This window comes from Microcaecilia unicolor, chromosome 4 (genome assembly GCF_901765095.1).
Source record: "Microcaecilia unicolor chromosome 4, aMicUni1.1, whole genome shotgun sequence".
Taxonomy (NCBI): domain Eukaryota; kingdom Metazoa; phylum Chordata; class Amphibia; order Gymnophiona; family Siphonopidae; genus Microcaecilia; species Microcaecilia unicolor.
In genome coordinates this window covers 121087077-121231255 of record NC_044034.1, presented here as the reverse complement: position 1 = coordinate 121231255, position 144179 = coordinate 121087077, and the positions used below count along the sequence as shown (strand labels likewise).

The 144179-nt window shown below is 43.3% G+C and overlaps 2 protein-coding genes across 3 annotated transcripts; one reads left to right on the top strand and one right to left on the bottom strand.

Annotated features, from left to right (window-relative positions):
- Positions 1 to 51879: 51879 nt before the first annotated feature.
- Positions 51880 to 98726, bottom strand: ACOD1 (aconitate decarboxylase 1). Of its 2 annotated transcripts, none has more exons than XM_030200593.1 (5): positions 98675 to 98726; positions 60414 to 60575; positions 57383 to 57472; positions 55784 to 55989; positions 51880 to 53009 (listed from the first exon to the last, which is right to left on the bottom strand). In XM_030200593.1, exons 2-5 carry the CDS (start codon positions 60489 to 60491, stop codon positions 52061 to 52063), a joined length of 1323 nt encoding a protein of 440 aa, XP_030056453.1. In that variant the 5' UTR covers positions 60492 to 60575; positions 98675 to 98726; the 3' UTR covers positions 51880 to 52060. The 2 variants fall into 2 exon arrangements, with proteins under 2 accessions (XP_030056453.1, XP_030056452.1); XM_030200592.1 differs by lacking the exon at positions 98675 to 98726 and adding an exon at positions 65058 to 65135.
- An 81-nt stretch (positions 98727 to 98807) lies between these two features.
- CLN5 (CLN5 intracellular trafficking protein) lies at positions 98808 to 110353 on the top strand. The gene is made up of 4 exons (XM_030200594.1): positions 98808 to 98980; positions 104787 to 104961; positions 106867 to 107092; positions 109675 to 110353. Exons 1-4 carry the CDS (start codon positions 98871 to 98873, stop codon positions 110166 to 110168), a joined length of 1005 nt encoding a protein of 334 aa, XP_030056454.1. The 5' UTR covers positions 98808 to 98870; the 3' UTR covers positions 110169 to 110353.
- Positions 110354 to 144179: the final 33826 nt, after the last annotated feature.

Here is a 144179-nt window from a genome sequence, read left to right as displayed (position 1 = left end):
CAAGGAAGCTGGTCCCTCCAGGAACGCGATCTACAGATCAATCTTCTGGAGTTGCGAGCGATCTGGAACGCTCTGAAGGCTTTCAGAGATCAGCTGTCCCACCAAATTATCCAAATTCAGACAGACAACCAGGTTGCCATGTACTATGTCAACAAGCAGGGGGGCACCGGATCTCGCCCCCTGTGTCAGGAAGCCGTCAGCATGTGGCTCTGGGCTCGCCGTCAAGGCATGGTGCTCCAAGCCACATATCTGGCAGGCGTAAACAACAGTCTGGCCGACAGGTTGAGCAGGATTATGCAACCTCACGAGTGGTCGCTCAACTCCCGCGTGGTGCGTCAGATCTTCCAAGCGTGGGGCACCCCCTTGGTGGATCTCTTCGCATCTCGAGCAAACCACAAAGTCCCTCAGTTCTGTTCCAGGCTTCAGGCCCCCGGCAGACTGGCATCGGATGCCTTCCTCCTGAATTGGGGGGAGGGCCTGCTGTATGCTTATCCTCCCATTCCTCTGGTGGGGAAGACTTTGTTGAAACTCAAGCAAGACCGAGGCACCATGATTCTGATTGCTCCTTTTTGGCCGCGTCAGATCTGGTTCCCTCTTCTTCTGGAGTTATCCTCCGAAGAACTGTGGAGATTGGAGTGTTTTCCGACCCTCATCACGCAGGACGAAGGGGCTCTTCTGCATCCCAGCCTCCGGTCCCTGGCTCTCACGGCCTGGATGTTGAGAGCGTAGACTTTGCCTCTTTGGGTCTGTCAGAGGGTGTCTCCCGCATCTTGCTTGCTTCCAGGAAAGATTCCACTAAGAGGAGTTACTTCTTTCTGTGGAGGAGGTTTGCCGTCTGGTGTGACAGCAAGGCCCTAGCTCCTCGCTCTTGTCCTACACAGACCCTGCTTGAATACCTTCTGCACTTGTCTGAGTCTGGTCTCAAGACCAACTCTGTAAGAGTTCATCTTAGCGCAATCAGTGCATACCATTACCTTGTGGAAGGTAAGCCGATCTCAGGACAGCCTTTAGTTGTTCGCTTCATGAGAGGTTTGCTTTTGTCAAAGCCCCCTGTCAAGCCTCCTACAGTGTCATGGGATCTCAATGTCGTTCTCACCCAGCTGATGAAACCTCCTTTTGAGCCACTGAATTCCTGCCATCTGAAGTACTTGACCTGGAAGGTCATTTTCTTGGTGGCAGTTACTTCAGCTCGTAGAGTCAGTGAGCTTCAGGCCCTGGTAGCCCAGGCCCCTTACACCAAATTTCATCATAACAGAGTAGTCCTCCGCACTCACCCTAAGTTCTTGCCAAAGGTCGTGTCGGAGTTCCATCTGAACCAGTCAATTGTCTTGCCAACATTCTTTCCCCGTCCTCATTCCTGCCCTGCTGAACGTCAGCTGCACACATTGGACTGCTAGAGAGCATTGGCCTTCTACCTGGAGCGGACACAGCCCCACAGACAGTCCACCCAATTGTTTGTTTCTTTTGATCCCAATAGGAGGGGAGTGGCTGTAGGGAAACGCACCATATCCAATTGGCTAGCAGATTGCATTTCCTTCACTTACGCCCAGGCGGGGCTGGCTCTTGAGGGTCATGTCACGGCTCATAATGTTAGAGCCATGGCTGCGTCGGTAGCCCACTTGAAGTCAGCCTCCATTGAAGAAATTTGCAAAGCTGCAACGTGGTCATCTGTCCACACATTCACATCTCATTACTGCCTGCAGCAGGATACCCGACTCGACAGTCGGTTCGGGCAGTCAGTTCTTCAGAACCTGTTTGGGCTTTAGGATCCAACTCCACCCCCCGAGGGCCCTGTTTGTTCTGTTCCAGGCTGCACTCTCAGTTAGTTGGTAAATTTTTTAGGTCATTAAAGTTATGTCCTCGCCGTTGCGAGGCCCAATTGACCTTGGTTGTTGTTTTGAGTGAGCCTGGGGGCTAGGGATACCCCATCAGTGAGAACAAGCAGCCTGCTTGTCCTCGGAGAAAGCGAATGCTACATACCTGTAGAAGGTATTCTCCGAGGACAGCAGGCTGATTGTTCTCACAAACCCGCCCGCCTCCCCTTTGGAGTTGTGTCTTCCCTTGTATTGTTTTGCTACATACTGGACTGGCCGGCTCGAGCCGGTTTCGGGCGGGAAGACGGCCGCGCATGCGCGGTGCGCGCGGGCGCGCGAGGACTAGCAAAGGACTTTGCTAGTGAAGATTCCGATTGGAGGGGCTGCCGTGGACGTCACCCATCAGTGAGAACAATCAGCCTGCTGTCCTCGGAGAATACCTTCTACAGGTATGTAGCATTCGCTTTGTAGCTGTGTTAATGTTTATAATAGAACATGTAAACAAGGTAATCTTTTTATTGGACTAATTTTAATACATTTTGGCTAACTTTCGGAGAACAAAACCCCCTTCCTCATGTCCGGATAGGATATTGTAACAGCACAGTATTGACCTGAGGAAGGATGTTTTGGCCTCTGAAAGCTAAATGTATTAGTCCAATAAAATGGTATTATTTTATTTTCTATATTTGTTTTATTTCTATTTGTTAATTTGTAAAGTGGTGATTGGTACTTGTTAGTTTTTTCAAATTTACATCTGCTTATATTTTGCACAGTACTAGAGGACATTTTCTGTTTCTGTGGTGTTGCATTGTATGCAGAGTCTGGCATCTTGGGGGTTCAGTTTAATTTTTGTCTAAATAGAAAGGTTATTATTGCTTATTCTATAGTGGATTAGGGTGTATCTGTGTTTGTGAAAAAGACATGGCTTTCGGTTGGCATTGACTGTGTAAGATGGACGATCTGTGTTATTCTGCCTGGTTTCGTTTTACAGTAGGTGAATTGATGTTCTAGTGCTCACTGTAGTGTTTAAGATGCTTTCCTTTTCCTTGTGTGACTTGTAGAAATTACTGCTTATGGTATGCTAGAATAGCTCTATAGGTCCTGAGTGTTTTGTATTCTCGGCATGCCTAGTACTAGATTTTGGAGGGGGGGGTGTTAAAAAATGACCGGCCCCGGGTGTCAACTACCCTAGGTACGCCACTGCTCCCATGCCCTGTATTTTTCGCAGGAGCTGTGTGTAGAACTGCCGTTCATACCTGTTGGGGGCGTAGATATTACATAATGTCACCAGCTGTCTATCCAATTCCAGGGACACCAGTACATATCTTCCCCTACCATCCCTTACTGTTTTCTTTACCTTCACATGTATTCGCTTTCGAGTCAGAATGATCACTCCACCTTTCCCTTCCACTGCTGGGGATTCCATAATCTCTCCAACCCACCACCTCTTCAATTTTTCATGTTCTACTTGTGTTAAATGCATCTCCTGCAAAAAGGCAACTGACGCTCTCTGATCGTTTAGGACTTTCAATATTTTCTGTCTTTTAATGGGGGAATGGATACCCCCCCACATTCCAAGTCACAAACTTCAAAGATGCCAGACCTGTGTCTGGGTAATGCTGTCACCTTCAGTTCCAACCCTATCATCCGGAGAGTGTCCCAGCCACCATTCCCGAACCACACACTGCTTCTATATGTCTCTTTCCTCCTAGAACCATGGCGCTTCTTATACACTTCGCATTCATACCAACCATGCAACCACATTCGCACCCCCACCCTCCCTCCCGGGTATTACCCTCCCTGGGTCTTCCCTCCCATATTTCCCTCTCCCATCCCTTCCCCCTCCCCCCAATTCCCATACATTACCCCTCTCCTGCCGTGTGGCATGGAACTCCCTTATTCAAGGATTGGGACATTTACCCCAGGCACTTTGGGCTCACGCCCCTTCTCAAACCTTCTCGTTAGTCATCTTGTGTCTCTAGGAGTCAGTTTTAACTTGTCCAGCACATTTGTTTCCCCATTAGCCAATGTTTGCTCCCCCCCCCCCCCTTAACGATCCATTAAGGTGCAGTAGTTCTCAAACTATCAGATGGCCGTCCTCTGTGATCGACTCCACTACGTGCACTTCAACTTCATCCATTGTTCTGCCCACGATCACCGGTTGATTCCTTTGTAATTTTATCTACATATTCTTTCACTTCCTGGGCTTTGTCAAAAAACAACACTTGCCCATTATGCGTTATCTTCAATCTTGCTGGGTACAAAAGGCTAAATTTATACTTCAAGGTAAACAGTTTGGAGCAGAGCGGTGCAAATTCTTTTCTTGCCGCTGACACTTTAAAGGAGTAGTCTTGGAAGCACAAAACTTTACCTCCTTGGTAGTCCAGATGTTTCCCCGCTCTTAAACTTTGCAGCACTTCCATTTTGTGGGCGTAATTCAGGATTTTTAGGATCACCACGCGTGGTCTGTCAGCATTGTCCCTTCTTGGGCCTAACCGATGGGCCCTTTCTATTGTCAGCTGGCCATGTAGGTCTGGATGTGCTAATGCTCTTGGCAGCCATTTTTCTAAGAACAGGCAGAAGTTTTTCTCAGGCAGATTCTCCGGGAGACCCACTAACCAGAGGTTGTTCCAACGTGAGCGATTTTCTAAGTCCTCGAGTTTTTTTTCTAGCTCTAACAATTGGGTCTCCAGTTTGGGCTGCGCCTCCACTATTTTCCTGATCTCGTCCTCTGCCTGTCCCAGCCTCTGATGCGCTTTGCGCAGATCCGTTACCAGCGCTGCCTGCCGCTCTTCCATCCCATCTAATTTATCCAGTATAAGTTGCAGTTTCTGTCCTATTGCTTGCTCCACTGCCGACCGAACCTCCTCCGTCAACTCCGCGGCCCACAATGAGCTGGGCGTGGGTGAGCTGGGCGCCACTTTGTCGGCCATTTTGTTTTCGGCCATCTGCGATCTCTCTTTGGGGTCTTTGCGTGCTGGTTTTGTCGCCATCCGTCTCCTCCAGATCACTTCTCAGATCGAGGTAGGCTTGTAGCACTTATATTTTTACCTTTGCGTCGCTATTTCTTTTGAGGGGCGCTGATAGCGAGTGCAGGTTTTCGGGTGTCCCGGAGCAGCTGCGCTTCGTGGCTCGCTACTCCATTCCCCAACCGGAAGTCTCTGTTTCTTAGTTTTTTGTCTCATATCTGTGCAATTCAATAGATGAATCTCTGTGATCACCCAGAGATTGTTCCTGACCTCACAGAAAATCCTTCAATTTACTGGATCAATGAAAACATTTATCTTTCTTTAGTTGCAGTCAGACATTTCTGATGAAATTTTGAAAAAAAAAGGCATGTCAATAACCATAGCCCTAGGTCGAAGTACAAAAAATTATTTCCTTGTCTTCTGTCTTTTAACAGAGATGTCCAGAAAAACAGAGATCTTATGTCCATGAAACAATTCTGAACTGATGCCAATAACCAGTTTTAAAATGCTATCCAAAATGGATACTAATGCAAAGGAGGCCTCCAAAGTTGCACTCATTGTGGTCTCTCTCATGGAGGTCTCCTAGTGGGTAGTCAAATTTAAAAGAGAACAAAAAATCAAAACTCCTTTTTCCCTCCCCAAGAAGCCCCATATTGCTTGGAATATAATAAGCCCTAGAGGTACTCAGAGAGAGAGAGTGAGAGAGGGTCCAAAATTTGAGTACTATTTTAATGACCAGTGTTCATGAGAAAAATAGTGCATGAAAATGATACAATTCCCCCCCAAAATTTGTGCATTAGTACTTTGGCTTCCTAGTTTTATAAGTCTTAATTTACTTTATATTTTCTGTACCTTAATTATAATAATATTCTGTACTTCTCATTCCGGAAATGGCAATCGCCACAACGGCATAATGTAAGCCACATTGAGCCTGCAAAGAGGTGGGAAAATACGGAATACAAATGCAGAAAATAAATAAATAAACTATTATGCATGGTTGTGTGCACACTAGCTCTATGTAAATGCTATTGTAAATGTCCTTGAAACATTCTTTGCTAGAGAAAAAGAGAAAACTGTTACAAAGTGAAGAATACCTCCCAAATCAAATTGCTTTTCTCCTCCTCAATTTTTCCAGAGATTCAGCCTGTTTTAATACTAAAAAGTGATATCTTAACCCTGTTCCTGAGCTCAAAACAGCCCCAACTCTGCCCAAGCAAACAGCACACAACATTTCAAAGAAATCCATCCATGCAAGATGAGTCATGGGAATACTCAGATTTTAAAACTGAAAAATGATTCAAAAAATACAGCAAAGGAATCTGTAAATAACATTTACATTTTTTTTAATCATCACATGTTATTTCCTAATACTACTCATACTTGGCAGCCCACCACTCTCTCTCTCTCTCTCTCTGTCTCTCTCTCTCTCTGCGTATAGACATCCTGAAAGAGCATCTATAAACTACAATAGGAGCCTGTTCATAATATTAGAATACAGACACTTAGGGTCCTGTTTACTAAGGTGTGCTAGCGTTTTTAGTGCAAGCTAACTATGTGTGTCTCTAGCATTAGCGTGCATTAATTTTTAGTGCTCTAAAAATGCTAGTTCGCCTATAGTGCAGCTTAGTAAATAGGGCTCTTAAATTGTTGATGATTTAAGGGCAAAGTGTTAAATTGTCAGAGTTTCATATAACCATAGTGTTAGTTCTGTGGGGGCCCTTTTGACTAAGCTGTGGTAAAAGGGGCCCTGCGCTAGTGGCAGCATGAAGTTTTTGACACATGCAAAGTCCCCTTTTACTGCAGTGGATGAAAAGGTGGAAAAAAGAAATGGCCGTGCGGTAAGTTCACACTTGCTGCGCTGCCATTTCGGAGGGAGCACTTACCAGCACCCATTCAAGTGACTGCATTGGTCCAGTGGTAGTTCCGGGTTGCAACGCGAAAAGCCTGTTGCTACGCGGCATTCCTTTAGTAAAAGGGCCCCTATGTTTGTAGAAAAGCCCTTACAAATTTGTTGTCAGTAAAGAAATGAAATGTGTGTTTCTTACAGACCTGAAGTAACACAGGATGTTGTATTATTTCTATGGATAAGTACCTAATATAAATAAGGGAGGATAAATAATGCACTTCTGGGAACACACAGAATAGCAGGTCATCCAATGAAACCCACACAGGAAAAAGCTTTTACAACTGTATTTCTATATACTTTTGACAGACTCACTGTGCATGTGCTGCACTTTTGTGTCATGCAGGACCTTCTCAGTTTTTGTTTTTCCATTGAGGCAGATGAATGTTTTCCTGTAGCAGCCTGAGTACATTTTTCTCTCAACTGATTTTAAATAGTTTTTGTTACATTATTTTGTTCACAGATGAGGACTTTCTTTATCATAGTTTCATAGTCAGGATTTTTGGTTGACCTTAAAATTGTCTTTATTTTTATGTATTTGTTTTATTTATTTATTTATTTTGCATTCACTTGCTGCCCCCTTTTTTGGCGATTCAACTGGCCTATTTTTTCAAAATCAGGTCATTTGATTTCACTGAAGCTACTTTGTTGGTGGCATGGACCAGAAGAAAGCCCTCACTGACTTTAAGAAATGCAGGCTGTGTGATAAGACCTGTGTGGAGCCCAATCACATAATGGCATTGTAAATAGCGGCAGATAAAAAGACCCTCCACTATGAAGTGGCGAGTATAACATTGGCTGAGCAGCCAGAAGCCACAATAAGTAGGGGTTGCGGGGGGGGGGGGTGGGGGAGAATGGTTGCAGCGATAGGAAACTTTTAGAGGTCAGCCAGGAGGATACAAGAGATGGTGGGCAGGAAAGAAGGGTTGTGGAAGTGAAGAGAGGGAGGATATTTGAGCCGGGTGAATCCGTGAGGAGCGTTGTGGTGAACCTAGTTTTTGTTGCGGTGGTGTCGTGGGTATTGACGTGTTGCAGCACAGATTTGATACTTCCAGCACTGTTCGGTCGTATAGCGTTACACAGTAGAATTAATAATGGTCCGGCATTGAATTTCCAAGCGTAATGCCAGCGGCGGTCAGCAAATTGCTGAATGCTGCTAGCTGACTTTCAACCCTTTTATCTTACCTTAAAATTTTTAAAAAGAAGACATATGCCTCTATGTATAAAAAGAGAAATTAGTGTTAGAAAACAGTTAATCTCTCTGGTACACAGAAAAATAGATTTACTGAAAACCATTGCTGTGTTACCATGTTCTACCGTTTATTAGGCCATGTTATTTACTAATAAAGCACATTAATGGCATTAGGGTGCATTAATGCAATAGTGCACTACAGGGGCAGCCTAAGGCAAGATGCTGCCTGAGGCAGGGCTGAGATGCCATCCCCTCCCTCCCCCCCCCCCCCCCCCCCCCCCCCCCCAGGCCAAGTTCTGGCATCTCCCCCTTCCTTCCTCCACCCTGTTCCTCTATTTTACCTTCTTTTATGTTTTTTTAAACTGGCAGTGGCAGCAATTCCCATACGCTGTCCTGCCGCCGGCACACGCCTCTTCTCTTTACTGCAGCCACAGAGACGCCAAGGGTGGCCCATCCCAGTGCTGGAGATTTACCACCACAATGCTGGAGATTAAAGGCTAAATGAGTGAGATTTTTCTCGCAAGCACCTGCCATATCTAAAACTAGTCCTAGCAGGTGCACATTCCAAAAACTGACATTTCAAAAAGGCGGTAAATAAATCCTAATAAATAAATACATTTTCCAATCAATAAATAGAAAATAAAATTATTTTTTCTACCTTTGTTGTCTGGTTATTTTATTTTTCTTATCGTGTTGGTCCCAGTCTCTGGTTTCTGCTTTCCTCTTTCTTCCCTTAACTGTCTTGCCAGAGTCTCCTTGTCCATTTGTCACTTTCTTTCTCTTCATGTCCGCCATCCATCTTATCTCTGCATCCCTGTCTATCTGACCCAGCATCACCCTTGTCTTCCCATCTCTGTGTCCCTGTTCTTGCCCTGTCCAACATCACTCTTTTGTGTCCCTATGCCCCATGCCAGCATCTCTTCTTCTCTCTTCCCTCCCCCTGCCCCCCACCCAAGGGTCCAGCAAGTGTTCCTCTCTCTTCCTTCACTCCAGTTTTGTCTCACCTTTGCAGGGCCAGCATCTCTCCACCTTCTTTTTCCCTGCAGGTCCTGGTACCTCTTTCCTTTCTTGTCCTTCCAATCCTCCCTCCCCCAAGTCAGCACCTCTTTCTCTCTCCCTGCCTCTCTCTTCCTCATTCCCTTCATTGAATCTTTTTCTTCCATACATAACTTCCCTGTCCAGCACCTCTCTTCATCCAGCACCTCTCTTCCTCCTTCCTGATGCAGCACCTCTGTCCCTTCTTGCCCCCACCCCTGATACAGCACCTTTGTCCTTCCCTACCTTCCTGATGCAGCACTTCTCTCCCTCCTTGCCCCCCTCCCGCCATGCAGTACCTATCTCCCTTATGTAATTGCCCACTTCCTCAATGCAGCATCTCTATCCTCCTTTGCCCCCCATACAGCACCTCTCTCCATCCCCACTTCTCTTGATGCAGCACATCTGTCCCTCCCCCTTTCCCCCCATGCAATACCTGACTGTCTCCCTTGTTGCCCCCATGATGCAGTATCTGTCTCCCTCATTGCCCCCCCCCAAAGCAGCTCATCTCTGCTCTCTCCCTCTTTGTCCTCCCCCACACCTCCTTGCCTCTTCTGCTACTCATCAGCAAGAGCAGGCTGCTTCAGCCAATCCCAGGGGCCTTCCTCCAGCCTGTCCTGCCCATGAGGGCTGAAGGAAGGCCCCCAAGATTGGCTGAAGCAACCTGCTGTTGCTGATTTGTGCCAGCACTGCTTTAAAATATTAATCATGGTGGTGGCAGAACTTAGAAGAAGAGGCAAGGAGGTGCGGGGGAGGACAAAGAGGGAGAGAGAGAGTGCAGAGAACTGCTGCATGGGGGCTGACGGTGGGGAAAGAAGATGCCCAAGCGAGTCATAGGGGAGGAAGCCAACACAACCGAATCACCTGAGCCCAAATTTTGGGAGCCAGTTGTTGAAGTAGCTATCTAAACAACTAGCTAAGGGGTCCTTTTACAAAGGCGTGCTGAAAAATGACTTACGGTAGTATAGGTGTGGGTTTTGGGCAATCATCGCTCCAATTTTTAGCGCGCCTGTAAAAGCCTTTTTTAAAATTTTTGCCGAAAATGGACATGCGGCAAAATTTAAATTGTTGTGCGTCCATTTTGGGTCTGAGACCTTACCACCAGCCATTGACCTAGTGGTAAAGACTCATGCGGTAACCAGGCGGTAATGACCTACATGTACCAAATGCCACTTGGTGTGCGTCCATTACGCGTGCCCGGAAACAAAAAATATTTTTAGACGCACGTATAGGATGCGCGCAATTTGCCCATAAACACACCCCTTTTAAGCTATGCAGGTGTATTTTTAACTGCATGCTTTGCAATTTAGGTGCAGTTCTTTATAGAATACACAACGATTTCCACACTTAAATTGGAATTATTGCCAATTAGTGCTCGTAAGTGCTTGTTAAATGCTGTTAAAAACGCTGATTATCTTGTTCCACCAGTTAAGTTGACGCATAGCTCCACGCGGAATCTAGGCACCATATATAGAATTGGGGGGTAAAGGGGCATTCAGGGAAGACAAGGCCATAGCAGAGAGACTGATTGAATTCTTTGCTTCGGTTTTTTCGGAAGAAGAGGTAAGAGATCTGCCTGTACCAGAAATGGTTTTCAAGGGTGACGATGCAAATGAGCTGAAAGAAATCTCGGTGAACCTGGAAGGCATACTGAGCCAAATCAACAAGTTAAAGAGTGATAAATCACCTGGACCAGATGGTATACACCCCAGGATACTGAAAGGACTCAAACATAAAGTTGCTGATCTGCTGTTAGTGATCTGTAACTAGTCATTAAAATTGTCCATAGTACCTGAACAATGGAGGATGGCCAGCGTAATGTCAATTTTTAAAAAGGGTTCCAGGGATAATCCAGGAAATTACAGATCGATAAGCCTGACTTCAGTGCCAAGCTAAATAGTGGAAACTATTATAAAGAATAAAATTACAGGACAGGTAGACAAACATGTTTTAATGGGACATAGAATGGGTTCAGCCAAGGGAAGTCTTCCCTCACCAATTTGCTTCATTTCTTTGAAGGCATGAATAAACGTGGATAACGGTAAACCAGTTGATGTAGTTTATCTAGATTTTCAGAAAGATTTTGACAAAGTTCCTCATGAGAGACTCCCGAGAAAATTAAAAAGTCATAGGATAGGAGGTCACTGTGAGGGGCATAATCGATCGTCGCCGGCCAAATAGATCACCGGCGATCTATGTTGGCGGCGGTGCTACAGCTGGCCGGAACCGTATTATCGAAAAAGATGGCCGGCCATCTTTTTTTCGATAATACAGTTTAGCCCGGCCAAATGCCTTGGAGTTCACCGGGTTTGAGATGACCGGGTTTGTTTTTCAGCGATAATGGGAAAAAATGCTGGCCATCTCCAACCCGGCAAAATCCAAGGCATTTGGTCGTGGGAGGAGCCAGCATTTGTAGCGCAGTGGTCCCCCTGACATGCCAGGACACCAGCTGGGCACCCTAGGGGTCAGTGCGTGGACTTCAGAAAAACCTCCCACATGCATAGCTCCCTTACTTTGGGTGCTGAACCCCACTACCCACAAATGTACAACACTACCAAAGCTCTTAGGGGTGAAGGGGGCAAATACATGTGGGTACAGTGGGTTTTGGAGGGCTTCCATTACCAGCACAAGTGTTACAGGTAGGGGGGATGGGCCTGGGTCCGCCTGCCTTAAGTGCACTGCGGTACCCACTAAACGTGCTCCAGGGACCTGCATACACGCAGGCCTCTAGGACTTGTTGCTGCTGTATAAACTTGGCACACCAGGTGACACCTAAAAACTAATCTCTTTGAAAAAGTCCTTTATTTGAATAAGCACGTTTACTCACAGTTAACTGCAGATCAGAGGTTGTGCCCCACTGGCAAAGAGTCTCCCTGGTACTGAGATTAGCAGTAGGTCAGAGCTGGCAGAATGCTGTACAATGCCCTCTTTCAGCCACATTCAAGGTAATAACGTTCTCTAATGTGGGTAACACATGAAAGGGATCTAAAACTGGCTTACAAAAATAGCCACTACCTCATGGACTACCGGAAACAAAACAGGGCACACTCTGACCCAGTTAGCACGGGGGGAAAGCACCATGGGAGTAGAGCCCAGTACCCTATACCCACCACAATGCATTGCTAATGTGACTCTGCAGGGCACCTAACAGAAAAGGTGTCACACTCACCCGAGAGCCACATCGCAACCAGGGAAAGGCTGTCGGAGGATACAACACATTCTGCTGTCATGGGGTACGGCATTTGAGGCTGGCATACAGGCTGGCAAAAAAGGTTTTTAGTTTTATTTTTTTAGTATGGGAGGGGGTTGGTGACCACTGGGGAGTATGGGGAGATCATCCCCCATTCCCTCCAGTGGACATCTGGTCATTTGGTGCACCTTTTTTAGGCTTGGTCGTGAAAATAAAAGGACCAAGTAAATCCGGCAAAATACTGCTTATTGCTGTTTTTTTTCCATTATCGCCGAAAGCCGGCCATCTGGTAGCTACGCCCATGCTCGCCCATGTCCCGCCTTCGTTTTGCATCGACATGCCCCTTTGAACTTTGGCCGGCGATGTGACGGGAAAGCAGCGATGTTGCCAAAAAAATGGCTTTTGATTATACCGATTTGGCCGCTTTTCCGAGATCGCCGGCTATCTCCCGATTTATGTCGGAAAATGGCAGGTGATCACTTTCGAAAATGAGCTGGTGTATCTCAAAAAGGATATAGCAGAATTAGAAAAGATTCAAAGAAGAGCAAACAAAATGATAAAAAGGATGGAACTCCTCCCATATGAGGAAAGACTAAAGAGATTTGAGCTCTTCAACTTGGAAAAGAGATGGCTGAGGCCAGGTGTATATCAGATGCTGTAATTTCTAGGTGCAATGCTGCCACCTATTGTTTATGAACATCTCAGCATAAACCACATTGAAAAATCGAACACCTTAGAGTTGCCAATCCATAATTTTACAAATGGTTTCAGTGGTAAGCACATCTTGTTTTTTAAGCCATGTTTCAGTAATAAAAAAAAAAAAAAGCTGTTTTGTTCCCTAATAAAATTATCAAAAAGAACGGGGGGGGGGGGGGGTCAATATTGTCAGCATAGTAATTTTGTTAAATGCTGTCTGTGGCATTTAACTTAATCAGTGCCACTATCTGTAAAAAGTATTCAGCAGGCCTAAATTAAATGAATATTGCTGCTAATTGGATCAATTTATAGCCCACTCTTGTCCTACCCGGCCCCAAATTTTGTTCCTTATTAAATGGATAATATCGGGCCATTCAGTCAGATACTATTTGTGTATCTTTTGAAAATATATGGATAGTAAAATGATACATCCCATGGCCACTTGCTAATATATAACTTGTTTTGAATATCAGCTTAAAGACTTTTTAAAATTTCTTCTGCTGGGGGGGTTTTCTTTTGTCTTCCCTGTATCTCCCCTCAGGGCCATTGCAAGGGTTTTAGACATCCCAGGTACAATCCTAGTGTTTTGCCACTCCCACCACCTTCACCACAGCAGTACCCTCTCTCTTCTCTCAATTCCCACCCCCAGTAGCATCCATTTCCCCTCTGTCCCTTCTCCCCTCGCCCTCATGTTGCAGCTTCACACTCTCTCCTCCCATCCCAGCTTCAGCAGAGTTCATTTATCAGAGACCCCTCTTCCCCTTTCTCAGCCTCCTACTAGTGACAATGCAGAAGTAGTTGCTTTTGATAACTACACAATTTTTCATTGCATACCTCAGTCTTGTATGGCACTGTAATCAGGGTATTAGAGAAAACAACATAATTTGTTTTTCATTTATTTCTGAGCTGTACCTTTACTGCAGCAATTTGCATATGCAGATTGTTAGATGTGGAGGGGTATTTTCGATATGATGTCTAAATCCGATTTTGGATGTTTTGCTGAAAATATCCATAAATCATGTGGTGAACCTAGCAATTTTCAAACCAGAAAAAGTCTATCTTTTTGTTTCAAAAATGGCCATTTCCTATACATTTTGTAGACATTTTTGTGCTCAGTGCTTTTTTCTTTTGTGACCATTTTTGTGAAAAAAATGTCCAAGAGAAAAACGCACAAAAACAAGCCATTGGGGTGTGTGGGGGGTAGCATTCTTAGTAGACTGGTCACACAGACATCCCAGCAGAGCAGTGGGGCATTCTAGGGAGCGCTGCAGTGGACTTTACATAAAAGGTCCCAGGTACACATTTCATTGTGACCCCCTTATATTGTATGGGGAGCCCTCCAAAACCCACCAAAAACCTACTATATACCATTACAATAGCCCCAATGGCTGCAGGTGTGACCTATATGTGGGATGTTGGTGAGTTTTGGGGGAATCACAAATTCCACCACAAGTGTAACAGTTAGAGTAATATATGGGCCTGGGTCCCCTTCTCTACAGTGCACTACACTGATTGATATGCTACTCAGGAACCTGCTTGCTGCTCTAATAAGACTGGCTATAACAGCTGACACTGTCATACAGGTTGGTATGTACTGTTTCTTTCACATTTTGTGGGGGTGGGAGGTGGTCAGTGACCATTGGGGGAGTAAGAGGGGGTCATACCTTAATCCCGCCAGTGGTCATTTAGGGCACTTTTTGTGACTTAATCATGACTGAAACAGGTCTAGACCAAAATCTTTTAGCCCTGGACAATTTTGCTGTGTTCCATTGTGACAGAAAAATATCCAAGTTTTGGGAACACCAAATCCCACCACCACCCCTTTGTGATTTGGATGGAACACAGATGAGCTGCATAGAAAAACATCTTAAAAATGTGTTTTGAAAATAGCAATTTGGATGTTTTAGACAAAAAATGTCTATCTGCTGCTTTTGGGATGTTTTTCTGTTTTGAAAATGAGCCCCTCTATATTCTACATTGATGACAGCCCCCTACCCCCCCCCCCCCCCCCCAATACACACAGCCACCCTCCCCAACAGGTTAGCTTGACGATTAGCTTGACGGAGTTTAAAAAGGGGTTAGATAGATTCCTAAAGGACAAGTCCATAGACCGCTATTAAATGGACTTGGAAAAATTCCGCATTTTTAGGTATAACTTGTCTGGAATGTTTTTACGTTTGGGGAGCGTGCCAGGTGCCCTTGACCTGGATTGGCCACTGTCGGTGACAGGATGCTGGGCTAGATGGACCTTTGGTCTTTCCCAGTATGGCACTACTTATGTACTTATGTACTGAAAAGGGATATGTCCAGGGGTAAACATGGCTAGTCAATCATGCACAGGGACTTCATTTTGGAATTCCTATGTACGTTTAAGCTGCAGGATTTTCTTTTCTGTAATTATTTTATATTTATAAATGTTTACATATATATGGATACGTAAAAGGGCCAATAGCAGGAAATATTATCCAAAAGAGCAGGGACTGTCTCTCTATGTCAGGTGTTCAGCGCTGTGTGCGTCTGGTAGCACTATACAAATGTTAATAATAATAATAAAATGATCCAAAAAAAATAGTATAAGAAAAATACATACAGGGCCTCCTGTACTTCACAAAAGTGCAGTTCACATAAAAAATAGCATAACATTCTTGGAAAAATACAAAAATGTTAAATTTCTCATAGCTTGCATTGTTTTTTACACAGAGTGGACTTTGTAAAAGTCACTTATAATAATAAACATTGAGCAGTTTGCTTCATTCTAAAGTTTTTTTTAATTTAAATTTGATATTAAATTCATGCAAACCACTCCATTAATATTGCATATGAGTAAGTTTGGGGGGGGTCTCATTTTTGCAATAAGTAAATAAATACACTTCTGAAGGGCCCTACAAACCCCTCAAAGTCTCAATGCAGGACATAAATGTAACATCCCTCAGTGCCCCCTGCCCCCTTTAGAAGCCTATTCTTAATACCATAAAAAGATAAGGGCCCCTCCCCCCACACACACACACACACGACCAACTCACCAAGGGGTTGGGGGATTGGGGATGTTTGGAACAGGAACAATCCTAACTTGCTTTTGCCCTGGGTCTGCTACTGTTCAAATGGCCAACAATGAACAGCAAAACAGAAGAAACAATCTTCACAAACAGCACAAACGACAAACAGGCACAGTGAAGATGACAATGATGCCACACAAAGTCAATAATGGTGCTATTAAAGCTGTTAAATCAAGTTGTGCCTTACTTGACTGTGTGGCATCATTGTCATTTTTGCTGTGCCTGTTTGTCGACTGTCCAAATGGCATAAATAGCTAGTGGTAATACTGCAGTACTGTTATAAGATGCACATTGTTAAACAGCTAAAACGTATGTTTCAGCCTTCGGTTTTGCAATCAGTTACTGTATGTCATCACTGGACCAAAGTACGTTTGACTACTGTAATATGTTATATGTTGGTCTTCCTTAAAAGGTAGTTTGAAGAATACAGATTACTCAGAATTCTTGAAACTCAGATATTAACAGATAGCAAAAGGGTGGAAAGTGCTTTACTATCTCTCATCAAATTGCATTGGTTTTATCTATTTATTTATTGGGATTTCTTAGCCACATTTATGAAGAGATTCACCCAAGGCAGTGTATATAAAACTTACAATTTTGTTAACAGCATAAAAATAGTAAAAATGACAAAATATAAACATAAATACAATAACTCTGGGATTTACTAAGCCGCTAGTGTGGCTGACTGTGTGCTAGTGTTGACACAGTCCATTCACTTTGAATAGGCTGTGTCGGCAATGCCATTGGAAAGCTGATCCCTAAATGAGGTAAACAGCAAATTAAAATCTAATAATAGGATTACCATGAAACAGTATCAAAAATATACACATGTAACAACACTGAAATTCAAATAACAGAGATTTAAGAGCCCTTTTACTAAGACATGGTAAGCCTAACATGGGCCTACTGCGTGGTGCAAGGGCTTTACCATGGGACATACTGAGGCATCCCATATTTGGCCAACAACGCGTGTCACTCCCATGGTAAAAAAATATTTTTTATCCTTTGCCATGAGAGGCATGTACGGGGTGAAGAGTAAGCATGCCTGCGCTAATTGGGTAGCATGGGCACATTACTGTACACTACCCGATTAGCGTAGGAGTAGCATGGGAACCCTTACCGCCTCCTAAATAGGTGATGGTAAGAACTTCCAGCAGTAATGGCCACGCGCTAACGGGGAGAGTAGCAAGTGGCCTTCAAAAAAATATATTGAGTGCTGCCATTTTTCAGCCATTCTAGAAAGTGGCCAGAGCATGCAGCAAGCCCACGTGCTAATCACAGCGCTGGCCACTTTCTAGCACACCTTGGTAAAAGGACCCCATAATGCAATGTCAGCATGATTCTACTGAATCATCTAATAAGTACACATTAGAACATTCAAATAACATAGATATAATGCTAATGATTTTCTACAATTCAGTTTACCTCGTAGCCGAGGGGCCAAGTGCAGATATATGAATGGGGATAAGATGGGTGATACAGCATCGGATGGGATAAATAGACGGCTGGCTAAACTCAAGGCAAGTTACCAATACAAGGAAGAGTAAAGTTTCAAATTTTAATTTAGGCATTTAAGGTAGTCCTACAAGTCTAAACTGATATATTCTATCCAGACCATTAAGCTTTAGCCAGGGCTATCAGTTAATTATACCAATCAGGCAAGAGATTTATATGTCGTGATGGAGATACAGAGCTTTTCTGTAATAGAACCATAACCACAGAACCACCTGCTATTCGAATTAAGATAGGAAAATAATATCCTGATAGTAAGAAATTAATGCATCCCTTTACTAAGCTATGGTGAAATGTGCCTTAGTGTGCCTTTACATGGGTTTTTCCTGCACACTAAGGCCAATTTTTATAGCAGTCAACACTTATGTTGTAGGCAGTAAGGGCTCACGTGGTAATCCTGCACTAACTACTTAACGCACATTAATGCAGATGCGTTAACTGGCTAGCACAGGATTGCCTTTTCTATGCCCTCAGACATGCTCCCTCCAACAAGTATTTTAAAATATTTTTTAGCACACATGTATGTGTATGGAACTTACCACAGGATGCCTGAGCACATCCTGCAGTAAAGTTTTTAAAACTGCAATAAGCACAAACTAGCGCTTACTGCAGCTTAGTAAAAGGAGCCCCAAGGTCCCATCTTTTTCCCAACACTTGTTTAGGGCTTTTGTTGAGGGGGTACTTGGGGGTACTGAGTATCGGCACCTTTTCCATTGTCTGCTAAAATTGACCCATGGTCCCCAAGCTTTAATGAAAGAGCTCAAGCTCTGCACACCAATTCAGCCTTGTCATAGATTCTGTGACTGGTTGCAGGGGGCCTGGCTATTTTGAGGTGGGTCCCTTAGTGATCACCTCACCCCCTGAAGGGTGGCCTGGCATTTGAGTACCAGCACCTTTTTCGCTAGAAAATATGCACTGCTAATTAATCAGTATTTTGCTGGCAGTCTGTTTGGGCTGGTGGCTTGGATCAGGTTTAATAGGTGGCTTTAAGATGGTATGACTGTCAAGAAATTAGAGCGTTTGGTTAATTTTTAATTATTTGGGTTTGTATTTATTTTAATTTTGTATTACACTTTTACTTATTTTTGATATATTTATGATTGTAATTTTGTATCATATTTTGAATTGTTTTGCTATTTTATTTTATTGTATGGATAGTTAGCTCCACTACAACCTGCCTTGAACTCTTTTGTTTAAGCAAGATAAACGCACTAAAATAAAATTAAGGGCACTGTTTACTAAGCCATGCTAGAGACATGTTAATATTTTTAACTCACACTGAGCATTAGCACACGCTAACCGTGTAGATGCCCATAATATTCCTATGGGTGTATACGCTGTTAGCACATGCTAATTTTTAGCATGCGCTAAAACGCGAATGCACCTTAATAAACAGGACATTTAGTTTGGAAAAAAAATGAGAAGCAGATCATGCTTGTCTTGTTTTATCTTTTATATTTGTCTATGTTTTAACTGTATTACATATGTCATTCACTTAGACACCTCACTTGTATCTCACCACACACAAAACATATACAAAACATATACATACATAAGTAGTCTGTGGAGGGGATTGGGGGCAGAGATTTGCCTCCTAAAAGGGGATCACATCTGACAAAGTTTGAGAAGCACTGATCTACATCAATTTCTTTTCTGCTAGAAACTCATTTAAGTAGAATTGAAAATAAGACATTGAAAAGAGATTAGGTAGGTGAATTGGGATTTTCTGCATACAATAATCAACAGTCGTGCAGCAATATTAATAAAGAAAAAATCTTCTTTGAGATGCATAAGCAAATGCAAAATCCTGAGGGAAGATTTATAATAATGATAGAAGACTGCTACATGGACAAATAGCAATGCTAAGTAATTTTATGCTTGCATTTTTCTCTCTACTAATATCAAAATTGGTAAGGGATTTCAGTACAGCAGTGAACCCTTTAGCAGATTGTTAACCTCCTTAGACATCACAGAAAGGGCATAGAGAAAAAAGGAATGTATTTCTTAATAGAATCATTAAACCTCATGGTCACCTGGAGAACACTCAGTCAGTCACTGGAAAACAATTCCACTCTGTTTTCAAGTGCCCACAGAGGTTATGAAAGAGTAGATCATATTGATATCAACACAGTTTTCTCCAAATGAACTCTAGCTAAAACTGAAACAACTACAGTATCAGATCATTTCCTAGTCAGCAAAACATTGAAATTATTGGAATCGAGCAGAGCCTTTATGTGGAAGTTAATTCCAGCTCGCTACCAAAATTAATCAGTTCCATAGACAAGTAGGCAGGACTATGAGATAAACAGCAATATATAGTACCATAGTAACATAGTAGATGATGGCAGAAAAAGACCTGCATGGTCCATCCAGTCTGCCCAACAAGATAAACTCATATGTGCTACTTTTTATGCATACCTTACCTTGATTTGTATCTGTCATTTACAGGGCACAGACCGTATAAGTCTGCCCAGCACTATCCCTGCCTCCTAACCACCAGCCCCACCTCCCACCACCGGCTCTGCCACCTAATCTCAGCTAAGCTTCTGAGGATCCATTCCCTGGGAACAGGATTCCTTTATGTTTATCCCACGCATGTTTGAATTCCGTTACCGTTTTCCTCTCCACCATATCTATAACATACTATAAAAATCTAAAACATACTATAAAGCTATGAAAACAGTGCTTATGGAACATATCATCAAGGATGGACAGCCAAACAATTTTTGTTTTGTATTATGTCCAGACTGTTGTCATCATATACTATCTATATAAATAAATCCCACCTTGAACGTTCTGAAGCTCCCTCCAACTGTGGCAGTGAAGTCCTGAACTGCTGTAGTCCTCCTGGCTATTCGGACTACTCACCACCGCCCTCAGCCACGCCCCATCTGCGACCTACGCCACGCCCCAACTGGACATAAAAAGCACCATGAACGTTCTGAACCACACTTTGAGGCTTCAAAAGTTCGTATGTTCGAAGCTCTGTAACCACTTTTAACCACAGTCCATCTGTGCGCCGCCATGATCTGAATCTGCCCCGCCCTGACCTATCAGAGTACATCTCTGCCCTGCCCTGACCTATCAGAGAAGGGAGGAGCGTCACAGCTGCACCGCTCTGACCTATCAAAGGGAACTGAAACAGGAAAAGGGAGGAGCATCACACCAATGAGGGACCTATCAGGGAAGTCAAATAGAAGAAGGGAGGAGCGTCAGAGGCGAAGGGCTCACTCGGGAGGAGCGTCACTCGCTTTGCTGTGCACATGTGCTGGAGGAGTTCTGCACCCGTTTCTCCTCCCTCTGTTTTCTCCGGTGGCCTTGGCAGCTGAATGTAGAACTAACGAGGGCAGGAGCTTTTGCTTCGCATCTGGCAAAGTAAGTCAGCTTCTGCTGTGCACCCTCCCCTCCTGTCCTTTCAAGCAGCGAATACGAGAGAATACGAGCTGGGACTGAACAGGCAGCACAAAACTCCTTTTTGTTTTGTTTTGTTTAACAAGGGCAGGAGCTTTTGCTTCGCATCTGGCAAAGTAAGTCAGCTTCTGCTGTGCACCCTCCCCTCCTGTCCTTTCAAGCAGCGAATACGAGAGAATACGAGCTGGGACTGAACAGGCAGCACAAAACTCCTTTTTGTTTTCTTTTGTTTACACTTGCACAGCTGATAGCTGGTCGCTGCCTGCCGTGCCCCTCTTCCTTTTTACAAACATTATGCCACTTTTCCTCTTTTTCCCTCTTTTCTTTCTCTACAAACATGACAAGGGGGTTGGAACAGGAGGTCCTGCACAGCTCTCTCCATTGTTGCCACAGGCTAAGCAACAGTTCAGGCACAAGGAGGGGAGGATGAGGGCCAGAACAGGTACACAGACCACAGATGGAGGCGGAGGAGGGGGTCCTGACAGCACAGGTGAAGGGGGGAGGGGCGACCCACAGTCCTGAGAGAAGGGCTGTAGGGAGACCTGAAAGGAGGGGGGGGGAGACTGACCAGACAAGGAGATGAGGGGTCCTGCGACAACACAGTGGCAGACGCAGACGGAGGGGGGTCCTTCCAGCCAACATAGGGAGGGGGGGGGATGTATCTCCGTCACACTCTCTCTCTCTCTCACACACTGACTGTCTCTCTCACTCTCTAACACTGTCTACAACACACGCTATGTCTCACACTCGATCACATTCACTCTCTATGTGTCACACAGTCACTGTCAAACACTCTATCACTCTCATACACTCTCGCTCTCGCTCACATACCCACTCAAACACACTGTCAATCTCACACACACACTCTCTAACAGACACACTTGCAGCCACACACATTCAATCTGTCTCTCTCACAAAGTCACTCTCACACACACACTCTCTCAAACATACACACTCCGAGGAAAACCTTGCTAGCTCCCGTTTCATTTGTGTCGGAAACGGGCCTTATTTACTAGTATTTCAATAAAGACTGAATGATGTGATACACAGTCTCTCCATCATCTGTTGTTTCTCCTCAATCTTTTGTCCATGCTATATCATTACAGGGACCGTATCCTTCTGTTTATTTACATTTGGCCATTTTGTTATTTTGTCAGTTGCTGATAATAGTGCACACTCCTTAGAAATAGTGCACAATCCCCCAGATTCTATATAGCGTGCCTAGAGATCCATGCCAAAATCCAAGTGGATTCTATAACAATGTGCATAACTTAACAAGCTAATGAGTGCTGATAACAGCACTTAACAAGCAATAATGAACACTAATTGGCAATAATTAGAACTTACGCACACAACTCATTAAGCATATTCTGTAATGAAGTGCAGTAAACTTCTAACACATGCAGGCAAAAAGGGGCGTGGTTATGGGTGGGGAAATGGGAATTTCGTTGGCGTTCCAATATGTACGTGCATAGTTAGAAAATATGGTCCAGTGTGTGTAAATCTATGTGCTAGGACTTACACCAAATTTGTGTTGGTGTAAATGGATGTGTGTAGTTTTAGGCACTGAGATATCAACTAAGTATATTCATAGTAACATAGTAGATGACGGCAGAGAAAGACCTGTAAGGTCCATCCAGTCTGCCCAACAAGATAAACTCATATGTGCTACTTTATGTTTATACCTGACCTTGATTTGTATCTGCCATTTTCAGGGCACAGATCGTAGAAGTCTGCCCAGCACTAGCCCTGCCTCCTACCACTAGCCCCGCCTCCCACCACCGGCTCTGCCACCCAATCTCCGGTCTGCCATCCAATCTCTGCTAAGCTTCTGAGGATCCATTCCTTCTGAACAGGATTTTTTAATTCTGTTACCGTTTTCATCTCCACCACCTCCCGCGGGAGGGCATTCCAAGTATCCACCACTCTCTCCATGAAAAAATACTTCCTGACATTTTTCTTGACTCTGCCCCCCCCTTCAATCTCATTTCATGTCCTCTAGTTCTACCGCCTTCCCATCTACAGAAAAGGTTTGTTTGCGGATTAATACCTTTCAAATATTTGAGCGTCTATATCATATCACCCCTGTTTCTCCTTTCCTCCAAGGTATACGTTCAGGTCAGCAAGTCTCTCCTCATACGTCTTGTAACGCAAATCCCATACCATTTTTGTAGCTTTCCTTTGCACCGCTTCAATTTTTTTTACATCCTTAGCAAGATACGGCCTCCAAAACTGAACACAATACTCCAGGTGGGCCTCACCAATTACTTATACAGGGGCATCAACACCTCCTTTCTTCTGCTGGTCACACCTCTCTCTATACAGCCTAGCAACCTTCTAGCTACGGTCACCGCCTTCTCACACTGTTTCGTCGCCTTCAGATCCTCAGATACTATCACCCCAAGGTCCCTCTGCCCGTCTGTACATATCAGACTCTCACCGCCTAACACATACGTCTCCCGTGGATTTATATTCCCTAAGTGCATCACTTTGCATTTCTTCGCATTGAATTTTAATTGCCAAACCTTAGACCATTTTTCTAGCTTCTGAAGATCCTTTTTCATGTTTTCCACTCCCTTCTGGGTGTCCACTCTGTTACAAATCTTAGTATCATCCACAAAAAGGCAAACTTCTAACCCTTCGGCAATGTCACTCGCAAATATATTGAACAGAATCGGCCCCAGCACCGATCCCTGAGGCACTCCACTACTCACCTTTCCCTCATCCGAGCAAATTCCATTAACCACCATCCTCTGCCATCTGTCCATCAACCAGTTCCTAATCCAGTTCACCACGTTGGGTCCTATCTTCAGCCTGTATACACAGTGCCTAAATCTAGGTGCCACTTATAGAATACACTTACAGGCTCATTTTCAAAGCACTTAGCCTCCCAAAGTTCCATAGAAACCTATGGAACTTAGCCTCCCAAAGTGCTTTGAAAATATGCCTATTAGTTGACACTGATTTCTGTGCCGCGTTTTTAGGCTCCATATATAGAATCTCCCCCAATATGGGCTAGATTCAATATATGGTGCCTAAAAAATTGGTGCTGAAAAATGCTATTCTGTAAGCCACATTTAAAGTTAGGCACGGTTTATAGAATAGCTCTTATGCCCCGGAGTTATACCTAACTTTAGGTGCGACCATTTCCACCAACTGAAACATGGTGCAAATGCACGCACCTACATTAGGAGGCCCTTTTACTAAGCCATGGTAGGCCTACCACTGGCTCACTGCATGCCTAATTATTATGCATTTTAAAACTGGTCTTGCAACAAATAGCCCACCTTAATTGTCGCTAATGCACATTAGATCTTAACATGGCTTTTAATACCCAAAAAATGAGATCTAATGCATGACACATAGAAACATAGAAAAGGAAGGCAGATAACGACCATATGATCTTGCAAAATACTATCCCTTCCTCTTCTTTAGAGATCCTATGTACTTATCCCAAGCTTGCTTGAATTCAGATACAGTCTTTGTCTCCACCACCTACACCAGGAGGACATTCCATGAATTCACCACCTTTTCCGTGAAGAAGTATTTCATCAGGATACTCCTGAGTCTATCCTCTTTCACCTTCATCCTAAGCCCCCCTTCTTTTACTTTCATCCTATGCCCCCCTCATTCCAGAGCTTCCTTTCAATTGAAAGAGACTCCCCACCTGTGCATTTATGCCATGGAGGTATTTAAAATGACTTTATCATATCTCCCCTCTCCCGCCTTTCTTCCAAAGTATACGTATTGAGATCTTTAAGTCTGTCCCCATATGCTTTATGATGAAGACCACTGACCATTTTGGTAGCCATCCTCTGGACCGACTCCATCCTGTTTATATCTTTTTGAAGGTGAAGTCTTCAGAATTGAGATCTCACCAGAGACTTATACAGAGACATTCCTGCTTATTTTCGAAGGAGATCGCCGGCCATCTTCTGACACAAATCAGAAGATGGCCAGCCATCTCCTAAACCCGGCCAAATCGGTATAATCGAAAGCCAATTTTGGCCAGCTCAAACTGCTTTCCGTCACAGAGCCGGCCAAAGTTCAAGGGGGCGTGTCGGCAGGGTAGCAAAGGTGGGACGGGGCGGAACGGGGGCATGGTTAAGACATGGCCAGCTTCAGCCGATAATGGAAAAAAGAAGGCCGGCTCAGATGAGCATTTGGCCGGCTTCACTTGGTCCATTTATTTTTAGGACCAAGCCTCAAAAAAGTGCCCCAATTGACCAGATGACCAACAGAGGGAATCAGGGATCACCTCCCCTTACTCCCCCAGTGGTCACCAACCCCCTCCCGCCCCCCCCCCAAAAAAAAAACATTTTATTGCCAGCCTCTATGCCAGCCTGAAATGTCATGCCCAGCTCCCTGACAGCAGTATGCAGGTCCCTGGAGCAGTTTTTAGTGGGTGCAGTGCACTTCAGGCAGGCGGACCCAGACCTATCCCCCCCTACCTTTTACACTTGTGGTGGTAAATGGGAGCCCTCCAACCCCCCCCCCCCAAAACCCACTGTACCCACATGTAGGTGCCCCCCTTCACTCTTAGGGCTATGGTAGTGGTGTAGAGTTGTGGAGAGTGGGTTTTGGGGGGGGTATGGGGGGCTCAGCACCCAAGGTAAGGGAGCTATGCACCTGGGACCAATTTTTGAAGTCCACTGCAGTGCCCCCTAGGGTGCCCAGTTGGTATCCTGGCAGGTGAGGGGGACCAGTGTACTACAAATGCTGGCTCCTCCCATGACCAAATACCTTGGATTTGGCCAGGTTTGAGATCGCCGGCATTAGTTTCCATTATCGCCAAAAACTAATGCCGGCCATCTCTAAAGCCAGCCCAAATGCTGAGATTTGGCCGGCCCCGACCGTATTATTGAAACGAAAGATAGCCGGCTATCTTATTTCGATAATACGGTCGGGACGCCGCTTTACGGGTCCGGCCATATAGATGGCTGGCCCCGTTCGATTATGCCCCTCGTCACCTCCTTTTTCTTACTGACCATTTCTCTCTCTATGCACCCAAGCATCCTTCTAGCTATTGCCATCACCTTTTCTACCTGTTTAGTCAACTTAAGATCATCACATATGATCATACCGAAGTCCCGTCCTTCTTCCATGCACAAAAGTGCAGACCTTTGGTCTGTCCCAGTATGGCAATACTTATGTACTTATAGACCATAATTAAAATGGACTTGGGGAAAATCCACTGTTTATTTCTAGGATAAGCAGCATAAAATGTTTTGTACTTTTTTGGAATCTTGCCAGGCATTTGTGACCTGGATTGGCCACTGTTGGAAACAGGATGCTGGGCTTGATGGACCTTTGGTCTTTCCCAGTACGGCAATACTTATGTACTTATAGACCACTAGTAAAACAGGCCCGTTTCTGACACAAATGAAATGGACGCTAGCAAGGTTTTCCTCAGAGTGTGTATGTTTGAGACAGAGTGTGTGTGTGAGAGATGGAGTGTGTGTGTGAGAGATAGAATGAGTGAGAGAGACAGAGTGTGTGTGTGTTTGTGTCAGAGAGAGAGAGAGTGTGTGAGAGACAGAGTGTATGTGTGTGTGTGTGAGAGTGAGTGTGTGTGTGAGAGAGAGAGAGAGTGTATGCGAGGGAGAGATAGAGTGTGTGAGAGAGCGTTTATGTGTGAGAGAGTGAGTGTGTTTGTGGGGCTCCGAGTTCCATAACCCCCTCCTTCCCTCCCTCCCTCTCCTCCCCTCTGAGTTCCAGGCCCCCCTTCCGTCTGAGGTGCAGGCCCCCCTCCCTCCCTCCCTCTCTCTCCTCCCTCCCTCCCACTCCTCTCCCTCTCTCTCCTCCCTCCCTCTCTCTCCTCCCCTCTGAGCTCCATGCCCCCCTCCCTCTCCTCCCCAGCATATTCCATGCCCCCTTTCCTTGGACTGTGTATGTTTGAGAGAGAGTGTGTGGGTGAGAGATGGAGTGTGTATGTGAGAGAGAATGAGTGAGAGAGAGAGACAGACAGAGTGTGTGTGTGTGTTTGTGTCAGAGAGAGAGAGTGAGAGACAGAGTGTGTGTGTGAGTCTGTGTGTGATAGAGTATGTGAGAGACAGAGTGAGTGTGTGTGTGTGTGTGTGTGTGTGTGTGTGTGTGTGTGTGTGTGTGTGTGTGTGTGAGAGAGAGAAAGTGAATCAGCCTTCAAGCCTTGAAGCATTCGTGCGCTCTGTAAGGCTCCATCTCCTCAATTGATGACACGTAGTTCCGGAACGTTGCAGGAATGCTTCCAGGCTTGAAGGCTTCACTTTCTCGGCTTCAGAATGTTGGAGGTGTGTTTTATTATATAGGATGATGATTAAGGTACTTTACCCCCTAAGCCAGTGTTTCCTAAGTCCATCCTGAAGTACTCCCTTGCCAGTCAGGTTTTCAGGATATCCATAATGAATATGCATGAAATTTATTTGCATACATTGCCTCCATTAAATGCAAATCTCTTACTAATATAATAAATTAGAAATAAAATAACTTGAAACTACAATACAATACACGAATATACAAACCAAACACCATAATGAATGAGTGCACCGGCAAAAGTAGGAGCGACAGGATTGCTAATACCTGTGGAACCATTAGACCACCAGGAACCTGTTCAAGTAGGCTCAAGGGGATCTGGAAGTTAACTTACTCCAAGTGTATCAGTTCCCTAACACAGAATCCAATAAGGAAAATAAAACCAGAAACCCATCATAATCTTCCACCACCAAGCTAAAACTCCCTGGTGTCTCAGTGCCCCACCCTGCCTATGCTCCAGCCCATGTGAAGGAAAACCCCTTGCAGGGTAGCCCCAAATTGCTGGTAGATTAGATTCTCCCCCCCCCCCCCCCCCCACCCTCAGCCCTGACATGGGGTTCAAAAAGCCAAAAAGGTGCCTCCAGACCTATTCTCTTCCTCTCTCCTCCCCCATGCCTAGCACCACCCCATGCTTAAAAATAATTAGTCTCGAACCCAGGACACCCACCCAAACCCCCAACCTTCATGGAATGCAGAAAGTTTTGATTCCCAAAACTGGCAGGAGTGATCCCCAGAAATTGGAAAATGGAAGTACCTTATCCCTTCCACTACATATCTCCCATATAAGGGAGCACGTTATATAACCTAATTATCCTGCCCTCTCCTAAAGTGTAAACACACTCAAAGAAGTAGAACAATTTATATTTGTCTCTGAATGTAAGAGTTGATTAAAATGATTACTATACCTGAAGTATTCAATGTCCCATTGCTAAATGTAAAAATATACCTAACAGTGCTATGCAAAACATTTTCATACTTTGTACCGCAGAGGAAAAAAAGCCAAGACTATCAATCAAGTAATAATGAAACTTCCTGGGGAGTAGTGGCAGGCCTGCAAGCACAGTTTCTTTAATTTATGTTTATTGCAAATAGTAGGAAATGCCTTTCCTATAAAAGAGCTCAGTGTCACAAATTAATAGTCACAATTACAGGTTACATAGGAAATATTCCATCAACTCACTAATTAAGACCTCATATCTGGAAAGTATCCAGTCTTATTTAGTAATTCACCAATGATAAGAAGAAAAAAAAAAACACTAAATACTACAGCTACCCAGTGATTTCATTCCTGTCTCCTCTGTTGTAATACTAGAAGCACTCAAAAGACCTTACACAGAAGGCACCACATTCTCTGGGAAAAGCCAGGGCTGGCTTAACCATCAGGCAAACTAGGCAGCTGTCTAGGATGGAACCTTCTGGAAGACTGCAAAGAGTGGCTACTGTGAAAACAAAATAGATCCTAACACAAAATCAGAGAACTAACAACCTGTTTAATATTTAAGGGGTCATTTTGCAAAGCTATGGTAAAAATTGACCATTAGTATGCCCTTACATGGGTCTTTTCTGCATGCCAAGGCCATTTTTACCATGGCAATACAAACCCTGGCCTATATAAGCCCTGGCCTTTTATGGTCACTCTAGGTGGTCACTTAGTCTGTGTTCTGGAGCATGAGAGCTGGCCAGGTACACAATATTTTGTTTTTAGGGGCATGAGCCAGAACTGGAAACATTTCCAGGAGGCCAAAAAAAGGCTGTTACAGTTCACATACTCTCCTTCTCGAATTATTGAGACCACACGCTAGTTGTACTCTGAACCACTTACCATGTATTCTGAACCAATACACTGAAATCTTCTGCCTAGTGTGCGGCGGCGGCAGAAGTGTAACCAGGTTTTGATGTCAGGAGGAGCAGACCTTTTGTAAAATAGGTGTCAGTGTGAAGCTGAAGGGCTGATCCACATAGGTGCCATTTTATTCAAAATCTGTTTTGGAGAGCAGTCGCTCCCCTTGCATCCCACCTAGCTATGCCTCTGGGTGGAAGCCAAAAAAGCAAACAGGATGCTAGGAATTATTAGGAAAGGAATGCAAAATAAGGCCAAGAATATTATAATGCCTCTATATCACTCCATGGTGCAACCTCACCTTGAGTATTGAATTCAATTCTGGTCACTGTATCTCAAAAAAGATATAGCGGAATTAGAAAAGGTTCAAAGAAGAGCGACCAAAATGATAAAGGGGATGGAACTCCTCCCATATAAGGAAAGGCTAAAGAGTTTAGGGATCTGTTTAGCATCCTGTTTGCTTTTTTGGCCACCACTGCACCAGGGGCATAGTCGGACTTCACGGTGGAAGGGGGCCAGAGCCTGAGGTGGGGCACATTTTGTTCTGTCATCCTGCTGTCACCCCCCCCCACACACACACACACACCGCCCTGCCACTCCCCACCCACTGCCGCAGCAAATACCTTGGCTGGCGGGGGTCCCCAACCCCTGTCAGCTGAAGCGTTGTCCAGCACTGGTCTCTGGCGCTGCCTCATTGCCTGCCCTACTCTGTCTTCCCCTGCATGCTCCTTTTAGTGAAATTGAGCTAGGTCTCTCTGCAGGACAGTCACTCTGGTATCCTTAAGGGTTTTTCCTCCTTCAGACTGTGTCCACTTAAATTGGAGGTTAAGTTCAGAGGGTTAAGTCCCAAGTTTTTTAACTAGCTGCCACACAGAAGGAAGAGATTATCCATTTCAGGACCTAAGGAGCACTATTTCTAGCTGAACGAGACACTCCAGGAATGGATACTGAATTTGGAAGGTTACCTGCCGCGATGATGGCCAAAAAAAGAAAACAGAATGTTAGAAATTATTAAGAGAGGAATAGAGAATAAAATAAAAAATATCAATCTACCATTGTTATGGGGGCTGGGAGAGGAGGGGGGTTAGTTGGGGGAGAGGGGAGAAAATGGTTGAAATTACTTAGAAGGTTGACGGTGTTAAGTTACAAACATACAATATAATTAGTTAGAACATTTATAGCATGTAATGTATGGTATATGGGCGGGAGTTTTAATAAAAAAACGTTTACACATATACATATTAGGCTCCAAACCCAGCTTCAAAGGGCACAGTGACACACTGACAAAACCACATAGCTTGTGCGGACGGGTCCGACTGGTAGCCCCAGTCCGGGTCCTGCTATGCAAAACCGATCAGGTCACTGAAGGGGTTATCAGATAGACACATTGATGTGGGGGTTTGGTAAGGAAGGGGAGAGGGAGGGCTATAGGGGGGATAGGGGAGAATATGTGTAAAACTTACTTTGCAGGTTGATTTGTATTTCGCTGCACATGTTGAACATGATTGCTTGATGAAGTTATTCAGTGAAATACATGGATGTATATTGGAGTTTCAATAAAAACCGTTTAAACATAAAATATCAATCCATGATTTAACTTCACCTTGAGTATTGTGTGCAATTCTGGTTGCCATGTTTCAAAAAAGATATAGCATGATTAGAAAATGTACACAGAATGTGACTAAAATGATTAAAAGCATTAAGGACTCTCACATCAGGAAAGGGATGGTTAGAGATGCTGGGACTCCTCAGTTTGGAGAAGAGATGGCTGAGGAGATACAATAGAGGTTTTAAAAAATCCTGAGTAGAGAGCAGCACGAGAATGGGCATTGTGGGAATTCCATGGAACCCACAGGATTCCCACAGGTATGGAAGATGTTGCCATGGGATTCCCACAGGGATGGAAGATGCTACCATGGGAGTGTAATCAAAATCTCTTGTGACTCCAGAATGAGGCTTGGAATGTACTGAAAGACGCAATTGAAGCATAAGAATGAGTGTTGGAACATATGGAGAGAGGCAGTTGGAGCACCAGAATGAGGCTTGGAATGCCCAGATAGTCAACTGGAACACTAGATTGAGGCTTGGAACACTCATTGGTTGAATAGTGAATACTGTCTAAAAAAAAAACACAGGAGGCTATTGAGGTAGGGAGGAAGCAGAGGGCTGTGAGAAAGTAAATAATAACATTGAGTCCTGCAGGTATCAGGGAGATGGAGGGGATTAATTGTGGGGATGGAATGGATCTTAGTGGGTACAGTTGGGTATGGGTTAGATTGCATTGGGGATAGGCGCGGATGGGTAAAATTTTTGTCCACATGGAACTCTCTAATCCTGAGAAGAGTGGAATGGGCAAACACCAATCAATTGTGTACTTCTTTCAAAAAATATAAAGACCAGGTGATATGCTATGAAATTATTAAATAGAGCATTTAAAAATAATCAGAGAAAATATTTTTTTCATCAAACATATATAAGCTCTGGAACTCATTGCCAGAGGATATGGTAAAAGCAGTTAGCAAATCTGGGTTTAAGAAAGATTTAGACAGAGTCCTGGAAGAAAAGTGCATAAAACTTTCCACTGCGACTGTTCCTGATGCCTTCAAACATGCCGTGGTCACACCACTCCTTAAGAAGCCTTCACTTGACCATACCTGTCCTTCCAACTATCGACCTATCTCCCTCCTCCCCTTCCTCTCCAAGACACTTGAATGTGCCGTTCACCGCCGCTGTCTTGACTTTCTTTCATCTCAAGCTGTTCTTGACCCACTCCAATCTGGCTTTCGCCCTCTTCATTCAACTGAAACTGCACTTACTAAAGTTTCCAATGACCTCTTACTGGCCAAATCCAAAGGTCTCTATTCTATCCTCATCCTTCTCAATCTATCCGCCGCTTTTGACACTGTTGATCACAGCTTACTCCTTGATACGTTGTCTTCACTTGGATTCCAGGGCTCTGTTCTTTCCTGGTTCTCCTCCTACCTCTCGCTTCGCACCTTTAGTGTACACTCTGGTGGATCCTCTTCCACTTCTATCCCACTACCAATCGGTGTACCTCAGGGTTCTGTCCTCGGTCCTCTCCTGTACTCCATCTACACTTCTTCCCTTGGCTCTCTGATATCATCCCATGGCTTTCAATACCATCTCTACACTGACGACTCCCAGATCTACCTCTCTACCCCCGAAATCTCAACCAGCATCCAGACCAATGTATCAGCCTGCCTATCTGATATCGCTGCCTGGATGTCTCAATGTCATCTGAAACTTAACATGGCCAAAACCGAGCTTCTCATCTTTCCCCCTAAACCCGCCTCTCCTCTTCCCCCTTTCTCTGTTTCTGTGGATGGCACTCTCATTCTCCCTGTCTCATCAGCTCGTAACCTTGGGATCATCTTCGACTCCTCTCTCTCCTTCGCTGCTCACATTCAGCAGATTGCCAAAACCTGTCGTTTCTTTCTCAATGACATCAGCAAAATCCATCCCTTCCTCTCTGAGCACTCTACCAGAACCCTTATCCACACGCTTATCACCTCTCGCCTAGATTATTGCAACCTGCTTCTCACCAGCCTCCCCATAGGCGCCCGGTATCGGAGGCTTGGGGAGGCTAAGCCTCCCCAGCCGAAGATCGGATCCTGATGACGACGACGCTCATCCCAATTGCCCGCCCTCTTCTCCCCCCAAGACCCATTTCCTTTTTTTCTTTTAAATTTACCTCCAGTCTGGCAGCGCAGCGACAGACAGCGTCAGTGAAAGCGCTCCCAGTAAAAGCGCTTCTCTTCTCTCAGTGCCCTGCCTTCTTCTGACATCATGACGTCATGATGTCAGAAGAAGGCGGGGCACTGAGAGAAGAGAAGCGCTTTTACTGGGAGCACTTTCACTGATGCTGTCTGTCGCTGTGCTGCCGGACTGGAGGTAAATTTAAAAGAAAAAAAGGAAACAGGTCTAGGGGGGAGAAGAGGGTGGGCAGTTGGGGCAGGGGAGAGAGTGAGATGGATGGGATGACAGGGCTCAGGGAAAAAGGGGAATTGCTGAATATGGGTGAATGGAGGTGGGCAGGGGAGAGATTAGCATGGATGGGATGGCAAGGCTCAGGGAAAGAGGGGAATTGCTGAATATGGGTGAATGGAGGGGGGCAGGGGAGAGAGGAGCATGGATGGGATGGCAGGGCTCAGGGAAAGAGGGAAATTGCTGAATATGGGTGAATGGAGGGGGGCAGGGGAGAGAGGATCATGGATGGGAGGGCAGGGCCCAGGGAGAGAGAGGAATTGCTGGATATAGATGAATGGAGGGGGCAGGGGAGAGAGGAGCATGGATGGGAGGATGGGCCCAGGGAGAGAGGAGAAATTGCTGGACATAGAGGGGAGGGAAGAGAGAGGAAGGAGATGAGATGAGGGAAAAGGAAAAGAGGAGAAAAACTGCACGTGGATGGAGAAAATAGGCAGAAGCTGGATCCACTGGACAGTCAAGTCTGCGGAGGACCCAGCTTTTACTTACAGACAGTGCCGTAGCGGGGGCGGCTGGCACCCGGGGCAAATCGCCGCCACGCACCCCCCCTGGGTGCAGCGCAGCGCCCCCCCTCAGCGCGTGCGCCCCCTCCTCCGGCTCACACCCCCCCCTCGGAGTGCATTTTACCTTACTTTGGCAGCAAGGGGCTCCGCCCCCGAGCCCACGTCGCTGGGAGCTGCGTTGGCTCCATTGGTTCCTTGCTCTCTCTGCCCTGGAACAGGAAGTAACCTGTTCCGGGGCAGAGGGAGCAAGGAACCAATGGAGACGACACCTCCCCCAGTGGCGTGCACCTGGGGCGGACCGCCCCACCGCCCCCCCCCCCCTTCCTATGCCACTGCTTACAGATGTAGGACAAGAAATGAAGAAAAAAGGCGGAAAGTAAAGAAATAAATGGAAAGGAAGCCCTGGAAATGGAGTTAAGAGGACAGATAGCAGCAGAATCGGATACTGGGCCAGCATGATCAGAAAAACAAAGTCACCAGACAACAAAGGTAGAAAAGATAATTTTATTTTCATTATAGTGTTTGGAATATGTCCACTTTGAGAATCAGGTACTCAACATTAAAAGTTTATATTTATTTACATATTTATGGCATTTTATCCCACATTAAACATGAATTAGGGTGTTTTGTGGCTGTACATGAGAATTGTGATATTATGATCCCTTGTTTCATATTGTTGACGGTCTGCATTTTCCGTATGGGTGGTATATTGGTGTATTAAGTTCTGCCCAGTGTAATATTTATGGTACAGTAAGGTTCTGAGTGTGTTTTTGCACAAAGTTGTGCATAGTGTTTTGCAGTTGAGCGATTGTGGTTAGTATATGCTTTGAGCAACCACTTTATTCTTTGACATATGATACATATCTAATATCTAAATTTAATAAAAGGTATTAATTGTGACTTTTATTTTTTTTCTGTGTGTTATCAGACAATTATGGATTTAAGCTCCACCCCTGGCCCCACCCCTAACCCCACCCCCTTTAGCCTCCCCAAACAGTTAGGCCACCCACCGCCTATGGGCCTCCCACTTAGCCATCTCTCTCCTCTTCAATCAGTCCAAAACTGCTGCGCAACTCATTTTCCGCCAGCGTCGCTATGCTCACATTAGCCCTCTCCTCAAGTCACTTCACTGGCTCCCTATCCGTTTCCGCATTCAATTCAAACTTCTCTTACTGACCTATAAGTGCATTCACTCTACCGCTCCCCAGTACCTCTCCACTCTTTTCTCCCTATGCCCCCCCTTAGGTACTCCGTTCTGTGGATAAATCTCTCTTGTCTGTCCCCTTCTCCTCTACTGCTAATTCCAGACCAGTGGTGTTCCTAGGGGGGCTGACACCCGGGGTGGATCGCCGATACGCCCCGCCCCCCCAGGTGCAACGCCCCCCCCCCCGGAACAGCGTGATGCCCCCCCCCCGGCGAAAGAACCCCCTGGGTGCACGCCGCTGGGGTGGGGGGGTGCCACGCGTCTGCCGGCTCTTTGTTTTCATGCTCCCTCTGCCCCGGAACAGGAAGTAACCTGTTCCGGGGCAGAGGAAGCATGAAAACGAAGAGCCAACAGGCGCATGGCACCCCCCCAGCGGCGTGCACCCAGGGCGGACCAGCCCCACCGCCCCCCCCCCCCTTGGTACGCCACTGTTCCAGACTCCGTTCCTTTTATCTCGCTGCACCTCACACCTGGAATAGACTTCCCGAGCCTGTACGTCCAGCCCCGTCTTTGGCCGTTTTCAAATCCAGGCTAAAGCCCACCTCTTTACATAAGTACATAAGTACATAAGTAGTGCCATACTGGGAAAGACCAAAGGTCCATCTAGCCCAGCATCCTGTCACCGACAGTGGCCAATCCAGGTTAAGGGCACCTGGCACGCTCCCCAAACGTAAAAACATTCCAGACAAGTTATACCTAAAAATGCGGAATTTTTCCAAGTCCATTTAATAGCGGTCTATGGACTTGTCCTTTAGGAATCTATCTAACCCCTTTTTAAACTCCGTCAAGCTAACCGCCCGTACCACGTTCTCCGGCAACGAATTCCAGAGTCTAATTACACGTTGGGTGAAGAAAAATTTCTCCGATTCGTTTTAAATTTACCACACTGTAGCTTCAACTCATGCCCTCTAGTCCTAGTATTTTTGGATAGCGTGAACAGTCGCTTCACATCCACCCGATCCATTCCACTCATTATTTTATACACTTCTATCATATCTCCCCTCAGCCGTCTCTTCTCCAAGCTGAAAAGCCCTAGCCTTCTCAGCCTCTCTTCATAGGAAAGTCGTCCCATCCCCACTATCATTTTCGTCGCCCTTCGCTGTACCTTTTCCAATTCTACTATATCTTTTTTGAGATACGGAGACCAGTACTGAACACAATACTCCAGGTGCGGTCACACCATGGAGCGATACAACGGCATTATAACATCCGCACACCTGGACTCCATACCCTTCCTAATAACACCCAACATTCTATTCGCTTTCCTAGCCGCAGCAGCACACTGAGCAGAAGGTTTCAGCGTATCATCGACGACGACACCCAGATCCCTTTCTTGATCCGTAACTCCTAACGCGGAACCTTGCAAGACGTAGCTATAATTCGGGTTCCTCTTACCCACATGCATCACTTTGCACTTGTCAACATTGAACTTCATCTGCCACTTGCACGCCCATTCTCCCAGTCTCGCAAGGTCCTCCTGTAATCGTTCACATTCCTCCTGCGACTTGACGACCCTGAATAATTTTGTGTCATCGGCGAATTTAATTACCTCACTAGTTATTCCCATCTCTAGGTCATTTATAAATACATTAAAAAGCAACGGACCCAGCACAGACCCCTGCGGGACCCCACTAACTACCCTCCTCCACTGAGAATACTGGCCACGCAATCCTACTCTCTGCTTCCTATCTTTCAACCAGTTCTTAATCCATAATAATACCCTACCTCCGATTCCATGACTCTGCAATTTCTTCAGGAGTCTTTCGTGCGGCACTTTGTCAAACGCCTTCTGAAAATCCAGATATACAATGTCAACCGGCTCCCCATTGTCCACATGTTTGCTTACCCCCTCAAAAAAATGCATTAGATTGGTGAGGCAAGACTTCCCTTCACTAAATCCGTGCTGACTTTGTCTCATCAGTCCATGTTTTTCTATATGCTCTGCAATTTTATTCTTAATAATAGCCTCCACCATCTTGCCCGGCACCGACGTCAGACTCACCGGTCTATAATTTCCCGGATCTCCTCTGGAACCCTTCTTAAAAATCGGAGTAACATTGGCTACCCTCCAGTCTTCCGGTACTACACTCGATTTTAGGGACAGATTGCATATTTCTAACAGTAGCTCCGCAAGTTCATTTTTTAGTTCTATTAATACTCTGGGATGAATACCATCAGGTCTCGGTGATTTACTACTCTTCAGCTTGCTGAACTGACCCATTACATCCTCCAAGGTTACAGAGAATTTGTTTAGTTTCTCCGACTCCCCCGCTTCAAATATTCTTTCCGGCACCGGTGTCCCCCCCAAATCCTCCTCGGTGAAGACCGAAGCAAAGAATTCATTTAATTTCTCCGCTACGGCTTTGTCCTCCTTGATCGCCCCTTTAACACCATTTTCGTCCAGCGGCCCAACCGACTCTTTGGCCGGTTTCCTGCTTTTAATGTATCTAAAAAAATTTTTACTATGTATTTTGCTTCCAACGCTAATTTCTTCTCAAAGTCCTTTTTTGCCCTCCTTATCTCCGCTTTGCATTTGGCTTGGCATTCCTTATGATCTATCCTGTTACTTTCAGTTGGTTCTCTTCTCCACTTTCTGAAGGATTGTTTTTTGGCTCTAATGATTTCCTTTATCTTACTGTTTAGCCACGCCGGCTGACGTTTAGTCTTTTTTCCCTTTTTTCTAATACGTGGAATATATTTGTCCTGAACCTCCAGGATGGTGTTTTTAAACAGCATCCACGCCTGATGCAAGTTTTTTACTCTGCGAGCTGCTCCTTTCAGTCTTTTTTTCACCATTTTTCTCATTTTGTCGTAATCACCTTTTCTATAGTTAAACGCTAGCGTACTTGATTTCCTAGTTTCACTTCCTTCAATGCCAATATCAAAACCGATCATATTATGATCACTGTTATCAAGCGGCCCTCGTATCGTTACCCCCTGCACTAGATCATGAGCACCACTAAGGACTAAGTCTAGTATTTTTCCTTCTCTTGTCGGCTCCTGAACTAGCTGTTCCATGAAGCTGTCCTTGATTTCATCAAGAAATCTTATGTCCCTTGCGTGTACAGATGTTACATTAACCCAGTCTATATGCGGGTAATTGAAATCCCCCATTATTATTGTGTTGCCCAGTTTGTTTGCGTCCCTGATTTCCTTTAACATTTCCGCATCCGTCTGTTCGTCCTGGCCAGGCGGACGGTAGTACACTCCTATCACTATCCTTTTCCCCTTTGCACATGGAATTTCAATCCACAGTGATTCCAAGGAGTGTTTTGTTTCCTGCAGAATTTTCAATCTATTTGATTCAAGGCTCTCGTTAATATACAATGCTACCCCTCCACCAATCCGATTCACCCTATCACTACGATATAATTTGTACCCCGGTATGACAGTGTCCCACTGGTTATCCTCCTTCCACCAGGTCTCAGAGATGCCTATTATATCTAATTTTTCATTTAGTGCAATATATTCCAACTCCCCCATCTTATTTCTTAGGCTCCTGGCATTCGCATATAGACATTTCAAACTATGTTTGTTGTTCCTAAGTACATCATGCTTAGTACTTGACAGTATTAATTGGCAATCTTTTGTCTGATTTTTATTGTTATTTAAAGATACCCGATCTACTACAATCTCTTTTGCAACCTCACTATCAGGATACTCTATCTTCCCTGTTATGGTGATATCTTTGAAAGATACCTTATCCCGAACCATGCTCTTTTGAGCGACTGTCGGCCTTCCCCCCATTTCTAGTTTAAAAGCTGCTCTATCTCCTTCTTAAACGCTGCTTTTGACTCCTAACCACTACTCACTTGCCCTGTACACTTTTATCCCCACCTATTTAATTCCCTTACCTTTTAGTTGTTCTGTATGTTTGCCTGTCCTATTTAGATTGTGAGCTGTTTGAGCAAGGACTGTCTTTTCATGTATGGTGTACAGCGCTGTGTATGCCTTGTAGCGCTATAGAAGTGATAAGTAGTAGTAAATCACTCTTAAGGTAGACCTGGGGAAAACCACTGCTTAAACCTAGGGGTTAGTACTATGGAATCTTGCTACTTTTTGGGATACTGTAAAGTACCTGTGTCCTGGATTGACCACTATTGTAGGTCCCAAAAAACAACAAGGCAAGCGATCTGCAAGCTCCAACATGGAAAACACAACAGCAGATCAATAAGAGAAATAAAAACTTTATTGATAGTACCATATATCAAAATAATGCCCAACACAGGCCGTGTTTCGCCACGAAGGGCTGCTTCAGGGGCTATAATAACAAGTGTGATGGAATGCTTGTACTGCCGTGGATACTGTCAAATAAAATGAAATAAGCATAAGAGCATGGCAAATAGGTTTGTTCACACAGCTCTTGAGAAACACGAAAAAAACCAGCACAAAAGACACCAACCTTCTTTAAAGTTTCGAGCCGGTTTCCTTTAAACATAAAATAATGTCCAAATCAGTAACTACAGTAACTTTCGAAATTTAGCATGGTGTAATGCATCAGCTGACAGCCCCTTCATGCAGAGTTTTAAGTGAAAGTCATAAGTGAGGTGCAATAACAACAAAAGGTCTCAGCCAGGTTCTACAACTGATTCATGCAGTGATTATGTGCTCATCTCAGCATTTTCATTTTGACATCTTCCTTGAAACGCCTGTGTTCCCATCCAAAAGTTCACAGCATGGTTGTGTAGCCTTTAAAGGAACTGATGGGCAATTAAAAAATACAGAAGGAAGCAGAAAAGCTATTTCTTATAAACACTGGTTGCACCATATACAATTTATAAAAACTGATTTCTTGTAATCCAAAACATAAGATCAATTACATTAATATTTTGTTTTTCATTTTACGTGACTGGTGTTTGAACTAAATACTGACCAGTAAGCATAGGTTCTTTTCCTAGTAGGTTGTGGAGATGTAGAATTGGACCTCCAGTGATGGGAAAACATTACTATTATTATCCCTTTGAATAAATGTATCCATGAAGTTGAAATTTATTTTCCAAAATAACTATTTAAACATTGCAGTGAAGAAAGAAAAAAACTATTCTTAAGCCATGTACAGTATATTCAGTGCTGCATTTGAGTGCTGATTGGGTACATCACCATAACTCTTTCCTATCCCTCCCTCTGAGTAGAAATACAAGCTCGTTATTGATGGAATGGTATGGAACTGTCACAAAACACCTAGCCACCCACTGGGGCTACCCCATGGCCACTTAGAGGTTCTATCCCCAGCACAGCTCAGGTCTGCCTGCACCTGCCACTTATGCTCTACATTGGCACCTTCCTCCCACTGACTGGGCCACAACTGCTTCTGGGCGAGTCTCCCGCTCTCAAATTATCCCTAGTGATTTCTAGGTTACTGGAGGCCACACTCCCAGTGGTCCCACAGTTTCCAGAATGCAACCACAGACCCAACACACAAACCAGAATTCTTAATCAGTCCAGACAAGCAGAGTCAACAAACTGATAGTGTTTATTGTCACAGAACTTGGAACAGTGAAACAGAAAAAGTGCAATCAGCAGAACAATAATAAGTAACTGAAATATGAATCAATTATAACACTAACTAAACATTTATATACTATCTAAGTAGTACCTGGGAAGATCAGGACATATAACTGTTCATAGAGCCTCAGCAAAAAGATCCTACTCTCTTTTCTTCCTGGCTAAGACAGGAGCAAAAGCCAGTAACTCCTGGGTAAATTCAAACTCCAGGCCAATCAGAGCCCAGAACAACAACATTTGAAAATAGCTGGCTACATCACTGCAGGCATTTCCCCTTTCTCTGTGTTAACTAAAGAAGGAAAGGTCAGTTCTCTGTAACAACTTTAAGCATAAACATGCATGTTGATGATTTTATACCTATTCTTTCTATTGCTGCCTCTTTCTAGTGCTCTTATCACTTCCTGGTTTTCTAATTTTCTTCCCTTTCTTCGAGGTGTTCTTCTTGGACTCCTTGGTTTTCTGGCTTTTTTCCTTTTTCTCTTTTTCTGGAATTTTCTGGCCTTTTCTTTTGGGTCTGCTTAATTCTGTTTGTGTTCCTGTGAGTTTCCACTGATAGTGGCAAGACAGGAATTTTTGGCTAACCACAAACTGACAAGACCATTGCCATGACATCCCAACCAACTTTCTTGTTAGAAACAAACTGACAAGACCCCCCCCCCCCCCATTGTCATGACAACCCAACTGTTTGTTACTGAGCAGAGGTGTGGCAAGGACACTAAGGCCCTATCACAGGTCTCCTATGTACTTGCAGGATTGCTGATTGGGTGATATATGAGGTGGTCCTTTGTAATGGGAAGGGTATATAAGTGTAACCCCTGCCCCCTGAGACTCTTGGTTTAAAGAAATGAGTCCCAGGATGCCTGATGTTAAGTTGTAGTCAAACCGAGTGCTTAGGACCATGCTGCCGAGAGCAGAGGGATGGTGCACATTTAAACTCAAATACTACCCTCACACATGACGTATGAAGGAAAAAATTGAATCAATTTCAGTTAGCTTACTTTTCTTTACTTGGTAAAATCAGACACCAATGTTCATAAATTATTTTTATTCATTAAGATAACTGTTTAAGACAGCTAGCATATTAATGTGTTAACCACTTCTTTCTCCTAATAATCAGTGTAAAAATATACCACCTTGGAATCAACAGAATTACTTTCATACCATGTTTTTACAGGATAATTTCAATAATGGATAACTGACTGGCATCAGATAAGTATATTTCTCTTTAGCAACAACCTATAATTATATTCTCATTGAACTTTTAACCTTTGTCTTCAAAAAAAAATCAAAAATCACTTATCTGTGGAAGATTTTATTCAGTCCCTTAGACAACGAAGAACGAAGCCTTTCTTGTGTGGGAACCCAGGAAACTTCTCTGAAGCCTGCTCCTCAGGTTTTTCGTCTTCGCCCTACACCTCACTTATCAAAAGGAGTGGCCTAGTGGTTAGGGTGGTGGACTTTGGTCCTGGGGAACTGAGGTCAATTCCCACTTCAGGCACAGGCAGCTCCTTGTGACTCTGGGCAAGTCACTTAACCCTCCATTGCCCCATGTAAGCCACATTGAGCCTGCCAAGAGTGGGAAAGCGCGGGGTACAAATGTAACAAAAAATAAATAAGTAAAATAAAACAGGAGGCAACACCCTATCTCCCTATTTGTATAGAATCAATTATTCTATATGACATTTAAAATTAATCAATAGAAAAACTGTGGGCAAGTCAACTATTTAAAAAAAATTAATTACAATTTTCTTATCTTCCAGGCCTGCACTTACTTTAGTTTCCCTATCTTCACAGGAGTTAACAGGACATCACACTGCTGCACTGTTTCTCACTCAGCCTTTCACAAACAGCACTTCACCCAACATTCCGTCTCACAGAACCCCATATGATCTATGCCCTATCGTCTTTAATATTAGCAGGCATGCAGTTTCCCCTCTAACACTGAAATTAAAGTAACTATTTTTTCACAATTGTTTCAGTAACAAGTCTAAAACTATGTTTGTCACTGATTCCCTTTCAATTAAGTTCCACCACGACACACTGTAACTTCCTCACACCATGCAATAAGTTACTCTTCCTTTTTTTTCCAGAATGCTACCTTTAGATTAAAGTCACACATTCTTTCCAACCCCCAATACTTTCATTCAATAGATTTTAATCTTACTTCTTCCTATTTGATCACTGCCATTCAGCCCTGTTCATTCTCTCACCCCAGCAGCTTCAACTCCTCTCAGCAACTTCAAATCCTCTCAGCAACTGTCCTTCCAGTCGTTGCAAAGTCAACCGTCCCTCTACTTGGACAGCTGACCCTCTCTTATCCAATGAAAATGCTTCTTTAGATCCCTATTTTTCTTCCACTGTGTCATGGAATTTTACCTTACCCAACTGAAACTCCATTTTATTTATTCTTTTCCCATAGGAATTAATGAAAAAAACTATTTACTGAATTTTTAAAGCCGAACTTACACCAATACCAAATTCACTAAATCAAATCTGCTCTGGCATACCCACCGTGCTATGGCTTTACCTTTTAAATTGAATTATTTTTAATGACCGTCCCACAATTATCTCCCAGAAAACCCCTTTTAAAATCCTGAATTAAATTTAAAAAATATCAAAAATTAAGTTAACCCATCCTGAACCTGTACCGTCGAAGTTATAATTTTAAATCCCCAAAAGACCCCTTTTTAGCCCCCCCCCCCCCCCCTGTGAAACCACTATTTAAAATTTTATTTTACAATTTTTAACCCCCTGGGGGTTATATTAGTAACTGCTCATCTAAAGAGACTCTGAAATAGTCCGGATGGCAGGAGAGTTTCATATCCTTGCCACAGCCTATTTCCAGGGGTACCCTCCCCTTCCCCCCTCGTACAAACTAATTCTCTATAGCTAAGATTCTTTCTTTCTTTCTTCCTTTCTTTCTCTCTGTTCTGTAACCTTTGTATGACAGTAAGGAATAAAACTTTCCTTCCTATTGCTAGACTCTGTACTGTAAAACTACTAATGCCAAGAGCCAATAGTATTTTTTGTGTTGCTGCAGTGAGAAATAAAAATTTCTTTTGATTTTCTAACTTAACCTGAGTTTTTTTATAAGGATAGCAACCAAACATGCAGCCTAGTACATGCACCACTTGCTATCCAAACTAGAGAAATACATTGCAGGAAAATATCAAAAATGATTATTCAAACTTTGTATGGTACTTGCTAGTAAACTCAAGTTTTATCTCTGAATAAGCAAGTATAACTCTCTACCATGGAGGAAAAAGTCTTTTTCCTCCATGGTAGAGAGATATACTTGCTTATTCAGAGGAAAATATCAAAGCAATTATCAAGGCTTAAAACGCACTGTTCTGTCACAATTATGTACTTCTACCAGATATTAAATTAGTCACCGAAAAAGGGTAATGGATTTAATATACTGCCTTTCTGTGGTTCAACCGTGGTTTACATATTACATTCAGGTACTATTCCTGTCCCAAGTGGACTCACAATCTAAGTTGGATCTGGGGTAATGGAGGGTTAAGGAACTTGCCCAAGGTCACATGGAACTACAGTGGGAATCAACCCCAGATCCCAAGCCCTACTTCACTAACCATTAGGCCACTCCTCCATAGTAGTAAGGGAAATGTATTCCCCCTCCTCACCCCCCCCCCCCTCCACACACACACGCTACATCATAAAAATTACTAGAAAGAAAAACATTTAGATATTAATGCTTTCCCAAAAATCTGTGAAGATTTGCAAGCAAATTACACATTAAAGTATGCCACACCACAGTGATTAAACATTGCTTATTGAGGGACTTTTTTGGAGAAATGTTGCACAGAAAAATAGATAAAATCATTGCTAATGATTGTACCAGCTAGTAATGATTATGATCAACATGTCTTTGATGGCATTTTTTGTTTTGCAGCTGTGAACAGTTTAGTAATGATACTGATGGGAAGAAAGCCCTGTTGAAAAGAAATGGCATTGTGCAAGATACATGAATAGCATTACAAAAGTTGTTTTGTATTCTGCCCTTCTGAGAACAGAGGCCCAGCGCCACTTAAGTTTATTTATATGTGCCAAGATGAAAAAAAAGGAAGTACAGTTTCTCTTTTTCATTGTAGCCTGTTTTGTATTTCTCCTTCAGAAAGAAGGGTTTTGTGGCGATACCAGTGTTTTAAATATCAGAACTCAGGTACTTACTGACAAACTGAATACACCACAGAAAAATGCTGTTCCAAGAAAGCAGACAGTGCATTTAGCAAGACATGATCAGCACATTCCACTTTTTGAGATTCAGCATTCACTATGCAGTCTCAGGTCTTAACTTTTTGCAGGGATTTTTATAAGGATTTGGTTCTCCTGCAAATAATCTCCTAGTTTTGCTGATTAAGTACAGTTATAGGGGCTCCTCACAGAGACTGTCAGTGACACTTCCCCTACCCCAAAAAATGTAATTTTATGTGAATTAATTTTTAACAATACAAGCCACCACTTTCCCTCTACCAGACTCCAATACCTAATAAACTTGTTCACCCAGTAACTCTCAAACTGCAGGATGCAGGTAGAACCTCTCTCTTGTGTTCACATTTAGCAACAGACAGATATCATGAAATAGGGATGCCATGCTTTCCATTCTTTTCCTCCTCTTTGTGCATGCAACCTTTCTTACCTGAGTGCGCATCAGGCGAGTTACTTTTACTGAAATTTACAGGTTTGTAGTTGGGACAGGGCTGAGACCAGCTTCAGTGGGGTTGGCCTTTAACCCTTGCTGAGTAATTCCTTGGCAGAGTGCTGCTGCTTGAGTCTGTGTGAGCTTGCCTTTCACCTAGTGCTTCTGTGTGTTACCAGCGCAGCGTGTGCTGCTTGTGTCTGTGGGTTTGCTTTTAACCCTGTGTTTACTGAGTATTCCTTTGCAGTGCATTGCTGCTTGTGTCTGAATGGGCTTGCCCTTGATCTTGTGCTTGTGAGTGAGACCTACACAGTGTGTCACTGTTTGTGTCTGAGTGGGCTTGCCTTTAGTTTTGTGTTTTAAGAGTGAGCCTACACAGCGTGTTGCTGCCTGGTTCTGTGTGGGCTTGCCTTTAGCCTTGTGCTTGCTTCCTGTACACTCTATTTCCTTTTCTTGCTTGCTGTTTGGGTTCCAGTTCGGCCTTGCGGCCTATGTGAGTAGACTCTGTTACGCTTGGGTTCCAGTTCAGCCTTGGGCCCATATGAGTGTTTTGCCTATTCCTTCTGTGTCCTGCTTTCTGGTCCTATTGTGTATGCTGGGCATTGTGGCCTTTTAGTTTCCTTTTGCTGGCGTGGGTTCAGTCTTACATAGGCCTCCACCTTTCTCCAGGGCATAGGCGTAGACTGGGGGGGGCGAGGGGGGGCAATGCCCCCCCCAAACGACGCGAGGCGCCGCCGCGCCATTAGTTAAAAAAAAAAAAAAACCACATGCAGGCAGGCAGGCACGCGCTCCTCTCCATCCGCTTGGCTTCCCTGCCCTCTCTATCTGCGTCCCGCCTTCCTCTGACGTCATTTCCTTTACAGCGGGACGCAGAGTCGCAGACAGAGAGGGCAGGGAAGCCAAGCGGACCGAGAGGAGCGTGTCCGTCTACCCCTCTCTCTTCCTCCCTCCCTCCGGCGCAGGCAGCAGTCTTCCAGCGTTCCTGGCAGCGGTAGCGTTGTACACGCTGCCTTTGGCTCTGCCCAAAGCCTTCTCTTCAAGTTCCTGTTCCCGCATAGGTGGGAACAGGAACTTGAAGAGAAGGCTTCCGGGGCAGACCGAAGGCAGCGTGTACAACGCTACCGCTGCCAGGAACGCTGAAAAAGCTGAAGACTGTTGCCTGCACCGGAGGGAGGGAGGAAGAGAGGGGGTAAACGGAGTCACCATCTTGGACCTCGGGGGGGGGGGGGAGCAGAGGGAAGATGGATGGGACTGGGAGGGTGGGAAGCAGAGGGAAGGAGCAGGAAATGAATGGGACTGGGAGGGGTGGGAAGCAGAGGAAAGGAGCAGGAGATGAATGGGACTGGGAGGGGTGGGAAGCAGAGGAAAGGAGCAGGAGATGAATGGGACTGGGAGGGGTGGGAAGCAGAGGGAAGGAGCAGGAGATGAATGGGACTGGGAGGGGTGGGAAGCAGAGGGAAGGAGCAGGAGATGAATGGGACTGGGAGGGGTGGGAATCAGAGGGAAGGAGCAAGAGATGGATGGGACTGGGAGGGGTGGGAAGCAGAGGGAAGGAGCAAGAGATGGATGGGACTGCGAGGGGTGGGGAGCAGAGGGATGGACCAGGAGATGGATGGGATTGGGAGAGGTCAGGCACAGCAGAGGGAAGGAGCAGAAGATGGATGGGACGGAGGGATGGTGAGCAGAGGGAAGGAACAAAAGATGGATGGAACTGGGAGGGTTGGGGAGCAGAGGGAAGGAGCAAGAGATGGATGGGACTGGGAGGGTGGGGAGCAGAGGGAAGCCTACTGGGAAGAAGACACTGCATAAAACAGAAGACACTGGGATCAAAGCGAATAGAAAAACTAAATGATCAGACAACAAAGGTAAATAAAAGTATTTTATTCATAATTTATTAATTGAAATGTGTCAGCTTTTTGAAATATGCATCTGTGATATTTTGCCTGTAAATTTCATTTCCTTCCTCCATATTAGCATATTCATTTGCATATTTATATATGCAAATGATATGCTAATATGCTCCGCCCATTCTTTGCCCCCCCAAATGAAACAGTCAAACTACGCCTATGCTCCAGGGGCTCACTACCAACTGTAACACACCATTTAACACAAGACTATATCTACTTCAGGAAGCAGGTTAAAGCTTGGCTCTTCAACCAGGCCTTTAAAGGAGTGACATGGGCTGCACATAGTGCAGCAGGACATGTTTATCCACTCCTAGCTGAGATAATATTTAACCATCTCTCTGACTTCTTGTGCACCTTTCTTTAAATGACTCACCTTACTTTCTAATTCCTCTTACTCTCTTTCCTATCTATATGTTAACCATCTCTCTGACTTCATTTGCAACTTTCTTTAAATTAGTCACCTTATTTTCTAACTCCTCTTACTCTCTTACTTATCTATATGTTCCATCATTGCTTATACCCTACACTGTCAATTAAAATGTTGTATTACGTATTGTGTTGACATTGTAAGTAGTATACTATCTGTAAATTCTTACCAAGTGGTGCTAGGATGTTGTTCTCCCAGCTTGTGTCTGCATTAACTATTTTATTTAAGTGGACCTCAATGCATCCACGCTTGGCAATTCACCTATAGAGTGAAGAGAGCTCTTTCCTTACACAAGAGCACCAATGTTATTACTGGAGCTAGTCTTATCATTGGCCTTTTTTCTTTTATTACCAGGATGGATAGCTCAAAAACCAATGTAGAAAAACTCATACTAGGAGAAAAACCATTGGTTTATCCAACTATCAGTCTTTATGCAAATCACCACCCGCTGTGAGAACAAACAACCCGTATTTATAAGTGTGAACTCTGACTTTAACAATCCTTAACTACTTTTGCAGTTCTGTCCTACCTGAAGGTCTAAGCACTCTAATTGCCCACCTTCGGCCCTGTACTTATCTCTTTCACTTTTACTGTTCTGATGTGCTGTGTTATCCTTTTGCAGTCTCTCTAACGTCTCCCAGTCGGTTGGTGCGTTCCTGGTAGAATCCCGGTGCTGATTCCTCTTTCAGTAGGTTTACATAATGCTGTTATTCCTTCATCATGACTTCTACTCCTTCAACAAGAACGTCTCGTTTCATAAACTACTTTGCTGCTTCAGGAAGGAAATCTACAACCAATATTGTGCCAAGTATGGTTTCTTGCTCTAAGATGGCTGCAGAATTTAAACAAATACCCTCCAGCCTTACCATCCAATCGCCTACTGGAGATTTCTTAAAGGGCCTTCAAAGTCTTAATAGAACGCCTTCCATTCAATGTTCTTATTCATATCGTATGGTATTACTGTATTGTACTGAAATATCAATCTCTGCTCTTTTTGCCATAGCTGTTTTTTAATGTCCCCCCCCCCTTACCCTTTTATATCTTCTCTATAACCATAAATCTCACTTGATCAAACATGTGTCCTTCATTCATGCAGTGCTGTGCTATTGGTGCTTCCAGTTTTCTATGCGTTATACCATGCTTGTGTTCAATTATTCTCGTTTTGAACTTACGAGACATATGACCAAAGTAGATTATGCTATCACGTTTGTCTAATCACAGTCTGAATCCCCCTTGATTTCTATTCTTTGTTGACCATGTTGTCAAATTAGTACCAAACCTTCAATGATATTTGGACAAATACAACATCTACTACTTTGCTATGAGGCCCTATACCATTCTCCCATTTTGTCCAAACATTCGATCTACATAATGTATCTTGTAAGTTGGTATTCCTGGTGTAGGAGACCATCAATCTCTGTTCTTTAAACACTTCATGCATCTGCAATATCTTCCAATGCTTTATGATGATCAATGCTATCCTCTCTGATTGTCTAGTATATTTTAAAATACAGTTAATTCTCGATTCCTGATGTTTATTCTGTGGGTTCAAAAGCCACTCTCGATCATTAAATCTTGCTCTTTTTTGAGCCTGCTTAATCATTTTCCCAGGGTACCCTCTTTCTATAAACTTTTCTTTCAGGTCTCTAGACTTTTCACCATATTTCTGGGTGGAATCACAGATTCTTCTATGTCTTACAAATTGTGAGAATGGAAGACTACCAATTAGATGCTTTGGGTGCATGCTATCAAATGCAAGAAGTGAATTACTATCAGTCGGGTTTGTGTAGATGTCTGTGTGCTGCACTTGCTCTTCCTTTTGAATCCAAATGTCCTGAAAATTCATTTGATGTTGCTGTACTTTATAATCAAATTTAATTGAAGGATGACATTGATTAAGTTCATCTACAAACTGTTCAAATTCTTGTGCTGTGCCATTCCACAAGACTAATACAATGTCTTTCTGGACACAACACCAACTGATAGTAATTTGCTTCTTGCATTTGATAGCATGCACCCAAAGCATCTAATTGAATGGAAGGCGTTCTATTAGGACTCTGAAGGCCCTTTAAGAAATCTCCAGTAGGTGATTAGATGGTAAGCCTGGAGGGCGTTCCTTTAAATTCCGCAGCCATCTTGGAACAAGAAACCGTATTTGGCACAATATTCGTTGTAGATTTCCTTCCTGAAGCAGCAAAGTAGTTTGTGAAACGAGACGTTCTTCTTGAAGGAGTAGAAGTCATGATGAAGGAATAATAACAGTATGTAAACCTACTGAAAGAGGAATCAGCACCGGGATTCTACCAAGAACGCACCAACTGACTGGGAGAGGTTAGAGAGACTGCAAAAGGAAAACACAGCACATCAGAACAGAAAAAATGAAAGCGATAAGTACAGGGCCGAAGGTGGGCAGTTAGAGTGCTTAGACAGAACTGCTAAAGTAGTTAAGGATTGTTAAAGTCAGAGTTTACACTTATAATATGGGTTGTTTGTTCTCACAGCAGGTGGTGATTTGCATAAAGACTGATAGTTGGATAAACCAATGGTTTTTCTCCTAGTATGAGTTTTTTTACATTGGTTTTTGAGCTATCCATCCTGGTAATAAAAGAAAAAAGACCAATGATAAGACTAGCTCCAGTAATAACATTGGCACTCTTGTTTAAGGAAAGAGCTCTCTTCACTCTATGGGTGAATTGCCAAGTGTGGATGCATTGAGGTCCACTTAAATAAAATAGTTAATGCAGACACAAGCTGGGAGAACAACATCCTAGCACCACTTGGTAAGAATTTACAGAAATTGATTTGGAACCAGGGGTCCCCATAATCAAAATCAGGTAGTATACCACGCCATACTTTGTATTATTATTTGAATATTTTTACTGCTGTAATTGTCTATTGCTCGTGTTTGATTTATTCTTACTGTATACCGCCTTGAGTGAATTCCTTCAAAAAGGCGGTAAATAAATCCTAATAAATAAATAAACAGGGGTAAACAGCAGTTAGCCTCTAATAGTGGGCCCACTGCTCTGGAATTGTATGCCCCTAAGTTTGAGAGACACTCTTTTCAAAAAAGAGTTGAAGACATTTCATGGTAGAAATCAGCTGACCAAAACGTCCCCATAATGGGCGTCTTGGCATTTACCGCTAGCTGATTTCTACCATGAGCTAAAAATGCTACTGCGGCTTATAAATGACCCCCCTAAGAAATTTATATTCTGCATGATCTAAATAATGCTCAAGCCAAAGTGAATGGGCTATGTCGACATGAGCACACGGCAGCCACTAGCGTAGCTTAGTAAACAATGGGGTTAGTGACAAAGTTACACACTTAAATATATCAAATCACATATTTATTGAAGTAAAAACAAGAACAAACAAATAATAAAGTTAAAAACAAAATTATCACATCATTGACATTAAAATTCTAGTGTTTGATTTTGCAATAATGTCTCTAAATATGCCATTGATATCCAGTTGGAGACTAAAACATTCAGGTCAGTGAGAACCTGTCTTCTCTGGCCAATGATGACATTCCTTTCATTTGCAACTGCCCAGAAAATGGTCCTCATTTTATTTATCTTCCCAGCCAGCACCACTACGCTGCAGCTGAGAGGTTTAGATCATGGTTACCTCTGCCACCTGCACAGGTATGCACTCTGGAGCCAGCCAGAAGATGTCGTTGTTGCTCAATGGCCAGGACACTCTTCCACCCAGATGCTGTCCTGGAAATCCCACATAGCAACACACAGTGCAAGCATTTGTTTATTCAGGTCAGCCTCTAATTGCACATTTTACAGTAGTAATTCAGCACACCCAAACCCCACAACAGTATACGCTTAAAGAACAGAACTGAATTCTCCCATGATTGTATTGCACATTTCGCCCCAGTTTCTATATACTGCGCTTAGATTTAGGCGCTGAAATCGGCATGGATTCTGTAACACCATGCGTAACTTAATTGGCTTAACAAGTTAATGAGCACTGATAGCACTTAGCAAGCAATAATGAGCATTAATTGGCACTAAATTAGAATTTAGGCATACAACTCGCTAAGCCAGGGCCGGTCCTAGGATCTCTGGCGCCCCCCTGAAGACTATCAGTTTGCGCCCCCCCCCCATCTCCTCCCACCCTGCCCCTGTCCAGCGATTCTCCTTTGCCCCCATCCCCTTCCCATTTATGGCCACCTGCCCGCCCTCTTCTCCTCCCCCCCAACATCCCCCTTTTTCTTCTTGCCATCCTGCGTGGTTTAAGTCTTTTTTTAAAATTTACCTCCATTCCAGCGGCCGCGTCATTTCAAAGCCCTGCCTGTCTCTAGCCTTCCCTACCTTCGTGAGTTCGTTCCCGCAGAGTCCCGCCCTTGAGGAAATGACGTCAGCAGGCGGGACTCTGCAGGAACGAACTCACAAAGGGAGGGAAGACTAGAGATGGGCAGGGCTTTGAAATGACACGGCCGCAGGGACGGAGGTAAATAAAAGATTTAAACCCCCAAGGGCGGTGCAGTATGGCGGCACAGCGCTGCAGCGGCGCCCTTGAAGGCAGGTGCCCCCCTGCGTTGCTTACCCCGCTTACTGGGTTTAACCGGCTCTGCGCTAAGCTTATTCTGCCTAGTTATAGAATATTGTCCAGTGCGCTTAAATCTATGTGCTAGGATTTACGCCATGTTTTAGTTGGTGTAAATGTATATGTGCAGATTTAGGCACTGAAATATCAACTAAGCATATTCTATAATCGACGCCTAAATCTAGGTGCTGATTATAGAATACACTTCTATAATCAGCACTTAGATTTCAGCGCCAATTTATTAGGTGCCATATATAGGATCTCCTCCTTTGTACTTTCAGGGAGCATGTAAAATTATCCAGGTTTATAACCAAAATTTTTTAACTATTGAGTAAACTGAGGTGTCTGCTGGTAAGAGAAGGCTGCATTGGTCACTCCTCTCACTGTGAAAGCTGTGATGAGTAGCTGGTTTGATCCCTCAATCTAAGGAATTCACTTAATATAGAACAATCAGCTACTTCTTCTAATTTATTTACTGTCTCCACAATTCCTTCCACCGCCTCCTTTGAAAGAGCAGTGGAAGCATTGAATTTGAATTTTTTCACCAGATCCTCCTTGCTTAGAGGCTTCCTCCAATGACCGTAGAACGTATCGCAGCGTTCACTGAATGTGTGACCATTCTTCAGTGTCACGCTCACCTCACAGTAAAGCTTCTCAAAATTAGGCTGATTGTCCATAGGGTGCTCTGTGTGCACTTTACCTAATAGCTCCTTCAGCTGTGGCCTAGTGATGCTGTGGTCACTGAACGACTGAACGGATACATCGCCGTCCAGCAGAGCTGAGCACGCATTGAACTGGAATGAATGCCGAGCTTCATGCTCTGACTTTGGAAAGGGTCGATTCACATACTTAGCGTCCGGGACTTTGAGAACAATTTTGTGAATGCACTCAGTGGGGAGGATCTCATCCTGCCCCACTATGAGCTTCCGAACAGAAGAGGCTGCATCTGCCACCCAATGCATTCCCAGATGTGCGGGGAAGCGCTTGATGGCTACATCTTGCTGTTCGAGCAGCCAGGAGTATGATTCCAACGGTGGCAGACATTGGGGGCTGTAATCTGCATAAAAAGCTCCAAAACCTGATTCCAAATCCAGTATTTCTTTGTTTCCTTCAAGACCCAAGAACGCCAAGCAGGCAGCTTCTAGGCCATGCCGAGCTGCATTGCCAATGTGAAGTGGCTTGGTTTGTGTTGCTGCATTAGCCATCGGAGCACCCGAATATGAAGCAGCAATGGCCAGAGCTTCTCTACATTGAACCTGGTCCAGGTTTAGTAGCTTAGCTGCTGCCGCAGCACTCCCCATAGTGCCAACAACTGCTGGAGGGTGAAACCTGAAAGAAAATTCAAATTACAGTCTGTTAGGGAAAGTGAAAAGTACTGTAAGGTAAACAATAGATGTGAAACATTACCCCTGAGTAAAAATGAGACTTATCTCTGATTTGTGGCATTGTTCTGATTACTATTCTGGAAATTAGCCTTTTTAGTTTTCATGGTAGGTCGAATAATGCCAGCCTGAGCTACTCATTCATTATGTGGGGACCTTCTGCTCCAAAATTAAGCATGAAGGAGCCTGAATTCTACAGACGCATATTGTAACTAAAGCTCCATGTACAGGAACTATTTGGAAAGCAACTTTGTAATGTGAAAGACTGAGCAAAACACTGCAGTACTGAAAGGCGGACTCCATTCATGACAGGAAACAAAAGCAATAGTACTTGGTAGGGTTGTGCACCGGATATTTTTCATTTGTTTATTTATTTTGGGTGATTTTTTTTCATTTATTCAAAATGAATTTTAAAAATATAAAAATGGTTGGGTCAGGGCGAGGCAACAACATTTTAAATAAAGCCCCACTGAGCTTACGGCCAGGTACCCACCCCAGGCTCCTTTCAGCTTGTAGCCAGCAACCTGTGCTCCCTCCCCCTTTACCCCATGCCTTACTCCCTCAGTCAGTCCTCAGGGCCTTTGCCCCACTGGCGTCTGCTGACCTGAAACCTCAGGAACCGCTTAGGAAAACTTACTTCATTGTCTTACTTTAGTCGGTTCGGCTTTCTCTTTCTTCATTTTAAATGTGTTATGCAATATATTTAAAATTAAAGATTTTTTTTTAGGGCAGATGAAAGAAAGCTGAACTGACTAAAGTAAGACAAAGAAGTCTTCCTAAGTGATTCCTGAGATCCTTTTTCCTCTCGAATCTTGAACCATTATTTTTACAGCAACTATATTGTATAGGTCCTTCTATTTAAGGGTTGTATTCTACATATTTTGAGTGTACTTATTTTCCCATTGTTTGGTACAATTACACCTGCTCTCAAGGAGTTGCAAATATCTGTGCTATGATTATTCACTTAGGCACATAGATAAGCTTATTTTAGAATCTACTCTAGTACCTGTGAGCTCTGCCCATCTCTACCCAAACTCCTCTGTTTAGAGCAGGTGTAAGTGTCCATATCTGCAAGGTAGGCACAGTTTCTGTATCTTTGTAAAATAGCACCTAAGAATGCACCTGCCTGCCTTCTGAAGCCAGGTGCCCTATTATAAAATGTGCCTCAATATGTGCAGTTGTATTGGAGAGACTGAGTAGGCAACGCCTCTCTACTACTACTACTACTTAACATTTCTAGAGCGCTGAGCCTTACAATATAGCTGGCTCTATTCCAGAATCTATAGTATGTTACAGACACTGTACCTAGTTGCTTTTTATACTAAATGCACTGAACATGTCTCCTTGAGCTTAGAAGAAGTGACCTGTAATAGAGGGGGGGGGGGGGTAATTGTGATATGGCAATAACTAAAAAACAGTGCTGATCTCTGGTCAGCAGAGGCCATTTTGAAAAACAAGCCTGGCAGAAAAGTAGCAACTTGGGATTACTCTTTCTCTTGAAGACCCACAGATGGAGCAAGGCATGAGATGGGAAGGAGCAGAAGAGCAGGCCGTAGGCTCAGAGGGGATCAGTCACAAGCATAGTGGCTTTCCTTTTTAATTTAAGCATCAGGATTTTTTTTTCTCTGAGGGGACTAGGGTTGGCTCCAAATTTTTAAAAGAAAATTAAAAAATAAAACTATATCTGTCTTATTTGTTTTTCTTTTATTTTGTTCCATACAAATTCTGAACCGCAGGAACATAGCTTCTGGAAACTACAAACAGAATTGTCCCTGAGGAACTAGACCAGTAGTATTCACTATCAGTCTTTAAGGGCCACAATCAGGCTGGGTTTTCAGGTTGCCCCTAATGAATGTAGATGAGTGAGATTAGCATTAAATAGAAGTAGTATGCATACAAATCTATCATTCATATTCTTTGGAGGTATCCTGAGAAAAAACCAACCTGTTTGTAGCCCTCAAGGACCATTAATCAAAACCATTAAGGCTAGACAGACACAGTCTGCACCTTAGACATGATATGGTACTGCCTTCAGAATAGGGGAGCTGTTTTACTAAGCTTTTTCCATAAAAATAGAATGAGAAAAGGTAGATTAAGGTCCTGGGATAGCTATTTTATTCTTACAGAGGGAATGTCACCTGTTGGGCAGACTGGATGGACCGTTCAGGTCTTTATCTGCCGTCATTTACTATGTTACTATATTTCTGTGATGTTACTAAAGCAGTCTTCAGAAGAAGACTATACAAATATCTATGGCTTCAAAGACCAAAAGAAGATACTCAAACTTTGGTCCTATCATTAGACAATATTAAGGGAAAGGGAAATGGGACTTGATATGCCGCCTTTCCGAGGTTTTTGCAACTACATTCAAAGTGGTTTACATATATTCAGGTACTTAGCTGCAATGTAGCCCTCAGCTGCAATGTAGCCATATTGTACACATGTTCTTTGCATACTGTAAGTAGGACTATGACTGTCACTCAACCCAAGGTTTAGCAGCTATTTGGAACTGTTCAGATCTCTCGTCATTGGTCAGTTATATCACCAAATGTTTAAAACAATACATGATAAAATTGATTTTTATCAGAGATATGATCTAGAACTGATGTTACGGGTAGAAGATGAGAACATAGGAGTGTGGCTGATTGGGACTTGGTTTCCCACTATCATGGCTTACTGGCTGCTAAGGTTGTGTAGCAATTCCCTCGGGTGTTCCCATACCGTTTTGGAATGTTGCTGGCCTCCTTGGAGAAGCGCATGAGTCTGCCTTGTACTTCAATGCCAATGTTGAAAGCTAAAAGCAGGTCCAGGCCTGACAGTTTCTGCTTTGGTACCAAGGCTTCTGATATAGCAATCAGAGTGGGCAGAACCGCCCCAGATGGGTGTGTAGCAGGGTGCCATGTATCATCAAAATCCATTGAGTGAACCTAGGGAAAAAGAGATTTGCAACCAGTTGAAATGCTATCACACCAAATTCAAAGAACTGATTAATGAACCTGAACATCTAGGGTCCTTTTATTAAGGTGTGCTAATGGATTTAGCGTTCACTAAATGATAAGGCACCCATTATATTCCTATGGATGTCTTATCATTTAGCACATACTAATCATTAGTGTGCACTAAATCTGTTAGTGCACCTTAGTAAAAGGGCCCCTTTATTAATTGTGGGAAGGTAACTTTCTAAAGAGACCTTTTACTAATGCGTGCTACACACTGTGCATGGCCCTTATTGCACATTAATTCATTAGTGTGCACTAAATCCGTTAGTGTGCCTTAGTAAAAGGACCCCTAAGCGTTTTGCATAAGTAAACACAGGTTTGCCCACATAAAACAGGATTTTGAAAATTGCCTACCCTCAGTGCAGATTAAATAAAAAGTGTGCATCTACATTTACCCATGGAAAATGGGTGGTCCATGTACAAAGGGAGGTGGAGGGAGTAAATATATGCACAGTGATTTGATATTTAGACCCACAGGCATATGTTTCCATGGTCCTTGCCTGTGCCTGTGGTCCATGACCCTTTTTTTGTCCACTGGCCTTGCTGACTATGGGGCCACTTCCCCAATGAAAATGAATGTGCAGGTGTAATCTACAACCTCTGTAGTGGAACTGAAAATTAGCCCAGTATGCACAAAGGGGAAAAGAATTTCACTAGAAGTGTTACTTTATTAAGGAACAACTGCCATCCGCCTAAGCTGTAATCTTTTATATTAATCTTTATTTTTTATTTTATTTTTTATTTTATTTTGTATTGCACACAACCAAAACATTATTTTTGTTCTAAACAACAGCAGCAACAACTAAACTATGAAATCAAATTAAACTGTTTCATCCTATACCTGATTGAGGGCCTCTTTTACCAAGCAGCAATAAAAGAGGCTCTCTGATTAGCAAACCCACACGCCAAGGCCCCCCTTTTACCGCTGCCTGGGAAAACGAAATTGCAGGCAAGGGATGGAAATGGCTATGCAGTAAGTGAAACACTTGCTGCATGGCCATTTCTTGTTGGAGCCCTTCCTATTTAGGAGGCGGTATGGGCTCCAGCGGTAGCCCGGTGGTGACCGGGCAGCACGCGGTGCTGTCCAATTATCTCTGGGCATGTCCTCGGTGCTAGAAAATACAAACATTTTTTCTAGCATCTAGTTGCTGCGCACCAGAAGCCAGGACTATGACCGGGCTCCTGAGCAAGCCCGGCAGTAGGCCCAATTTGGCACATAGCAAAGAGGCGGTACAGGTACTGCCACATTGTAAAAGGGCCCCTAAATGCAACAGAAGTGCTATAGATTGAGCAGTGAAGAGAAATTTGTATAGTTTCTTACAGCAACTCCATTTGCAAAAGCAGCATACAGCGGAGGAAGTTGCAGGTCCGGCTGGCCCCACACAGTGCTGCATACATCAGAATTAAATATCTAGAATAAACAAAAATAAAACCTAATTAGCCAGGTTAAAACAAGCTATTTATATAGGAAATACGATATTCCATAGTTATTGCTGTCAGTCTTAGTTTCTAAAGCAATTGACAAATTAGTGTCCTGCTTAACTCCTCTAAGCCTAGAACTGTAGCAAGCAGTGCATATGTAACCCTGAGAGATCAGAACATTTCGGCAAGTGATTGATGCACAGAATGTGCATATATTTTTAGTTCATTCACACTTTTTCCCGATTTTTTGACTTTTAAAGTTTGTTTTTCACTTTTGTTTCAATTTAAAAATTTTTTTAACGTGCATTAGAACTTTTAAATATACTTGTTATCACAAAATGATTATGTCATAACCACACTCTGTAAGCCACTTTGAGCCTACAAATAGGTAGGAAAAGGTGGGATACATATGCAATAAATAAATAAATAATAAACTTAAAGCACATTAATTCATAGGCATGAGAAAGGGGTGAGCCAAAGGGGCCATGGTCCCACCAATATTTTGTCCGCCAATCATCAGCAAATAGAGAGCTTGAGGGTGGGCTGGAGATTGGTTTGTTTGGCCCCTCCAATCAAAGAGATGTCCTGTTGCTCCTGCATGAATTTGTAGGTTCAAGCCTATTAAATCAATCTAGCACACACTAAGGACCTTTTTTACTTAATCCCATTAAGCACTAACCCTTGTTTAATATAGGAAAAAAAAAGTCTAACCACAAAAAAACATTTTATAGTAATTTGCTTGTCAAGGTTTGCTAATTGCACCAGTGGCGTTACGAGAGGCACTGACACCTGGGGCGGATCGCCGATGCGCCCCCCCCCCCCCCCGGGTGCAGCGCCCCCCCCCCATGCAGCGCGACCCCCCTGGCGAAGGGACACCCCCCACCCCGGCGAAAGAACTCCCCCCGGGTGCACGCCGCTGGGGGGGTGCCACGCGCCGGTCAGCGTCGTTCGTTTCCATGCTCCCTCTGCCCTGTTACTTCCTGTTCCAGGGCAGAGGGAGCATGGAAACGAACGACGCTGACTGGCGCGCGGCACCCCCCAGTGGCGTGCACCCAGGGCGGACCGCCCCCACCCCCGCCCCCCTTGGTACACCACGGGGCCCTTTTACTAACCTGCAGTAAGCGCTGATGCATGTTTTCCACAGGTTAAAATCCGCTATAGCAGGGCATGCTCAGGTGCCCCGCAGTAATTTTCAAGTCTGCTCTTGCTTCCCATGTACATACTTTTTATTTTTTACCACTGGGGGCATGTTTGGGGGCAGAGAGGAAGTGTGCCCACAACTAATAGCTACTTTGCTGGATGCTAACCAATTAGCATGTGGTTAGCGGAGGAGCCCTTACCGCCTAAAAAAATAGGTGTCATAATGGCTCCTGCATTGATGGCCATGTGCTAATTGAGAAATTAGTGCGCCGATCTGAATATTAGCCAGTGCACAGTTGGCTTCCAGGTCCCGGCACTAGCTGTCCTGCATCCCGCTGCGACCCTGATTCCCCCTTCCACCCACCCCACACATTCCAAGGAGGTCTACCCAAGGTGGTCCAGTGGGGTCCTATGGGCATAAGCAAAGCCCACTCACTCCTGCCCATTATGGCAGCTATTTTAAAATTGGTGCCACGACCTCTAGTGGAAGCCTTGCGATGGGGGTGCCTACAGGTATGGGGATGGGCATTGGGGGCTCAGGCTTCCTTAGAATATATGTGGGGTGGGTGGGAGGGAGGGGGATCGGGGTTACAGGGGAAGGAGGGGGATTGTTTGGAGCACAGAGTGCCTTATGCGGGTCCAGGCCAATATTCAAACAGGGCCTGCATAAACACTTGTAGTTTCTTTATCCCTATTAATATATATTAAAGGATACATTAATGCTTTTTGTTCATACTTGTCAAGTACGTCTAGAATATGTTTTTTATATATATACTCTTGTTATGTATTACAATCATTTACATCTTCTCAGTATTAGTTTGTTTTGTTCAAACTATTACATATCTGGAACCCTTTTTAAATCTGTTTTAAATCTAACCATGCCCTACGTTTAAACAGCATCTTAGTTCACAATTTAGTCAATAATATCTTTGATCCACTTTATATTTTTGTTCCATCTAATGTTGGAACTATTTCAGGTTATATGTTATGTTTAACAATCAGCATATTATAGGGATATCTTTACTTAGGTACTTTTTCCATACCAGGATCATTTTTAGTTCATTTTTTGTTCAATTTTTAGCTTATTTTTTTAGCATTCTTGTTTTGGTTATTAGAGTTTCTTGATGCTTTCATCCATGTATCATTTAGACATGCATTTGTGTTAGATTCAATGTTATGTTATGTTTACTTTAAGTTCTTTTTACATCTTATGATATGGATTTTAAATCATAGTTTTCTAATTATTTATTTATTCATTCATTCTTTGGTTGTCATTGTAGAATTATTATTAATTTATTCATTGGATGCTATGTCTATGTTTTTGTTTGTTTTTTTATTTATTCATATGTAAATTCTGTGACCCCTGAGGTAGGCGATCTTCGCCAAAACATGGCTCAGTGTCGGCTTTGTTCAGTGGTGGTGCTTTATCAGTAAACCTCTTGTTTTGGACCTCCCTTTTGGCTCCTTGTGGATTTGCCATTTTCCTGCCCTACTTCCTTTCTGTTTGCACCTCCATCTATCAAGGGTTTTTCTCTGGTTCTGACTGTGAATATCACTGGGACCGGCATAAGCCCCGGTGGCTTCCTGAACTTTATTTAGTCCTAGATATTCAATGCCAGTGCATGAACATGGCCCAGCTTTGAATATCTGGAGCTAAATCTGCCCATGCCAGTCAATATATTTTAAAAATTGTCCAAACTGACAATGAAAAGTGAATGCACATCTCTAAGCCACCTCAAAAGACCCCTTTCCCTTAAAACAGTAGTTAAAGTGAAGTAGCATTATCTCACCTTGCCATACTGCACAGCTCTGTGGAAGACCTCGGTACTGGTGCCCAGCAGTCCCACACCGAGAGTATCCAAAATCATCCGCTTGCTCCTCTGAACCACTGACTGGCTGAGATGGCCCACATTTAAATCATGGATCACTCTGGCAAAGCTTCCTGTGACAGACTTTTAAGACAAAGGAGGTGGTACATTAATAGGATCAGAAAGAAAATATCCCCCTCACAAATAAAGCAAACATAAAAGGGCATGAAAACCTCAAAAGACTGGTACAAGAGTAAAGAGTCTTTCATCTCTAAATCATTGCTTCCAGTCCAGCATGGCAGTGGCCCACAGCCATTACAAGCAGAAAACTGATGACCTAGTAGAGGAAGTGTTAGGTCTCAGCCCATGTCCCACTGGACAGGTGTTCACATCACTCAGGGGTCCTTTACTAAGCCGTGTAAGCGCCGACGTGCGCCCAATACGCATCAATTTTGAGTTACCGCCCGGCTACCACGTGGCCAGGCAGTAATTTCATTTTTTAAGTGCATCGGAAAATATATTTTATTTTCTGGCACTTGGCGAAAACCAGGAGGTACTCGGCATTGTACGTGCATTGACCATTACCACCCAGTTAATGCGTAAGACCTTACTGCTAAATGAATGGGTGGCGGTAAGGTGTCAGACCCAAAATGGGCACACACCAATTTTGATTTTGCCACATGTCCATTTTCGGCAACATTTTTTAAAAGGCCCTTTTTTATAGGCACGCTGAAAAATGGATATGCGTGCATCCAAAACATGCGCCTACACTAGCGCAGCCCATTTTTCAGTGCACCTTAGCAAAAGGACCCCTCAGAGACTTCCATAGTTTGCCATTATGTGCCACCATTGTTGGCTATCTCAGGGGAGAAGTAAAAGATGGCACAAACGTGGAGAATTAATTATCCTTTCACCTGAAGAGCTGATCCCTTCAGAGCTGGGTTGAAGTATATTAAAGACCCTGTTTACTAAGGTGCGCTAGCGTTTTTAGCGTGCACTAAAAATTAGCGCATGCTAATGCTACAGACACCCATCTATTCCTATGGGTGTCTCTAGGGTTAGCACACACTAATTTTTAGCATGTGCTAAAAACGTTAGTGTGCCTATAGCACAGCTTAGTAAACAGAGCCCTAAGGAACTTTGCACTACAGCTACCTCCACTGTACCTTTACTATTAATCCAGCACCTTTCAAAAGCATTAAGTTTTACCAGAAATATATCCAGTCCTAACAATAATAGTATTAAGCAGGAAGACATCTACTGTCATATCGTGGAAGGATATAGCATTGCAGGGCTAGAAAAATGGGCATTGTTTGGTGATTAGGATAATAACCGGAAAACCAGAGGACCAGAGTTAAAATCTTGTTTCTACTCCGATCTCTCTTATGATCATGGGTGAGTCACTTTATTTTCTGTTGCCACAATATATGCAACGGGAAACTGTGTCAGATAAAGTCCCACATCAGCTTTAGCATGCACTATCCATAAGTAAATGACCCCTCTTAAAAGGGGAATGGAATGGGATTCGATATACTGCTTTTCTGTAGTTACAATCAAAGCAGTTTACATATTATATACAGGTAACTTATTTTGTACCTGGGACAATGGAGGGTTAGGTGACTTGCCCAGAGTCACAAGGAACTGCAGTGGGAATTGAACCCAGCTCCCCTGGTTCTTAAGCCACAGCACTAACCACTGGGGTAACATGAGATAGTTCCATTACATGATACCTCACCATTTCCTGCAGGATAGCATTCCAGGAATCTATCACTCTTACTGTGAAAAAGTATTTCCTCATGATTTTCCTACTCCTACACCGGAGGCTTTCGACCCAGACCTCGGAGTACACGTGGGGGGGGCAAAATCGAATGCGAACGCCCATCTCCATGGGTGCCTATCTACAAGGACAGGTACGTGAAGAGGCAGGACAGACCGTATTTTCGAAAAAGATGGGCGTCCATCTTTTGTTTCGATAATACAGTTGGTGCCGGACAAATGCATTTGATTTGTGCGGATTTCAGCTGGGCGGTATCAGTTTTCAGCGATAATGGAAACCGAAGGCGCCCAGCTCAAAAACGAACAACTCCAAGGCATTTGGCCGTGGGAGGGGCCAGGATTCATAATGCACTGGTCCCCTCACATGCCAGGACACCAACCGGGCACCCTAGGGGGCACTTGTAAAAAGTAACAAAAAAAATGAAAATACCTCCCAAGTCCATAGCTGCCTTACCTTCGGTGCTGAGCCCCCTAAATCCCCCCAAAACCCACTCCCCACAACTCTACACCATTACCATAGCACTTATGGGTGAAGGGGGCCACCTAGATGTGGGTACAGTGGGTTTTGGGAGCGGTTTGGAGGGCTCCCATTTACCAGCACGTGTAACAGGTAGGGGGGTGGGCCTGGGTCCACCTGCCTGAAGTCCACTGCACCCACTAACAACTGCTCCAGGGACCTGCATACTGCCGTGATGGAGCGGGGTATGACATTTGAGGCTGGCATACAGGCTGGGGAAAAAATGTTTTTAAAGTTCTTTTTTTTTGGTGGGAGGGAATTAGTGACCACTGGGGGAGTCAGGGGAGGTCATCCCCAATTCCCTCCGGTGGTCAGCTGGGCAGTTGGGGCACTTTTTGGGGACTTGTTCATGAAAAAAGGGTCCAAAAAAAGTGGCCCAAATTCTCGCTTCTGCCGCCCTTCTTTTTTCAATTATTGGCCAAGCGCACCCATCTCTTCTCGGCTGATAAACACGCCCCAGTCCCGCCTTCACCACGTCTCCGACATGCCCCCATCAACTTTGTTCATTCCCGCGACAGACTTCAGTTGGAGGTGCCTAAAATCAGCTTTCGATTATACCGATTTGGGCACCCATGAGAGAAAGGCGCCCATCTCCCGATTTTGGTCGAAATATGGGATGTCTTTCTCTTTCAAAAATAAGCTGGATAGACTGTCAGGGTTCTCAGGATATCCTCATTGGACTGGGTTGAAAAATTCTGGCCTACACCCTTGAAGTGTTATGTCATATGCCCTAATTGTACAGAATTTTTTTCCATTGAGAGAGATCTGCTTCTAGCACATTTGACACCTTTTAGAAGTTAAAATATTTCTAACATGCCTCCCCACTTCTGTCTCTTCTTCTCTAGGGTGCACTTATTTAGGTCTTGCAGTCTCATCTCATATGGTTTTTGTTACAGATCACACATCAGTGTGAAATTGTTAATAAAGAGGGCAATTCAATAAAAGGATGCCCACATCATTAACTCAGATATTTTGTAAACAGGAGGTTGAAACGTTTCTACACCATAAAATCAAACTAGGAATAGATTCAGAAGCACAATAATATGGATTTGGATTATTGCTTTATCCAAATCCAAGAGAGTTACATATTCAGGTACAACTGGTACCATTGATTACATTTTTACATTTTGGGATCTTTCTATCTGAAAATTTTCTAAGTGATTCTACATTATTGTATTTAAGTTGGGCTGTACCAAGCAGATAGGCTGTAGAGGAGTGTACATGCCTTAAGATCAGACATGGAAAGTGTATGATTTCACAATCCCTGTAGTGTGAGATTTTCACAATCCTTGTAGTGAGAAGGTATCGCCTTTTTATTGTGCCTTATAAATACTAGGAGATATCACTTCTTAATGCCTGCTTTTAATGCTATAGAGATTGATTAAAAACAAAAAGAAATGGAATATATTTTGCGTTTTTCTAAAACAAAAAAAAGCTTGGGCTCCTTTTACAAAGCAGCGCTACTGATTAGCATGCGCTGAATGCGAAGAAGCCCATAGAAATTGAATGGGCTTCTTCCCATTCAGCATGCCACTAATCAGTAGCACACATCCCCAAAATATTGCAGAATGTGGAATACATTAGCAAATCCCATGTTAGGCTTTTTTTGCTGTGTTAGGCACATTTTAGCGCATTACACAACTTAATAAGAGGACTCCTTAGAAAGATAAATGGATGCTATTGCAATCTATAGGAAGAAAATGTTTTTTTTAATTTGCTGTCATATAGGGACCAAATGCCCTAAGTATTTTTCCCTTAGACCTAACATGGAGGGAAAAAAATTCTACTGTATCTGGTCCATCATTTCCCTCTAGACACAACAAACTAGAACTGTCAATTAGATAAATACTTGTCAATACGACTATCGCCAATAATATATGCTCCCACCTTCTTTCCTGCCACTAAGGCAGATCAATCTTCAAACTACCTTATCTTATTTGTAAGCCACATTGAAACAACGTCAATTGGAAAATGTTGGATATAAATGCCATAATAATAATAATAGAACTCCAGGGGGCATCACCCAGTCTGCACCAATAACAAGTTAGAAAAAAAAAAGAAAAACTAAGAAATGCCACACAGAACAGAGGCAGCCTACTTTCAGGAATAAGTGTGTGTATCTCCTTGTGTACATGGACCCAAAATGAATGCCCCTGCCAATATCAGCTTCTAGCCCTTAACAAGTCTTGAAAATTTGGCGTGGATAGAGCACCAAACACAAAAGTTATTGTGGAGAGGGGAACACAAGCGCAGTCAAAAACACAGCAATTTCATTAGTTACCTTCTACACTTCAGAAAGCAGGCTAAAATCTAGAAGATATCATAGCAAATACCTTAGCAAGCATCTCAGCTGGTTCTGTCCAATGTCTGAGGCGTGGACGTTGTTTCTATGCTACAAGCGGCTGTGGCTGTCACCTAAAATCATTCACAGCGATGCCAACTGGGCTCTATATACCCAAGCAGCTTCCTTTCCTGCCACTTCCCCTTTTTAAGTCAGCAGGATTTTTTTTTCCTTTCGTTTTGGCCCGCTTACTCACTTTTGACTGCCCTGCTGACATTTGTCTAAGGTGTCCCAACTGTCTATTCAGACAAAAAAATCCTTTATTTTGCAAGAGCACGAAAAATTTTAAGCACTGCAATTCATTACCTGCAATTGTTATTTGCCATCTCTTTAGATTCAGTCAAGCAATGTATTCTGTTAATAGGAACAGGAACTACCAAAGTTGGGGTAAATATTATATCATCTGAAAACAGTTAAAATATAGGTCTTGATTTCACTTGGAAAACAAAACAAGCAGATCAATAGAGATGGAAACAAATGTTTATTTATAAAACACAAACCAGATGATGCCCAACACAGGCTGTGTTTCGCCCACACAGGGGCTGCGCCATGGGCTATATGGTGTATTTAAAAGTCTTCACCACCATGTATATACAACAAAACTTCTTGGAAAAGGCACTGGCAGAAAAAAAGCACAAATGCTCACCAGAAAATAACATAACAGCATTCTCTATAACAAACAATTTTCAATTTGTTTCCATCTCCATTGATCTGCTTGTTTTGTTTTCCACGTTGGAGTTTGCAGATCAGTTGCCCTGCTGTTTCCTGGGACCATCCATGTTGTGCGCACTTGATTTCACGTGGGAAGTACAGAATATTAGAGAGATTTGCCTAAGGTCACAAACAAAGTTAACCGCAGAGGAGATCCTGGAATTTATGACTCGTAATATCTCATCTTTTTTTCTTTATAGGGATAAACCATGCATTCTTGAATTTAGTCTCACAATCTCCCCAGGGAGGCATTCTAGGCACATATACTAACCAATGCACGCTTTTTGGTCAGACATTTCGATATTCAACCAATCGTTATGTATTTAGGAAAAGGCAGGATCTGAAATATTCAGTGTCAAGTCTAAAATGTATTTGAAGAGTGGCAGTATACAACTGCTATCTAGATAGGTTTATCTTTTAGCTGGACTACACAAATAGCAGAACTAACTGGGGGTCTAACTCTAAATTGTGTTAGCTGTTTAATGCAAGAATTACCATGTTCTAACAGCCTGAGCCACTAACAATGACTGAACAGTGTGCACTACTTCTCACATCAAGCACCTAACCTGGAAGGGGGCATGAAAGAAGCAGCAAATGGGTGGGCATTGTGCTTTACACTTAGAACAGAGGTATCTAGAAAAGTCTTACCATCATGCTTGTCTGGATTAGCTATTTTCTCTTGTATTTGCATTTTAGCTCTCCTAACCACTTCCTCAGCTTCTCTTAACTTTTCCAAATATAGGACTCTCTTTACTAAGAAGAAAAAGGGAGAAAGTCTTAGTAAATCAGGGCCATGGTTTCCTGTCATTCTTCTTCTGTGATCTCTTCTAATCTTTGTATGCTAACTTTTCCTTCCCTTATCTCTGAATGCACAGTGGCCTTTTTTTTTGCTTTCTTTTATTTTCCTTCTTAACAAATTGGTTTGTTGTACTAATAATATTGCATGTTAATCTTTGTCCATTGGTTTTCTGCTTCTCCTATTTTTCTCACCCCTGGTAATGACTCCTTAACATATTCCCTTTCCTGTATGAGATTTGTTTGGAACATATTTTGTCATGGTACCATGAAATCATTTGAGAAACTTGCAACAATCTACAGTTGAAAAAAAAGTAAGACAATCACACCTTTTCTGGTTTGATCATGGCTGCAGAATGGAGGCATCATGACTACCAAGATGGTTACTTCAACAGTGTCGACTACCTGATTGGAAGGTTGCAAAAAGTGCTCCAAGAAAGACCTGGTGCGGCTAAATCAAGGCTGAAACAAGAAATGACTCCACGTCTGTATGGATGATTTTGCTGCAGCTGTTAAGAACCGACTGCATTGGAAGAAACTCACTATGGATGAAGGTTTCATGGCTGCAAAAGCACTTGTAAGACTGCCCTACTGAGGCTAAAGCATTGAATTGACTTGACCCCCAACCTGTTGAAATTTATCTTCCCAAAGTTGAGGACCCTAGTCTTTTTTTTTTAATTAATCCTTTTTGTGTTTGTCTTGGAATTGAACTATGCTGTCTATTGATCATTTGATTCTGGGTGATTACCAACTATTACACTATTCTGATTTGCAAGAATCAGGTCCAGTACACCTCTCATCCCCACCTCATTCCCTCCCTTTTCCTATCTCCCCCTCCCCTTCAGTGTGAATTCTATAACTAGTTGCCTGAAAAGTTCTCCCTGTTGGATGTCCAGGATCTCCATACTCCTAGTTAATCTGCAGCTGAGATATCCTAATCAACATCTAGCAGGTTAAAATCTCCCACCAAAACCATTTTCCCCTTTAATGCAATTTTACAGAGGGCTTCAATAAACTCTGTCCTGCTCTATCTGTGTGTGGTCTCAGTTGTCACTCATGTGTCAGTAAAATCAGTCACATGCTAAATAAATAAATGAAACAATAACCTAAATAAAATAGAAAGTTTAGGCTTTTTAACAACATGGGTTAACAGGTGCTTTGTGATTTTACAGTATTCAGTATTTATGCTTAAAATTTGATGTTTCTGCTAACCCCCTCACACTAGAAATATTACATGTAGGGCCCTGTTTACTAAGGTGCACTAGTGTTTTTAGCACACATTAACACTAGAGACACCCATAGGAATATGTGGATGTCTCTAGCTTTAGCATATGCTAAAAACGCTAGTGTACCTACAGTGGCATAGCAAGGGCGGGGCAGTGGGGGCGGTCCGCCCCGGGTGTCAACGGGTGGGGGGTGCTCTGCTAGCGAATCCCTACCAGCTCCATCCACCCGGCAGCTGTGTGGTGCGGCGTATCTGCACTGCTGTAAGAGAAGAAAATCGCCTCATTGGCCCTTCCCTCACTGTGTTCCGCCCTAGAGGAAATAGGATGTTACATCAGAGGGAGGGACACAGTGAGGGAAGGGCCCACGAGGTGATTTTCTTCTTTTACAGCAGCGCAGAGTCGTGCAAGGCGCCGGATGGACGGAGCTTCTAGACAGGTGGGGACTGGGTCGGGGGGGTGCCATGTTGCCGTGTTACGTCGGGGGGGGTGCTGTGTTGCCATGTCACGCCGGGGGGGGGGGGGGGTGCCGTGTTGCCCTGCAGCTGGGGGGGGGGTGCACAGCAGCAGCGATCCGCCCCGGGTAGCAGTGAACCACAGAACGCCACTGCGCACCTACAGTGCGACTTAGTAAACAGGGCCCTTAGGTGTGAAGTTAACAATGTGGGCCAGCATTAAGAAGTGTTGTTTTTCTGTTAACCCCAGTTATTAGTAACTAGGTCTCATTGCATAAAATGGACTCCATGATAAAATAGCATGAGTTAGTAGTAAAATAACACATCTTATTGATATCCCACATTGATAACTGAATCCTCTAGACCTCTATGTGATATTTACCTCGTATTGGGAGACTCTGACTCAGAATGACACTTTTTATATAATAATTGCAAGGTAATAGTTTGTAGTTACCAGAATAATAATGATGATCACATGTGATATGTGGGGAGTGTTTCTTTTTAAACATTTTGATTTCTTTTCTCCTGTGGGCAAAGAATGGTGGAAAACCTTGATCAATCTGACACGAGAGGTGTTACTTTATCATTGAACTAACCAAAATCAAAAACTTGATTTTCTCAACAGCGTTGGTTTTAGATCTGGGTACAGGAAACGGAAGTGGGGATTGTGATCCCAAATCACCCCTTTCCAAGTTGACCCATTTATATGGAGTAGCCTAGTGGTTAGTGCAGTGGACTTTGATCCTGGGGAACTGAGTTTGATTCCCACTGCAGCTCCTTGTGACTCTTGGCAAGTACTACTACTACTATTTAGCACTTCTATAGTGCTACAAGGCGTACGCAGCGCTGCACAAACATCTCACTTAACCCTCCATTGTCCCTGGTACAAAATAAGTACCTGAATATATGTAAACCACTTTGAATGTAGTTGCAAAAACGTCAGAAAGGCGGTATATCAAGTCCCATTTCCCTTTCCCTATATTCCATCTGCATGCCAGAGTTTGGTAATAGCAGAAGTGATTCTGATGTCAGCATGTAAGAACATACCCAAATTTCAAAATCACATTTGTGAAGGTCATATGCGGTGATAGAATTGCTGTAAAAGAAATCTCCATTGTGTTGACAGACTGGTTGAGTCACTTACCAGAGCAAAAGCAGAAACTACTTGCACCACAGTTTCCCACTTTGTTTTCAGTCACTTCAGCTCAGATATTGCCCCTGTAATATCTATCAAAAGCCCAGATAACCTGTAATACACTGAGTACCAAAACAAAGAGCCTAAAAAGTACCATGTAAACTGAGGAGGAGGGCAAAGGTAAAGAGATTCATATTCAGAAGCCCATCAATCAGGTAATTACTTGCATAAATACTGTATATTTAAACATTCAGCACAACTTTATCCCAATAAGTGTAACACTGAGTATAGCTGAATAAAATTATCTGGATGCTCTTGGAACACTGTTTGGCCACCTCAAGTTATCCAGGTAACTTTGGCCAACATGTGTGGAATATCAGTAGAGACTGGCAGTTCCTCACATAAGATCAGAGGTAGTGAAAATTCCATCATATGTTTAGGACTCAATACATTTGTTGCAGATCCTACAAATTATTAGAATTGAGGAAGAGCATTCAATAATTTTAGTTACTCTTGATGTGAATACATTGAATATTCACATTCCCCAGAAGGAGGCTTTATCCATGTTAGCACAGTTGTTAAATACAATGGAAATATTAGGCCTATTGATGGACGTCTTGAATCAAATAGTCAAATTGGTTATCACCAAAAATTATTTTGTTTTTGAACATGAATATTATTTCCAAATTCAAGGGGTAGCAATGGGGGCCACAGTAGCTTCAACAATTGCATTCTTGTACATGGCTCAGTTTGAGCAGATGTATGTATACCATAGCAAATTCTCTCCTTATATTTTAGGGTGGAAACACTTTATAGATGATGTACTTCTTATATGGGGAGGGGAGGAAGCAGAATTGAACGAGTTTCTTCAATATCTAAATCAATGTGATCAAAATATTACCTTTATTTCACAGATAGGAGGGGCTCAAGTAGAGTTTTTGGATGTACATATAAAATATAAGCATGGAGAATTTTTGACAAAAGCTTACCATAAACCTACAGATAGGAATATTTTATTTATTTATTTATTTTATTTTATTGCATTTGTATCCCACATTTTCCCACCTATTTGCGGGTTCAGTGTGGCTTACAATACCTTGTAATGATGGAAATACAATTTGTTACAACTCGATTATGGGTTACATTGTGAGGAGTTAAGTTAAGACAAAGTCGGAGTATCGTTAAGGGGAATAGAACAATGGGAAAAGAACGTTGGAACAGTGAAAGAACAACGGATACTAATAGGGCAACAAGACAATAGCAATAGAGCATTCGGGTATAACATTTTTATCTGTAGATTAGGTTTAAATGTGATAAAATTACGGGGGATGAGAGTACAGAAAAGAATGTATTAATGCATTGCTAACAGTGTGTGTGGACTTCATGTGTTTTGATCCTTTCCATAGATTTTTTCAAAAAGATGAGTCTTTAATAGTTTGCGGAAGTCGGTTAGTTCGTAGATCGTTTTCAGGTTGCGTGGTAGTTTATTCCAGAATTGCATGCTCATATAATAAAAGGTTGATGTGTGCAGCACTTTGTATTTTATGCCTTTGCAATTAGGGAAGTGGAGGTTGAGGAAAGTTCGGGATGATCTTTTAGCGTTTCTGGGTGGTAGGTCTATTAAGTCAGACATGTAGGTTGGGGCTTCACCATGAATGATTTTGTGGACTAGTGTGCATACTTTAAAAGTGATGCGTTCCTTGAGTGGGAGCCAGTGTAGCTTCTCTCGTAAGGGTTTCGCACTTTCGTATTTTGGTTTCCTGAAGATGAGTCTGGCTGTGTTTTGGGCTGTTTGAAGTTTTCTCAGAGTTTGCTCTTTACAACCTGCGTATAGTGAGTTGCAGTAATCCAGATGGCTGAGTACGAGTGATTGCACTAGGGTGCGAAAGACGGATCTTGGGAAGAATGGTCTTATTCTTTTCAGTTTCCACATGCAGTAGAACATCTTTTTGGTTGTGTAGTTTGCATGAGTTTCAAGTGTAAGGTGGCGGTCAATAGTGACTCCAAGGATTTTTAAAGTTTCTGAAATTGGGAGATTTCGTTTTTGTGTGTTTATAGCGGTGAATTCATTTGTGTTGTATTGGGAGGTAAGTATCAGGCATTGAGTTTTTTCTGCGTTCAGTTTCAATCGAAATGCATCTGCCCGGGTGTTCATGATGTGTAAACTTTGGTTGATTTCATTGAAGATTTCTTTAATGTCTTGTTTGAAAGGGATATATATTGTCACATCGTCGGCGTATATATATGGGTTAAGGTTATGGTTTGATAGAAGCTTTGCCAATGGTGTCATCATTAGGTTGAAGATAGTTGGTGAGAGGGGTGATCCTTGCGGTACTCCCCATTCTGGTGTCCATGCCGCAGACGTAGTTGAATTTGATGTGATCTGGTATGATCGCAAGGTTAGGAACCCCTTGAACCAGTTTAGGACATTGCCTCCTATGCCGAAATATTCAAGTATGTGTAATAGGATTCTGTGATCAACCATATCAAAGGCACTTGACATGTCAAATTGTAGGAGGAGTATATTGTTGCCGGTTGCAATCATTTGTTTGAATTTAGTCATTAGGGTAATTGTTTCTATGCTGTGATTCGATCGGAATCCTGATTGGGCGTCATGCAGTATTGAGAACTTGTTTAGATAGTTTGTGAGTTGTTTTGTTACCATCCCTTCGGTTATTTTGGTTATTAGTGGTATAGATGCTACTGGTCTGTAATTAGTTATTTTTTTCCTTTTTCCTTTGGGAAAAGTCCATTTTGTAGCATGTAGTTTACATGATTCGTTAGGTCTATTATGAATTGTTGAGGAGCTGATTTCATGAGGTTGTTTGGGTATATATCTAGTTTGCAGTAGGATTTGGCAAATCTTTTGAGTGTTTCAGAGATGAGGTCTTCAGATAGTAATTCGAATTCGGTCAAGGTTCTGTCTGCTGGGTATATTCCGTCTTCTGGGTCTAGACAGTCTAGGAGTGTGGCGTATTGAATAGGGCTGGTGGGTATTTTAAGTCGTAGTTGTGTGATTTTCTCTTTGAAGTATTTCGCAAGGTTGTCAACATTTGGTATGTCTGTGCTGTTGTTTGTAACTGGTGTGGTGTCCAGCAATTTATTCACAAGGTAGAAGAGTTTGTGTGTGTCTTTATAGTTTGGTCCAATGATTGTTTTGTAATGTAGTCTTTAGTCTGTTTTATGGTGTATTTGTATTTCCTTCGAAGTAGTTTCCAGGCATTTAGTGTTTGTTCATCTTTCTTTTTATTCCATGCACGTTCTAGTTTCCTGACTTGTGTTTTGAGTTTTTTCAGCTCTTCGATGAACCATGGATTTGATTTTTTCCTATGTGATGTTCTGGTTTGGGTTGGGGTGATTTTGTCTAATGTTGTTTTACATATATCGTCCCATTCTTGAAGGAATTGGATGGTGTCTGCATTTGTTGACCATTCGTTTTGGTAGATCTGTTGCCAGAATGTTGTGGGGTCTATTTTTCCCCTTGTGGTGTATGTTGTTCGTTCATGTTTGTTAATTGCGAAACTGTGTGTTTTTCGCCAGTTAAGGGAGACATGTGCTTTATGGTGGTCTGACCATAGTGTGGGTGTCCATCTTGTGTCAGTAAGTAGGATAGTTGAGTCTGGGTCGAATTTGTGTGTAATGATGTCAAGTGTGTGTCCTTTTATGTGTGTTGGTTGAGTGTTTGGTGCGTGTAGATCCCAAAGTTTTAAAAATTCTTTGCATTCTCGTGTGCCTGTTGAGGTGTCGTCTTCAAGGTGTAGGTTAATATCTCCTATTATGAGGATGTTTGAGGCAGAGACACATGTGTTCGAGATGAAGTCCATAAGTTGTGTTTGGGAGTCTTGCCACTTTCCTGGTGGCCTGTAGAATAGGATTGCGTTGAGATGTCCTAGTAGGTTTGGATGGTTAATTCTTGTCGAGGCAATTTCAAGTTGTGGTGAGGTGGATTCACCAGTGGTTGTGATGGTGAACTCGGATTTGTGAATTATGGCTATTCCGCCACCTCTTTTTCCATTTCTTGTCCAATGGGTGATTTTGTATTCTAGTGGGCATGTCTCTAAGATGGCGGGGTCTGTAGGGCTGTGGAACCAGGTTTCCATGATGAATAGGAGGTCTAAGTTATCTGTGGTAATCCAGTCTAGTATATCTACTGAGTTGCTTACTGCTGATCTTGCATTGATGTATCCTAGTTGGATTAAGCGGTATAGTTCTGTGGGGGGGTTCGATGTGTTTATTTTTATTAGTTGTCTGTTTCTTCGGTGGTTGAATTTGTGTTGTTTTTTTCTCTTTTTGTTGGTGGTTTTCGTGTGTGGAGTTTTTTCCTTTTGGTTGGTGATTGTGTCTTTGGTCTGGTAAGTCATTAATGGGTTGTACATAGAGTTGGTGTATTGTGGTTGGGTTGTTACTGTATGTATGTTCTTTAGGGTGGACATTGTGTGTATGTAAGTGTTGTATAATTTGTGAGTTATGGGTTTGTTGTTATCTGGGTCATGGGTTGTGTTTGCGTGTAAGAGTAGGGTGAGGCAGTAAATGGTTAGGAGTGTTTTCCTGGTATTCATATCAGTGTTTAAAGCGCTATAACAATCAATCTGCTGGTTTACATTCAAAGCGAGGCAAAGCCTGCGTTTACATTTAGGCTAAAGGTTAGCATTTAAGCATTCAAGTAAAGCAAATCGTCTATATTGCAAGGCATTTGGAAGCATTTGAAAGCAGGCAGCTAAAAGCAATGCATTCAGAAGCACTTTAAACATTTGGGTGTAGCAAGTCGTATGTAATGCAAGGCGTTTAGAGGCATTTAAAGCAAGTAACTGGAAGCAAAGCACTTAAAAGACCCTGGGATGCATTAAGAGCAACAGTGCAAGTGCAATGATTCAGCAAGCAGGGCAACACTCAGCTAAAGCTTCTATGCTTGCAATCCATCACAAGAATCCTCTACTAAAATGTTTTAACAACAAAGAGTTAACCTGTACAGGCAAAAGGTCCATGAGGAACTAGGAGCCCTGCTCCAGTGAGGCACCTCACTCTCCCCCGATTGCCAGGTCGGCAGCACCCAGTAGGCTCGATGGTCAGACGGTCGCTCGGGGTGGGTGTCCGCAGGCGAGCGCAGGTTATCTGCACCAGTAGTGTCCCTCGGTGAATCGTGGATAGTCACGTCAGGCGTTCACGTGCAAGTGGTCCGCTACAGCGCTGGAGGTGGCTGTGGGCTGACGGCTCGCCGGCGGCACTGGAGGTGGTTCAGTGGCCCCACTGGCGGCACTGGAGGCGATTCAACAGCCCCACCGGCAGCACTGGAGGCGATTCAAGGTCGGGTTTGTCTCCACGTGGTCTCGGGCGATCTCGTCTGGGTCTCCCGTCGCCTCCGATCCGTCCGGGGGCCTGTGGCTCGGCTCTCGGTCCCCAGGTGATCCGCGCTGTCTCTCTCCACCTTGGCCACTGGCGTCTCTCTGCTCTCCCTGGCGTCTCGGCCTCGAGTGGACCAAGCGGCCTCAGTAATGCATCGGACTTGGGCCGAAGGAGCACCAGCCACCTCGGCGGCCTCTCGAGAGCGCCGCTGCTCGGTGAGGCTGGTCGTCTCGGCGCGGCTCGGTCGGCCCGGTCTGGGACGTGGCAAGTAGGCAGCTCCGGCAGTTAAACTCTGGTCAGCCTCGGGAGCTCTCACTCGCCTGTTTCAGAGTGCCGCGGGGTCCAGATCCCAGAATCGGCCCCGCTCTGGCTCCAGTTCAGCCCGGCTAGTTGAGGCCGACCTGGGCAGCCCAGCTAGGCCCACGTGGGCTTGTCTGGTCAGGGATGCGCCACGGCCTCGTGGCACAACAGGCAGATTGCCTCTGCCAGTCTCGGGCTCAGCAGGCCACCTCGCAGCTCCCGCTGTTCCCCAGTCGGCTCCGGGCCAGCTCCGGTCCACTTCAGTCCGGTCCTGGACGGCGCTGGATGGTTCAGGTAGGTCTGCTACCCTTTGACCTGAGGAGCTCCTTATCTCAGCTTCTTACCTGACAGCCATCTTCATTCTAAAAAGCTACCATCCTAGTCCATTAAAAAATAGTATACTGGTAGGTCAATTTTTAAGAATTCTCAAAAACAAGAATTTTGTAGTCAAGTTCAAGAAATGAGCAATAGATTCGTTCAAAGGGGGTATCCACGAATGGCAATTCATCAGGCGATTCATCAGCCAAGACCTATGAGCATTATAGACTCTTTTCTATAATGCTCATAGGTCTTGGCTGATTCAGACCTAAGAGAAATCAGATTCTAACATAGTAAATGATGGCAGATAAAGACCCGTACGGTCCATCCAGTCTGCCCAACAAGATAAACTCACTTTACATGGTATGTGATACTTTATATGTATACTCAAGTTTGATTTTCCTTGCCTTTCTCAGGGCACAGACCATAGAAATCTCCCAGTACTGTTCTTGTACTAATTTCTGAAGCTAACATCGAAGCCCCTTAAAATTTACACTCCAGCTCATCCCTATCTATTCAGTCACGATCAGGGCGTAGACCGTAGAAGTCTGCCCAGCTCCTGTTTTGTTTCCCAATTACCGGCGTCGCCACCCAATCTCCGCTAAGATTCCACAGACCCATTCCTTCTAAGATAGAATGACCTGCATTTTACCATTTGTACCCCTAACTAATCAGATGAAACAAATCATCTGTAAATATTGGCCAATATTAAGGCTACATAAACAATTTCATGCTATACCAATGTTTGCATACACTAGGGGACCAAATTTGGGAGAAAAATTCAAGAAAAAGTGCAATACTGGGAAGGGACACCAATCTAAATGTGCAGGATGTACATGGAGGGGCATTTTCGATCATGGGCGCCCATCTCTAAGGGCGCCCATCTCCAAGGACAGCGCCGTGAAGGGGCGGGGACGACCGTATTTTTCGAACGAGATGGGCGGCCATCTTTCGTTTTGATAATACGGTTTGGGCCGGCCAAATGTCAGAGATGGCCAGGTTTGAAATGGCTGGCCTCAGTTTTCGCCGATAATGGAAACTGAGGCCGGCGATCTCAAACCCGGCCAAATCCAAGGCATTTGGTCATGGGAGGAGCCAGCATTTGTAGTGCACTTGTCCCCCTGACATGCCAGGACACCAACCGGGCACCCTAGGGGGCACTGCAGTGGACTTCACAAATTGCTCCCAGGTATAGTTCCCTTACTGTGTGTGCTGAGCCCCCCAAAACCCACTCCCCACAACTGTACACCACTACCATAGCCCTTATGGGTGAAGGGGGGCACCTAGATGTGGGTACAGTGGGTTTGTGGTGGGTTTTGGAGGGATCACATTTACCACCGCAAGTGTAACAGGTAGGGGGGATGGGCCTGGGTCCGCCTGTCTGAAGTGCACTGCACCCACTAAAACTGCTCCAGGGACCTGCATACTGCTGCGATGGACCTGAGTATGACATTTGAGGCTGACATAGAGGCTGGCAAAAAATATTTAAACATTTTTTGAGGGTGGGAGGGGGTTAGTGACCACTAGGGGAGTAAGGGGAGGTCATCCCCAATTCCCTCCGGTGGTCATCTGGTCATTTAGGGCACATTTTTGTGGCTTGGTTGTAAAAAAAAAAGGACCACGTAAAGTCATCCATCAGGGGCGCCCCTCTTTTTTTTCATTATCTGTCGAGGACGCCCATGTGTTAAGCACGCCCCAGTCCCGCCTTCGCTACGACTCCGACACACACCCATGAACTTTGGTCGTCCCTGCGATGGAAAGCAGTTGAGGACGCCCAAAATCGGCTTTCGATTATGCCAATTTGGGTGACCCTGTGAGAAGGACGCCCATCTTGTGATTTGTGTCAAAATGGGCGTCCTTCTTTTTCAAAAATAAGCCTGATAGTGTAACATCTTTTCTCTGTATATATTTTTTAGGGCCCTGTTCACTAAGCAACATTGTAGGCGTGCAAACCTTTTAGCACACGCTAACAATAGAGACACCCATAGGAATAAAATGGGTGTCTCTATCAGCGCGTGCTAATGCGCTAAAACATTTGGGTGTCTACAGCACGGCTTAGTAAACACGGCCCTTTATTCTCTATTTTAACTATTAATAATCCAATTCCTCCTTTCTTTGAAGAAGGAAGATTTTTTTTTAAGTGTAAAGACCCATTTCAGAAATTGAAATCTGAGATAATAAGACACCGTGACACTTTAAGCTTTAAATTTACAATTGGTAAGTAAGGTTTGTCTCTTCTGATCATGGGTCCTCTTATATGGTCTTCCACTGGCAGTTGAGCAATGTTTTTTCCTACTGCTGCCTCGCCTTCTGCCAGCTTCCTTCTGAAATCAGAGCTGTACAGGGGCCCATAGTCTTGCAAGACCAGCTGGCCCCATATTATTCAGACATCAGAAGAAAGTCAGCAGAGGCAGCAGAAGGTGAGAAACACTGTTCACCCACTCCATCTTGCTAGGAGGCCATCCAGACGGCTGAAGGGAAGATGGTTCTGATCCCGGGCTGCTGGGAAAGAAAAGAAAGGAACGAATAAGGAAGAAAATCCCCTCCGAAGGGACACCACCTTGTAGGGGTGGAGGGGCTTCCGTGTTTCAATGACTCAGAGGGCTATGCTGAAGGGTTACCCATATCAGACAGGCCTCTGAGGAGAAACCAGACAAAGAGTGTCCCAAACTGGAGGATCCAAGATAGCATCGAGGGAGCACGTAAGTTAGTTGAGTTCCCGTTTTACACCAGAATACCTGAAGAAGTAGGCGCGCTCCCCAGAGAATGGGGAAGAGAAAAGGCAAAGCCGTGGTGTTGTCCTCCTCGAACATGGCTGGGGTTCCCACCACTTCTCAGCCTACTTTGGAGAGATTCGGGGTCATAACGTCGGGGATATTGGTTCTTGCTTTGGGGAACAGCAAGGCTTTATCGCCGAATCTCAGTGGAGAGGGAGTGACTTTGAGTTCCCCTGCTGGCACGACCCCTCCAAGACCCGGAAATAGTAACGCTTCGCTATGGAGGTCGACAGTGGAAATACCCGAATTGGGTTAGGATTTTCACGCGACCCGAGGAGGTCCTGGCGCAGCATCGACTCCAGATAATAAACTAACTGGAGGATTGGAGAGTGAGCTCTTCCCCCGAAGATATCAGGAGCGGTTTCTGTGGAGAAATTGGATCTGGTGAAGCCAATAATGTCACAATGGACATACTATGGGAAGTGCTGCAGAGTGTGAATAACTCTCTTCTTCAGATGTTTAAAAATTTTCAGGAATAAACATGTGAGTTAAAGAATTTATATTAATACTTATCTAACAAAGTGGAAGTCCAAGATACAAAAATAGAGACTTTGACTACGGAAATGGTTTCTCTACGAAAATCAGTTAATTTGGTAATGAAGGACAGCCATGTTTCTTGTAAAAATTGGAATTTCTGGAGAACCAATTAAGGAAAAATAACTTGAGAATGATAAATTTTCCTATAACATCCTATATATCAGCTACTGAACTGTTGAAGAAATATTTCTCTGATATTTTGCAAATACCTTTTGATAGCCACCCTCTGGTGTCTAAAGTGATTTATATTTCCCTTAAAATTTTCTTTATCAGAGAAAAGAGATGTGAACTTAACTGACATTTTGGAAAATTCAGAAATTACAGAGTTATATTATTAGTGACTTTCGCCCTTGATTTAGATAGGAACAATGTTTTGAAATTGTATTTCCGACACATGGCTGATAGTTTTTTTGGTTCAAAGATGAAATATATTGAAGAGTCCAGTGTAAATGTCTAAATAATCAACACGATGTATTAAAATTCCAGATATTCTTTTATTCTCAAATATTATCTTCTTTTGTATATATAAAAAGTAGTTGAGCATTTAGCTATGGCTCGACGGTGGCCAAACCCGTTTCACTTTACATGCTCCATCAGGAGCCTTGCATCAACATTCTTATAATATCAAACAAGATGGTATCACATATTTTTGTGATTACATTGCATCTTATCAAACCCCAATTCTTTCATGCAGCGTTCTTGTCAAAGATTAAAGGCCAAAGTGTGATGGTCTAGGGGAAAGGGAAAAGAATGAAGGTCAATGGTTTACATTTAAAATCAAGGGTCGAAGGTTGAAGGTTAAGCATCAAACGATACAGGTCAGACGTCAACAGTTAAGGGTCAAAAGGTGAAGGTCAAAGGCCAAGGGCAAAAGGTCAAATGTTAAGGGTCAGAAGTTATATGGTAAGAGATAAGGGTCAAAAGTTAAGAGTAAAAGAAAGGGTCAAAGGTTGAAGGTTAGTGTTTAAAGGTTGAAGTTTAAGGGTCAAATATCTAAGGCTGAAGGATGTGTTGGAGGTCAAAGATTAAAGGTTGGGTTATAAAGGTTAAAGGTTAAAGATAATAGATTAAAGGTCAAAGGATAGTTTAGGGCTAAAATTTTCAAAGGCCAAAGCATGAAGTTTGAGGGTAAAATGTCAAATAATAAAGTTCAGAGTTTAAGGGTCAAAGGTTTAATATTGAGTGCTGAGGTTAAAGGTCAAGTGTTAAGGGTCAAATGTTAAAGGTTGAAAGCCAAATTTTAAAAGGTCAAGGCTGAAGGTTGAAGGTCAAAGGTTAAATGTTATGCATCAAAGGTGAAAGACCAAAGGTTAAGTGTTAAAGATCAGTTTCTTTTTTGTACTTTTTCTTTCTTTCATTCTCTTGTTCTTTTTTCTTTTTTTCTTTATCTCTCTTTTGTTCATAACTTATTGTACTTTTCCTTCTTTCTTTCCTTCTTTCTTTCTTATCATTTTGTTCTTTTTTATTCTTTCATTCTCTCATTCTTTCTTTCTTTTTCATTCTTTTGTTCTTTCTTTTTCTTTATTTTTTATTCTTTCATGCTCTTTATTTTTTATTCTTTCTTTTGCTCCATCATTTTTCTTTCTTTATTTTTTATTTTGCTTGTTCTTTCTTTCTTTTACATTTTTTGTTCTTTTGTTCTTTTTCTGTTTTGTTCATTCGTTCTATCTCGCTTTATTTTTCAAACTTTTTTTGCTTTTTCATTCTCTTGTTCTTTCTTTCTTTTTCATTCTTTCATTCTTTCTTACTTTTCTTTTTATACTTTTGTTCTCTTGTACTTTCATTCTTTCTTTTTCATTCTTTCATTATTTCGTTCTTTCCTTTTCATTCTTTTGATCTATCATACTTTCTTTTTCTTTCTTTCTTTTTCGTTCCTTCTTCCTTTTTATTTTTTCATTCTTTTTCATTTTTGTTCTTTTGTTCTTTTTCTTTCTTTTTGTCCTTTTTGTTCTCTTTCATTCTTTCATTCTTTCTTTCTTTTTTATTCTTTTGTTCTCTCATTCTTTATTTTTCATTCTTATTCTCTGTTTCTTTCTTTTTTATTCTTTTTCATTCTTGCACTATTTCTTTCATTCTTTTTGATCTTTCTTTTTCATTGTTCTTTGGTCTTTCTTTCTTTCTTTCTTTCTTTCTTTCTTTCTTGTTCTTTTGTTATTTCTACCTTTTGCAGGTCTTTCATTCTTTCTTTTGTTCTTTCATTATCTATTTTTCATTCTTTGTTCTCTGGTTCTTTATTTTTCTTTCTTTTTAGTTCTTTAGTTCTCTAATTCTTTTTCATTATTTTGTTCTATTCTTTCTTTATTTTTTTCTTTCATTCTCTCATTCTCTCATTCTTTCTATTTCATTCTTTTCTCTTTCTTTTTTCTTTTCTTTCATTCTTTCACCTTCTTTCTTTTCCTTCATTTTGTTCTTTTGTTCCTTCTTTCTTTTTTGTTCTTTAATTCTTTTTAAATTTTTCTTTTTTGTTTTATGTTCTTCATTCTTTCATTTTTTTTCATTCATTCTTCATTTTTTAGTTCTTTCTTTCATTCTCTTTTTTCTTTTTCATTTACATTCTTTCTTTTTCATTTTTTTCATTCTTTTTTCTTTCATTCATTCTTACTTTCTTTTTCATTCTTTCCTTCTTTTTTCTTTCATTCTCACATTTTTCTTTCTTTTTCTTTTGTTCACTTGACCTTTCTTTTTATTCATTCTTTCTTTTTCTCTTTTTTCACTTTTTTATATTTTTCATTCTTTTGTTCTTTCTTTTTATTCTTTCTTAAATTTCTTGTACTTTCTTTCTTTTCATTCTTTCATTTTTGTTCTTTCATTCTTTCCATTTTCATTATTTTGTTCTTTCTTTATTTCTTTTTCATTCTTTCATTCTTGTTCTTTTTTTTCATTCTCCCGTTCTTTCTTCCTTTCTATGTCTTTTTGTTCTTTCACTCTTATGTCCTTTTCTGTTCTTTTTCATTCTTTCTTTCTTTTTCTTTCTTTTTCATTCATTCATTCATTCTTTCTTTTGTTCTAGTTCTTTCTTTTCCATTCTTTTTCATTCTTTCTTTTGTTCTTCCATTAGTTTGTGTTGTTTCTTTTTCATTCTATTTTCTTTCTTTCTTTCTTTCTCATTCTTTGATCTCTAGTTCTTTCTTTCTTTTTCATCCTTTCATTCTTTCTTTCATTTTTATTCTTTCTTTCTTTCTTTTTCTTTTGATATTTCTTTCTTTTTCTTTTTTGTTCTTTCATTCTTAGATTTATTCTTTCTTGTTCTTTAGTTATTTCTTTTTTCTTTTTTCTCATTCATTCTTCCTTTCTTTTTCATCCTTTCATACTTGCTTTCTTTTTTCTTTTGATCTTTCTTTCTAATTCTTTTTTCTTTTTGTTCTTTCATTATTTCTTTTTCTTCATTTTATTCTTTTTCATTCATTCTTTCTTTATTCTTTTTCATTCTTTCCTTCTGTTTGTTCTTTCGTTCTCACATATTTTCTTTCTTTTTCATTCTTTCGTTTTTATCTTATATTTTCTTTTGCTCATTTGTTCATTCTTTTTTATATTTTTCATTCTTTCATTCTTTTTTTTTTCATTGTCATTCTTTCATTGCCTTATTCTTTCTTTCTTTTTTCTTCTTTTGTTCTCTCGTTCCTTCTCTCTTTTCTTTCATTTTCATTTTTCATTTCTTTTGTTCTTTCATTCTTTTTCATTCTTTGACCATTATATTTTCTCTTTCATTGCTTTCTTTTTCTTTCTTTCTGGTTCTTTCATTCTTTTTTGTTCCTTTTTATTCTTTCATTATTTATTTCTTTTTCATTCTTTTGTTCTTTTCTTTTCCATTTTTTTGTTTTTGTTCTTTTTTCTTTCTTTTTTGTTCTTTTTTTCTTTTTCAATCTTTCATTCTATCTTTGTTTCTTTCTTTCGTTGTCTTTCTTTTTCATTCTTTCATTCTTATGTTATTTTCTGTTCTTACAATCTTTCTTTTTCATTCTTTCATTCATTCTATTTCATTCTTTCATTGCCATACTTTCAGTCTCTTGTTCTTTCTTCCTTTCTTTCTGTTCTTTTTAGTTCTTTAGTTCTTTATTTATTTTTCATTCTTTTGTTCTTTTTTATTATTGTATTTCTTTTTCATCATTCCTTCTTTTTTCTTCTTTCATTCATTCTTTTTTTGTTCTCTTTTTACTCTTTTGTTGTCACTTCCTTCCTTTTTCTTTCTTTTGTTCTCTCATTTTTCTTTTGTGCTTTTTCATTCTTTCTTTCTTTATTTTTTGTTTTCATTCACTAGTTCTTTCATTCATTCTTTTGTTTTTGCTCTTTTTTTCTTTTTCATTCATTTGTTCTTTTTTCTTTTTTCTTATTGTATTTCTTTTTCATTCTTTCATTCCTTCTTTTTTCTTCTTTCATTCCATATTTTTTGTTCTTTCTTTTTTGCTCTTTTGTTCTCCCTGCCTTTTCTTTCTTTGGTTCTCTCATTTTCCTTTGTGCTGTTTCATTCTTTCTTTATTTTTTGGTTTCAATTCATTCTTTCATTCATTCTTTTGTTTTGTCTTTTGTTTCTTTCTATTCTTTCTTTTTTTCTTTTCTTTCATTCTGTTCTTCTTTTTCATTATTTTGTTCATTTCTTTTTCAATCTTTCATTCTATCTTTGTTTCTTTCTTTCTTTTTCATTGTCTTATTCTTTTGTTCTTTTTCATTCTTTTTGATTTTTTCATTCTTTTGTTAATTCTATTTAATTATTTTAAACGTTCTAATTCTTTATTTTTTTTTTTTTGTTCTTTCTTTTTCATTCTTTCATCCTTTTAAAATCTTTCTTCCTTTCTTTGTTTTTCATTCTTTTCATTCTTCTTTCATTCTTTCTTTTTCATAATTTTTTATTCTTTCACCCAACATTTCTCTCTTTTTCATTCTATTTTCTTCTTTCATTCTTTTTCATTCTTTCATTTGTTCTTTCGTTTTAATTCTTTTGTTCCCTCTTTTTCTTTCTTTCATCCTCTAATTAAATCTTTCTTTTCCATTCTTTTTTGTTGTTGTTTTTTTTTTCTTTCCCTCTTTTTATTCTTTCATTCTTCTTTCTTTCTTTTTCTTTCATTCTCTCCTTTCTTTCATTTTCATTCTTTTTCATAAACATGTTCTTTCTTTCTTTTGTGTTCTTTTGTTCTTTTTAATTGTTTTCTTTTTCATTTTGTTCTTTCTTTCTTATTTGTTCTTTCATTCTGATTCTTTTTCAATCTTTCGATCTTTCTGTCTTTCTTTTCATTCTTTCATTCTTTTTGTTCTTTGATTAGTTAATTTGTTTTTTCATCCTTCTTTCTTCTTTCTTTTTTGTTCTTTGATTCCTTCTTTTTCATTATTTTGTTCTTTTTTATTTCTTTTTTTATTCTGTCTCATTCTTTTTTCTTTTTCTTTTTCCATTCTATCTTTCTTTCTTTCTTTGTTTTTCTTTTTCATTCTTTTTTGTTCTTTCTTTTTAATTCTTTTTTGTTCTTATATTTCATTTTTTTCATTGCCATTCTTTTGTTCATTCCCTTTCTTTTTTCTTTCATTCCTCCTTTCTTTTCCATTCATACATCCTTTTTCATTCTTTCTTTCTTTTACATTCTTTTGTTCTTTCTTTTTAATTCTTTCATTTTCTTTTTGTTCTTTCATTCTTTTTCATTCTTTGATTTGTTCTTTTTTCATTCTTTTGTTCTTTTTCATTCTTTTTCTTTCTTTCGTCCTCTCATTCAGTCTTTCTTTTTCATTCTTTTGTTCTTTTAATTCTTTCTTTCGTTATCTCCTTCATTCTTTCTTTGTTTCTTTTTCTTTCTTTTTCGTTCTCAAGTTCTTTCTTTCTTTTATGTTCTTTATTCTTTTTAATTCTTTCTTTCTATTTTATTCTTTTCTTCTTTCTTTTTCGCTCTTTCATTCTCATTCTTTTTTCTTTCCTTTTCATTCTTTTCTTCTTTATTTCTTTTTCATTCTTTTGTTCTCATTCTTTTTCTTTTTTGATTCTCTCCTTCTTTCTTTCTTTGTCTTTCTTTTTCATTTTTTATTCTTGCCTTTCTTTCTCTTTCTTTTTCATTCTTTCACTCCTTTCTGTTCTTTGCTTTTTCATAATTTTTCTTTTTCTTTCTTTTTCATTCATTTTCATTTTCTCATTCTTTCTTTCTTTTTTATTCTTCATTCTTTATTTTTATTTTTTGTTCATTTGTTCTTTCATTCTTTCGTTGTCATTCTTCTATTCCTTCTTTCTTTCTATTTTGTTTTTTTCTCTTTTTTTGTGTTCTTTCATTGTTTTTCATTCTTTTGTTCTTTCTTTCTCTCATTCTTTTTTTTAATTTCTTTTTCATTCACTCATTCTTTTTTGTTCTTTCATTCATTTTTTCTATCATATCATGGCATGCTATCTTGTGTCATGACATGTGATAAATCATGACATGGGATATGATACTGTGTCATGCTACATTGGGTCATGACATAGTATATTATCACCGACAATCACAATTGTGAAGGAAATGATGGAAATACTTCATGCTCAATTAACATCTGTTCCAGCAATATATTATGGTTAAAGAGGTGATGCCTCAAGAAGCCCCTGGCTATACGTCTTTAAAGCTCACGGGGGCTGGGCTGCTTCATCATCGGCATTCACCTCTCAGCTAATGAGCTGTTCAATATCTTATCTGCTCTTTTTTTCTTTTTTTTTAAACTTTTTACTTTCAGTTCAATATATATTCAATTGATGTTTAAACTCAAATCAAAACTGGAAAGCCACTTAGCTTATATGGATCTAGTGTTTTTCTCAGTATGAGCCTCTTCAACGCTTAGCGTGACCACGACCAACGGTGGCCAACGTTTCATCACCTGCTTCAGGGTCGTGTGGTCTGCGTTGATCTCAATTCAGAAAACTAACAGCTCCAGCGAACCAGCCAGTATATCATATTATAACATGGGGATATAATATCATGACAAGGGATAACATACCATAATATGGGATATTATATCATGACATAGAATAGTATCATAATATGCTACCTTGTATCATGATATTGGGATATCATATCATGACATGTTACTTTGAGCCATAATATAGGATATCATATCATGCTTCCTTGTGTTATAACATGGGTTATCACATCATGATATGGGGTTTAATAATATATCATGTCATCACAGAAGGTATCGTACTATGACATATTTACCTTGTGTCATGGCATGGGATATCATACTATAACATGGAGGATCATGTCATGACATGGGGTATATTATAACATGCTACTTTGTGTCATGACATAGATTATCATATTATTGCATGGTTTATTATATCTTCACTTAGGATATTATATCATAACGAGAAATCATATCAACATAGAATATCATATCATAAAATGGGATATCATATATCATGCCATGCTACCTTGTGTTATGACAATGTGAGATTTCTTATCATAACATGGGATATCATATCATGATGTGGGGTTTATATGAGGACACTAGTAAAAAAAGGCCCGTTTCTGACACAAATGAAACGGGCGCTAGCAAGGTTTTCCTCGGAGTGTGTATGTTTGGGAGAGTGTATGTGAGAGTGACTGTTGAGAGTCAGAGTGAAAGTGTGATTGTGTGAGAGAGAGCGTGAGTCTGGGTGTGAGTGTGTTTGTGAGAGAGTGTGTGTGTGAGAATGAGAGTGTGTGCAAGTGTGTATGTGAGACACAGTCAGGCTCATTTTCAAAGCACTTAGCCTCCCAAAGTTCCATAGAAACCTATGGAACTTAGCCTCCCAAAGTGCTTTGAAAATATGCCTCAGTGTGAGTGAGAGTGTGTGTGTGTGGGCGAGAGAGAGAGTGTGTGTGAGACACAGATTCTCTGTTTGAGTGAGTGTATGAGACCAAGCGAGTGTGTGAGTGACTGTGTGGCACATAGAGAGTGAATGTGATACAGTGTGAGACAGAGTGTGTGAGAGTGAGAGTCGGTAAGACATTGTATATGAGAGCCGTGCCCTCCCAATCCATGGCCATCTGTCCCCTGCCCCCTCCATTCATCCTTTTCCAGCAATTCCCCTCTGTCCCTGAGCCCTGCCCTCCCAATCCATGGCCATCCATGTTTGTCTGTCACCTGCCCCCTCCATTCATCCCTATCCAGCATTTCCCCTCTCTGCCTGAGGCCTGACCTGCAATCCATATCCATCCATGCCCATCTGTCCCCTCCATTCATCCCTATGCAGCAATTCCCCTCTCCCTGAGTCCTGCCCTTCCAATCCATGCCCATCCATGCTCCTCTGTCACCTGGCCCCTCCATTTTTCCCTATCCAGCATTTCCCCTCTCTGCCTGAGGCCTGCTCTGCAATCCATATCCATCCATGCCCATCTGTCCCCTCCATTCATCCCTATCCAGCAATTCCCCTCTCCCTGAGTCCTGCCCTTCCAATCCATGCCCATCCATGCTCATCTGTCACCTGGCCCCTCCATTTTTCCCTATCCAGCATTTCCCCTCTCTGCCTGAGGCCTGCTCTGCAATCCATATCCATCCATGCCCATCTGTCCCCTCCATTCATCCCTATCCAGCAATTCCCCTCTCCCTGAGTCCTGCCCTTCCAATCCATGCCCATCCATGCTCCTCTGTCACCTGGCCCCTCCATTTTTCCCTATCCAGCATTTCCCCTCTCTGCCTGAGGCCTGCTCTGCAATCCATATCCATCCATGCCCATCTGTCCCCTCCATTCATCCCTATCCAGCAATTCCCCTCTCCCTGAGTCCTGCCCTTCCAATCCATGCCCATCCATGCTCATCTGTCACCTGGCCCCTCCATTTTTCCCTATCCAGCAATTTCCCTCTCTCCCTGAGTCCTGCCCTCCCAATCCATGCCCATCCATGCTCCTCTGTCCCCTGCCCCCTCCATTCATCCATTTCCAGTAATTCCCCTCTCTCCCTGTGCCCTGCCCTCCTAATCCATACCCATCAATGCTCCTCTGTCCCCTGCCGCCTCCATTCATCCTTTTCCAGCAAGTCCCCTCTCGCCCTTCCATGACCCCCCCCCCCTCGCATCCATGCTACGCTCTCTCCCATGTCCCAGCCTGGCCCACCCTCTTCTCCCCCCCCCTTCGCATCCATGCCCCCCCTTCGCATCCATGCCTCGCATCCATGCCCCCCCCTCGCATCCATGCCCCCCTTCGCATCCATGCCCCCCCCTTCGCATCCATGCATCCCTTTTTTTTTTTTTTTTTATTCTTTTTAACTTTACCTCCGTGGCGGTTCGTGCAGCGAAGCGTCAGGGAAGGAGGCGGCGCTCCCGACGTCTAGCTTTCCCTTCGCTGTGTTCCGCCTTGAAGGCGGAACACAGCGAAGGGAAGGCTAGACGTCGGGAGCACCGCCTCCTTCCCTGACGTTTCGCTTCCGGATTTGTTTGTTTTGTCGCGAGGGCGGGGCAGAGACGGCTGGCTGGCTTGAAGGCTTCACACCACGAATCCACGAACCCTTCAGCCTCAGCCTGGGAGTGACGTCAGATGGCTTCAAGGCTTCAGGCTTCAGGCTTCAAGCTTCAAGGCTTCAGGCTTCAAGGCTTCACAGAACGTTGTCCTCAGAACGTTGAGGGTGCGTTTTATTATATTAGATATTACCCTGTGGCATGATGACATAGAATATCATATCATGATGTGATATCATATCATGACATACTACCATGTGTCTTGACATGGGATACCAACATAAGATATCTTGTGCTGGTCCCTTTTCCTGGGATAACATAATTTAGATGTGCTGGCCTCTCCTCTTGGGATTACAAAACATAATATAACATGTCATTTGCTGACCCCTCCTCCTAGGATAACAAAACATAACATAACAGGTCGTGTGCTGGCCCCTACACCTCCTGGGATAACATAACTTAATGTAATTATATGATTTAGTGGAAGGTAAACAGAGCTGATGGGATGGCTTGGATATTAGTGCTCGTTTTGGTTTATATGATTGCAAGAAGTTTCGAAAATAGGCTGGAACACTCCCATATATCATGCGCTAGCCTTTCCTCTTGGGGTAACATAACATAACATAAAATGCCATGTGATGGCTTCTATACCTCCTCCTGGGATAAAATATAACATAAAATGTCATGTGGCAGCCCCTCCTCCTGGGATAATATAACATAAGATAGCATGTCATCTGCTTGCCCCTTCTCCTGGGATAACAGAACAAAACATGTCATGTGCTGGCCCCTCTTCCTGGGATAAAATAATATAACATATCCTGTGCTGCTCCTTTTTCCTGGGAGAACAGAATATTACATGTGATGGCCCGTCCTCTTGGGATAACAAAACATAACATCACGATTTATTTGACATCACGATTTACATCCCGTTCAAACATGACTTAAAGGAAATCACTAAGGACATCAAACACAGCTTCCAAATCATGCATTCATGGGCGAATGGATTTCAATTAAAACTTAATGTGGAAAAAACACAATGTCTTATACTTTCATCACAACATAATATAAGTAAATTCACCACTATAACCAAACCAAACTTTTCCCTTCCCGTTTCTGACACTCTGAAAATTCTTGGAGTTACCATTGATCGAAATTTCACACTTGAAAGCCATGTGAAGAATACAATAAGGAAGATGTTCCATTCAATGTGGAAACTTAAAAGAGTTAAACCTTTCTTCCCAAGGGCTATTTTTCACAACCTGGTACAATCAATGGTGCTGAGTCATCTAGATTATTGCAATGCACTTTATGCTGGCTGTAAAGAGCAAATCATCAAGAAACTTCAAATAACCCACAACACTGCAGACAGACTCATATTTGGAAAAACAAAATACGAAAGTGCCAAACCCCTAAGAGAAAGACTACACTGGCTTCCACTTAAAGAGCGTGTTGCGTTCAAGGTCTGCACTCTGGTTCAAAAAATCATTCACGGAGATGCCCGGCCTACATGTCAGACCTTATTGACTTGCCACCCAGGACCGCTAAAAGATCAGCACGCACATTCTTGAATCTTCACTTTCCCAGCTGTAAAGGACTAAAATACAGATTAATACATGCGTCCAGCTTTTCCTACATGAGCACGCAGTTGTGGAATGCATTGCCACTTGACCTGAAAACAATCTACGACCCAATCAACTTTCGCAAGTCACTGAAGACTAATCTCTTCAACAAAGCATACCACAACGATCCATAATAGGAACTGCAGCGCATCACCATTTACCTGATATTCTGAATGTTATCTCTCTATACCTGATTGCTTAATTCTATTGTGTCATCCATGTTCTTTATGTAATACCAATTGTATATTTTACTCTGGTATGGCGAATGCCATGATGGAACATTGTAAGCCACATTGAGCCTGCAAATAGGTGTGAAAATATGGGATACAAATGCAACAAAAAAAAAAAAATAACATAACATGTCATATGTTGACCCACTTCTTCTGGGATAACATAATATGTCATATGCTGCCCCCTTCTTCTGGGAAAACATGTCATGTGCTGGCACCTCCTCCAGAGATAACATAAAATAAAATAACCGGTCATGTGCCGGTCCCTACACCTCCTGGGACTATGATGGTTAATGCTGACATTGCGGTTATTCTCCATATTGCTTTTGACTATTTGTCAAGTTGTGACCCCTGAAGAAGGCACACTGCCGAAACATGGCCCGTGTAGGGTCTGGACTGTGTCTGTTATTTTTATTGGAGAACAAACTTTTATTTAAAGTTATTGGACTTCTGGTAGTTCTTGGAACTATCTCTTCCACTGAGGAGAACAGAACAAAACAGAACATGCCATGTGCTCTCCTCTGTTCCTGAGATAACATAACATGTCTTGTGCCGGCCTCTCCTCCTAGAGCTGCCAAGGGGCCCCGATTTTTGAGAGGGAGATTTTAGTACATGCCTCAGCCCCCCCCCCCCCCCCCCCCCCCCCCCCCCCCCCCCCCCCACTCTGTCTCATGACATCCTTTTCTTTTGATATTGGTATAGGGGAAAAAAAAGATTTTAAATACTCACAGGTTTCAACCTAATTTATTTGTTACATTTAAATTCATGTTTAATGTGGGATATCCATAATGTAAATAAGTAAATAAATAGATAGAAACTCTGAATGTTGAGCACCTGATTATCATAACATGAAGTCTGTTTTAGAGGCCCTTTACCTTGAGAAAAAAAACTCTCTGCACAAATATAACAGTGCTAGGCTGTCCCTATAACCAGCTCCTCCAAATGGCACACTGATTACGATTTATATCAAACTAGTAAAAAAGGCCCGTTTCTGACACAAATGAAATGGGTGCTAGCAAGGTTTTCCTTGGAGTGTGTATGCTTGAGAGAGTGTGTGTGAGAGTGACTGTGTGAGAGAGAGAGAGAGTGAATGTGCGTGTGTGTGTGTGTGACAGAGAGAGTGAGACTGGGTGCGAGTGTGTCTGTGAGAGAGAGAGTGTATGTGTGAGATTGAGAGTGTGTGCCAGGGGCGCCCCCCTTCCCTCCCCTCCCTCCCAGTTCCAGGGTCCCCCCTCCCTCCTTCCAAGTTCCAGGGTCGTCCTCCCTCCTTCCGAGTTCCAGGGTCGTCATCCCCCCTCCCTCCCTCCGAGTTCCAGGGTCGACCCCCTACTACTACTACTACTATTTAGCATTTCTATAGCGCTACAAGGCATACGCAGCGCTGCACAAACATAGAAGAAAGACAGTCCCTGCTCAAAGAGCTTACAATCTAATAGACAAAAAATAAATAAAGTAAGCAAATCAAATCAATTAATGTGAACGGGAAGGAAGAGAGGAGGGTAGGTGGAGGCGAGTGGTTACAAGTGGTTACGAGTCAAAAGCAATGTTAAAGAGGTGGGCTTTCAGTCTAGATTTAAAGGTGGCCAAGGATGGGGCAAGACGTAGGGGCTCAGGAAGTTTATTCCAGGCGTAGGGTGCAGCGAGACAGAAGGCGCGAAGTCTGGAGTTGGCAGTAGTGGAGAAGGGAACAGATAAGAAGGATTTATCCATGGAGCGGAGTGCACGGGAAGGGGTGTAGGGAAGGACGAGTGTGGAGAGATACTGGGGAGCAGCAGAGTGAATACATTTATAGGTTAGTAGAAGAAGTTTGAACAGGATGCGAAGACGGATAGGGAGCCAGTGAAGGGTCTTGAGGAGAGGGGTAGTATGAGTAAAGCGACCCTGGCGGAAGATGAGACGGGCAGCAGAGTTTTGAACCGACTGGAGAGGGGAGAGGTGACTCTCAAGCTCATTTTCAAAGCACTTAGCCTCCCAAAGTTCCATAGAAACCTATGGAACTTAGCCTCCCAAAGTGCTTTGAAAATATGCCTCTAAGTGGGAGGCCAGCAAGAAGCAGATTGCAGTAGTCTAAACGAGAGGTGACAAGGGTGTGGATGAGGGTTTTGGTAGAGTGCTCGGAAAGAAAGAGGCGGATTTTACAGATGTTGTAAAGAAAGAAACGACAGGTTTTGGCGGTCTGCTGGATATGAGCAGAGAAGGAGAGAGAAGAGTCAAAGATGACCCCAAGGTTTCGAGTTGAGGAGACAGGGAGAATGAGAGAGCCATCAACAGAAATAGAAAATGGGGGGAGCGGGGAGGTGGGTTTGGGGGGGAAAATGAGAAGCTCGGTTTTGGTCATATTTAATTTCAGGTGGCGTTGAGACATCCAGGCAGCAATGTCAGACAAGCACGCTGAAACTTTGGTTTGGATGCAAGGTGAGATATCAGGGGTAGAAAGGTAGATTTGGGAGTCATCAGCATAGAGATGGTAGGAAAAGCCATGGGATGAGATTAATGAACCAAGGGAAGAAGTGTAGATAGAAAAGAGGAGGGGACCAAGAACAGAACCCTGAGGTATGCCGACAGGCAGAGGGATAGAAGTAGAAGAGGATCCACCAGAGTGAACACTAAAGGTGCGGAGGGAGAGGTAGGAAGAGAACCAGGAAAGGACAGAGCCCTGGAATCCAAGTGAGGACAGGGTATCGAGAAGTATGCTGTGATCGACAGTGTCAAAAGCAGCGGAAAGATCAAGAAGAATGAGGATGGAATATTGACCTCTGGATTTAGCCAGTAATAGGTCATTGGAGACTTTAGTAAGCGCAGTTTCGGTTGAGTGGAGAGGGCGAAAACCAGATTGTAATGGGTCAAGAATAGCATGTGAGGAGAGAAAATCAAGGCAGCGGCGGTGAACAGCACGCTCAAGTAATTTGGAGAGAAAAGGAAGGAGGGAGATGGGTCGGTAATTAGAGGGACAAGTAGGGTCAAGTGAAGGCTTCTTAAGGAGAGGTGTGACCACAGCATGTTTAAAGGCAGCAGGGACAGTCGCAGTGGAAAGTGAGAGGTTGAGAATGTGACAGATAAAAGGAATAAGAGTAGGAGAGATGGCATTAAGAAGGTGGGTGGGAATGGGATCAGAGGAACAGGTGGTACATTTTGAGGAAGAAAGGAGAAGTGTAGTTTCCTCAATAGTAACTTCAGGAAAGGAGGAAAGGGAATGAGGGGAAGGAGAGAGAGGGGAACGGACTAGTGGAGGGAGAGCTGGTGAGGTAGAGAAAGCAAGGTTTATCTTTTGAACCTTGTTGTGAAAGAATTCAGCAAGGGTCTGAGGAGATAATGAAGGGGGAGTTGGGGGAGGAGGCACCTTGAGGAGAGAGTTCAATGTGGTGAAGAGAAGTCGAGGATTAGAGCCAAGAGAGTTGGTCAGTTGGATATAATAATCCTGTTTGGCACGTAAAAGAGCAGATTGGAAGGAGGTCAGCATGAACTTAAAGTGTAAGAAATCAGCAAGGGCCCGAGATTTCCGCCAGAGGCGTTCGGCGGAGCGGGTACAGGAACGTAGGTAGCGGATATTAGAAGTCAGCCAAGGTTGGGGTTTTGTACGCCTTACAGGGCGGGTCATCAAAGGTGCAAGAGTGTCTAAGGCAGAGGATAGAGTATTGTTGTAAGAAGAAACAGCCTCGTTGACAGACGTGGATGGTGCCACAGTAGAGAGGAGGTTTGAAACATGGGAGGATAGAGATGAAGGGTCAATATCGTGAAGATTCCTAGATAAATTAGATAGGATAGGACGGGACTGGGAGGGAGGAGATTTAAGTGTGAAAGTTATAAGATGGTGATCAGAGGAGGGATGATCAGAGGCAAGGAAACTAGAAGGTGAACAGTTGGAGGAGAAGATGAGATCAAGACAGTGACCATTTTGTTGAGTGGGGGAGGTGGAGCATAGTTGGAGATTAAAGGACGACGTTAAAGCGAGTAACTTGGAAATATAAGAGTTGGAAGGATCATTAGCAGGAATATTAAAGTCACCAAGGATGAGAGAGGGGGAGGAAGGATCATGGAAGAAGGCAAGCCAGGCATCAAAGTCACTGAGAAAGGATGAAAGGGACTTATTAGGGGGACGATAAATGACTGCTATTCGAAGAGGTAGAGGAGAGAAAAGGCGGATAGAGTGGACTTCAAAGGAGGAAAAACAGTGAGATTGAGATGGAAGAAGGGGTTGAAATCTGGAGGAGGGAGAGAGAAGTAGTCCAACACCGCCCCCACGGCCAGCAGGACGGGAGAGGGGAGAGGGTGGGGGTGTCCAACGGCAACTCAGGAGGAAGTTGGTCAGGGAGGAGGGGGAGGGACCGAACTGGGAGAGCAGAGGGAGGTCGGAGGGATGGCTTGCTTGTGGCTGCAGGAAGTGTCCATCGTGGAGCAGGGTGGGTGAGGAGGACTGTTGCCGGGGGATGGGGTGCAGTTGCGATTCGGGAGGGGTGAGGGAGAGAGCAGCGTGTCCAGTAGCGACTCGGGAGTGACTGGCAACTATGCTGCGTCCCCTTCCCTCTCAGTGTTCCGCCCTCAACATCATTACGTTTGGATGCGAGGGAGGGACAGTGAGACAGATGCTTACAGGCAGCATGAACTCCACGAACTGCCTACGAACCCTTCAGTGCCACGGGAGTCAGCTTCAGAACGTTGGCGGTGGAAATTATTATATAGGATTACTACTCTACCTATGAAAAGTTATTCCGTTCTTATACTTCCTCTTTGTACATCTGAATGCTGCACAAACTGGCATGTTTGAAAATATAAGCGAGATTACAAATGCTACCAACAATAAAGAACGACAACGAGGATGCAGCATGCAGCAGCTCATAGGTTTGCTTCCTTTGTTTTGAATGGGAAGGGGAAACAGAGACTAACCTATTGGCTTCAACTTTTTGACTTCATCCCGTCTCCTATTTTCATCCAAACTCCTTGGCAGTGGCCACGACAAAAAAAAAAAAAGCATAGGACCACAACAGCCTTCAGGCATGTGCTGTTGGCTTTGCTGGTCCTCTGTTGCCACTGACACCAACTTCCAGTTCCGGGTGCAGAGGACCAGCAGAACTGACAGCGCATGCCTGAAGGGTGCTGTAGCTCTGTGCTTGCTTTTTTGTTGTTGTTTTGCAACGTCTGCTGCTCATTGGGAGAAGCAGCAGCAGTGCTGGCAGTGAGAAAAGAAATGATTCCCTTTCTCAGTGGGAGACTTTCAGGCTTGTTTTCGAAAGAGAAGGGCATCCATCTTCCGACACAAATCAGGAGATGGGTGTCCTTCTCTCAGGGTCGCCCAAATCGGTATAATCGAAAGCCAATTTTGGGCGTCCTCAACTGCTTTCCGTCGCAGGGATGACCAAAGTTCACGAGGGCATGTAGGCACTGTAGCGAAGGGGGACTGGGGCGTGATTAAGAGATGGGCGTCCTCAGAAAAAAGAAGGGCGTCCCTGATGAGCACTTGGCCGACTTTACTTGGTCCATTTTTTTCTTGCGACCAAGCCTCAAAAGGATGCCCGAACTGACCAGATGACCACTGGAGGGAATTGGGGATGACCTCTCCTTACTCCCCCAGTGGTCACCAACCCCCTCCCACTCTAAAAAAAAATATATAATTTTTGTCAGCCTCAAATGTCATACCCAGCTCCATGACAGCAGTATGCAGGTCCCTGGAGCAGTTTTAGTGGGTGCAGTGCACTTCAGGCAGGCGGACCCAGGCCCATCCCCACCTACCTGTTACACTTGTGGTGGTAAATGTGAGCCCTCCAAAACCCAACCAAACCCCACTGTACCCACATGTAGGTGCCCCCTTTCACCCCATAGGGCTATGGTAGTGGTGTACTGTTGTGGGTAGTGGGGTTGGAGGCTCAGCACCCAAGGTAGCGGAGCTATGCACCTGGGAGCAATTTCTAAAGTTCACTGCAGTGCCCCCTAGGGTGCCCGGTTGGTGTCCTGGCATGTCAGGGGGACCAGTGCACTACGAATTCTGGCTCCTCCCATGACCAAAGGGCTTGGATTTGGTCGTTTTTGAGATGGACGTCCTCGGTTTCCATTATGGCCGAAAACCGGGGATGACCATCTCTAAGGTCAACCTAAATGTTGAGATTTGGGTGTCCCCGACCGTATTATCGAAACGAAAGATGGACGCCCATCTTGTTTCGATAATACGGGTTTCCCCGCCCCTTCAAGGGGCCATCCTGCGAGGATGCCCTCATGAAAACTTGGGTGCCCCGTTCGATTATGCCCCTCCACCTCACTTTGGAGGGAGCGCAGGAGATGACCCGGTGAATGCAGGAGGCTTGACAGGTCTGTCCTCCTGGGATAAAATAAAATAAAACAACATACCATAACATGTTATGTCTTGGCCCCTTTTCGTGGAATAAAATAATATAGCATAATATAACAAGTCATGTGCTGCAATTCTTGTTGGGATCACATAACATAAATAGCTACTGCTTTTGACTCCTAACCATGACTCTCTTACTCAGTACCCTCACTTATTGCCATAGGCGCCCCGTATAAGAGGCTTGGGGAGGCTAAGCCTCCCCAGCCCAACCGTGACCTTACCCTGCGCCCTGCTTCCCTCCCGACTCAGCTCCCCGACTGGCAGCGCCCTGCCAGCACAGCTCCCTGACCGGCAGCTCAGCTCCCCGACAGACCGACCCTGGGGCGGGGGGGGGGGTGCTCCGCCGCTCCCGCTGCTCGCTCCTCTTCTTAATGGAACCCCCCCCCCCCCCCCCGCACCATGCACCAGCCTTTTAAAAAGAAATGTCCGACGCGGTGGCGAGGCGCAGCACCTCATATCTGCAAGTAAAAGAAGCAGATCATCTCATTGGGCCTTCCCTCACTCTGTCCCGCCCTCCTCTGACGCAACTTCCTATTTCCGCAAGGGTGGGACAGTGATCCACTTCTTTAACGTGCAAATGCAAGGTGCTGCGCCTCGCCACCGCGTCAGACATTTCTTTTTAAAGACCCGGTGGTAGAGAGAAGACGAGGTACTGAGGTTCTGGCTCGCGGGGGAGGGGGGAGAAGGGAGGGAGCGAGGGACAGATTTGCTGCATTGAGAGGCAGGGAGGGGAAGTGGTATTGCACGGGGAGGGGGGCAAGGAGGGAGAGAGGTGCTGCATGGGATGGCAATGCCGGATATTTGTGCTGCATGATGGGGGTCAAGGAAGAAGGGAAGTGATGCATTGGGGCAGTGGGCAACAAGACAGAGGAGACATATTTTGCATGGGAGGGCAAGGAGGGAGAGAGGTGCAGTATCAAGAGGGGTAGGGAGGGACAGAGGTGTTGTGGGGTGGGGGCAAGGAGGGACAGAGGTGCTGCATCAGGAAGGGCAGGGAGGGACAGTGGTACTGCATTGGGGGGGGGGAGAAATGAGGAAGAGAGGTGCTGGATAGGAAGAAAGATTCATTGGGGGAAATATGGAAGGGAGAGGGCACGGGGAGAGAAAGAGGTGCTGGACTTGGGAGAGAAGATGGATGGCGGACTTGAAGAGAAAAGACGTGCCAAATGTACAAGGAGACTTTGTCAAAACAGTTAAGAGAAGAAAGAGGAAATCAGAAACCAGAGACTGGGACCAACACAATAAGAAAAATAAAATGACCAGACAACAAAGGTAGAAAAAAATAATTTTATTTTTTATTTATTGATTAGAATATGTCAGTTTTTTGAATGTGCGTCTCCCAGGACTGGTTTTAGACAAAGTAGAGGTAAATCTCTGGCTTTGAGATGGGCCACCCTTGGCATCTCTGAACTCCACCTTTGCTGGCAGGGATACCGAGCCCCGCCAGCCAATAAATGAACTGCCACTGCTCTCTACTGCTTGTTTCTGGCTCTGAGCAGAATGCCAGGACTTCTCAGTGCGCGAATTCCTGGCATTCTGCTCATAGCCAGAAACAAGCAGCAGAGAGTGGCAGTAATCCATTTATTTGGCTGATGGGGCTCGGCATCCCTACAGCAAAGGTATACCTTGCGTGTCTGAACAGTGGGAGGGGAGAGGGAGGAATGCATTGCCCTCCACCCCCCCCCCCCCCCCAAATTGCAAGGCTTGCTATACCCAGAAAGAGAGCCTGTTGTTAAAAATTTCCCAGCACACCACTGGGTGTAGAGCCTAAATCATGACACACTACCTCTTGATGGATCTACATATGGTCTATCAGACAACTATGGATGTAAGCTCCACCCCTGGCCCCACCCATAACCCCACCCCCTTTAGCCTCCCCAAACAGTTGGGCCACCGACCACCTATGCTTATTGCCCTATCCTTTATCCTCACCTCTTTATTCCCCTACCCTTAATTGTTCTGTCTGTCTCATGTCTTATCTAGATTGTAAGCTCTTTGAGCAGGGACTGTCTTTTTTTTTATGTATGGTGTGCAGCGCTGCGTATGCCTTGTAGCGCTATAGAAATGATAAGTAGTAGTAGTAGCCTTAGTGTGATGGGTTGAGAATCTTGGGAACTGGGTTCAGTTCCCACTGCAGCAGCCTTATGCTTAATGAAGTGGATTGAGTTCCTGTGGAACTGGGTTTGATTCCCTCGCAGGACAAGTCACTTAACCCTCCATTGCCCCAGGTATAAACAACACAGATTGTGAGCGCACTTGGGACAGAAAGTACCTGTGTGTGTACGTGTGTGTGTGAATCGCTTAGGTATAAGTGGTACATAAGTTATGAAATAAATAAATATGTATAGGGTGCACCATAATCTCTCCTTACCTATGCTAAAAAAAAAAAAAAAAAAGAATGAGCAACTGCAAAAATGTACCCCACAACGTGATAAAGTCAATAAGAAAACTAACCTGTATTTAAACGCAGAAGGAGGTATGGAATAGCGAATGATCCTCCCATGTTTCTCTGCAGGCTTTATTTGTGTCACCTGACTCGAGCCCCACTAGTCAGCTGACAGTGAGTCAGACTTGCTAGTAAGTAGAAGTTTGTCTTGCTGGGCTGTGTGGCCACTTGCCAGTGACTTTCTTTGCACTCCTGCCTTACAAAATGATGTCGCTGGCCACCTGGTTCTTGCTGACAGCTGAATTTGTTTCTGCAGTCTTCGGGGCTGAAAGGGTCGCTGAGAAGCAGCAGCAAGTGTGGCCAGTGCCTTATAAGTAAGTGTCCGCATGAAGGAACTGTGGTCAGTTTCCCTTCAAGATCGGTACTATCTGCTGAAGAGAAAAAGCTCTGTTTTAAAGAGAGAGAGGACGTTTATCGCAATTACTTTCAATAGTATTGTATTTATATTGCGATGGGCAGGTCGCTTTTTGAAAGATTTAGCCCTTAACTGCTTTTAGTCATTGGTTCTCTCGCTTTTTTTTTTCCTTTTGATGCTTGTCCCACCACTTCCTGACAATCCTCCTATTTCTGGATTTCCTCCGTTCTTGTCCCGGACAACCCTTCAGCCTTGCAGGCTTCTCAGTCAGGCCCTTGCCCTCCCATACCCCCCCGAGTTCCAATTTTAATAATTATACTCAAGAATCATAATAGCCCCAATACCATCCTTCCCCAATCAATATATTAAAAATGCATATTTAGATGGCATATTTTAAAATATTAATCTTTGTTTCATTTATACATATATAGAATCAATTTATCTGGGTAAACGGGCTATTTTAAAAAATGTTTCCAAATGGAAAACTTCAAAAAAAAAAAAAAAGACAAGGCAAATCCCATCAAACCAAATACTAAATAAAAAAGAATGTATTAACTATCCATTCTCCACAAATTGTAACAATCTGCCAAAAAGAAAAATAACTGAAAACAAGAAACCTCAAAGATCTATGGAACTGTAGGACATCGGTGATCTCATCAGATTCCAGGGTTTGCTCACAAACATTTTGATTAACAGTATAATGAAGGAGAAAAACAGATATGATGGTAAAAAAAAAAAAAACCTCCACAATAACTGACAGTGGAGTTCCTTATATGAAAAGGAACTGTTAACAAACTTCAAGTGTTTATACAAGAATTGAATGAATGTCATAACATCCTACAATTTGTTCTGAATGTACTCATTATGAGTCTGAAATTTTTTTTATTATTTTGGATGTTAAAGTATATCATCAAACAGATACATTTATTTATTTAGATTTTGTTCACACCTTTTTCAGTGAGTTACATTCAGGTACACTGGATATTTCTCTGTCCCAGGAGGGCTCACAATCTTGGTTTGTACCAGAGGCAATGGAGAGGTAAGTGACTTGCCCAAGATCACAAGGAGCAGCAGTGGGATTTGAACTGGCCACCTCTGGATTAAATCACACCAAACACTAATCACAGGTGCTCTGGAGGCACTGCAGACTGAGCACTGGCCCACAAACAGCCAAGATAAGTGTTATAGTATTACATCTTTTGTTCTCTTGGCAGGGAGTGTTTATTGTTTAACCCTGTGAGACTTGGAAGGTAGGGAGGGCCAGTGGCGTCGCGAGGGCAGCTGACACCCGGGGCAGGTCGCCGCTGCACACCCCCCCCCCCCCCCCCCCACGGGTGCAGCGCGACGCACCCTCCCCCCTCCATAGCGCAACACCCCCCCCCGCCCGCGAGAACATACCTGGAAGGCGGTAGAGGGGTGGGTGGGCGGGCCAATCCGCTGAGAGCACGCCGCTGGGAGGGTGTCGGTGCCTCGCTGGTTCCTTGCTCTCTCTGCCCCGGAACAGGAAGTAACCTGTTCCGGGGCAGAGAGAGCAAGGAACCAGCTAGGCGCCGACACCCCCCAGTGGCGTGCACCCGGGGCGGACCGCCCCACCGCCCCCCCCTTCCTACGCCACTGGGGAGGGCTTGTGCTATGATGTGAGACCGCTGCAGTTCTGTACCAGAGACAGTTGGTTTAAAGAACACTACAGCACTACTGAGCACTGCAAATTAAAAATATAAAAAAAGTTTTTTTAGTTGAGTTATATATCATTTAAGCTCGTGGAATTGTTGGAAATCATCCTACAAGAACACCAAGACATGTGGGAGTGAAGACTGAAATGGAGAAATTGTCCAGTCCATACACCAGAATTCGAACAGATGTCACACGTGCATAAGCTATCGAGGTAGACCACTTTTTCATCTGAAAAAGAGTAGCAATCACATCCAGGGAACACCCTTATTTCCTTAACTTCACCCTTTCAATAGCCAGGCTATAAGACCACAGTGAGACAGGGCTTATCCATCTGAATTGGCTCCTGAACAAGAAGATAATGGCTGAGGGGCAGTTGAAAGGGATTGTCCACTTGTACCTGGATAAGATCCGCATACCATGGCCAACGTGGCCAATCCAGAGCAATGAAAATCACCAGACTTGGATGGAGGAGAATGCTCCACATAACCCTGCCTATCATGGGCCATGGAGGAAACACTTACAGGAGAACGCCTTCTGGCCATGTCTGAAGAAGAGCATTCAGGCCCTCCAAGCTGTACTCCCTCTTTTTGCTGAAAAACCATGGAACTTTAGCATTGTGGTGAGTCGCCATGAGATCCATGACCTCCATCCTCCATTTGCGCGTGGCCTGCTGAAACGCCATCCCTAAAAGTTCCCATTCTCCCTGGTCTAAGGCATTTCTGCTCAAGTAATCTTCCTGGACATTCCGCAGTCCCGCAATGTGCGCCACTGACATCTGCTGTAGATGAGTCTCCGCTCAGCTGACGAGCAGCTTAGCTTCGGATGCTAGGGCCGTGCTGTGCGTCCTCCCTTGCCAATTAATATATGCCAGTGCCGTCATGTCAGAACACACACTGGCTTGCCCTTGGCCTGGAACTCCACCAGAGCTAAGCAAACTGCCCAGAGCTCAAACCGATTGATCAGCCAATGTGACTCCTCCTCAGACCAGAGGCCCTGAGCCATTTGGTGGAAGGCAATGACCACCCCACCCCATGAGGCTTACATCCATCCAGTTTCCGGTCACTATCTTGAAACCATTACTGATGTTGTGAGCTCCACCTTCTGAAGCAGCCTGTGGTGAAATAACTGACCTTTGTTGGGGTTTGGTGAAGTGTGCTCAAGTTAAACTTGGTGCTGTAGAGAGACTGCAGATACTGAAAGATGGGAGTGGCAAAAACTGATAGAACCCAGGTGTCCTCACATGAGAGCTGTAGCATTTTCAAGCAAAGTGGAATATAATTTTTAGACTTTTCTCAGCACTGTGTATATGTTTAGGTGTATTTTTTGGATCTCACATGATATGCTCACTACTCCATTGTAGTGTTTCTGCCAAATATTTGATTTCATGGAAGGAGTTTTTTTTGACAGATGGTTTTTCTCCACTGTCAGTTATTGTGGAGTTTTTTTTAACCATTGTGTCTTTTTTTTCTCCTTCATCATATTGTTAATCCAAATGTTTATGAGCACACACTGGAATCCGATGATATTACTGGTGCCCTACTGAAGGATCTTGCTACAGCTTTGAGGTTTCTGGGGGTTGCCTTTTATTTTTTTTTCTTTTTGGCAGATAGTTACAATTTGTGGAGAGTGGGTAGTTAGCAAACTTTCTTTACTTTTTTATTTATTATTTTAAAAGTGCACATGTGCTGATGGCTTCCCTAGTTTATACAGGTGGATCTATGTTTTACTTTTTTTTTTCTTTACTACGAGACATCAGCATCAACTAAATTAAAGCATAAAAGCACAAGTTACCATAGAAAAATCAACAATAATCCTGACAAGAAAATAATCTGGTTGTATATCAATTTTTACTCATCATAAAGAAGAGCAGGTAGGACTCACAAAAGAACATGCTAAGGAAAACAGAAAAGGGAAGAAAATTTACCTCCATACATTCCCGGATTTAAAGGTAATACAAAGAAGTAAAACCAAATAAAAAATCAAAGAAAAGAAGATACTGCCTTTTTTATTGGACTAAGGGCCCTGTTTACTAAGATGCGCCGTAGGCGCACACACTTTTTATCGTGCAGTAAAAATTAGCACGTGCTAATGCTAGAGTCACACATAGGAATATAATGTGTGCACGCCTACAGATCGGCTTAGTAAGCAGGGCCCTAAATATATTTTTTTATTAGCTTCTTCAGCTCAGAAATGATCAAATAATCATTGTTCATTTTATTTCTAACTTAGGGGCCCTTTTAGTAAACTGCACGAAAAGGTGGCCTGTGCTGTTACTGGTGCGCTAAGGCCAACTTTTAATGCATGGGTATAATGGCCTATGTTTGTATATCGTTAATGATGGTCACACGCTAATTTTTCTATTAGCACATGAGCCCCTAACTTCACCTGTTTTCTAGGCAGTAAGGGCTCACGTGCTAATCATGCACTAATGGGTTAGTGCGCATCAATGCCCATGTGCTAATCCATTAGCGCAGAACACACCCACTCTCCGCCCCCAAACACACCCCGTCTGTGCTGCTGCTCCAGGCTTTTTAAAGCACTGCATCCATGCTTTTATCATTTCCTGCCTTTGGTGGAGCCCACACAGGCTTAATTATAGCACAAGCTTGTTAGAAGGCACAGGTCAGTGATGTTTTTGTGGGTGTGGGGGGGGGGGGGGAGGGTTCAATCCACCTACATTGTGACACCAAATGAGAATATTGGGTCCTCCATTTGCTTTACTTTGCTTTCAACACTCAAAGAACATCAGATCCAGCGCTCAGTGCATGCTATCCATGTCTCGCAGCAGGAGGGCTTACGAAAGAGGACTCCACAAAAGTGTGGTCAGGTTGTCTCGATCCTGCATATTTCTTATTAAGCCAATACCCACACTCCCCCCTAGATCTGACCTGACACTATCTGAATAGTGATGGGATGATCTGTAAGAATTTTCAGAGTCACTAAGGTCACTGTTCCCTCTAGGCTGCGTGAGAGTCCTCCAGCTGCATTCCTACCAGTAGGGGGTGGTACTTCAATAATGTGTTTTCAGTTTCTAGAGACAGGCAGGTCCCATGGTGTTCTGCAGAGCTTGCTTGTCCCTCTCTATTGAAAATGTGATAGTAAAACAGCACCTCCCACTGGTAGGATTGTTGGTAGAGGGGTCCCGCTTCATTTAGTGGGAACAGTGACTATGGTGATTATTTTAGAAGCTCTGTTCCTGTTTTGAACATCTGAAAACAGCATTTAGATGTCCATATTGCATGGATGTTCAAATGCCGATTTTTCTAAAGCCAGGATGTGGACCTCTAAAACTGTAGTACGTCTATATGGCAAGGGGGCATGGTCTGGATATACTTTTGGCCGAACTAGGGAGGAACTAAAAAATAGACACCCAACTCTGATTGCAGAAGGGAAGGGATACCCATGTCTAAAAACATATGTGTTGGTATTTAGGCCTGGTACTTGGCATGTCCGGGTTACTGAAAGGTGCTCTGATTGAGCAGTTTTCTAATGGATGGAATAAGGGAAGTCATAGCAGGTATTCTTCTGTCCTGGGTAGGGAGGCCTCACAGTTTAATAGAAAATTACAAACAGCTGTAGTGGGATTTGAATGTGCAAGCTCTGGTTCTCTGGCAGCTGCTCTAAGCATTAGGCTGCTCCTCCACATAAATATCTGGGTGGCCATTTTATAATACAAATGTTCCTATGCTGCCACAAAGACATCTATGTCCCTTGTTGTTCCCTGTTTTGTAGTTTGGATGTTTCAGTTTGTAAAATGGATGTTCATGTTGAACATAGCCAAACTTGGATGTCCATTTTCATGTATTTTAGAACAGGCTGTATGTCAGTAGATCCTGTACTAAAATGCATGAGATATGGATGTCCATATCTGACTTACAGACTTGGATGTCCATTTTCGGAGCTGGACTTCCTTTCTAAAATTCCAATCCACCTGTGTAGTGCCGCTGAAAATTCACAGATAGTACACTTATCCAGATAGTGGCTGCCACTGCCTGGATAAGTGCTTTTGAAAAGGCGGCCAACTAAATGGATAAAGAAGTTTGCTTTCTTCTCAGTACTATAGCAATCATGTCTCTTCTTTTAACTTGTAGGCGTTTTGACTACCGTCCTAAACCGGATCCATTTTGTCAACCGCTGTATACATTCTGCCCAACCGGCTATTCTGATGGACACATTCCTTTGATGAAAGATAATGATAGCATTGAAGTTTTCCGATTGCAAGCTCCTGTGTGGGAATTCAAGTATGGAGATCTTCTTGGTCACTTTGTAAGTGGTGTGTCCCAGGGGTGTAGCCAGATAGCAGATTTTGGGTGGGCCTAGGCAAGAAGTGGGTGGGCACCAAGTGTTCTACCCCCCACCCCCACCCCACCTAATGCCAAAAGAATGTCTCAGCTGGTGGGAAAATGCTTCTCTCCACCTTGGCAGTCTGCAGCAGGCATGCGCTGAAAACTGAGCATGCGCAGGTGCCAGTATTGTGGATAACAGCATTTTTGTTACCATCAGGATAAAGTCTTCAGCTAGCGGATCTTGGGATCCCCAGCAGCTACCGCTAAACGCGTGCTACTGTTGGGTGGGCCTGAGCCCTAAGTGGGAAGGCCCCGGCCCACCCAGGCCCACCCAGGCCCACCTGTGGCTACGCCACTGGTTTGTCCCATATCAAACAAATCTACATTGACACTTAATTCACACAGCTAACTTCCCTTTGCTAAAATATGGTATGAATCTTTGCTTATAGACTGAACTGCTTCACTTAGGTGTCATTTGTTAGTAACCTCTAAGCCAAAATGTGACTTGCTATTTTGATGTAATGCCGCTGTCTTCAGATTCATGCACATTGAAAACAGCTAAACCAGGGATTCTCAACCCAGTCCTCAGACACTGCTAGCTAGTCAGGTTTTTAAAATATTCACAATCAATATGCATGAGATAAATTTTCATGCTTTACTTCCATAGTATGCAAATCTATCTCTGTATATTCATTGTGGGTAGAAAACTTAATGAGGCAGGGACTTGCAAATGCTCGAATAGCAGAAGATTCAGAGCAGACCAGATAAAGAGTAATATACAATTTACTGGAGCGAAAAGTCATAAAACAACGCTTGACTTGGCCACATTTCACGTATAAGGCTGCATCAGGGGTAAATCACAACAGATATAAATGAAATTGGAAACCAAATTATTAAAAAAAATTAAACCGTAATAGACACAATCAATAAATTATAAAAACAGAGATAAAATGATTCCATACATAAGACAGAAACGTGTTCATAAATCCACAAACCAAATACTAAAGAACACATTGATAAAAGGAACATAATGAACATGCATACGTGATCTTTAGCCATTAAAAAGGCTATTTATGACAATGAAGACTGAAAACTATACAGCTGAATTGAAGTTGCTCATAAAGCAAGGCAAAATATTGTGAAGTGAAATAATTTTCATTCATGCTGTGCTATAACAGTGGATAAGAGAACCAGATATGACACTTACCCAAAGGGAATGATTCACAAGCACTTCTCTCTAGAACTAACAGTATTACTGGCAAATCTAGAAGAATATGTACATAAAATATATTTTCAAATAAGAAGTGTACTTAAAAAAATAAATGGCCCACATGCTAAATCCAGAAGATTGAAAAACAAATTACTCACAGCCACAGCATTCCTCTGAAAGAATCAGCCAAACTTGAATTGATCAAGTTGTTAACTACTAGGCTGACATCAAAGGTTATTTGTGGAAAATCATATGCTGAAAATGACCATTTATCTTGTTTAAAAGTGCTCAAAATTTGTTTTTAAATTTTGTGATACAATTATCACTTAAGAATTGAAAAAATGCAAAGGAATTATCCAAAATCACTGATTTTAAATTTTAAAAATCAAACATGATTGTGACATCATTGAAAATAAAAAATAATGGTTTATTTTGATAAGAGTATACAACGCACTTCTAGAATCACTAAAAACTGCACAAAAATGCTGCATAAAACACTCTAAAGATGCTTAAAGTGCTAAAAAAAATCATATGGGAACTGCTTCCATTCGAGCTGCAAGCTCACAGGAACATATAGAAACTGCTTTTATACCATAGCTAGAATTTCTACCATTGGAAAGCAACTATGAAAGGCAAAATAAGTATTGTACTTTGTATTCATGTTTGTTTTTTCAGAAAATCATGCATGATGCTATAGGTTTCAGGAGCAGCCTGACTGGTGAAAACTATACGGCAGAATGGTATGAGCTCTTCCAGCTTGGGAACTGTACGTTTCCACATGTGCGACCGGATGTAGCCGCTCCATTCTGGTGCAATCAGGGAGCAGCCTGCTTCTTCCAAGGAATAGATGACCAGCACTGGGAAAAAAATGGCAGCTTGACCGCAGTGACCATAATAACAGGTATAGACCCAAAATGCAACACCATGGTAATAACATAACTTTTTACATTCCCTAGGCAGATGGCTAGTGCAAAATGACCAAAACTGCTATTGTGATTTTTAAACCAAAGGATGCTCCTCAATTGAGTGTTTGTTTTATATATAACTAGTAAAAAAAGGCCCGTTTCTGACACAAATGAAACAGACGCTAGCAAGGTTTTCCTCGGAGTGCGTATGTTTGAGAGAGTGTATGTGAGAGTGACTGTGTGTGAGAGAGAGAGTGAATGTGCGAGTGTGTCTGTGAGAGAGAGAGAGAGAGAGTGTGTGTGTGTGAGAATGAGAGTGTGTGCAAGTGCGTATGTGAGACACAGTGTGAGAGAGAGAGTGTGTGTTTCATACAGATACAGTGTGTGTGAGACACAGACTCTCTGTGAGACTGAGTGTATGAGACCAAGAGAGTGTGTGAGTGACTGTGTGACACATAGAGTGTGAATGTAATACAGTGTGAGAGACAGTGTGTGAGAGAGAGAAAGACATTGACTGTGAGAGAGAGAGAGTATGTGTGAGAGAGAGAGTGTGTGTGTGACAGAGATACCTCCCCCCCCCCCTCTGGTGTCAGGCCCCCCTTCCCTCCCTCTCTCTGGTGTCAGCCCCCCTCCCTCTCTCTGGTGTAAGCCCCCCCCCCCCCCCCCCCCCCCCCTCTCTCTAGTGTCTGAGCGTTACTGTGCAGGATGCTGAGCTCTGGCTATGCTTCAAGGAACTGACCAATCCTATTTAATAGAATGCACCTCCAACATTTTGAAGCCGAGAAACCTCGTGTGGTTGGTCACTTCTGCTTGTGATGAACCCAGAAATACGTGATGTCAATTCAGGAGATGGATACAGAGAGCAGGAATGCCTCAGCCATGCAGTCAGCTTCAGAATGTTGGAGGTGCGTTTTATTGTATAGGATTAGTTCTCAGTTAGCAAGGTATCACATAGCTATTTGAGTTCTTAGTTATTAGGGTGATCAGATGGTGAATCTTAAGTGGCTATGTTAATTCATGTTTAAATGGTATGTAAGATCTGGTATAGTATGTTCAAAAATGGCACAGAACACTTAAATGTTCTTCCCTACTTGGCTGGCTCCAATCTATGAAATTCATAAATGGTTCTGCAGTAAATGGTATATATAATTTCCTTCACCAATATTAATGTGTGTGTGTGTATATATATATATATATATATATATATATATATATATCACAGGTCCATTTTCCCTTGGACTGCTAAATAATCTGAGATAGTACTTAACCTCTATAGGGGTGGGAGAGAGGATTCCTCTTAATTTGAAGTCCTGCACAGGGTAACAAACATCCTAAGTTTTAGCTGTGTTGCACAGACAGACCTGAGTCTCAGTCAGGTTGTGGATTCTTGGTGCATGACCACATTTGCACACGCAACATTTGGTGACTTTTATAGAATTAGGGGGATAACGTGGATAAAGATTTGTTCATACATTAATATGTTAGCCAAATATCATTCGTTGATTAGAATATTTTGCTGAATTAAAAGTTCTTGTATCATATGTGTTTGTCAGAAAAGGAATTTTTCTGTGATCTTATGCTGTGGCTGTAATTTGGGCAATGGTTAAACATTCTGTTTCTGTGCCATTCAAATATTTCACTGATCTGTTTTTGTTTGGTTTTTGTTTCAGAACTGTCTCTTTGTTTCCGAATTGTCTCCTCATTCCCTGGAATACTAATCTAAAATTTAGGGAAGGGAAGGTTCATAGCTGCCATTTTGAATAAGGGCTTCCATCTTGAAACTGAACATCATAAATTGGCATTATCATTTTCCAGTTCTTCAGGACTCATACAGTATGTTTGTGTGTCAGGCTCACTTTATGATAAAAAAAATTAGTCCCAAAGGAAGCATGCTATAACTTTCCTAGTTACGGAACATGTAGCCATTTTTTTGTGGGGACATTTCTCACCAGCACCATGCTGCAGGTTGTCTCTTGATTTAGGGGCCCTTTTACTAAGGAGCGCCAAAAAATGGGCTGCACTAGTGTAGGCGCGTGTTTTGGGCACACACAGATCCATTTTTCAGTGCACCTGTAAAAAAGGCCTTTAAAATTTTTTTGCCGAAAATGGATGTGTGGCAAAATGAAAATTGCCATGCATCCATTTTGGATCTGAGGCCTTACCGCCAGCCATTGACCTAGCGGTAAGGTCTCACGTGATAACCGGGTGGTAATGGTCTAAGCACATAAAATGCTGATTACCGCCCGATTACCTCCCGTGCGCCAGAAAATAAAAATATTTTCTGGCACGTGTATCAGATGCACGTCAAAAATGAAATTACCGCAAGGGCCACGCGGTACCCGAGCAGTAACTCAAAATTGACGTACATAGGCACCCACACAGCTTAGTAAAAGGGCTTCTTAATAGGGTATATATTCATTGTAGCAGTTTATTAAATGGGCTTGCAAATTCTGACATTGCTTTCTTCCTAATCTACATGGAATATCTATTTGATAGTTAATAATACTATTATTCAATTAGATATTTTCTTGATTTATTTAAAATTAACGGGTGTGTTTCATTTCTTTCGTTTTCACAGGCAGTATGTTTAATCAAATGGCAAAATGGATGAAAGAGGATAATGAGACTGGTATCTATTATGAGACCTGGACTGTCCAGGCCCATCTTGATACAAACAGCACCGTATGGTTTGAATCATATGACTGCTCCAAATTTGTACTGAGGACATACCAGAAGCTGGCAGAATTGGGAGCCATCTTTGATAAGAAAATACAAACAAATTACACCAGGATATTTCTCTATAGTGGAGAACCTGTTTTTCTAGGGAATGAAACTTCCATTTTTGGACCCCAGGGAAGCGCAACTATTGCTGCAGAAATTAGAGACTTTTACTACTCATTCAGACCGCACCAGTCACTAAAAGAAATTCTCTTAAGTCTCTTAAAAGTATATGATGAAGTGTGCTTAGAGAAAACCTTCTACTTGTTTTATAATTTTGAGTACTGGTATTTACCCATGAAGTCTCCTTTTATCAAGTTCACATATGAAGAAATTCCTCTTCCCAACACATAAGAAAATGCTAGAAGACTTGACTTGTGAATAGTTAGTGCAAAACCTATTTCAAGAAAGCTCCTTTGCACAAACCCCGGGATTCTATATGTTGCGCCAAGAGTTCCGTGTCGATGCGCATAAGCTAATTGGTTAACAAGCTAATCAGTGTTGATAATTGGGTGTTAATAATCAATTTTCAGCACTAATTGGCATTAATTAGAATTTACATGCAGAACTGTCTAAGTGTATTCTGTAACGTGGTGCACGTAAATTCTAAGTTGTGTAGTTGAAAATGGGGCATGGCCATGAGTGTGGAATGGGTAGGTCGTAGGCATTTCTAAAATTTATGCACGTTTTATAGATTACACCTGGTCTGCGCATAATTTAGGCGTCTGTCTTTACACCAAGTTTTACTTGGTATAACTGCCCAGAACTAAATCCAGAGTGTCTACCCTATTACAAAGTTTAGTATCGCCTGCAAAGAGACAAACCTTACCAGACAGTCCTTCTCACAACATCACTTACAAAGAGGTTAAAAGAGCCTGCCCAAGGACCAATCCCTCTGGTACACCACTGATAACATCCTTTTCCGGCAGTTAGCTTAGCGGAGTTTTTAAAAGGTTTGGACGGCTTCCTAAAGGAAAAGTCCATAGACCATTATTAAATGGACTTGGGGGAAATCCACTATTTCTAGGATAAGCAGTATAGAATGTTTTGTACCTTTTTGGGATCTTGCCAGGTATTTGGGACCTGGATTGGCCACTGTTGAAAACAGGATACTGGGCTTGATGGACCTTTGGCCTTTCCCAGTATGGCAATACTTATGCACATTTACCACTTTCTTCTGTCTCCTTCCACTTAACCAGTTTTTAACCCTGTCAGTTACTTTAGTGTCCATACCAAGGGCACTCAGTTTATTTATCAGTCACCTGTGCGAAACTGTTTTAAAGACTTTGCTAAAATCCAAGTACACCACATCTAGCGCCCATCCCCCATCCAACTGTTTGATCACCCAGTCAAAGAAATCAATCATATTTGTCTGACAAAACCTGCCTCTAGTGGAACCAAGCTGTCTTGGGTCCCGCAGTCCATTTGATTCTAGAAACCTCACAATCCTCCGCTTTAGAAGCATTTCTCTTGGTTTACTGACCACCAAGGTCAGACTAACAGGTCTATAATTCCTTACTTCTACTCTTGTGCAGAGAGACCACAGCTGCCCTTCTCCAATCCTCCGGGATCATTCCAGACTCAAAGGAAGCACTGAAGAGGTCAGACAACAGACCCGCCAAAACTTCCCTGAGTGCTTTGACAACTCTTGGATGTTTCCCATCAGGCCCCATCGCTTTGTCTATTTTTAGCTAGCTCCTTACGAGCACAGTCTTCTGAGAATTGGTCCTGGTCTACTGGACATCCATTCCCATTAGCATTTGTTTTCTGCGGTCCTAACTCCGGCCTTTCATCCATGAACACAGAACAGAAATAATTTTTGCACATTTCGTAGACACCAAGATCAGTTCACTTGGGAACACATTTGATTCTCTAGCTGTTTTATTTCCTCAGATGGATTCTGTCTCACATCATTTTGTCTCTCTCCAAGGTTAGCGAGCATTATTGTTCAGCCCTTGATGTCTGCATCTTCTTGTTTAAAAATTATCAGAATTCCACAATTTGACATTTTTAGTGGTAGAGAAAGTTCTGGCAACCTTGCATTCATCACCTTTAGACAGGACACTTGCTCAAGAGATCCTCTCTTCTCCTGCTTGATGAGTGTTAAGTTGCATTTCACTGTCTCTTTCAAACCTCAGATTGCTGCAGTAGTAAAATCTTCCTTTATGGTCCTCCACAGGTTTGGGTGTATCAAAGCTTGGCTGTCATCTATAGATCTTAAACTTCTCTATTTTTATATTCAATCTATAATCTAATAAAAGCACAAGGTCTTTGGTGCACAGATTAAAATCCACCCACCCCAAAATTCTAAAAACCATAACCCTCATTACTAAAACATCTTCATCCCCTGTACTAACTTGAAAAAAAAAAGGTAATACATATAGAGGCGTATTTTCAAAGCACTTAGACTTACAAAGTTACATGGAGGTGTATTTTCAAGGTATCCAGTGAGCGAGTTCCCACCCGGACAGTTCCCACCTACCAATTCCCTCCCCGGACAGTTCCCATCTAGGTCTATTTCCACCGGAACAATTCCTAACTAAGGAGGACAATTCCCACCCACGATATCCTTTTTTTAAACCTTATCTTCATTCATTCATTTAAATATTTATATAATGCTTAGACCTAAGCGGTTTACAGTATTTTTCATTTTACAGGTACTGGGTCTGTCCCTAGTGTCCCTACTGTTGTACCTGGGGCAAGAGAGGGTTAAGTGACTTGCGCAGAGTCACACAGAGCTGCAGAGGGAAATGAATCTGGTTCCCCAGGATCTCAACCCACTGCCGACCATCAGGCAGCAGCAGGAATCGAACCCAGTTCTCCAGGTCCACGACCTGCTGCACTAACCATTAGGCTCCCTTTCCCCCATAATATTTCTTTTCATTCTGCTAGCACAACTTTTTTCCCATGAGCCATGGCGGTGCACCACGTTGCATCATCATGCTGTGTAAGGTGCTGCTTTTTTTTTTTTTTTGGATGGTGACAGGAAGAATCATCCATCTGGAAGGTGCTGTTATGCATTGAGAAAGCGGGAAGGTCCTGGGGTTGTGGCACCATGAGGATCATTTGTGCTGCGCCAGCATATGGATGTACACAGAGGAAGCATAATAACAGTGTGATTAATTGTGCTAGTATGTTTTGTATTTTTTTTAAGTTATGGGTGAAAATTGTCCTCCCTAGTGTGTTGGGAACTGGCTCGTGGTAATTATTCTAGGTGAGAATTGTCCAGGTGGAAACTGACCTACAACCATTTTCAAAGCACTTAGACTCACAAAGTTACATAGAGGGGCATTTTCGATATGATGTCTAAATCTAACTTTGTCCTCTCACAAGTGGTGTTTTCTTAAACAAGATCTTTATTTCAAATCAATAAAAGCAACCCGACACGAATCGTATTTCAGCCGTTAAAGGCGTCTATTGATTTCCAATACAGAAAATAATCTTGCAGATCAAACTGACAAACAGTTAACTGCCTGCTAACTGAGATAATCACATACAGAGTGCTACTGCACAACCTTCTCTGTCTAACCGGGTATGCCGAAGTGGATAACAGAGAAGACAGAGAAGGTTGTGCAGTAGCACTCTGTATGTGATTATCTCAGTTAGCAGGAAGTTAACTGTTTGTCAGTTTGAAATAAAGACCTTGTTTAAGAAAACACCACTTGTGAGAGGACTCTTTTGGATCCACTGTTTGTGTGTTTTGGCTTTCGTTTCTCCTGTGGAGAGATCACCTTCTGTAAATCTAACTTTGGACATTTTGCTAAGAACGTCCAAAATTAAAGTGGGGAATGTAGCCATTTTCAAATCAGAAAACTGTCTGTCTCTCTTTTTTTTTTTTAATTGCTATTTGCTAGATGTTTTTGTGCTCTGTGTGTTTATCCTTTTGGTCTATTTAAAAAAAAAAAAAAAAAAACATCCAAGTGAAAAACACACAAAACCAAGCCATTGGAATGTAGGAGGAGCCAGCATTCTTAGTAGACTGGCCACACAGACATCCCAGGAGAGCAATGGGGTACCCTAGGGGACTTCAGTGGACTTCAAATAAATGCTTCTATGTACACATCTCACCATTACTCCCTTATCTTGTCTGCTGAGCCATCCAAAACCCAGTACCCCCAACTGTACACCACTACAAGAGCTCTTATGGATGAAGGGGGCACCTGTATGTGGATACAGTGGGTCTATGGTGAGTTTTGGAGGGCTCACAGTTTCACCACAAGTGTAGCAGGTAGGGGGAGGTATGGGCCTGGGTCCACTTGTCTGCAATGCACTGCGCCCACCACTAGACTAATCCAGGGACCTGCATGCTGCTCCAAAGGACATGAGTATAACATCTGAGGCTGGCAAGTAATGTTTTTAATCAAAACATTTTTGAGGTAGGGGGGATGGGGATAGTGACCACTGGGGCAGTAATGGGAGGTCATTCCTGATTCCATGTAGTAGTCATTTAGGGCACTTTTTTGTGGCTTATTCATTAATAAAACAGGTGTAGACCAAAACATCCAATTTATAGCCCTGTATGTTTTTGTTTTGTTCCATTATGGCAGAAAAACGTCCAAGTGTTAGGCAGTGGCGTTCCTAGGGGGGCTGACACCCGGGGCGGATCGCCGATTTGCCCCGTCCCCCGGGTGCAGCGCGACCCTCCCCCCGGCGAAAGGACACCCCAGGAAGTAACCTGTTCCGGGAAAGAGGGAGCACAGAACGAATGTAGCGGACAGGCGCGTGGCACCCCCCCCCCCCCCAGCGGCATGCACCCGGGGTGGACCGCACCCACCGCCCCCCCCCCCAGGAACGCCACTGATGTTAGGAGCACCCAGATCTCCCCTTAACAAGCCCCTGACACACCCCTTGTGATTTGAATGCATTTCTGACAAACTTCATAGAAAAACATATACAAATTGATTTCAAAAATACCAATTTAGACTTTTTTTGTGAGACAAACATCCAAATGCACATTTATGCCACTTTTTGGAGTTTTTCTCTTTTAAAAATGAGCCCCACAGTAACCTATGGAACTTTGTAAGTCTAAGTGCTTTGAAAATGAGCCCCATAATCATCCAGTTTAATGGATAAAGCCAGGTCTTAATGGCTTTGCAAAAATGGACATCAAATGGAACTCAAGGAACAATTTGTTCCAAAATAAAGGGGCAGCAACAGGAAAAGTGTGAGCCCTCCAACAGGCCCAGGCCTCCAAGGTGCCGCAGTCCCCTCCACCCACCCCCCTCAGTCCACACCAGGCCGGGGCCCCTCAAATCATAGCTCCTCACCTCGACCTTGCTCCGTGTGAAAGAAGCGCACCAGCGGCAGTCTACAGATCGCCTCCCTTCGGGCCTTCCCTCCATGTGTCCCGCCCTCGACTGTCTTTTTGAGAGAGTCCAACAGAGCCATACAACAATCAGTCACTTCAGAAGCAATACCAAACAGTCAAGCAACTGACATCTGCTGCAAGCAACACTTTAGCTGTATCCATTGCTAATGCCTACTTTACAGTTTTTATATTCCCTCCCAAGCAGCTCAAAAGTCTTAAATTTACCTTCCTGAAAAAGCTGATGCACAAATTAAATACCCCTAGCCTGCCATTCAGGCATGCATACCTCTTACCCACCCCCCACCCTGTTAGACTGTCAATGGAATGCTTGGATGTTCCACTTTATATATACTATCAGCTAGCACATTTACTTATTCCCGATCTGACGAAGAAGGGCAACCTTCGAAAGCTAATCAAGAAATGTATTAAGTTATGTCCAATAAAAAAGGTATAATCTTATTTTCTTTTCCATGTTTTATTTTGTTTGATTTCAAATGGTCAGTGAAATCAGTCATTTATTTTAGATTTGCATAACCTAACCTGTTAACAGGGAGGAGAGTCCAACAGGGGCATTAGTCTCTCGTAACTAAGATTCAAAATGAATACATTTTTATAGCCTAACCACACCACAGATGATGTAATGTAAGGGTTAGACAGAATACAGATGGTCAATTCCAAGACAATAACAAATGATACTTTCTTAACTATAAACTAGTCACTTGGAACTTAGGAGTTACAAGAAACATTGCTAATTAGGCATGCTTAATCTTCTAGGTATGCAGCTGGAGCCTGGGGTCTTTCAAACCCCCAAGAGCAATCAATCTACATAGCTCGAGGCATTCTGGGATCAGGAAAACTGCTGATAAGAGAAAGTCAGACTCAGCATTTTCTACAATCAAAATGAGGGTTAATTTTCCTTACATATTCTACACTAAAATTAACCATTCATTCACCAGATTCCACACCAGCTAAGCACATCTTGTATGTTTAGCTCAGGATTGAACCAGAGAGAGATAACGATTGTCCCAGGTCAGGGCAGTTTCAAACATTGGGCCACAAATTTTATAACCCCTGGTGTAGCAATTATCACTGGATTATGAGATACCACTTTCCAAGCCTGTAACCACCTAGGCACTCTCCCATCTGCTCTGTGCTCAAGCCATGCCACAGCAGCAGCCATCACATACGCATAATGATAACAATATCTGGAAAATTAACACCCTCTTTAATTTTGACTAATTTTAGTATCCTCAAAGCAATTCTTGGTGTTTTATCTTTCCACAAAAACTTTTATTTTTCTTTCCAATATTGTATAAAAGAAATCCAGATATGGAAGAGGTATCATACTAAAATATAATTTATCTTAGGCACCAGTACCATCTTGATAGCATCCAGTCACCCCCACAAGGACAGATATAAGAGTGACCACTTCAAAAGAATGTCATCATTTAAGCACTGCATGACCCCAAACATTTCAACTTATCAGGAGCCCATACAAGAGGTAGCTCTCATAGATGCTGCCTATGGGTATGCATATCTAGGAAAAGCCTCAAATACAGATAGATACTCCTTTGTTGAGACTCAACCTAAGAGAGCTCTATCCATCACTGGCTGAAAAACCTCCTCAAATTTTATTGAGTTATTCCTATAACACTCAATATTGTAAATGTGTATGGATCACTTATCTTTCCAGCTGTCCAATCAATTTAGTCGTCTTCCACGGCCCAACTTCGGCCCGAGTTTCGACTCCTGCTTCAGGGTACTGTGGCGTCTTACAAGATCCAGCATCGAATGTATATTGAGTGTTATAGGGATCACTCAATAAAATTTGAGGAGGTTTTTCAGCCAGTGATGATTAGATAGAGCTCCCTTAGGTTAAGTCTCAACAAAGGAGTATCTATCTGTATTTGAGGCTTTTCCTCCATTTAACCACCACATAAGTTGCTATAAGAATAGAGTTTACAGATTTAGATGTGGTTTGCTAAACTCTATTAGCTCTAACATTTATATGCATATCTAGGGACATAATGCAACATAGAGTAGAGGATGACTCATGACTCTCAAGACGGGAGTAGCAGTAAAAAATGTTTTATTGAGACACCAAAGTACCTCACTTTGGTGCCTCAATAAAGACCTTTTAATACTACTCCCATCTTGAGGGAGGAAGTGACGTCACCGAGCAGCATGGACGCCTGAGTAGCTAGCTCCGGTGGCCTCGCGGCAAGAACGATCGCGTTCGCGATCCAAAACTAAGCTGGAAAGCTAAAATTGACGGCAGCACCAAAGCGGGAACTTGCACCATGATAGCGCATGAGTTTTCGCCGAACTGTGGCTGATCTTTCAAGGTTTGCATTCGCTGGAGGCGCGACCCCGACGAAAAACAAAATGGCGGACACACGGAAAAATAAAGAATTGGCAGAGAAAATAAAACTTCAGGAGCCAGCGCTGGAACAGCGGTCGGTAACAGACTCCACAGAAGAAGAGCAGCCAAGCCTGCAATTATGCCTGCAAAACATCAGCGCTGACCTTAAAGCACTGCGAGCCGAGGTAGCAAAGCTGGGCACAGACTTGCGTGACGAAATAAGAGAGCTGGGAGTGCGGCTAGAGGACACGGAGGCCCAAGTGGAAGCCCACAGCGAGGCCCTCGGCTCGATGGATCAACATATCTCTGAAATTCGGGGCGAACAGCAAATACTTCAAGATAAATTGGAAGATCTGGAGAATCGGGGTCGTCGCAACAATTTGAGATTTCGTGGCCTACCTGACACACCTCTATACCAGGACAGTGAGCAAGTAATACAAAAAATAGTACAAGAACTGTTCACACAGAACGGGCCAGAATGGAACCTGAAGCAGTGCAATTGGAGAGGGCACACCGGGCACTGGGACCGGTAAGAGGTAACAGACCCAAAGATATCATTGCCTGCTTCAGTAGTTATAAATTAAAAGAACAAATACTGAAACTGATGCGACAAACTTCAGACTTTAAATGGGATTCCTACCATGTTGAAATATATCAGGACCTGGCAGCGGCGACGTTGAGACGGAGAGGGGATTTGCGGCCATTCACGAGATATCTCAGAGAGCAGAAGATCCAGTACAGATGGCGGCACCCCTTCGCCTTGGTATTTTATAAAGATGGGAAACAACATCAGATCCAGTCTCTCTTGGAAGCCAGAGCAATATGCCCGGAATCCGCAGATGAGAGTGACCGGCGGGAGGCCAGTTCGGGAGCAAGACCAAACTCCCGCTCCCTCCCACCAAAATGGCAACGAGTGGGAAAAGGCCCGAAAAGACTACAACGTCAACATTCGGCCTCAAGGATCACCTGATGAGGCACAAACTTTATATTTGGGAATGTTATTATCTTTAAAATTGTTGCTGGATGTTGAAAATGTTGAGCTGAACTCCAGCCTTGGACAAGAGGTAGTTATGATGTGTTTTTGTTGTGGGGCCCCGGGGCAGGGCCAGCTGTTCCTTCCTCTCTGAATAGGCACCCATAGAGATTTTGTTTGGGATGCCTAAAATGCATGGGGAAAAGTTGGGGGGGGGGTGAACAGGGGGGAGTAATGGGAAACAGAAGCAGGCCATGTATGTCTCTAGCAGCAAATAGGACACAAGTTATGAACAAAGTCAAAGCGCTGAAACAGGGAGGATGGATGTATATTAAGGGGTAATGGGAGATATTAAATGCATGTCACTCAATGTCCGAGGGCTGAATATACCTAGGAAACGGCAGCTACTGTTCCGGGAATTGAGGCGGCTTGGGGTAGATATAGGGATGATTCAGGAAACCCATTTAAAGCCCAGATACGAATATCTATGTGTTAATAAGAAATACCCCCTCATATATTTTGCCTCCAATACAGATAATACGAAGAGCAAAGGTGTTCTGATAGCATTTTGCAGTGGCAAGAACTGGGAGGTAAAAAAGGTTATCAAAGATAAAAATGGGAGGTATCTGCTAATTGTCTTAACAATGGGGGGGGAAAATTTACACACTGGTGAATATATATTGCCCTAACACTAAGCAGGGGGATTTTCTCACAGATCTAGATCAGTTATTGCTTCGGCATCTGGAGGGTTCTCTCCTGATAGGTGGCGATTTCAACCTCACTCTGCACCCGCTACTAGATAATACGACACGTAATGCGAACTACGCTAAACAAGATAGGCAACATCTCCATGAGTTTATAACGCGATGGCAACTTATAGATTTTTGGCGAAGGGACAATCCCTCCCAGCGAGCTTATACATATTTTTCCACAGTGCATCAATCCTCTTCTAGAATAGACCTGTGGATGGGGGACGCCTCTCTGTTAGGGGTGGTGGGAGAACACACTATACTACCCCATACATGGTCGGATCACTCTCCGGTGTTATTAACAATCAAGGGGTTAGACCCTAATAAAATAAAGCGGCAGTGGCACTTGGATGATGCTCTACTGGCGGATCCATCTAATATTTCCCAGATAGAACTGACCATCCAGGATTATATCCTATTCAATGATAATGATGAGGTCTCCCCAACCGTGCTCTGGGAGGGCTTTAAAGCAGTAATGAGGGGCCATCTGATAGCTTTGCGGTCGAAGAGATGGAAGGAGAGATGTGCTAGAGAAAATGAATTACGCCAACAACTCCTACAGACGGAGACACTGTTGCAAGAAGGAACTGATCAAAATCCGCTGAAACTGAGGGGGCAGGCACACAAAATTCGAACTCAGATACATGAACTGGAACTAGCAGATCTGGCAGAAAAACTACAGAGGGTACGCCAACAACATTTTGAATTTGGTAACAAACCTAGCAGATTATTAGCCCATAAACTGGCCCAACATACTAGCAGAACCTTGATAGGTGGCCTAAGGGATGCGGGGGGAGTGGTGCACTCAGAACCCGAGTTTCTAGATGCAGCCTTTAGTGGATATTATAAGACCTTATATAGTGATACGGCGAGCTGTGCAACAGAAGAGATTAGGAATTATCTGGAGGGCGTGGAGCTCCCGCGGCTCCCTGACATAGCAAATCAAGCACTGGGGGAACCCATAACACAAGAAGAGATAGAACAGACGATTCATGGGCTCTCTATGCATAAAGCCCCAGGGCCAGATGGCTTCACAAATAAATTTTATAAAACTTTTCAAAAACAATTGGTCCCTCTGCTGCTCCGGGTGTTTAACTCTTTGGACAGGGCCACAGGCATCCCACCCACATGGAACCTGGCTACAATCACGGTTCTCCCTAAACAAGGCAAAGACCCCCAGCTGTGTAGCTCCTACAGGCCTATCTCTTTGTTGGGAGTAGATTATAAAATATTTTCCAAAATTATGGCCACCAGGCTCCAGAAATACCTCCCACAGCTTATACATGAAGACCAGGCGGGCTTTGTACACGAGCGCCAGACCTTTGACAACATTAGGAGAGCCCTACAGGTTATTCAGGGGGCCCAAATACTTACATCTCCCCTTTGTATTTTGTCATTAGATGCAGAAAAGGCCTTTGATCGGGTCGGCTGGTCATTTCTCTTCGCAGTGCTTGAGAAGTTTGGTGTGGGGGGACGGTACGTGGAATGGCTGTCTCTCATATATAAGAATCCGAGGGCAGCGGTGCGGATTAATGGGACATTAACTAGCTCCTTTCCCTTGCATAGAGGCACCAGACAGGGGTGTGCATTGTCGCCCCTTCTGTTTGCCCTAGTAATGGAACCCCTGGCATCGAGGATTAGAGCACACGAGAGAATAAGGGGTCTTATAGGGGGGGGTATTGAGACGAAAATCTTATTGTTTGCAGATGACATCCTACTCCTGTTAAAGGACCCCCTGGCTGCATTCCCCGCTTTGGAGGAAGAAATACAGGCATACGGGGCGGTGTCCGGCTTTAAAATTAACTTTACCAAATCCGAAGCACTTGATATAAATTTACCTGATACGGTCCTGGAAACATTGAAGACACAATTCCCATATAGGTGGGCTAATAAGTTTGTCAAATATCTTGGGGTCAGTTTACCACGTCGAATGGAGGATGTATTTGAATATAACTTTCCAAGTAAGGTGCGAGAACTCTTTAAGGACTTGGAGCGTTGGGAGGGATTGACATTATCCTGGGTGGGCAGAATTAACGCTGTCAAGATGATGATGCTCCCGAAACTGCTGTACCTATTTACGGCCCTCCCAATCGAAATACCAGCTGCCTTTTTCAGAGGCTTACAGGGCAGGGTGTTTTCATTTATTTGGAAGAAGAGACCATCTTGGGTAAAGCGAGAGATGATGTATCAATTTAGAGATCGGGGAGGCATGGGGGTTCCCCAATTCCAAATGTATCAGACTGCAGCCCACTTACGAATTTTAGCAATCTGGCTTCAGAATACAGGGAAAATCTGGAAAGAGGTAGAACAGAGCTGGCTGGAGCCCTACCCACTTCGTGCAATACCATGGCTACCTAACTCCACACTCCGGGCATTAATTAAAAGAAGTCCCCTTCTCCTGCAATGGCCATTAACAATCTGGTACAAGGTTAGAAAGCAGTTCTTTCCAGAGCGTAAATACTTCAAACATACATTTCTTAGATTCGCCCCCCAATTTGGGCCAGGTAGATTAGATAAAGTATATAAGGAATGGGAAGACTGGGGACTTTGTGAATTAGGACAAATGTGTGAGGAGGGTACGGTCCCACCCTACTCGGAACTATGCCACACACACTGGCTCTCTCCCTTACAAACTTTTCATTACTATCAAGTACAACACTTTATCAAAAATAAAGCAAGGGAGTAGTTGGAGTTAACCGAGACACAGCTGGAGATGGGAATGACAAAAGGGGGAAACAAGGGGGGCATCTCAAGAATATATAAGGCTCTGTTGGCCCGTGATGATCCCGTAGTACATTACATACATAAATGGGAAGTGGCAATGGGGACAACGTATGATTCCGCACGGTGGGGAAGGGCTCTCAAATCCTTGCTTAGGGTGTCGATCTCTAGTGCTATGATAGAAAACGGGCATAAGATACTGTACGGTTGGTAATATACCCCAAGTCGCCTGGCCAGGATGTTTGGGACGGGTTCCTCCCAATGCTGGCGGGACTGTGGAGAGGAAGGCGATATGTACCATATATGGTGGTCCTGTGTATATGCATCTAGATATTGGATGAAAATTGTGGACTTTGTAAATTTAGTGACGACCGCACAATATCAGCTGAAAGCGGAACACTGCCTACTTCACCTTAAACCATCAGTGATCCCATCACACGTCCACCAGTTTGCCACTCAGGTGTTTGTGGCGGGCAGGCTGGTGCTGGCGGCATCCTGGAAAAAACCTAGCCTACCGGACATCTCAGTGGTGCTGGAAAAACTGAACTACATCCAATTGATGTCTAAGCTGACAGCGATGAGTAAAGGGCGCTTAGAACAGCATAGGAAGATATGGGAACTATACAACACTTGGTCTGCAACAGCTGCGCAGTAACGAAGAGTTAAGGACTGTTAATAGGGACAGTAAGGAGGGAGGGGGGAGGGGAGAGGGGGATTCACAGGAGGTTGTTGTGATAGGACCAATTACTGTAACATGCAACTTTTCTTCAGGATATCCTGTTATGTGACAGAAAAGTCTTTAATTTTGTTTTGTATGGTTCTGAAAATTACATAAATAAAAAACTAAAAAAAAAAAAAAATACTACTCCCATCTTGAGACTCAAGAGTCATCCTCTACTCCATGTTGAATTTTGTCTCCTCGTAGAGGTTTTTTTCTTGTTTCTCCTGTTGGCGTCTAGGGACATAGCCACTGATTTTTCCCAGATAATCTTAGAACCAGATATCCCAGAAGTCAATCAAGGCAAGCAGAGTAGTCAATGATTGTGGTACATAAAAAGCAACAAGTCATCTGTGCAGTGGCATATCTAGATTGGTTGCCACATGGGCTGGAGCAACCCCTCTTCCAGGTGCATCACTCCCCGCCTCACAAGGGGGTGCACTCAGCAGTTGCACGGCTGTCGGCACTGCCAGTCCCTTGCCCCGGAACAAGAAGTTGACATATGAGGGGGCAGCGGACCGGCAGAGCTGACAGCCATGTGACTACTCAGTGCACCTCCTTGCTGCCTGCACCTGGGGTGGACGGGACCACACTGACCACCTCACCCTCGGTACAGCACTGCATCTGCATAGGCAAACAATTTTGTAATTTCTCCCACCCCGAACACTTCATCACTACAATATTATCAGTCTCTCTGTTAGCAATAACAAGAGGCTGTAGTCTAAAGCCAGATTAAACAACATAGGAGAAAGTGGGCAACCCTGTTTAACCCCTCCCCCAAACAAGGGAAACAAAGGGGATAAGTGACTATTAACTCACACTGTTGTGCAAAATGCAGAATACCCTTTCATTCATTTTGGCTTTTAATCAGACCTTTGGATATATTGTACCACTCAGGTCAACATTTACCTCATCAGCTTTGTGCAAACTTCCTATCAAGTGCTCTGGCTGGTATAATAACAGCCTTCTAGCAAAACTGTCACCTGCTCTGCTTTTCTTTCCTGTATTGTTTACACAGCTGCACCTGTGACAGAACAGGTGTTCAGTTGGAAGGCAGGACTGATCCTGTCCCAGAAATAATGCAAAAATGAAAACCCATAAACCATTATTAATCAGATAGATTCAGGAAAATCTACTGCTTATTCCTAAGAGTAAGTGATAGGAAGAAATCTACTGAAATTAAACAGAGACAAAACTCAGGGGTCCTTTTACAAAGGCGTGCTGAAAAATGGCTTGTGGTATTGTAGGCGAGGGTTTTTTATCGCGCCTGTAAAAAAGGTCTCTTTTTATTTTGCCGAAAATGGATGCACTACAATTTTGATTTTGCCGCACGTCCATTTTCGGTCTGAGACCTTACTGCCAGCCATAGACCTAACGGTAAAGAATCTGGGCGGTAATGACCTACGTGCGCCAAATGCCACTTGGCGTGTGTCCATTACGCGTGCCAGAAAATAAAAAAATATTATTCAGACGCACATAGCGGACGCACGCCAAAATTGAAATTACCACAAGGGCCACACGGTAACCGGGCGGTAACTCCAATTTGGCGCACATTCGGCGTGCATAGGCGCCTACGCGGCTTAGTAAAAGGGGGGCTACATTTGTATTGGTAATAGGAAATTCAAATAATGTTTTTCCAACATCGATCACAGTAAACAACACTGAATATGCTCTGTGTCATCAATTAGAATTCTGAGTCATTTTTGACAAAACATTGTCACTTGAACCTTACATTAATAGGCTAATTAAAAAGTGTTTTATATTAATGTGTAAGTTACGTAGAATTCGTAACTACTTTGAATTTGAACAATTTAAGTTGCTGTTGCAAGCATTAACGTTATCTCAGATAGACTATTGTAATTTAATTTTCTTGGGGTGCTTCAAATCATTAATTAGAAAACTCCAAACCTTACAAAATACTTCAAATTAGATTAATTTTCTCCTTATATAAATCAGCTAGAATATTGATGGTGTATCCGAAATTACATTGGCTTCCAATTGAGGGAAGAATTCTTTTTAAATGTTATGTGTTCTTCATAAGGTTTTATATGGATCATTACCTCCATACATGTACCCCTGTTTTCAAATTGAGATGACAGGGTGAAACCAAAGAAAAAGCTCAGTTTTTTCACTTTCTTCCCCTAAAGAGATAAAATCACTGATTTTATTTCAGCCTCTTTAGCCTATCTGGCAGCTAAAGCGTGGAGTGATCTTCCAGAGGATTTATGACTTGTCTCTATCAGTCTTTTAGAAAACAGTTAAAAACGGTTCAGTTTAAGAAATATGTTTTAATGATGTATTATCACTGTTTATTGATTTTGGTTTTCGCTAGTATTTTTCTGGCATTTTATTGTAATCCACTTAGAACTTATATTGGCTTTAGTGGAATATAAATTAAAATGTTATGTTATGTTATGTTACTCTTTGAGATCCTGACAAGTTCGTGTACCCTGAATTGGCCACAAGAAACTGGACTTCATAAACCTTCGGTCTGACCCAGTATGGCACTTTTTATGTGCCACAAATCCTAAATTTTTCCCAAATGTGGTTTTAGCCTTTTATATCAATCCTTAATGTTTCTCGCTTTTCTTTCCAGTGTCTTGAGCAAAAGTAGGCCCTAGAAAGGCTGGAAAAGTGTATCAGCTTACGATCTGGAAAGAACACAATCACATCATCAGTCCATTCGTCTCTTCATATTCTTTCTACTTTAACAGACTAGGAGCTGCAGCAGCTAAAGAACTTTATCAAACTGGCAAGTGGATTGTCTATTGCACTGCTACCTCCTAGCATGATTATCACTAAATGACCCTAAACAAACATCAAGTGAGAGCCATGACAACAGCAATTACTCATCTCCACCGACTTTCCATTGAAAGAAATAGAGTTGTAACATGGAAGTCTATTTACACCTCTATATCTCATTATGTGTCCTGAGACAGTACATTTTTGAAAACAAGATTTTTTCCCTTTTTTATTACAATTTTCAATTCTTAAAGTATAAAACAGAAAAAATACAATTTCTACATACAGAAGCAATTATGATTTTAAAAAGCAGAATAGCTACTAAGAAAACAGAAAATCCCCCAAAGCATTTGATAATACCCCACTCAACCACCAATATGGGAGAAGGGTGGATAATAAAAAATTTTAAAAACATATTAGCTTAAAAATATCTGCAGGCAAAATATTATATGCCCTCTTTAACAGCAAAATCAGAAATTAATTTTTTGTTTATTTATATATATATAGCATGCTGCATAGGTTCCATTTCTTCATGATTAAATACTGGTATACATGGATGGGGCATTTTCAATATGACATCCAAGTCTGACTTTGCACATTTTGCACTAAACATCATAAATCTGAATAGGAACTATGATCATTTCCAAAACCGCAAAATATCTTTTTTTTTTTTGTTTGTTTTCAAAAATACTGTTTGTAACAAGGTTTTGCACTCTGGGCATATATTTTTTCAGATCATTAAAAAAAAATGTACAAGTGAAAAACATAGAAAATCATTGGGATGTAGCAGGGGCCAGCATTTTTAGCAGACTGGTCCACCAGACATTCCAGGAGAGCAATAAGATACCCTACATAAGTATTGTCATACTGGGACAGACTAAAGATTCATCAAGTCCAGCATCCTGTTTCCAAGAGTGGCCAATTCAGGTTACAAGAACCTGGCAAGATCCCAAAACAGTACAATACATTTCATGCTGCTTATCCTAGAAATATTTAAACACACATGAATACAAGTGTATTGCTTCTTCAGCTTATTGAGAGTGGAGTAGTCTCATATATAACACACGATAAAGATTATTTGATTTTTCACCCAATGACTGGGTGTATTATCTGTGTGTATTGTCTAATCATTGACTTAACCTCCACCACCCTTTGCTAATCTTATATATGAAAATGTATTTCTGTTTATCAATATGCTATCATCTAATTTTATGCAGCACTTAGCTTGAACAAGTTGGTGCTCTTAAAACCCCGACAGGTCCCCGTTTCGTGGCTACTTTTTCAAGGGGGAGTCACCAGTTCAAGTAACTGTCTCAAGTGCAACTGCAGCATTACTCTGTTATATTTTGATGCTCGACAGAGCACAGGCACAATTGTTTGTTTTATCCTAGAAATAAGCAGTGAATTTTCCCCAAGTCATTTTAATAATGGCTTTTGGCCTTTTATTTTAGGAAGCTATCCAAACCCGCTAACTGCTTTTACTGCATCCTCAGGCAACGAATTTCAGAGATTAATTACACGTTGAGTGAAGAAATATTTTCTCTGATTCTTTTTAAGTTTACTACTTTGTAGCTTCATTGCATACACTCTAGTCCTAATGTTTTTGGAAAGAGTAAACAAGCAATTCATGTCCACCCATTTCATTCCACTCATTATTTTACAGACCTCCATCATATCTCCCCTAGGAGGCACTCCTGTGGATTTCATATAAATGCTCTCAGGTACACATCTCACCTTTGCTCCCTTATCTTGTCTGCTGAGCCCTCCAAAACCCACTACCCCCAACTGTATATCACTGCAATAGCCCTTATTAGTGAAGGGGGCACCTGTGTGTGGGTACAGTGGGTTTCTGGTGAGTTTTGAAGGGCTCACAGTTTCCACCATGTGTAACAGGTAGGGGGAGGTATGGGTCTGGGTCTATCTGTCTACAGTGCACTGCACCCACCAATAGAGTACTCCAGGGACCTGCATGCACCTTTGATGGACCTGGCTATAACAATCTGAGGCAGTCTTAGAGGCTAGTGAGTACTATTTTTAGTCACATGTGTGGGAGGGGGTCATTGACCACTAGGGGGAGGGTCATCCCTGATTCCCTCCAGTGGTCATCTGGTCATTTAGAGCACTTTTTTGTGCCTTGGTATAAAAACAGGTCTAGACCAAAACATTGAAAGTTTTCACCCTAGATGTTTTCATTGTGTCCCATTATGGCTATAAAACATCCAAGTGTTAGGTATGCCCTAAGCCCACCCTAATCACACCTTCAAAATGCCCCCGACACACCCCCTTGTGATTTGAACGCATTGCAGGCAAAATACATAGATGCGTGTCTGCAAAATATGTTTCAAAATAGCAATTTGGACCTCTTAAGAAATATGTCTAAATGATATGACACTTTGGATGTTTTTCTCTTTCAAAAATGAGCTCCTTAATCTGTGTCTCTCCCTGCCAATTTTGGGGAACAGACCGTAGAAGTCTGTCTAGTATCAGTTCTACTTCCCAACTACTGGCATTGCCAAGGAAGCCCACTCCAGCCTTGATCCTGATCTGTTGTTGCCATTTACGGGACCCAGACCATAGAAGTCTGCTTGGCCTTGGTCTTACCTCCAAACCTGCTCTCAAAGTTCACTCACTGAGGTCATTTAAGTTTTGCTTTAATTGGATTCCATCTTTTTTTCTATATAGTGTTGCTCTGTGTTTATCCCATGCATTCTTGAATTCCATCACTGTTTTGGTCTTCACAACCTCCTGCAGGAGGGCATTTCAGGCATCCTCTATCCTTTCTATGAAAAAGTATTTCCTGACATTGCTCCTAAGTCTCCCAGCCTGCAACCTCATGATCTCTAGTTCTACTGCTTCCATGTCTCTGAAAAAGATTAGCTTGCACATTGTCTTTTAAGTACCTTTAAGCATCTTTTGTTTGTTTTTGTCTGTCTACCATTTTTCGGACTAGTCATTTTGTGACCTTTTTATTTATTCCATTTTAACATAGGATGTTATAAACTGCTTTGATACTCTGTGGCACTGCAGTATAGCAAAGATACTTACCTATAGCAAGTATTCTCTGAGGACAGCAGACTTCACATTCTCACAAAAGGGTAGACTATCCGCATCACCTTGGAATTGGCACATTAGCCAGCTAAAGAAAAATTTGAGAGCCATCTGGGGTGTGTGCCGTGCCCCACTGCACATGTACAGAGTGCCTTCCCCTCCACAGTGCATCCGCGTCTCTTCAATTTAATACAATAGCATAAAAATGAAACAAACTATGAAGAAACAACTCCAAGGGGAGGTGGGCGGGATTCTGAGAATGTGAAGCCTGCTGTCCTCAGAGAATACCTGCTACAGGTAAGTGTCTTCACTTTCTCTGAGGACAAGCAGGCTTACCGTTCTCACAAGTGGGGAATCCCTAGCATCCAGTCTCACCCAAAACAACAAACACCGATCAATTGGGCCTCGCAACGGCGAGGACACAACAGAGATTAACTTGAAATAAAATACAATTAGATGAGGGTGCAGCCTGGAACAAAATAAAATGGGCCTAGGAGGGTGGAGTTGGATTCTAGACCCCAAATTCTGCAACACTGATTGCCCAAACCAACTGTCACGTCGGGTATCCTGCACAAGGCAATAGTGAGATGTGAACGTGTGGACTGAAGACCACGTCGCAGCCTTGCAAATCTCTTCAATGGAGGCTGGCTTTAAATAAGCCACTGACGCAGCCATGGCTCTGACATTATGAGCCGTGAAATGACCCTCCAAAGTCAGCCCAGCTTGGGTATAAGCGAAGGAAATGGTGCATTTACCGATGGTGACTCCCCTCCTGTTGGGATCAAAAGAAACAAACAACTGGGCGGACTGTCTGAAGGGCTTCGTCCACTCTATGTAAAAGGCCAACGCTCTCTTGCAATCCAAGGTGTGCAAGCTGCTTTCGCCAGGATGTGCATGAAGTTGTGGAAAGAATGTTGGCAAGACAATCGACTGGTTCAGATGGAACTCCGACACCACCTTCAGCAGGAACTTAGGGTGCATGTGGAGGACTACTCTATTGTGATGAAACTTAGTATAAGGTGCATCCACTACCAAGGCCTGAAGTTCACTGACTCTACAAACTGAAGTAACCGCCATCAAGAAAACGACCTTCCAGGTCAAGTACTTTAGATGGTAGCAATTCAGTGGCTCAAAAGGAGCTTTCATCAGCTGGGCGAGAACGACGTTGCGATCCCATGACAGAGGTGGAGGTTTGTCAGGGGGCTTTGACAAAAGCAAACGTCTCATTAAGCGATCAACTAAAGGCTGTCCAGAGATAGGCTTACCTTCTACACACTGATGATAAGCACTAATTGCACTGAGGTGAACCCACACTGAGTTGGTCTTGAGACCAGACTCTGATAAGTGTAGAAGGTATTCAAGCAGAGTCTGTGTAGGGCAAGAAAGGGGATCTATGGCCTTGCTGTCACACCAGACAGCAAACCTCCTCCCTTTAAAAGAATAACACCTCTTAGTGGAATCTTTCCTGGAAGCCAGCAAGACTCGGGAGACACCCTCTGAAAGACCCAAGGAAGTGAATTCTAGGCTCTCAACATCCAGGCCGTGAAAGCCACAGACTGGAGGTTGAGATGTAGAAGCTACCCCTCCTTCTGAGTGATGAGGGTTGGAAAATACTCCAATCTCCACGGTTCTTTGGAGGACAATTCCAGAAGAAGAGGGAACCAAATCTATCGCAGCCAGTAGGACACGATCAGAATCATGGTTCCACGGTCTTGCTTGAGTTTCCACAAAGTTTTTCCCACTAGAGGTATCGGAGGATACACATACAGAAGGCCTGTCCCCCAATGAAAGAGAAAGGCATCTTGATGCTAGTCTGTTGTGGGCCTGAATCCTGAAACAGAACTGAGGGACCTTGTGATTGGATTGCATGGCAAAAAGATCCACCGAGGGGGTGCCCCACACTCGGAAGATCTTTCGGGCTATGCCCATGTTGAGAGACCGCTCGTGAGGTTGCATTATCCTACTCAGTCTGTCTGTTATTTACACCCACCAGATAAGTGGCTTGGAGAAACATGCCATGACGGAGCACCCAAAGCCACATCTGGATGGCTTCCTGACACAGAGGGCGAGATCTGGTGCACCCCTGCTTGTTGGTGTAATACATCTCAACCTGGTTGTCTGTTTGAATTAGGATAATTTGATGGGACTGCCGATCTCTGAAAGCCTTTAGAGCTTTCCAGATTACTCGAAGCTCCAGGAGGTTGATCTGAAGATTCACTTCCTGGAAGAACCGAGCTCCTTGAGTGTGGAGCCCATCTACATGAGCCCCCCACCCCAGGAGAGATGCATCTGTAATCATTACTTTTCGTAGCTGAGGAATTTGGAATGGCAGTCCCAAGGTCAGATTGGATCGAATTGTCCACCACTGAAGGGAGCATACAAGGTCCATGGATACTAGGATGACATCTTCCAGATTCCCCGTGGCTTGATACCACTGAGAAGCTAGGGTCCCATTGAGCAAATCTTATGTGAAGTCGAGCCATGGGTGTAACATAAACTGTGGAGGCCATGTGGCCCAACAATCTCAACATCTGCCGAGCCTTGACCTGCTGTGATTCCTGAACCTTGGATGCAAAGGAGAGGAGGTTGTCCGCCCATGTCTCCGCCCATGACATTCTTCGTATCAAGCAAGGCTCCTATGAACTCTAATTGCTGAACAGGTTGGAGATAGGATTTGGGGTAGTTTATTATGAACCCTAGTAGCTCCAGGATCTGAACAGTCATCCGCATGGACTCTAGAGCACCGGCCTCAGAGGTGCTCTTTACCAGCCAATTGTCAAGATAAGGGAACACAAACTCCCAGTCTACATAACAACACAGCAACTACTGCGAGGCATTTTGTGAATACCCTGGGAGCTGACGCAAGGCCAAAAGGCAATACTCAGTACTGAAAGTGATGTGCTCCCAACCAAAACTAAAGATACTTCCTGTGAGCTGGAAGTATCGGGACATGAGTGTATGCATCCTTTAAGTCCAAGAGAATAACCAATCATTTTTCTGAATCATGGGAAGAAGGGTGCCCAGGGAAACAGTCCTGAACTTTTGTCGGACTAGGAATTTTTTCAGGGACTTTAGGTCTCGGATGGGATGCATCCCCCCTCTCTTTTTCTACACATGGAACTACCTGGAATAGAATCCCTGCCCTTCTTCACTGGGTGGAACGGGTTTGACCACATTGGTCTTTAGAAGGGCAGAGAGGTCCTCTGCAAGTCCCTTCCTGTGCTGAGAGCTGAAAAAATGAGCTCTCGGTGGACAATTTGGAGACTATTTGAAGAACCCACTGGTCAGAGGTTATGAAAGGCCTCCTTTGGTGAAAAAATTTCAACCTCCCTCTAACTGGTAAGTCGTCCGGCACAGACACTTTGATAATGTCTATGTTCTGCTGGAGCCAGTCAAAAGCTCATCCCTTGCTGCTGCAGGGGAGCAGCAGGGGCCTTGGGAACACGAGCACGCTGGGGCTGAGCCTGTGCAGGTTGGCGAGCCACAGGAGCGTACCTATGACTAGAATAGGTATAAGTACTCCACAAGCTACCAAAATGCCTCCTGGATGAGGAGGTGGCTGCAGAAGATGTCTGGCGGGAGAGAGAAGACATAGCCTCAGTGTGCTTTTTGATCTGGTCAACAACCTCTTCGACCTTCTCTCCGAAAAGGTTATCCCCCTAGCAAGGGGCATCCACCATTCTCTGCTTGACTGAATGGTCCAGGTCAGAAACATGCAGCCATAAGAGTCTGCTCTGCTATACCCTGGGCAGAGATTCTGGACACCATATCAAAAGTGCCATAAGTGCTCCTGGCCAAGAACTTGCGAGACGCCTTCTGCTACTTGATCTACTGCCGAAAAGGCTCAGCCTGCTCCGGAGGGAGCACGTCGACAAAGTCAGACAATTGCCTCATCGAGTTCCGCAAATAGATGCTCGTGAAGAGCTGGTAAGACTGTATACAGGTGATAAGCATAGCGGCCTGATACATCTTTCTCCCAAAAGAGTCCAGAGTTCTAGCTTCTCTACCCAGGGAAGCAGAGGCATAGTCCCTAGACCGCCTGGCCTTTTTGAGAGCGGCATCCACCACCATGGAGTTGAGGGGTAACCGAGACCTCACCAACCCAGGTTCCTCAAGGATCTGATATTGGGTATCAATTTTTGGGGGGACCACAGGAACAGAGGAGACACCCAGGTCCTAACGAGGCCTACCTTGCATACCTCGTGGAGAGGAGCCGTCACTGCCTCCTTAGGTGGACAGGTGTAGTCCAGGACCTCAAGTTTCTTGGCCCTGGGCTCATCCTCCACTTCTACGGGGAATGGAATGGCCTCAGTCATTTCCCGTACAAAAGAGGTGAAGGAGAGACTCTCAGGTGGAGACAGTCTCCTCTCAGTTGGAGGGGAAGGCTCAGAAGGGATCCCATCTTCCTCTGATTGCCATGAATGTTCCTCCTTGGTATCGGACAGCACTTCCCTCAGGGATATCCGAGGGCAGGTTCGCCTCGATGTGGAGGACCCATGCCCTCGAGAAAGGCGTTGAGGAGCTGGCTCCCACCTCAACTCCAATGATACTTCCTCCACCGACGGAGTGCCAGCCTGGGTGGCAATCGACACCGGAGCTGGAAGCAGTACCAACATCTGCACTGCGGGCTGGAGGCTAGGTGGGGCCGCAGCGGAAGGCATGACAGGCACAAGCACCCCCAATGCCAATGAACATCACTGCATCAATCCCTCAGAGCCTTCTGGGAGCAAGGCCTGGATACACGTCAAGAGCCACCATCGGTAAAGGCTAAGGGGGCCCATATGGGCTCAGGTTGCTGAACCACCTGAGGTGCGGGAGCAGGATCTCGGCTGCTGGGAGAAAGACGTGGCACCTCTTGGATGGAGAGGGAGCGGTCCTCCCGGTGTCGGTACTTGTCAAGTGCCGAATCCCTAGGCATCGCAGAGCTCCCGGCACCATGTGGAGATCAGTGACGGTGCTTCTTGGCCTTCACCCGATGCACTTCACCCAAACTCCTTGGTGTCGATGAGGATGGCATTGAATCCTCACACCGCATCGGGGTTGGGGCCAACGACGGTCGGTCCCGGGTGGCCTGCATAGCAGACCTCGAAGCAGGTGGAGGCCCACGCAACACCTCGGTGCTCCCACTGTCTCGCAGCAGCCACCCGACGCCAATGCTTCCTTCAATGTCAATGCTGATGCCAACCTCGATGTCAATGCCAAAGAACCGGACTGAGCTTCAAAAAGTTTTTCACGTTGAGCTTGGGAAATTTGTGTCCTTTTCTTCATACAAAGACAAAGGACACAATTTGATGGGCTATGGTTGGGCCCGAGGCACCAAATACACCAAGAATGTGTATCAGTACCCAAGATGGTCTGGTTGCACTGGTAGTAATGCTTGAAGCCACTGGGAGTCTTCAATGACATGGGAAGGAAAATGATTCTGGCAAAATCAAAGGTCACGATTGTGCCTGAAAAAGAGGGAAAGGCACAAAAAATAGTATAAACCATCCAAGCAGGCCTAAAAGGGGGGCCCATGATGAAAAACAAAGAAAACTTAAACATGGGGGAAAAGAAAATAAGGGAAAAAAGTCTCTTTTTTTTAAATTATAGAATTAAAGAGGTACAAAAAAAATCGGTGCCAAAAATGCAGAAAACGCTCTTTCCGGGAGTGTGATGAGCAAAGCACAACACAGCTGCTTCCTCGCGCAGAAAAGAGAAAACTAAAGAGACACGGATGCGCTGCTGGTGGGAAGGCGCTCCGTGCATGCACGGTGGGGTGTGTCACATGCCCCAGAAGGCTCTCAAATTTTTCTTTAGCTGGCTAATGTGCAGATTCCTGGGCAACGCAGATTGTCTACCCACTTGCGAGAACGGTAAGCCTGCTTGTCCTTGGAGAAACTAAATTTTACAAATAAATATATATTTCATTTTAAGCATATTGACTACCTCTCAGTAGTGGACTGCTTGAGCAATTACTTTGAAATTTATCGCCTGGATAGGAAGTGCAAGGACATCATACATTACCTGAAAAAACAACTTATGTATAATGGCATTCCAGAAAAAGTGTTGAATGGCAACTCTTTATTCAACTCCAAAGAGTTTGCCGAATTTATGCGACTGAGTTTTGATACACACCATTCGGCACCAGATACCCACAAACAGGAAGGTAGAAAATGCTGTCTGAAAGGCAGAGTAAATTTTACAGAACACTTTGAGGCTTGAATTGATCTATTCCTTTATCTACTAGGATTAGAGGAATACCCCATCCGAGACATTAGGAAAATCTCCACCTCGAATTATGTTCAGGGGACGGATCCAGACTCTTCTGTCCAGGGGCGTAGCCACGGGTGGGCCTGGGTGGGCCCAGGCCCACCCAGTTTTGTTTCAGGCCCACCCAGCAGTGGAGGCAGCGGAGCAGAGGGAGCAGGCTGAGCTCCGATCCCGCATCTGCCTCCCCAGCCCGCCTCTGCCCCGCCCCCCGCCGTACCTTTAAATATTACAGTTTTGCTGGAGTCGCGGGCAGCCGGCATTGAAGACATCGGCAGGCTTACGCCGGATCCAGCAGCCTTCCCTTCCCTCGTTGCAAGTCGGATGATGGCTCCGCCCTCGTAGAAACAGGAAATACGTCAGAAGAGGGCAGAGCCATCATCCGACTTGCAACGAGGGAAGGGAAGGCTGCTGGAACCGGCGTAAGCCTGCCGATGTCTTCAATGCCGGCTGCCCGTGACTCCAGCAAAACTATAATATTTAAAGGTACGGCGGGGGGGGGGGCGGGGGGGGCGGAAGGAAACAGGGCAGACAGGAGAGGAGGGTTGCTGCACATGGTGGAAGAAGGGGAGAGGAGGGTTGCTGGATGGAGGGAAGGGGAGAGGAGGGTTGCTGGACATGGTGGAAGAAGGGGAGAGGAGAGAGGAGGGTTGCTGGATGGAGGGAAGGGGAGAGGAGGGTTGCTGGACATGGTGGAAGAAGGGGAGAGGAGAGAGGAGGGTTGCTGGATGGAGGGAAGGGAAGAGGAGGGTTGCTGGACATGGTGGAAGAAGGGGAGAGGAGGGTTGCTGGATGGAGGGAAGGGAAGAGGAGGGTTGCTGGATGAAGGGAAGGGGAGAGGAGGGTTGCTGGACATGGTGGAAGAAGGGGAGAGGAGAGAGGAGGGTTGCTGGATGGAGGGAAGGGGAGAGGAGGGTTGCTGGACATGGTGGAAGAAGGGGAGAGGAGGGTTGCTGGATGGAGGAAAGGGGAGAGGAGGGTTGCTGGATGAAGGGAAGGGGAGAGAAGGGTTGCTGTACATGGTGGAAGAAGGGGAGAGGAGGGTTGCTGGATGGAGGGAAGGGGAGAGGAGGGTTGCTGGACATGGTGAAAGAAGGGGAGAGGAGGGTTGCTGCACATGGTGGAAGAAGGGGAGAGGAGGGTTGCTGGATGGAGGGAAGGGGAGAGGAGGGTTGCTGGACATGGTGGAAGAAGGGGAGAGGAGGGTTGCGGGATGGAGGGAAGGGGAGAGGAGGGTTGCTGGACATGGTAGAAGAAAGGGAGAGGAGAGGGCAGGGGAGAGGAGGGTTGCTGGATGAAGGGGAGAGGAGGGTTGCTGGACATGGTGGAAGAAGGGGAGAGGAGGGTTGCTGGATGGAGGGAAGGGGAGAGGAGGGTTGCTGGACATGGTGGAAGAAGGGGAGAGGAGGGTTGCTGCACATGGTGGAAGAAGGGGAGAGGAGGGTTGCTGGATGGAGGGAAGGGGAGAGGAGGGTTGCTGGACATGGTGGAAGAAGGGGAGAGGAGGGTTGCTGCACATGGTGGAAGAAGGGGAGAGGAGGTTTGCTGGATGGAGGGAAGGGGAGAGGAGGGTTGCTGGACATGGTGGAAGAAGGGGAGAGGAGGGTTGCGGGATGGAGGGAAGGGGAGAGGAGGGTTGCTGGACATGGTAGAAGAAAGGGAGAGGAGAGGGCAGGGGAGAGGAGGGTTGCTGGATGAAGGGAAGGGGAGAGGAGGGTTGCTGGACATGGTGGAAGAAGGGGAGAGGAGGGTTGCTGGATGGAGGGAAGGGGAGAGGAGGGTTGCTGGACATGGTGGAAGAAGGGGGGAGGAGAGGGCAGGGGAGAGGAGGGTTGCTGGATGAAGGGAAGGGGAGAGGAGTGTTGCTGGACATGGTGGAAGAAGGGGAGAGGAGGGTTGCTGGATGGAGGGAAGGGGAGAGGAGGGTTGCTGGACATGGTGGAAGAAGGGGAGAGGAGGGTTGCTGGATGGAGGGAAGGGGAGAGGAGGGTTGCTGGACATGGTGGAAGAAGGGGAGAGGAGGGTTGCGGGATGGAGGGAAGGGGAGAGGAGGGTTGCTGGACATGGTAGAAGAAAGGGAGAGGAGAGGGCAGGGGAGAGGAGGGTTGCTGGATGAAGGGAAGGGGAGAGGAGGGTTGCTGGACATGGTGGAAGAAGGGGAGAGGAGAGTTGCTGGATGGAGGGAAGGGGAGAGGAGGGTTGCTGGACATGGTGGAAGAAGGGGAGAGGAGAGGGCAGGGGAGAGGAGGGTTGCTGGATGAAGGGAAGGGGAGAGGAGGGTTGCTGGACATGGTGGAAGAAGGGGAGAGGAGGGTTGCTGGATGAAGGGAAGGGGAGAGGAGTGTTGCTGGACATGGTGGAAGAAGGGGAGAGGAGGGTTGCTGGATGGAGGGAAGGGGAGAGGAGGGTTGCTGGACATGGATGGATGAGAGGGAAGGGAGAGAGAAGAAATGCTGGACATGGATGGAGGGGATGGAAGAATGAGGAAGGAGATGAGATGAGGGAAAAGGAAGAGAGGAGAAAAACTGCACATGGATGAAGAAAATAGGCAGAAGCTGGATCCACTAGACAGTCAAGTCTGCAGAGGACCCAGCTTTTACTTATGGATATAGAGCAAGAAATGAAGAAGAAAGGAGGAAAGTAAAGAAATAAATGGAAAGGAAGCCCTGGAAACGGAGTTAAGAGGACAGATAGCAGCAGAATCGGATACTGGGCCTGCATGATCAGAAAAACAGTCACCAGACAACAAAGGTAGAAAAAAATCATTTTATTTTCATTATAGTGTTTGGAATATGTCCACTTTGAGAATCAGGTGCTCAACATTAAAAGTTTATATTTATTTACTTATTTATGGCATTTTATCCCACATTAAACATGAATTAAATTGGAACCTGGGATCATTTAAATTTTTTTTCCTGGAGACAGTAATGCATTGCCCCCCCCCCCCCAGGCTCTCTCCCCGGCTATAGCCAGCTCTGCAATTTTTAAGGGGAGGTGGACGGGGGGGGGGGGGGGGGGGGGAGGTGGACGGTCGCAGAGGTGGACCGGGGAGAGAGCCTGTTGTTAAACATTTACCAGCACACCACTGTCTAGTGCCCACCCATCCAACCTGTTGGCCCACCCAAAAATTGACTTCTGGCTACGCCACTGCTTCTGTCTACTATGAATACTCTGCTGGAGACTCCAACATAGACTAGTCATCATTGCCTAGAGGCAGCTAAGAAAAACTGGCCTTCTTTCACAATAGGAGGGCCAAGGAAAGACCAATACTGAAAAAAGGCCAGACTGTTGGGGTCAAAATTGATGACAACACTGACTGGAGAAAAGGCACAGGTTTACCAAACAACTCCCAAATCGCTTGTTTTGTTTATTGATCTTTTATGCTGTACCACCTTTTTTTAAGACAGATCAAGGCACTTTACATAAAAGTAATCAAAACAATAGAAAGGGAAGAAAGGAAAGGGGGCTAGAACTGCTCAGACATTCAGGCCACCAGACATCCAACATCAACTAAAAGTGGACTGTACCATATGCTAACTCAAAATAAAAAGTCTTAAGATGAAACTTAAATGTAGTAAATTACATTTCAGAGTGGATATATGAGGGAAGATCATTCCATAGTTATGGGATCATGAAGAAAAAAGCAGTTTCTAGTTGAACAGCAAGTGCAAAGTGATGCATGTGAAAAAGAGGAACCCAAACTATATGCGATGCAAGGTTACACATTAGGAGTCACCACCCAGGAAAAGGATCTAGGTGTCATCACTGGTGACACATTGAAACCCTCTGCTCAGTGTGCAGAAGTGGCTAAGAAAGCAAATAAAATTTAGGAATTATTGGGAAAGGAATGGAAAACAAGAACAAAAATATTATGCCTTTGTATGCCTTTGCAACCGCACCTCGAATACTGTGTGCAATTCTTGTCACCACATCTGAAAAAAGATATAGCGAAATTAGAAAAGGTACAAAGAAGGGCAATGAAAATGAAAAAGAGGATGGGACAACTTCCCTATGAGGAAAGGCTAAAGCGGCTAGGGCTCTTCAGCTTGGAGAAGAGACAGCTGCTCAGTTAAATTACACATTGAGTGAAGAAATATTTTCTCTGGTTTGTTTTAAATTTACTATTTAGTAGCTTCGTTGTGTGCCCTCTAGTCCTAGACTTTTGTAAAGAGTAAACAATCGATTCACCTACACCTGTTCCACTCCACTCTGGATTTTATAGACCTCTATCATATCTCCCCCTCAGCTGTCTCTTCTCCAAGCTGAAGAGCCCTAGCTGCTTTAGCCTTTCCTCACCACCATCTTCTCCATTGCAGAATCTTACAAACGAATCCATTAGGCCTTCTCCACTGGACTTCCAAGGGGGGGGGGGGTGTACACTTTTGGTCATACCTCTTTGGAGCATTTATACAAGACAAGCATGCAATAGGACAATACTCATTCTCTCCACCAACAGCTGTGCTCTCTCCCTCTAATGCTCCCCTAGTCATCTCTACAGCGCTTGCCCTTCTCCAGATAAATGCCACAGGCTCTTTATCCAAGAGAGGTGTGCACCACGACATCAGCACTCACTCTCTCCACCAGCAGCCGGGCCTTTTCCCTTTAGTGCTCCTCTGGCTACCTGGACCACTAGTCCTCCTCTTAAGAGAGCAATTTTGAGACCTTTTCTGCTATTAGTTAATTTTCCCCACAATATATTTGTTCCAAGTTGCCCTATACAGCCAAAACTTAGCAAGTCTCAGCTTAGGATTCCCCACTTGGGAGTGATTCATCCTGCTTGTCAACGGAGAATGTAAAGTTGCTTACCAGTAACAAGGCTTCACTGGAGATAAAATAAATGCTTCTGATTTATCCTATTAGATTTTGCTCACACCTTTGCAGTAGTAGCTCAAAGCAAGGTACATGCAGGTCCACTGGGTATTTCCCTGTCCCTGAGGGCTCATAATCTAAGTTTGTACCTAAGGCAATGCATATACCCATTCATCTTCCTGAGTTGATAACTTATAAGCTTCACCTGAGACTTGTGAGGTACCAGTTCTGAGAGCTAGTCCATGTTAGCATGGTCAGATGACAACTTGACTGTATGACTGATTTCCTGCTTTCCCCAAAGAAATTGTTTGTTTGTTTAGTGGGAAACAAGCATGCCTCTAGTGAGGCTGGCATAAAACATGTTGAATATAAACTAGAGCCGTACCAAACTGCATATTTTACTATTCGGCCAAATACAAATAATGAAAAATATTAATCAGCCAAATACAACACACAAATAATGGGCATTGAACTTTAACATAAATTTAAAAAAGAAGAAACGTGAAATAAGAGCTCAAGCATTTTATTTCAGTACAATGTAGCACAGTAGAGCCCCAGATTACTCGCATTTGAATTTAAATCACTATTCGGCCAAATACAAATAATGCACTCTGGGAACTGTTCATGGCCAAATCAAATACAAATATGAATATTCGGTACAGCCCTACTATAAACTACTCTGCAATCATTTCATGTATCAACATATAGAAAATAACAATTGAAACTAAGATAAATTAAAACTATATTTAAAAATGTATAGCTCACACCATTGACCCTTTTGGGCATGTAATAACTCACATATAATTATAAAAATCACACAATTGTTTCAGCAAAAACTTTTATTCCCAAATTTAAATTTGACAAAGCATTTTTCCATGAATCATTTACAACATATTATAAAAGGTAATGTTTTATTTCTGAGTTCATAAATTTCCCAAACACCACAAAATCAACAAGGAAAACAATTTGGTACCGAATGAGCACTGATGTTTTGTAATGTCACACTACTCCGTTATGAACTGGGATTAAATAGCATGTAATGTTCTTGGAAATTGCACAGCTTCAGCAGCCCCAGCTGTTTCCTATTTTAAAGCTAGATGTACTTCAGAGATCACCCTCAGGCAAAAATGAAACCCTAATATACAAAAATAAGTGCTTAACAGCATCCTCCTGTGCTGTTTGAACCACTCTAGCAGAAAGAGATGACAAAGTTAGTGATCCTATTAAAACTTGCAGGTGCTAATTCACTATAGTGCAGTAATGATTTCTACAGCTTACCATATGCATTGTCATCAGCCCCATTAATTACAATGGGGTTAATTCTTTTAAAAAAGCAGTAATAGTCCTGCAAGATTACTGTGCTTTAGTAAATCAGCCCCTAGATGGCTGAACCTCAGACACATAGGATCAATGCAGCAGTGAGTAATAAGAAACAAAAAAATTTCAGCACCTGAGATTTAATCAATAAACAAAATTACTACTTCATTTAAGGGAATAATTGTATTAAAAGATTACAAAACCAAAAATAATTCGACCTTTCTTTTCTGTCCAACCCTTGTATGGTCATATGAATTTGTAGTACAAGGATTACACCAACAAAAAGCAGATTACACTTCCTCCAGGGCAAGAAAAACTTTTCTTCATACAAAGTCATTGTGCATCTCTTCAAAACATATTCTATTTCATTTTGTCAAAGTAAATGTAGGAAATTTCTATAATTTAAAGTCCAACATAAATAAATTATATATATATATATATATATATATATATATATATATATATATATATATATTTCTCCCTGCACATGGTATTTATCAGGGACATAAGAAAATAAGAATAGCCATACTGGGTCAGACCAATGGTTCATCTTAGTCCAGTATCCTCAACAGTGGCCAATCCAAGTCACAAGGACCTGGCAGAAACCCAAATAGTAGCAACATTCCATGCTACCAATTCCAGGGAAAGCAATGGACTATGGACTTTTCCTCCAGGAACTTGTCCAAACCTTTTTTCAACCCATATACTCTAACCACTGTTACCAGATCCTCCATCAATGAGTTCCAGAGCTTAACTATTCTTTGAGTGAAAAAATATTTCCTCCTATTTGTTTTAAAAGTATTTCCATATAATTTCATTGAGTGTCCCCTGGTCCTTCTACTTTTTGAAAGAGTGAAAAATCAATTCACTTTTACCCATTCTACACCACTCAGGATTTTCTAGACCTCAATCATATCCGCCCCCCCCCCCCCCAGCCATCTATTTTCCAAGTTGAAGAGCCCTAATCTCTTTAGCCTTTCCTCATATGGGAGGTGTTCCATCCCCTTTATCATTTTGGTCGCTCATGGAACATTTTCTAATTCCTATATATCTTTTTTGAGATACAGCAACCAGAATTGAATGTAATACTCAAGGTGAGGTCACACCATGGAGCGATACAGAGGTATAATATTCTTGGTCTTATTACCATACCTTTCCTAATAATTCTTAGCATCCTGTTTGCTTTTTTAGCCACCTTAGCCCACTGGGCAGATCTCAGTGAATTGTCTACAATAACTAGATCTTTTTCTTGAGTGCTGACTCCTAAGGTGGACCCTAGCATCAGGTAATTATGATTCGGATTATTCTTCCCAATGTGCATCACTTTGCATTTGTCCCCATCTGCCATCTGGATGCCCAGTCTTACAACTTCCTAACATCTTCCTGCAATTTTTCACAGTCCGCATGTGTTTTGACAACTTTAAATAGTTTTGCGCCACCTGCAAATGTAATCACATCACTCGTCGTTCCAATTTCCAGATCATTTATGAATGTTAAATAGCACCAGTTCCAGTATAGATCCCTGCGGAACTCCATGAGTCACCCTCTTCCATTGAGAAAAATTCCAAATCCATAGAAGAACATTGCCTCCTATCCCATGACTTTTTAATTTTCTCAGAAGTCTCTCTTTACAAAGCCATGGGACCAGAAGCAAGCAAAACTACAGAGCTGGAAGCAGGAAGAGCAACTTATGGAATCGCAGGGCAGCAAATGTCCAGACATTAACAAGTAGGAAAAAAGGGACAGCATGCTCAGGTTAACCAGGAATTGGTAGGGTGCTGGAATCATTGCCGAGCAAATGTTTTCATGTGTTAGCTAGTCTTAATACTGCAGATGCAGCTGTCTCTTCAGGCAGGTTAACACTAAGATCAGTAATAAAATCTGACATTTAATGAACTGACAAAACATATCTAGAAAAGCCTGAAGAGCGTTCAACTGTATAGGAACAAATTTTATCCAAAGCTGTAATGATACAACTTGGGGTGAAGAAACCCAGACATGCAGCAAATGATGGGAACTGAAGTATAATTATTAGAGTATGTAAGTGTCCACAGCTGATTAGATCTTGGATGCCAAATAGTGAGGAAGGGCAATAGAAAGACCCACTAGAATACTAGGTTGCACAAGATGAAAAACTAAACTGAAAAAACAAATCTGATTAATAATGGTTTAAGGGGTTTTTCCTTTTTGTATGATAGAGAGACCTCACCTGGCATATCGTGTTCCTCTTCAAAGAGGCCACATCTCCAAAAGACTACAGAGTAGAGCAATCTAGAGGGCTACCACAATGTCTGCACTGTAAGTCATATAAAGGCAAAACTTCCGGATCTAAATCTTATAAGAGTCAAAGGGAGATATGTCAAAAAGAAAACAGATTTTGGATGAGGGACGGTGGGGGTGTTGGAGGATTTATTTAGCAATTGAACCATCGTTAAGCTTTTTGACTTTTCTGTTTTGCTACTTTTATGGTTTGTGTTCTATATTAAAAAACCAAAAAAAATGGTAAAAGAAAGAAAACAGATTTTGAAAGTATAAATACACACGAGACAAGCAATTTCAAAGTTATGAACAAGTGTTCAGATAAAGCTGAAAAAAGGCTATTCCACTATTGGTAGATATATTGAATTAGTGATCCCTAGTAGAAGATATGATGGCAACAATTTACCACAAGCCAAGAGTTTAGTGGTTCTTGTAAAACAAGTTGCCACTGAGGTCTTAAATATAATCAAATCTGTTGCTTGTTTAAAGTTTTGGGAGTTATGCTAGCACTGGGTATTTATATTATGAGAAAAAAAAACATGGGACAAGCACAGAATATGTAATTCTGACAAAATGAAAGCAATAGATTAAGTAGGGGACAATGGACAGACTGTACAAAGTAAGTGATTTTGGGAGCAGGGGAAATTTTTCAAACTACACAGATTAGCAAGAGCTCTTAACTACCATCAGCCACTCTTCCTGACAAGCAGGAGTTTTCTTTAGTGGAATTTCCAGCTTTCAAAATTCAAATTCCTAAAAAAACAATCAGCCCTCTTGCAAGGTTTGAGGTATTTGTTTCAATTTAAGCCAGATAACCTCCTCTGAATAAGCTTTCAAAACCTGTCTGTAGGGGCTAGGCCCCAGGCCCCCTGCCTATACAGTTACTAAAAGTTTAACTAACAACGTCCTGCTATTCATACTTAGACAATGTTTCAATGCAGCATGAACTTTGTCTACCAAGGTCTGCACTTCAGCAAGAAAATGCCTGTGGCCCATTTAGCTCACCTTGCAATTATTGCATCATAGACTTCTTGTGCAGAGAAAAAGACTTCTGGTCAAGTAGCCCCAGCCACTTTAGAGCCTGAGTTCAGACTTTCCACAACAAGGTAG

Coding starts and splice junctions, on each gene's coding strand:
- ACOD1 (XM_030200592.1), bottom strand. Junction 55,990..57,382: donor CTTTTGCAAATGGAGTTGCT/GTAAGAAACTAT, acceptor CTTTTTCCCTAG/GTTCACTCAATGGATTTTGA. Junction 53,010..55,783: donor GCCAGCAACATTCCAAAACG/GTATGGGAACAC, acceptor ATTTTCTTTCAG/GTTTCACCCTCCAGCAGTTG.
- CLN5 (XM_030200594.1), top strand. CDS start 98,871: ATGATGTCGCTGGCCACCTGGTTCTTGCTGACAGCTGAATTTGTTTCT. Junction 98,981..104,786: donor GTGTGGCCAGTGCCTTATAA/GTAAGTGTCCGC, acceptor TTTAACTTGTAG/GCGTTTTGACTACCGTCCTA. Junction 107,093..109,674: donor CGCAGTGACCATAATAACAG/GTATAGACCCAA, acceptor TCGTTTTCACAG/GCAGTATGTTTAATCAAATG.